Source organism: Melozone crissalis, unplaced genomic scaffold (assembly GCF_028551555.1).
Source record: "Melozone crissalis strain CALT ecotype California unplaced genomic scaffold, PUWL_Pcris_2 ptg000107l_1, whole genome shotgun sequence".
Lineage (NCBI taxonomy): Eukaryota > Metazoa > Chordata > Aves > Passeriformes > Passerellidae > Melozone > Melozone crissalis.
The window spans coordinates 1,013,077-1,156,778 of NW_026535884.1; the positions used below are offsets into that span (position 1 = coordinate 1,013,077).

Genomic DNA, 143,702 nt, shown 5'->3' on the forward strand with positions numbered 1-143,702 from the left:
CCAGAAATGTTGTGTTTATCTGCTTCTATTCTCATTAACCATTGGCCTCCAAGCTAATTTCTGGCAATTATCATGTCCTAGTTTTCCCATATTCTTCCTGTATCTCAGAATGTTTGTTAACCCTTGCTTCTTTCCTCCCCCCCCTTATTTATTTATCTATCTATTTATTTATTTAAATTTCCCTTGTTAACCCTCACTTCTTTCCTCCCTTTATTTATTTATTTATTTATTTTATTTTATTTATTTATTATAATTTTCCATAAAGGGATAAATCCAGACAGCATTTGAGGCAAGAAGTTGTTTTAACAGCAAAAAAAACCTTTCTTCCTTTCAAATGTACAAAAATATGGAGGCTCAAACCCATTTCTCCACAGAATCCTGGGGTGGTTGAGGTTGGAAGGGACACTGGGGGTGACCCAGTCCCACCTCTCTGTGACCCGAATGCCCAGGGCTGTTTCCAGATGAATTTAGGAATCTGGAATTCCAGATGACTTTTGGAGACTCCACCACCTCTCTGAGCAGTTCATTTCAGTTCTCACTCACCCTTCTTTTTGTCTTTTTGTTCAATATCAGTGAAATTCTTAGCTGTCCCCACGCAGGAAACAGAAGAACAGAAGTATTTGCTAATTTCAAATGAAGCTCTTTTTTTTGAGAAAATTTCAATACTTTTCCTGGAAAAAAAAAAGGAGAATGATTGCAGGAAGTGTTGATGGGGTTGGTGTCACCCTGGGGTGAGGCTCTGCTCCCACCCCACACAAATCCAGGGATCCTGGAGTGCTCAGCAAACACTGAGCACACAAAGATGAGATTGTCCTTGGGGTAACATTTTAACCAAAGGGTCAGAGAAAGTACCAGCGATGACGTGATTTGCTTTATAAGCCATAAAAAGTCCATAAAAGCAATGGCACACCCAAGGAGAATTTGCATTAAATATTTTGCATGTCCTGATAAAAAATGTCAGGGTGGAGATAGAAACACTCTTAAGTCTTTCCAGGAGCTTAACTTGTTCTTTTCTTTTTCCCAAGAACCTGAAGGACAAATTCCATGTTCTCCTCTGTCTGGGATATTTGCACTATCAGGCACTGGAATCAGAATTGCTGATAAAAGTATTTTATTGTTTTAATTTTATTTATTTATTTATTTATTTTAAATTTTTATCTATTAATTTCATTTTATTTCTTTAATTTTCATTTCATAGAAGTATTTTATTGTTTTCATTTTATTTAAGATTTTTATTTATTATTTTATTATTTTTATTTACTTATTTTTATTTATTAATTTCATTTCTTTCATTTTCATTTTATAAAAGTATTTCTGTTTTCATTTTATTGTATTTATGTATTTATGTATGTATGTATTTATTTATTTATTTCATTTTATTTATTTCATTTTCATTTTATAAAAGTATTTTTTTGTTTTCATTCCTGTCACGGTGAGACACTTTTTGACCAGATAAGTGAATGTTCTGCTTTGCTGTTCCAGAGGATGAGGTGACACAGTGAATCCCAATTTCCCTGTTAGCATTCAGCTGCTTTAAATAGCAAATACTCCACAGTTTGGTGTCTCCCAGCTGGGAATTTTCAGTTGTCCCCAGGGATCTTTGACTTTGTGATATCTCCTGGTAGGTGTCCAACCTCTCTCCTGGGAAAAAACCTGGAAAATCCTGCGGTGACCAAGGTGGTGAGGGGTCTGTGGCACATCAGGTGAGGGGGAGATGAATTTCTTTATTCTGGGAACAAGGAGAGGAAAAGGGTGCAGGGGCAATTGTGAGAAACAGGTTAATCATGGAAGGGTCTCTTATTTCCAGATCCTTCAGAAAGGCACATCCAGTGACACTGCTGTGACACTTCCAAGGATTGATGTCTCAGTTTGCTCATGGGCAACATTGGCTTTTAACAGCTCTAGAAGACCTCTTTTTTATTATTTTGGAAGCTTGAACCAAGTGTGGTGCATATTTGTTGGTGAAAAAGAAATATTTGTGATTATTCTGAACCCACTGCCTGATCATTCCCCTTGTCTGGTATTATTGCATTTGGGTTCTCCTCAGATGAAGGAAGGAATGATGAATCTGACTTCATGTTCTCAGAAGGCTAATTTATTATTTTATGATACTATATTATATTAAAGAATACTAAACTATACTAAAGAACACAGAAAGGATACTTACAGAATGCTAAAGAGATAATAATGAAAACTCGTGAGTCTTCCCAGAGTCCTGACACAGCTTGACCCTGATTGGCCAATAAATCAAAATAATTCACAGGAGAATCCAATGAAACAATCACCTGTGGGTAAACAATCTCCAAACACATTCCACATGTGAGCACAACACAGGAGAAGCAAATAGGATAAGAATTGTTTTCCTTTTCTCTGAGGCTTCTCACCTTCCCGGGAGAAAAACCCTGGGTGAAGGGATTTTTCAGAGAATGTGAATGCCACATGATATCATTTGGCTTTTTGTGCTCTAAAGCTACATCTTTGATCTCTTGTGGACTCAGAGCTTCAGAGCTGCTGTGCTGGCTCTGAATGAGGCTGGCAGGAACAGATGTGGCTGAGGGAGCACACAAAGGCACAGAGAACAACACGGAACTTGCAGGAATAACAAAGGTGCCACTCCAGCAGTGCAGCTGCTGAACAGATGGTTTTTGGGGAGAAGGGAAAGTCTGAACCCTGATAAGTCAACAGCAGAGATAACATCACCAGAGAGCGGTGAATTCACAGAACATCACACAGAGAATTCTCTTCCTGCTGCATTCCAGGAGCAACGCAGATTGTGCCAAGGGAGTGTGCTGTGGTAACTCTGGGCATCTCATGAACATTGGAGATGGGACCAAAACCTTGTCACTGCCAGTCAGAAGCTCCTAAGGCACTTGGAGATGCTCCCTCTGCTCTGGAGCCAGGCTGGGAGAGCTGGGGGTGCTCACCTGGAGAGGAGAAGCTCCAGGGAGAGCTCAGAGCCCCTGCCAGGGCCTGAAGGGGCTCCAGGAGAGCTGGAGAGGGACTGGGGACAAGGGATGGAGGGACAGGACAAGAAGAATGCCTTCCACTGCCAGAGGGCAGGGATGGATTTGATATTGGGAAAGAATTCTTCCCTGGAAGACAGTCCAGGTACCTCTTTCTGGGCAAAATAAGCCCCCAAAAGGACCCACGTTAACAGAGGATTAACTCTTAAAAACAACAGCCAGTTGCATATTCATAATATTTGCAAAAAGCCAATCATAAAATACAGATTTTTCACAGAATGGAAAATGAGAAGTCCAGATCAAGCTGTGGTAAGCCCTGAGCTGGCACTCAGAAGGAACCAGGGTTTTGTGCTCTTGGAGCAGGTATTCTTTGGAAATGTCTGAATGTCTGATGGTATTTTTCTTTGTGGCTCCCTGTACAAAACAGAGTGTGAGCGGATCCTCAGATTTCCAGAGGAAGGGCTGGGTGACAAACATTGCCATGAGCTTTATGACTGACCACCAGAGGATTTTCCAGGTCATTTTTTCTTTTCCAGCATCCTTTGTGTGACAGGAATGTGCCCTCTGTTGGCGGAGTGACAAAACTACATTTTATCTCCTAAAAAAGGAAAGAAGCCCAGAAGTTTCTCTCCTCAATTACCAAAAAAGACACCTCATAGGAGCTGGGGGACTTCACCTCAAACTTAAGGATAGCTAATTGGACAGGAGCCAAAAAGACCCACCTGAGCAATTTACTAGAAAAAGAAGAGAACAAAGGAAATAATCACTTTTGTGAGGTGTTTTACCAGGAGCAAGAACCTCTTGCCCTGGCTCGGTTTTTCTCTGTAAAGACCTTTGTTATTTTGCCTTTTAATAAAACTTTTCTGTTTCCAACACTGCCACAGAAGCCATCCTGCTGATTTTATGCCTTCTAAGGTAGCTGAGCTATCTCAGGCATAATATATAGATAATATATAAATTACATATCATAAATTATAAAATACAGAATTTATTATATAAATCTCCTAGAGCTTATAAGACCTGCCTCGAGAAGACCATTTATCAGGCTCCCAGGTAAGAATTTAAAAAGAAAATACCAAAAAAAACCCCCAAACCACAGAGGTTTGCATGGCTTCGAGATCTCAAGTACAAACCAGAAAGGAACAGCTGACTCTGCCTTGGCCCTCTTGAAAATCTGTTCCTTGTTGGTTTTGTGTAAGTGTGGAGGGGAAAATAATTGCTTGTGTCTAAACAAGTCCCATCCTTATCCCCTGAAGCTGGAACAGGTTCCTGCCATTGAGGGGAACAGTCTATTTGTCTTTACAAACCAGCTGTGAGGCTGCTGGTAGATAAAAGCAGCACTGGGAGATAAAAGAAACAATGGGAAGGATTCCACTGATTGATGAATGGAAAAAGATATTTGCTTTTACAAATAAACTTTAGGTTTGCTGATAAATGAAATTAGACATTGAAAGATGAAAGAAACAATGGGGAAGAAAAACCCCTGAATTCCATAAGAATTAAAAATGAAAAGGGAGGGTTATACATTAGAGGGAAATCTTTGGGATCAGGTGTTTTGGGAAGTCTGAACCTCTCAAGTACCTCAGCCAATGGGGAAAGAGAGAAAGGAAATGTGGTTGGGAAATTGGTATAAAAAGGAGGCTGGGTCCTCCAAAAATTGGAGATCCCATTGGAATGTCCCATGGCCTCTCCCTTTATTGGAATAAAGCCAGAAAGGGGCTCCTCTGTGTCCTTTTTGGACATATACCTCTGGTGTTTGTGGATTAATTTTCCTAACAGCATCATGGAGCCTCATGTGGGTGCCACATCACCGTGTCTCCTCATACCCCGACCTTCCCTGCGACGATGGCGTCGATCTCTGAGCGAGGCCCGAGCCTGCGGCCTGAGGGCCTGGGCACCCTTAGGAGAATGGTGAGTGGCAGAATTGTTGTTTTTTAACCCCTGTGCAGCTAAAATCATGCAGTGATATTTGGTGTTCTTTATTATAGCTGACCAAGTGACAAGAGCCCGGTGATGGCAGGAGATTCCCAGAGGGTGATGTGGCCTTTTTGTGTCAGCTTTGGAGGCAGGGATGTGCAAGAGGTGACCCCTTAGGCCACATAAAGGAAAAGTCCCACAATGCTGAGGTGCTCAGGGCAGAGCAGTCCCAGTGGGTGTTGTGTCACTTGTCTGTAGTGAATTCTGCGTCTTTTGGGTGTCTCGTGTCACATGTGTTTTGCCTTAGCCCTTTGAGGGGCCTCTCAGAAACTGAGGTGTCCATCTGTGCATCTCTGACCTCTGTGTTCCTCAGCCTAGTGCCGATTCTGTCGAAGATTTGACTTGGGAGCCTGGACAGTCATTGGAATTACATCTCTCTTGTGGCATCCACTCTGATGTCTTGTAAGGTCTCATTCTGAGCTGTTCTCCACAGTTCTGCACCACAGCAATCCATTATAGCAGATTAGGACTTGTATGGATGTGAAGATAGGCAGAGGACTCTGACCCCTCAGGGGGCGGCTGCCTGCTGAAATCCTGAACTGCACAGGATGTGTGCCAGACCCAACCTGCCACAACCTCCAACGGGGGATGCCTGACTATTCCAAGGGCCTCCTGCAATCTGCCATCAGGAACCTGGATGGTGAGTTTTGCTTCACAAGGATACAGGCCAGTGTTGGTGTTCAGGGGCCTGTAGCTGTGAGTGGGCAGCCACCTAATGAAATTCCGAACAGAGTAGGATGTCTCCCAGACCCACCCTGCCATGAACTCCAACTCAGGCTGCCCTGACAATTCCAAGCACCTCCTGCAATCTGCCATCAGGAACCTGGGATGGTGAGTTTTGTTTCCCAGGGAAAATGGCCGAGGTTTGTGTTCGGGGCCTGTGGCTGGAGTGGCCGGCTGGCTCCTGAAATTCCACAATACACAGGATGGTTCCCAGACCTAAGCTGGCACCAACGTGGGCGGGTTTGACAGTGCCAAGTGGCTCCTGCAATCTGCCATCAGGAACCTGGGATGGTGAGTTTTGTTTCCCAGGGAAAGGGCTGGCATTGGTGTTCAGGGGCCTGTGGCCCTGAGTGGTCCGCCACCTCCTGAAATTGCAAACAGTGCAGCATGTCTCCCACACCAGACCTGCCACTGCCAGCAGCTCGGGCTGGTTTGACAGTGCCAAGTGCCTCCTTCAATCTGACATCAGGAACTTGGGCTGGTGAGTTTGGTTTCCCATGGAAAGGGCTGGCATTGGTGTTCAGGGGCCTGTGGCCTTGAGTGGCCGGCCTCCTCTCAATTTTTTGAAACTCTCTTCTGAGCTTCTAAAAACTGAGTTAGTTCAATGAGTAAAGCTCAGAGCAGCTTGATACAGTTCAAAGTTGCCAACTGACTTGAGCAATGATGTGCTGAAGCCCAGCCCATGGGCTATGATGTGCTAAAGGCTCCGTTCCCCTTCTTGTCTCCACCTGCTCTGACTGACATTGCATTTTATGTTACCTGGGACAAAGCCTATCCCTGTTCATGTACTCCTGGCATAATGAGATGCTGGAACACAATTGCAGCATGCCCAGGCAATCATCTTTGTGACTCTTTGCTTATGAACAGTCTTGCTTAACATGCCTTAGGCAAAAGGCAGCTAAATCTCTGAAAAAGGTTAATATTTAATTGCCCACCTAGAGACACTGCAAAAGTGGTCAGTGCTCAGTTCTACATGAGACCCCATGGTTTCCTCCTGCTGACCATTACCCAAATTCCAATGTCTCTTTAAGCCCCAGCATCCCTTGGCCATGATATCCTGCAGCATAACAGCTCAGACACAAATCTGTGGGAGGGATGATTGATCTGTAGACACAACCACCTTGCAGGTGCCAAACACCATCCCAGCAGCTCACAGGGCACACAGGGGTGATTTTTAAGTCCTGAATCTCAGAGCTGCTCAGATGGAATCAGCTACAGCTGCACAAGCCCCTGTTCCCTCTCTTGCTGCATTCATCTGAGCGCTTGACTCAGGCACTGATCTCTGCCTTCTCACACTGAAGTGTTTGGAACTGTCTGTGGGGATCAGTGACTTGGAATCACTCAGAAATCACACAGGCCCTCGTGGACAGAGCTTGTGTGGCTTGGATGGGAAACAGTCCTGTCTTCTGTTCTCATCACTGGCCACTCACTGAACTCACGTATTTGGAGGAAGCTCAAAGAACCAGAAGGAATAATGAGCTGTGTGGAGTCCCACAACAGGTTTGGGGAAGCTCTTTCCCTCCTGGGCATTGCTGTACTCACCAAGGATGGGTGAAAGGCTTGAACTTGTTACCAGTTGGCTGCTGCTCTGAGGACTACAGTCCTGGTCTTGATTCCCATTCTAGGGGAAAGTGTCAGAGCTAATTTTCTGTCAAGGATGGAGGGCTAAGTCAGGTTCAGGTCCCACAAGAATTTAAACAGGAGGAGCTAGAACCAGGCTCCATTGCTGGTCTGCTCCTTATAAAACCACAGAATCTGGGCAGTGAAAATGCCTCATTAACCCAAACTATTTGTGTGAGAAAGAAAAGTCACCCAGAAAATTAAGAGAAAAATAGGTGTTATCTTCTCAACTCAAGAATACAGAGACCCAGACTCAGCTCTGCAGCTCAGCAATGCTTTGCAAACCCTTGTGACCACAAAGAAACTGCACCAATACTGGTGGTAGAAGGAGACACTGGGAAAGAAGTGCTGAGTCCCATCAGTAAGGGAAGACAGCAGGAGAGTACTGACCCCACAAATCCTCTTAGGGATGATAACTTATCATCCCTAAAGATAAGTGAGAGAGGAAGCCAGACCAACTAGAGGGTGCACCTGGAAGCACAGCAAACCTTCAGGATCTCTGTTTTCCCCCCCCAAAGAACACTGACCCACATTGATGTCACCTTAACCAGAGCCAAGTGTTTAATTGAGTGCAAGGGAGTGACAATGGCACAGTGGTTGTGCTGGGAGGGTGATTCCCACAGTGCAGGGGGACAGAATCTTCAGAACAGAAGTAAAGAAGTGAAGGCAGCTCCATCTTACAGTGTACAATGAAAAACAATTTATGCATCTGGGGGCAGCATTGGAAATAATGATGCCTCCTAAGGACTTGCAAACACCCAGGCCTGAGGCATCTCAGCATGACTGAGATGAGAGATTTGCCAGCACAACCAACTCCCCAACATCAGTACTGAACATCAGGCAATGCAGCTAAGGTTTGCTTTTATATATATATATATATATATATATATATATACACATATACATATATATATATATATAACCTATCACCATATTGATAAACATTCTTTGGAACCTCTCTGAGGGCAGAGATAAGAACAGCAGTCAGCCTGTTGGCACCTCAGCACTTCTGTTTCTAACCAATTAAAAAAATGAGCAACCTTAACAAAAAAAAAAGCCACAAGACTGCTGCCAGCATGCCTGGCTGGTGTTTAATACTGCTACTCCATCAGGGTTGGAGCGAGATCTCTGGTGAATGGCAACAGTTTGCACTGTGGCTTCTCCAGCTGTGCTGCAGAGCAGGGCAGGAGTCACAGGAGGGCAGTGGGATGCTCAGACCTGTTACCAGTCCAAAAGTGTCAGCAGCAGGGAGCTCCCACGAGGAGAGAGTGAGCTAACTGTGCACAAAGCTCTCTCTCTTTGTCTCTCTGTGTTTAAGGCTGAGTCAGGGACCCTTTGGACTGTTCCCAGCCCACCAGACAGAAATATGTGTCAGTTATAAATACATCACATCAGCTGGAGGGGTGTGGAGTGTGGTTGGGATGGGAGAATTTAGAATGGGTGCAGGGATGAAAGGAAAAAGACATCTTACATTTCCAGCACTGGAAAGAACAGTTTTGACCTCAGGCAATAAGTCACTGGACCTTTTCAAGAGTCTTATCTGGCTTATGCCCCATCATCCTTAACACATCAGAGGGAATGTTGGCTGGCCAAGGGTTAAACAATCCCACACAGTGGAGAGCAAATCTGCAGTCTGCTGAGAAGATCCCAGCCACATCACTGAAGATCTCAGAGTCCAACTTGGAGCAAGGAAGCAGCTCAGGGTCTCACACATCGCTCAGGGCCTGCAGAGAGCCAAAGACAAATGTCAGCATAGACCTGCCCCAGCTCTGCAGGCTGCAGGGGAAACCACCTGAATCACCACCTCTGCATCACAGTTATGGCATTTGCCTGCATCTCTACAACACTCTAATTCTAATTCTAATGACTAAAATTCTAAGGAATTTTTTTCTGGAAGCTGCAGTTGCAGCCCAGTGGGCATATGATGGAATAATGTGAAAATACAGACCATCTTTCAAGCAAGACTGATTTATGCTGAAGAATCCCTTCTTTACCCTCTCTTTTGTGCTAGAAATCAAGCACATTTTATCTAAAATCAAGCACATTTTATCTAAGACTTTTGGAGCTTTCCAGTGGGAAACACCAGTTCTGCCTCTAACACCAATCAGAAGAGCACAGAAGAGTTTGGGTCGGAAACATCATCTTAAACCTTAAACATTATCTTAAACCTTAAACATTATCTTAAACATCATCTAAAAACCATCTTAAAACACTGGACAGTTTCCTTGTCTAGCATGCTGCTGCAGAAATCTGTTCTGTGCTCCCTGGCTTGTCCAGCTCTATCTCAGATATTATTTTCTTTGACACTTGTTCCTTTCATGCAGCAGAATTGTGATCCCAGGTGCATAGTGGTGACTTTGGTACTTTTATTTTCCCCTCAAGAGAGCTCTGGGGAGGCATGGGCTTCCCTTCAGTGTGTCTGGGATTTTACAAGTGATTAAACCTTGTGCAGTCCACAGACCTGGCACAGGCTGCTGGAGAGTTTGTGGCCTCAGACTGAAAAGTTCTGGTAACCTTGCATGGACTATTCCCATCTCCCTTTCAAAGGGGGATGTGAATAAGTGCCTGTCTCTGAATTGCTGGTAAAAATCATCTTGGACCAGGCTTTGGTAGGTGAAGGAGGAGTGATCTGTCATCAAGGCACGGCACATCAGCCCAAAGAACAGCTCCTAAATGAACTCCAGTCTTCCCTGCCTGACTCATACTCTGCTCTGTCATACAAAATGCTGTCCTGCTCTGACTTGCCCACAGAAATCTTTGAGACTGCAAGAAATCCTGCTCCCACTCCTGTCTCACCCTGCAGGGAGGTGTTGTGGCAGAGGCTGGCTTACCTTCCGTGCAAACTCTGGCAGGATGAATGCTGCCCTGTGAATGTCAGAGTTATAGTACTTGAGACTCCTCTCCTCCACCTGCTGCTGTGAGAGCTGCTGCACTGGCTCCCGGAAATTTGTGTTCTGAAAAAGCAAAGTCAGTACCTTTGACTATTTGGATAATGTAATATGTGTTGTAAAATAATTAGTGCTAAAGGAAATTAAAACCAGTGCTGTGTACAAAGGCAGTGTTGGGCAACAAGCAGTAATAGGCTACGTGATAAGGATGGAGATTAAAACACCAGGAAGATGACTGTATCCAGAGATGGATATTTCAAGGGATTTTCTTGTCTGAGAAGACCCCCGCAGGAGGCATTTGATAGGCATTGTCAGAAGTTTATGCCAGGAAGTTTTCACCTGACAGGATTCCAGCAGTTATCCACCAGTTCAGGGAAACACGGCAGCAAGAAAGAAAAGCTACAATAATATCCTAAAATATGCTAAAGAAGGGCTCCTTGCAGAGCCCAAAAGACTGTATAAAACAAACCCCTTAGAAATGACATTTGGAGACCCATGGGGACTGGGGTGTGATAGAGGCCCAATCCTGGGTTCCCCAACTCTGATCACCTGGCTCAGAGTCAAATCCCTTGTGGCTTTTTCCAAACTTATATTTTGATTGTTTAATAATATACTTAATTATTAAATTGGAATATTAATTTATAACAAATAAGAAGCCAAAGGCTGTGTGACAGGCATCCTGATGCATGGCAGAGAACTGAGATGACTCAGAGGGAAACAAATAACTTTCTGTTCTAGTATGAGGCCAAAGGTTCTGCGCAGCCCCAGCACCAAGGGCTGGGGTTTGTGCTCTCTAACTCCTGTGACCAGCACTTGTACACAGACGTCAGTGCATGAGGTCACACTGCATGAGCCATGGGACAGATGTGTGATGAGCATCCAAGGAACAAGGCTCTGCTCTTCAGAGGAGAATCCATGTTGGGCACAGTGCATGCTGCCAGCATCCCGGGGTAACCATGTACAGCAGCAGCAATGCTGGCACCCCAAACCCATCTTAAACCTTAAACATTCTCTTAAACCTTAAACATTATCTTAAACATCATCTTAAACCTTAAACATCATCTAAAAACTATCTTAAAACACTGGACAGTTTCCTTGTCTAGCATGATGCTGCAGAAATCTGTCCTGTGCTCCCTGGCTTGTCCAGCTCTATCTTAGATATTATTTTCTTTGACACTTGTTCCTTTCATGCAGAATTATGATCCCAGGTGCATAGTGATGACTTTGGTACTTTTATTTTCCCCTCGAGAGAGTTCTGGGGAGGCATGGGCTTCCCTTCAGCCACATTGAAGCAGACTAGGAAAAGAGTAAACTTCAGTGGTGTGACAGAGTTACCAGCCCACATCCCAACACCAACTCTCACTTGGAGGCCTCTGTGAGGGTCAGTGTTCTTTGGGGGGGAAAACAGAGATCCTGAAGGTTTGCTGTGCTTCTAAGTGCACTCTCTAGTTGGTCTGGCTTCCTCTCTGACTTATCCTTAGGGATGATAAGTTATCATCAAACCAGTTACAGGCTGGTTTTCAGAAGGTGCCTGCTTTGTAACAGTCACCATCAAATAAGCCAAAACCTTAAAAAAATTGGTAGCAACTTCCTCCCTTCCAAGTTTGTTGTACTAGATGGAAAATTATGACCATTTTTAAAGCAACTGATCAATTCTGCACTTCATTCAGCAGTGAGCAGGCTGCACTGGAGCTCTGGGTGGCAGAGCCAGGTGAATCTTGAGGCCCCACAGCTGGGAGAATTGAATGCCACAGCTGAAGTTCTGCAAGGGACAGCCTCAGACAGGTTTGTAGGGAATGGAAAAGGGCCCTTGAGGTGCCTGGAACTCACGGGGTTCAAGAATCAAGAATCTTGAAGCCCCACAGCTGGGAGAATTGAATGCCATAGCTCAAGTTCTGCAAGGGACAGATTCAGGCAGGCTGGTAGGGAATGGAAAAGGAACTCACAGGGTTCAAGAATCAAGAATTGAGAATTCTAGAATCTTGAGGCCCCACAGCTGGGAGAATTGAATGCCACAGCTTGAGTTCTGCAAGGCACAGCCTCAGGCAGGTTTGTAGGGAATGGAAAAGGGCCCTTGAGGTGCCTGGAACTCATGGGGTTCAAGAACCAAGAATTGAGAATTCTAGAATCTTGAAGCCTCACAGCTGGGAGAATTCAGTGCCATAGCTCAAGTTCTGCAAGGGACAGCCTCAGGCAGGTTTGTATGGAAAGGAAAAGGCACTCACAGGGTTCTTGCTGCAGAGCATGAAGCCGATCTGGCCGCTGGGGTACGTGGGGATGGTGCAGTAGGCGTACTCCACCACCGGGAACAGGGACTTGCAGAACTGCCGCATCTCCTTGATGAGATCCAGGTGCAGCCACTGGCACTCACCTGCAGGGAGAAAGGCAGGCAGTGTGTGAGAGCTGCCCCTCTGCTCTGCACAGCACTGTGCCAGGTGAGCAGTGGATCCAAGTCCCAACCTGTCCAGCTCATGTAGTTTCACAGACCCTGATGCCAGTTTTGCTAAGCCCAGACCAATAATGAATGAGCTGACAGAGATCAAAACCACAGCTTTCCCTGGGAGATGACATGTTTCACTCCCTGCATCTCACCTCCCCAAGAAGAGTCCCCTCTGTGCCTCACACTTGGTATGTGAAGGTCTGGCATCAGCCTCTGCCCAGGGGCAGCATCCTCACCTTGGCAGCAGAGAATCCCATCTTCCCTCAGGGCTGTCTTCATCAGCTGGTAATAAGATTCTTTGAACAAACTTTCTGCAGGACCTGGGAGAAAGGTGAATAAAGAAAAGCTTAGAGCCTAGGTGAACCCCAGACTGCACCTAGCAGGGCAAAACAGTCAGGATTTTAGCTTTGCTAAATAGCAAGCCCAGATCCCCAATTAAACAAAGTCTTAGCAGCTGCCTCTTGCTTCACTGAGCATTTTTTAAGCAGAACTCCTGCTCCAAACTGCCTTTTAGAGATGCCTCTCTCTTTGCCAAGACAAGATTGAAGGTGATTCAGACTTGTTGATGTGTTCCTAAAATGAGGTGCCATATCTACATTTGGTCCTTCTCTACCTCAGTTTCCCCCTTCAGAATACAGCAGCCTCACCCCAGCTATCTTCAGGGCAGGGGCTGCACCAAGTGTGTGAGCCACTGCTTTATCAGCAGGCACATGTGCAAAGCTGCCCTTCCACTCAGGGAACAACTCTGCCAGAAGAAATAGCTGCTGGAGCTGAATTTTGAGGAGAGAAAAGTAACAGCTGGCTTGAAGGCCTGCTGATACAATTTTATGGTTTCCAAGTCGGCAACAATCTTTTCACTTGAAAGGATCCTCAGCAGGCTGGCAGAACTTCCAAGAGGTAGGCAGAATAAAAAAAAAATGAAGGAGATATGTGGAAAACAGTGCCCTTTTATGGCTACAGTTCTTACCCATGGGGTCAGACGAGTCTGTGATAATCACATCAAAGGCTTCTTGATTCTGTTTCATGAACTCAAAACCATCTCCCACGTGCAATGTCAGCTTAGCACTGGAATAGCCCACTGCCATGCCTGGGAGGTATTTTTTAGATACCTGGATCACATCCTGCAACACACAGAGAGCACAAGTGGGTCAGAGGCTCACAAGAAGCTGCTTCTCAGAGTGCTGTGCAGCTGTGACTGGAAGAACAGCACAATGAGTCATTTCCTTCAGTACCTTCAGCTCGAGTCTGATTTGCCAGTGAAAGCCACAAAAGCTGCCAGCATCTTCAGCCAGCTCCTCTCAGCCTTTTCCTACAGCCTCAGGGTTCAGTGACACTGTTGTCCTGTCTATGCCAAGCTCAACAAAAACCTGGAGCTTCAAAAGCTCCCTGAGGAGCTGAGCAAATGTGACTGCAGGTCAGACTGCTCTGTGCTCCTTTTTCCTACAGAACATCACTTGCATTGGTGATCTCAGCTAAATCAATTTATTTTTCTTCCTAAGTAAAACCATGCTAGCAAGTTTCTGAATGCAAGGTGAGAAATATCCCCATCTCTGAACTACAGACATTATTAAGATACAAGTTTTCTCTCTAAAATCGTTAGGCAGCCACTGCAGTTGTACTGAACACTAGCAGCTTCTCACAGCTGGCAAAACAAAAAAAATATGCTGGTGTCAGGCAGGGCTTGTTAAAACCAGGGATGTTTGCCTACTTAGCTGGCAGACAGAGCACACACTCTCATATAGCAGTATTTCCTGTTCTTAAAAGAGCTTTACTCTGAGCAAAACTCTCTGAGAAAAGGCTGAGTAAAGTAAAATAAAACTGGCTGAGAGGAGGACTGGGAAAAGAGTAAACTTCAGTGGTGTGACAGAGTTACCAGCCCACATCCTAACACCGACTGTCACTTGGAGAGCTCTGTGAGCACACAGGTTATCAGTCACAGGCTGATTCTCAGCAGGCACCCACATCCTGACAGTCACCATCACTAAGCCAAAGCCCCAACATGCTCTAATTGGTAGTGACCTCCTCCCTTCCAAGTTTGTTGTACTAGACGCAAAATTATGATCATTTCTAAAGCAACTGGCCCATCTATCACAGAAGCAAATCCCGGCTGCTTATTTCCTGATTTTGGTTGCAAGAGACTGCTCAACCAAGCAGCCATCCTCCTCTGCCGGGAGCACTCTGCTCGGCAGTGAAGGAGAGGGAACAGCAGCACCTCCACAGAGCCAGGGCACTCCTCCAGATCCCGTGCTTGGCCCACGACTGCCTGGAAGGGCCTCAACACTGTGTGTGAAAGAAATCACACAGAAGAGGCAGCCAGCTGCCACGTAGATGACTCGTAAGGCAAAGAGAGGTGGCGCTGTCATTGTCACGCCAGCAGAACCAGCAGCAAACGCGCCTGGTGCTGACGAGAGACAGCAGGTGAAGGCGCAGCTCCCGAGGGTGATGTGAAGTCGGGCTGGCTTTGCCTTGCCGGGCAGCCCGCCCAGGAGCCCCGAGCAGCCGGGAGCCCAACGCACCTCATCGATCTCGCACTGCACCACGGACTCCACGGTCGGGTGTTTGACCACCTCCCGCAGCACGCCCCCGTCGCCGCCGCCGATGATCAGCACCTGGCAGGGAAGAGGGCACAGCGTGGGCTGTCAGCGGGCTCGGCCCGCGGCAACTTCGGCTCTAGGGCCCGAGGAGAGCGGCGTGCAGGCGCTGCGGGCCCGGCTGCCCGGACACGAACCGCGGGGCCCGGAGCCTGCTCCGGCCCAGGACAGGCCCCGGCAGCCCTGCGGGGGCTGGGGGAGCCCTGAGGGGCGGGCCGGGGAGCGCTCACCTTGCGGGGGTCGGGGTGGCTGCACAGGGGCAGGTTGGCGATCATTTCCTGGTAGGAGAACTCGTCCCGCTCCGTGCACTGGATCACCCCATCCAGGACCAGGACGTTGCCGTAGGTGGTGCTGGGCAGAGCGGGGAAGCGGGGTTGGAGCCGGCCGGGGCCGCGCTCCCCCGCCCCCTCTCCGCGCCGCCAGGCCGCACCGCGTGGCGCTGACCGGCGCCGCCATCCCCCCACCGCCCCGGGCGGCCCTCCCGCACCTGCGGAAGACGAGGATCTCCTGGTAGCGGGAGCGCTGGTGGTGCAGGAGCTCCTCCACCTGCAGCGACATGGCCTGGCCGGGCCACAGCCGGCACGTCTCGCGGAACCAGCCCTCGCGGATCAGCGCCGCCGCGCCGCGCTCCATCCCGCCCCGCCGCGGAGCGGAGCGGCCGCCACCGGGCCGGGCCACCTGCGCTCGGCTGCCGCCGCCGCCGCCCGACCGCACCGGCGCGGGAGCCGCGCGCAGGGCCCCGCGCCGCCCCCGCCTGCGCGCGCCGCCATTGGCGGGGCCGCCGTGACGGCCGGGCCGCGTCAGGGCCGGGCGGGCGGAGCGGGGCCGCCCCCGCCGCCACGGGGAAAGGGCGGGCCCGAGCCGAGCCGAGCCCAGCCGCGCCGCCTCAGCCCCTGCTCCGAACCCTCGGCACCGCATCGCTCCGCCCCTGCTCCGAGCGCACCGAGCCCTCGGCACTGCTCCGCCACAGCCCCTGCTCCGAGCCATCAGCACCGCGCCGCCACAGCCCCTGCTCCGAGCACTCGGCACCGCTCCGTCACAAACCATGCTCCGAGCACACCGCTCCGCCACAGCCTCTGCTCCGAGCACACCGAGCCCTCGGCACCACGCCGCCCCGCCTGCGGAACCGCCAGCGAGCAATTTTCGGGAAAACGAAGCCTGATTCGAGTGTTTTAAGTAATGAGCATGCATTGTGTTGGATTGCACGAGGACGGCTGGTGAGAGCATCTCTCAAGGAGAAAGGCTGAGGTAGTTGGGGCTGTTTAGCATCGAGAAGTGACGGGTGAGAGGGCACTCGTGAATGTGTAAATATCTAAAGGGAAAATGCCAAGAAGAGGGAACTAAAGCTCTGCTTAGTGGTGCCAACCAGTGGGACATAAGGCAACAGGCAGAAACTGATGCACATGAAGTCCCAGCTGAACTTTAGGAAGAACTTTCCTATGTGGGTGACCAAGGACAGGACTGGATTGCCCATAGAGGGCGTGCAGACTGTTACACGGCACATATTCCATCTGGGCACAATCCTGTGCCATGTGCTCCAAGATGACCCTGCCTGAGCAGGGAGCTTGGACCAGATGATTTGCTGTGGTGCCTACCAACTTCACCCATCAATGATTCTGGGGATATTGCAAAAGCAGATGCAGTTCTAGTGCTGGTGGGCCCAAGTGAGGATTCAGTGGCCTGACAGAATGTGGTATGTTCTGTGAGATGCAGACTTTGGGAAAAATACACCAAGGTTCTACAAAGAGGTTACACAAAGACCTCCAAAAACTGCTGCACAAAACAGCCTCACAGTAGGAGACTCCAGTGCTACAACTGCACAGGCACAACCAAGTGAATAAAGCATGTATGTAGCTGCCAGTCACTTCCATTAAAGACATTTTAAAAACGTTTTGCAATTCATAAAGGGAAAACAGAAAAAGACTAAAATTAGGATCATCCTTGAAATGTCACTTTCCTTGGAATTTAAAGTACAGGATTTAAATATTCCCTGGACCGATAGGGCTTTTGCAATTTCTTCAAGTTAAAGAAATAACAAGAACTGGTAAAGCTGACAAGGGAGGAATTGGCAAATGCAAATGCACTTGGAGACAATTGCTATTTAACTGCCTCTTTACATAAACATTCTCCAATATTCAGCCATGCAAGCAGATTTTATAAGAAAGAGATTGTGTTCTACCATTACAATGCTTGGTCAGCACTGTTCACACTAAGATACCTAAGGAGAAAAACTCCTCCTCTGTTCCTTCCACTTCTTATTTCCCAGAAACAGGGAAAAAGATTGAAAACAAACTAAATCTCAAGTCTCCTCATAATTTTTGTTCAATAAAGCCCTGTTAAAATGTCAGAGGTCTTCATCAGAATAAACTCTGTCACTGACCCATCCAATACTGATGATACTGTTTCTGATTCTCTTTCTACAAAGAGTAGTACAAATACAATCTTTCCATTAAAATACACCAAACACTAAGAGGTAAACACTCTCTTTTTCTGTATTAGCTTCTTTTTTCCTGTATTACCTTGTATTGTAAGAGATGAGCTGTGCAGTTTAATTTGTAAGCAAGGTCTATCATAAAAGACTCTGGCCCCATTTCCTTCTCTGATCTGCTGGGTTTGAGCTCCAAGAAGTGACAAGTTTGTGTTAGAGGACATGGGATAAACTTTCAAAATTATAAACAAAGCAACACTGTGAGTATAATTAGGAAAAAAAAAAAAAACAAACCAACAATGTGAATATAACAAAAGTGACATCAATCCAGATGTTTTTCCTTTTGGAAAAAAAAAAGGATTTTAATGGTTTTAAAAACTTTCCTGTACAAAAACTGATCAATGACTGGCATCTGCTTCCTCATGGTGGTAACATTTCTAATTACTGTTTCATTCAGCAGCAACTCCCACAGGTCCTGTAACAAAGATTATCTCTTTGGCCAGTGGTGTGTGGAACCCCTGCAAAAGAGTTTAAAAACCACTTTAATTATTGCAGCAAATTCACTTAAGATTGAAATCCAACCATGTTACAATGATTCTATCAAGAGAGGGCCCTGAGGCTCAGAGCACCCTTCTCCCTCCAATGCTGCCCCTAGGTAGGTGTTGCTCTTTTATGACAAAGTAACACACAATAATCAAACCCTGTAAGCTAAACACTAAGTATCTATCCACAATAAGAATGTTCATCCTTGGCAGGACTCTTATTCCTCCCAAGCTAGGCAGATGTTCTCCACTTCCACCTATCTGATCAAAGAAAGCAATTCCCACACCCTTAAACACCAACTTTTACCTCAGCATTTCAAACCTTCCACCCAGTCATTGCATTAATCTAAATCTGTGCATTAATTGCCTTGCATTAATCCTAAATTGTTGGGGTTTTTTTCTTTTTTTGTCCTTTAAACTGATGTCAGGGTGTGATGCAACCTCTTCCACTGAACATATGCTAAAGCTCCCACAGCAGCAGAGGACAATAGCTGTGGTTCTGGGGCAGGGGTGTGCAAACACTCCAGCTGGATGAGGACAGGATAAAACCCCACCTTTCAGCTTTCCCCACCAGGTAGGACATGCTCCGGTTTCCAGACTGTTGAAGCTTGTTAGTTCCAGCAAATTTCTGCACACAGAAACAAACAAACAAACAACTAAATAAAACACCACCACAGTGAGGTTCCTCCCAAGCATATTCCATGTGCTGCCAGATCTTTCCAATTTCACAGAATTCTGCTCACTGACTTCCCTAAATATGCATAAAACGCAGCATAAAATATTGTGTCTGTTCATTAGCAAGCCATGGTTTGATTGTTTATGGGTTTTTTCTTCTTTTCAATCTCAATTAGCAATAAGTTAAGTAAAAAAATCTCTCAGCTGAGACTGTTCCTAATAACAGTACTTGGAGGGGTACATGAGCAGCATGCAAAACTGACATGGAACCACTGGAATGCCTGTGATTTTTGAGAATTTAATTTGGAATTGGAATTTCTGGTGGTTTGCTGTGGTCCAAATGTCATGCTTGTGATGTATAGAGGCATAGGTGTAAGCAATGTATGAATAGTGGGAAACAACAAGAGAGTCTGAGGGACTCCAAGGAAGCTGCTCCTGAATGGGAAGGAATAATGAATAATGAACTTGGGATTGTAACCTGCACCTCAGCAGCTGTTAGGGAATATTCTGCAGATGCCCAAAATACCATCTGCCCTCCCAGAGAGCCCCTGGCTGGGTACATACAGTCACCCACATTTCTATTCCCCCTTTCATGACAGGTCCATACCTTGCCTGTGTGAGCTTGCTTGGCAGGATCAAATTGTGGTGACTGTTTTGATTTGCTGCCTCCTAAGAGAGAGAGGAGAGAAGCTGTTATTAAAATTTTCTATAAAGAACAATGCATTCCCCACAGTGTTCCTCTGATGATATGGAGGTTTCACTACAGCCTCCCACACAGTAAAATCTTTTAAGGGCAGGAGATGTTTTTGAATAGTTCCTTTTTCACAAAGGAGTCAAATCTCCTTTGCCTCTTAGCCCCTGGTTCCAATTAAACAGATAAGGGAAAAGAAACAAAATCCAAATCCACAATCCACTTGGCCAATTATTTCAGGATTTTGTTTCCAAATACAAGAGGAATACTAAAGTGTACATTCCTCAAGTCAGTTTTTGGAACTATTTCCCCACTCTAAGGTAAGCACAGTGTAACAGCCTGTACTGCACTGGCACCCACACTCACCTCAGCTGGTAACATTTTCCAGTGTGCAGCACTCTAGAAGGAATCAGATCTTACCTGCAAACACTTTGAAGCTGGAATTGCTGTAATCAAAGGGGGTGAACCGCTTTAGTGCTTCCAGCTCCTCTGGCTGCTGGGTTTTTTTCTGCCGTTTCTTTTCTTGTGTTGGCAGCTCTGCTCCTGTTTCTGCTCCTATTTCACTTGTGTCTCTCTCCTTCTTCCTATTAGCTTGTTCCTGCTATGGAAGCAACCCACAGAATAGAAAAATGGATAAGTTGAAGAAAGGAGAGTGAAACATCTCATTGGGCAAATTGACTGCCCCACGGAGCCAGGCTTCAGTGACTGCTCTTGCCTTTGGCAATAACAGCATGGGGAGAAATCTCTGTGCTCTTCCTGGGGCCTAAACTTCTATTTTTGTTTTTTACCTCACAGTAGGGACTTCTATAAGAAGCTAAATTGTAATTTTACAAGATATGGGAAGCTGAGATCTGCTGTGGCCCCACTGGCATACTTGGGGGAACCTATGCAGAACAACTGAAGAGCCTTAAAGGAAGTGAGGAGCAGTGGGAAACATCCCCTGTGCACACATGGAGGGATGGGATGATGTGCACAGCACAATTAGCAGGAGCCTGTTGTTACACCCGGGGCAGCACCACACAAAGGCTACTATCAATTATATTGATATTTATAAATATTCAGGTATTTCAGTTACAGGGCTCAGAGTTTCATTCTGAATTATAACAGTCAAGATGAGCAATGGCTGGAGGAGGAATTCTGTGACATACCATGGCTTGCTGGCGAACAGATACAACATTCTGTGCTGGCTTTTTATTCAACTTTTGTGTCTGGGCAGGGGCAGCTATGGAGACAAACAAGCATTACTGTAAAAGGCAGGAGTAAGTTAGCCAGGGGCTTAGAAAAAGCAAGCAAAGCAGTTTTGTATCAAGCCTCAAGGCACACCAAGGAAGGGAAGAGTGGCTGTACCTGGCTGCTGGGCTGCTTTCTTATTGGTTTCATTCTTGGCCTTCTTCTGTCCTGGTGCCTGACTCACCAACTTCCATCGATTGCTGATCTGCAATGAAAAAATATTACCTGGAAACACCTTCTTTAAAGTTTTATGGCAAGAAGTTGTTTATAAACTTGCTAACACTGGTGCTCATTTTGAGTACAAAAGATCAAATTCAACTGTAAAAGAGATTAAGATCTGCTGTACCATGTGAAGTAAAACCAAATGCTTTAAAAGTTCAAAGCTACAAACAAGCCTCAAAAACAAATGCACACACTTTCAGTAGCGTTTTCAGCTTTGATAGACAGAATGTCTCCAATCCCTGGTTCTTCAAAGGACACAAATGTCACAGAAACACGTTAAGTTTCTCAAGAAGTATCCAAGGAGAAAAAAATAAATCTATATTGCTGAGGGTCCCAATGGAAAATAAACTACTTATTTGTTTCTTCTGTACTACTTGGCAAGAAATTTTAGCACCAGTCTTACTTCATAAATTTTTGATGATGGGTCAAACTTTGCAGATTGTGAGACATAGGCAGAATTCTCCTCTGGAGGTAGATACTGTAGAGAGGAAAAAAAATTTGATTTAAACAGCATGTAACATTTAGCTCATTGCTGAAATGCTACTTTGTTGTAAATCAGTGAGTTCATTTGAAGAAATATTCTACAGATAGAACACTTTGTGGAAAAAAAGAAGCCACCACAGCTACCAAGAGAAATACTAAAGAAAAAAACAACTAAAACCCCCTCCCCACAAACCACAACATCTCCAACAGACCAATCATCAACTGCACACCAGAAAAAATTTTGGTATTATTTTCTGGTAATTTACCACTCCAAATGTGTAACAGCATTCTATTGTTCTTCTGATTCATTACAAGAGTAGAATCAGCTTACTAATCCTAGCCATAAAGGACAGATAAAAAACCTGAAAAACCTAAAACTAGATTTAAAACCACAGTGAATGGTCTGTTTACTATGTAGAAAGACTTGTATCCAAGAGGTATTTAAATGTGGTTTGAAAACAATTCCACACATGTGTCTCTGCAGGGACAATCCCTTGATTCCTGTCAGAGAGCAGCAGCTGATGCTCTATCAGGCCCTTCTGATATGGCAGAAAATCAAGCTCAGGGCACCCTCTGCATTGGGGAATCTGAATCCCACTACTGGGAGCTTTTACCATTTTAAATGGATTTTCAAAGGACTCCATTATTAGCTGAGCTTTCCGCTGTGCAGTGGTCAAAGTCTTCTTATTTCCTTCATTTTCATCACATTCCTTAAAGAAAAAAAGGAAGAAATATTAACACAAATATTCTTTTTGTTTGGCCACTGCCACTTCATGCCATGTTGCTTCTCACTCTGAAATTCTACTGACAGCAGTGACCCTCCAGAGACATGGAGGAACCTGGCTGGCTTCCTAACCCATTTGTTTTGGTTAGGCTTTATGCTTGTCAAAAGTCAGTACCATTGCCATGCATTTCCATCTTATTTCAACACTTAAACACAGTTATTAAATCTGTTTTCTATTATTTCAACACTGACACTGTCACAAACATACTGCTTACACTGAATATGCTGACAGTGGTAGTAGCAACAAGACATGTTGATTCTGGCTGATTATCTTGAATATCCTTTGTCCTCTCACTGTCTGAAAAGAGACAAACATCTTCCAAAACCAGTGCAGGGTCTGCATGAAAAGGAGACAAAATTTTTATTAGAGTCTTGTCTATTTTACTGCTCTTTTGTGTCATGAGGTTTCCCTGAAAGTTTTTTCAGGATTGCTTATTTTCCCCATGTCAAAGCTCCATCATTATTAGCACAGCTTTTAGGTTAACTCTAAATTACCCAAAGCAGAGTTATTCTGAAAATCATCCATAGGAATCCGTGAGCTGTCATGTGGTCCAAAGAGGGCATTCTCCAGCTTCTGCAGAGAGATTCAAATTATAAACACCATTGATGCACTATGATCTATTATTTTCACAAACTGCAGAGACACTTTAATGAAAATTCAAAAAAAAGGGATGAAATTCAGAGATAGAATATTCTTAGTGTAGCTCATGTGCCAGAGCACATTGCAGCTGGCATCAAATGCTACCTGTGCAAACACCCATGAGCTAATGAGATGCTGCACTTTATGTACATGACAAGAGAGAAAAGTCAGCCTTAGAAACTTATCTGAAACCTCTCTTCTTACAGCTCAGTCAAAATATTCCAACATACATGAAACTGTCCAGCAGCCAGAGTGTTTGCTGATGAAACCTTAAGTGCTGCTTCATGGTGGTTTGTAAAATAACAGTTAACAACTGGTAATATTATGAATCTGGCACAGATAAGTGTCATTTAGCTAAAGCAGAGAAACTTGTAAATTGGATGAGAGAAGCAATTTACTAGCAGGTAGAATTTGGATACATTTGTTTCCAAGTTTAAGGCTTAAGACACAAAGTAAAAATACAATGCAAACAATACCTCAGGGTTGGGCAGAGGTGCTCTCTTCCTGACTGCTGAAGTCATCTCAGACTAGAATGGGAGAGAAAGGTCAGTCACTTAAAAGCCCTGTTTCTTCTAGACTGGCCACCTTATCAATGTTTTCATCACATTTATTACAAGCTAGCAGGATAATAAAATTACTTTCTTCTTGTCCTGCAGTGTTTGCACTTGGCTATACATTCAAACAACTCACACAGTGAGGGCACACTCTTGCTCACATGTTTTTTTCACTATGGATGAAAGCTGTATTAATACCAACATGCTGCTGATATATTTTAACTAATTAATTTCTTACACCTAGGTTGGTTCTTTTGCCTCACCATAGCTGTAAAATATTTATGAGTCCATTTACATGGCCAGCAAATTCCACAAGATGGAGTTCTTCCTCACACAGGCAAATGTGATGTACAGTATAAGACAAGCTGCATTTTGTTCAAGGAGTGTCTGTTCATTTACTGCTCCAGTTTTCCAAGAAACTACACTGGGTGTAAGCCACTACACAGCAGACAGGCAAGAAGTTACAACACATCTTTCTGTTCTACTACAAAATTCAGTGTTCAAAAAGCAAATTTCAGCATATACATCATCACAGGTGAGCATTGAACTCCAGGGCCTGGCTTAGGGATGTCAGTGATTAATCTCCTGTGTAGTAGAAGTTACTCCTACCTTGAGAAGAGGCATCTCTCGGGCCTGCTGAATGAGCAGATGCAATTCATTAAGCTGCTGCCGAACAAGGGGTGGGACAGGGTTACAGCAAGCAATGATACCCTGGCATTCTCTGCAGAGAGAGGAGGAAAATTCAGTGTGCTGTATTTATGGCTGGTATGTTGGGCATTTGCATTCAAAGGATATAACCACTATCCTGACTGTGACAGAGCAAGACAAGTCAGATTTTTTAATCTCTGTGATGAAATTCTGCACCAGGTTTGTGCAGATGAGGAGAAGCCATAGAATCAGCACTCCTTATCATCATTTCATTCAGTACTCACCGGCCTTTAAAGATGTATTTTTTTTATTCTCAAGTATGGTTGTTAGGTGATGAGTGCCAAATGTTTGAGGAAAATATTGTATAAATTGGGTGTTTTAAGGGATCTGTCCCTTGCCCTCCCCACTCTTTAGGAACTGCAATAAAAATCCAAATAAGTTTTGGGGGCACTCACCCCTGTCTTGCTCTGTAAAAGTGCAGGAACCTCAGAGGGAATGTGTAACACAGAGCAAGGCAAAGGAATGTGGTTTATTAGTGCAATACAATCCAAGTGATGTATCCCAGACATCTGAAGCCTTCTGAAGGAGTACTGCTATTTATTTCTCTTCCAAACTGAACTGCTATAGAGAAAAGCAGCACTGACAGCTGGAAGGAAGGGACCAACTGCAGAAGTAATTACACACTTGGAAGTGACTTGCTGGATATTAAGATCAAGTAAAACTCCTTCAATGTGAACAAAAGTTACTTGGGAGTGACTTGCTGGATACTAAGATCAAGTAAGACTCTTCCAGTGTGAACAAAACTTACTTGGGCAGCTCCTCTGCAATCTTCAACAGCATATGGTTTGGTAGCACATACCTACAACACAAAGAGGTGGTATGAATGTAACAGAATGTTAAAAACAATTAAAACTACCTTCAAAGTACACAACTCTGCCACCATTACAAGGTCTGAGATGATGAAATAATTTAAAAAGAAAAGAAACATAACAGAACTTCTGTGTAACAAGCAGCCTGATGTAGCACAGTAACTTCTAGACGTAACAAAGTAGTTCCCATCTAAAGGGTGGAAAGGGCATAATGCAAGAGATTTACTAAAGCTTTAAGTCAGTGTCCATAGCAAAAGATTTCCTACCCTGTGCTCTCATCCTCTTGACGTGCTATCTTGTCTCTCCATGCAAACAGCAGCCTGAATGCTGCCAGCTGTTGGGTATCAAGGTGTTTTTTCTGCCTCCTGTAGAGATCAAGGTAGGATTCATCTGTAAAGAGGGGCTTGATGTATTTCTGGATAGGAAAAAAAGAAGCACTTGTGAGCTTTCTGTTTTGCCTCTCTCAGACATAGAATCTCACACGGACATCAGGGGACTAAATTCACTCAGGTACAATGTGCCTTTACTAAATTCACTCAGGTATAATGTGCCTTTACTAAATTCACTCAGGTATAATGTGTCTTTACTAAATTCACTCAGGTACAACGTGCCTTTACTAAATTCACTCAGGTACAACGTGTCTTTACTAAATTCACTCAGGTACAATGTGTCTTTACTAAATTCACTCAGGTACAATGTGCCTTTACTAAATTCACTCAGGTACAACGTGTCTTTACTAAATTCACTCAGGTACAATGTGTCTTTACTAAATTCACTCTGGTACAATGTGTCTTTATTAAATTCACTTGGGTACAATGTGTCTTTATTAAATTCACTTGGGTACAATGTGCCTTTACTAAATTCACTCAGGTACAATGTATCTTTACTAAATTCACTCAGGTACAATGTGCCTTTACTAAATTCACTCAGGTACAATGTGTCTTTGAGCTTTTCATCCTAAACTATTGGTAGGAGCCTGTTCCTGAAAAACATCTCATCCATTGTTAGGGGAAATCCACCCTCATCAAATTCAGGAGCAGCTTTACTATCATCAAGCTTTACTACATCACATAAAGCCTACTTTCACACAGTGTTTTCCACAGGAGCCACATAGTTGTCTATGAATGCAGCTCCAGTGAGGCTTTGAACTTTTTGACCATCCAACAGAAGCAGAAATGTAACAACTCTCTTAGAAATAACACACCTGAATGCCCTGTGAGGCTAAGGAATACTAGCATTCAAAAAAGAGCATGAAGGCATCTGAATCCAAGGACCACAGCTGGTGAAAGTGACTGCACATGACTGAGTCAGAGTATATGCACACATTTTTAGACACACAAAAAGAAAAAGACATAGAATAGGTGCAGGTAATCAGAGCAGGTGAAGCTTTACCTTCAGGCAGATGTCCCTGCTGCGCTGCCACACAACCTGCAGCTGTGTGGGCTGCTCCTTGCCTCTCTCCCACAGCAGCTCCCTCACTTTATCATAGATGTAGAGCAGGTAGTGAGTGTCCTCACGGGCATACCGGATCATTTCTTCTGGCAAAGGGCTACAAAAAGAGCCAGAATTACACCAACATATTTCAGCTGTCCTGCCAAGCTGTTACTTTTCTCTTAAAACTGTTACTTTTCTCTTAAAAGGCATATTAGGGCAAAATGCATATGAAACATGCCAAGAGCTAACATGGAAAATCTGTTTCGGTACTGCAGGATGGGTTAGGGACCAGCAGTAAAATGCTGTGCACTCTCCAGTTCACATCCTTGTTTGTGTGCTGGAGAGCAGAACTGCTGTGTAGCTAAATCATGTGGCACAACTGCTTGCTATGGTATTTGTCATAGCTCTTTTCTCTCTGCAGAGCCTACAGAAGTAGACTTGAGATATCTGTGGTGTGCAGGGTGCACCTGCATAGTCAAGATCACTGCTCCAACACCATCTGCACACACCTGTTTTTGTGGGAGCACTAGAGGAGCAAATACTATCTCTGTAACACTGTAGTGATTAAGAACTGTTCCTAAGAAGTGGGCTTCCAGATTTTCATTACTTCATCTTTGCAGATCTTTCCAAAAAGACCTAATTTAATTTAAAAAAGTGGGAAAATGTAATACTCAAAAACTTTGGGCACAGCCAGGCAAATGCTGTGCTCATTCACATGGAGACCAACCCATAACTTTTCCTGCAAGAAGAAGCTCTAGCAATGGAAACAAGGAGAAGTGCTACCTTGCAGCTCCAGCCCATCTGAGGGTCAGTTTTTACCGTATTCTCCAGTCAGCCAGCTGGTATTTCTTGTCAGCATCTACATTGCAATACAGCTTCAGCAAGTGATCCAAAGAATGTCTGCCAAGATTGAGGAGACGAGCAGCTTGGTGAGTATCAAACACATTCACCAAGTACAGACCAAAGTCTCTTTGCAGCCATTCCACATCTGAATCAGCACCATGAAGGACCTTGAAAAGCATAAAAATTTGGGGATGATACGAAGAACATTTCTACTCCAGGCTGGTAGTGCTGTGCTTTCACACTCGTGTGTCTAGATTTCTTTTCTCTGTTTTTTACTGTTAAGTATAGAACTACTAAATAAGTGCATCTGGCAAGCAAATCACTACTAACATCAAGGAAACAGGCTCCTGAACAAATTGTAGTGAAAGCAGAATCAAGGGATCAAGACTGAGCACACAGTGTGATTTTAATTTTAAGAAAGTTTAAATCGAGTGATCAAGACTGAGCACACAGTGTGGTTTTAACTCTAAGAAAGCTTAAACTAAAACAACAATAATACAAATTTTTAAAAAATTTGGTGAATTTTGCAGCTGACCTTCACAATTGCAGGGTCTGTGAAGGTCTCATTGAGGATGTTCAGGTCACTGCGCAGTTCCAGTGTATCAATGATGAAATCTTCTGTTCGGGTGGAAATCTGCATCAGACACGTCAAGCCAAGGAAGCTCCTGTAGGAGTGGTGCTGGAATTAGGGAAGAGAGATGGAAGCTGGGATTCATTACAGAAACAATACTATAAAATAAATAAATACTATAAAATAAACGGCATTCTAAGTGAGGGAAGAAAGAGCAACAAGGAGTTTTTTGAGAAAAAAAGGGACTGGATGACCAAACTTTCTCTTTGCAGTGACTAAGACATTAAAAAAAAGAGATTAATTGAAAGAAGATCAAATTCACTAAGAAGTGTACATCCAGCCCTGCCATTGGAAAACTTCTAATACTGACACAGTTTAATTCAACCTTATAGGTAATATCAGACAGATATTATGTCAGGAACTGTCTTCTCATATCAGGGAGTACAAAATCCATGAGAAAACCACCCCCTACCCCACCATGAGAAGAATATAATGGTCTCCTAGCTCCTAAAAGTACACGTGTAACTTCTAAACATAAAATGCAATTGGATTACCTCTAAGTCCAAGGCAAATTCTTTACAAGTCATAAGCTTTTCATTTAGTTCTACCAGCTCATCCAGTGTGGTGATAAAATGACAGGGTGTTTCCTCAATGGGCCTGTACATCTGGCAGAGCAAATGAATTAGGCATGGCATATTCACTGTCAACTCCCAATCCCAACCTCCACCCTCAAACCTGAAATTTGGCAAGTATGGCTTTAAATGTACTATATCTGTAGTTTAAAATTAAAGTGGGCACCAACCTGGAGTTCAGGTTTCTTGAGAACTTCATCTGGTGGAGAAAAATGCTCCAGTTCATACTGGTAAGGGTGAGCAAACCTGTGGAAATTAGGAAGAGACAAGCACAGACTGAATTCCAGTCCTCTTTATGAGGACAGAGCACAGAGGCTGTGGTAGTTTCCCTATTCTGTCTCTTTTTTAAGCAGAGGTTTAATGTAACTGCAGAGGTCTAAAGCAAATCACATACAATGTAGTGTGGCCACAAACACATGCAGAACTGTTATACATGATGAGCATCAGCACAATCTGAGCACACAGGTTCACCCAGGGGACTCCAAGCACCTTGCTGGCAGGTTAGTTTCTTACATGTCTTGCTCAGTTTTCTGCGTCCTCTGCTGATGTATGAAGTCTGCCAAAGCAGCTGGCACATCCAAGTCCTCGGGGCGCTCCTTTCTCTGCCGTCCACTTTTTGTGAGGGCTGAACAACCAATATGGAATAACTGGACTAGGTCCCCCACACAACACGTTCTCAGCCTACCACTATCTCCCCCTCCACCCACCACAAGAGTTTACAAAGTATTAAAAATCTTAGCAATTTAGTGCTGCTGCTTTTGCTGTCATTTTGTACCTGAAATAACAACTCGGTTACTTGGCTGTTTTTAGGAAGACACGAGGTGGTTTTGGGACAAAAGCTTGGATGGAAATTGAAAAATCTTCAGAAAAATTTTTCAAGCCTTCCCAGGTACTGAAAGTACAACTGCATCAATGCAGAATACAGATGAACTGGCAGCAGCAGAATGTATTCCTGACAGCTTTGATAAAGCACCAGAACCAAAGGCAGATGTCCTCATACACATACTGCAGCTCATCCATCTGAAAGAATATCTGTAAAGCCAACTAGTCTAATCAAGACTTCTCATGCAAAAGTGACTCTCATGCATGTTCAAGGTGGTAAAAAGCAGCAGCAGATTATCTGTTTGGAACAGATTATTTGCTGTATACCAGCAAGAAGATGCTGTTTGCTGATCTACCCTGACATCACAGATATGGAAACAACAGTGTCACCAAGATCACTACACCCAAACATTCAACATCTCCTGCTACTTGTTTTTATAGTCCATGATTTCTCCTCTAGACTGTGAGGACAGATTTGTGTCAAATACTTGCAACAAATTACACCCCCAAAAATAAACCCCTTACCTTCAGGCAAAGGCTTCAAAGCATTTGGTTTGATAAAAATTTTAGGTACAAAGGGAGTGTTGGAATTGTCAATCTTTTCACGAAACTTCAGCTGTGGTCGAGAAATATTCTTGGCATGAAGCAGTCGGAATGTTTCAGACTGAGATCTTTTGTGGTATTCTCCTGCCTATTTAAAAAAAATAAAAAACCAGAGGTAAAACCAACATGATTTACCAGATCTTTTGCTCAGTCTGATCCAACATTCAGAGGAGTTATACCTCGCATTTAAAACTGAGTAACTTTTTTTCAGTAAGGAAAAAAAGCTGGGACTCAAGATCCTGAATTCATAAGTGCAGGAAAGGCTGTTGAGCATGTGAAACTGAAATGGCAACTGAAAGCACAAAGATTTCAGAACCAAGTTTGAATGAAGAGGAATAAGAGAGAGGTACTTAGAATGTGTGAAAAAACATCATGGAACATTGAAATACTCAACTCTACCGGAGAACTGGTAGAACAGCTGGGAGTACAGCTGAGCTAACACAGCCAAACTGAGCATGGGGGCCTCACCTTACGGTTCCAGCTGGAAACAATCATCTGTGGGGGCTGTAACCCAGCTGGCAGGACTGGCTGCTGGTTTCTATTCACTCCTGATGCTTCATCCAATAAAATACTCTAAAATCCAGAAAAACAATGTGAAGCACCTGTTAAATCACTACACTCAAACACTCTAGTCAGACTGAGTAAAGAAAACCATGTAGGTTGGTACCTCCATAGCCATCTCCCCCAAATTCTGTGCAACACAAGACAGACAAACATGGGAGGAGTATGTTGAAGATCAGGGGTGGGAAGAGTTTCCTCAGAGAAGCACTCTCAAATGTACAGACATATTCTCAGGCTGTGAGGATTTTATGTCAAACTGCATTTAGTTTCCTCACACATCCCATATTACCTTCCAGCCATTTGGCTCACCTACCTTAGCCGCTGCAATCTCTGGCCTAGCATTTGGAAGATTTTAAAATAAAAAGGGAATACATTTGGGGTTTTTAAAATAAAAAGAGAATACATAAAATTGAGGAAATAGTGATTAATTGTGGAAGCTGTACGACTAAAGTTCTTGCAACAACATAAAAAAGAAAGCTTGTGGCAACAGAACACTTTTTAAGAACCACATCCAGAAATAATTTGCTTACCACTCTTTCAAGAATGACATCATTGGAGTCAACCAGCATATCAAACTTATCTTCCAGCCCTGTCACTTTGCTGGAATCTTGCATGAGGCTCCGGCAGCCGTGGTACTGCATCACCTGGCTCATGCTTGGAAGAGAGCAGAACAGCTGTCAGCAGTCTGAAAGCAGGCTATCTAAACACTAAAACATCCAGTTCTCTTACAGTTTCTTACACTTTAAAGAAGTCAAATTACAGTTTCTACACTTTACAGTTCTACACTTTATAGTTTCTACACTTGAAAGAAGTCAAATTATAGATATCATCACATGAAAAGAAATCAAATTATAGATATCATCACATGAGCAGTAAATAGAAAAAGCAAGTATACAGTATTAAAGCATTATAATTAGGTTCTCACAAACATGACTTTTAAAATGGACAGACAAATGTGTTCAGTATCAGGTGCTCCTCTCTGCACAGCTCCTCATGGCAATTATAATGAAATGCCCTCTTCAAGCTTGCCACTTCAGCTGCCAAGTGCTAGAGAAGCAGCTAAAACTGGATGTATGAAATAAACCACCTCTTTAACATGTCGGAAGGTGCCAAAGAAGGGGCTGCCCTCTGGTTTGGACTGCCAGCTGCCAGCAGCAGCCCCGAGGTGCAGCAGGGCCCTTACCAGCGGAGCAGGCGGTCGCTCTGGGTGCTGCAGTAGGTGCGGAACCCAGGGAAGCTGCAGTAGAAATCGTACTCGTCTCCAGGCTGGGGGAGCCCGTTGGATGCCTTTGTTGCAGCCACCACTGTGCCGAGAGCATACTGTGCAAGAACACCATTATCAGCTTTCTGTCAGTGTTTTCTTTGTGTTTACTCAGGATACTCTTTGATAGAAATGCACTTTGCCTGGCTGGTTGGAACTGCGTGGTTCTAATGTGTGGTTTTGCACTAGCAGTAACTTCACATAGTTATTAAGGGTGAAAAATGCATGTATTTTATGATTGGCTTTTTGCAAATATCAAAATGAATATTATATAGGTTATGTTAGAAAGTGATGCTGTGTTAATTCTCTTAAGTACTGTGTTAAATATAGTTTTAGGTTATAAAAAATGTTAAAATAGAAACTATGCTATGTAGGATACTTTCTTTAAAGAAAGGACTCGCAGTGACATAGCAGCCACAGGTCACCTGAATCTTTCAGAGAAAAAGAATTTATTGCTCCATTATCAGAAGAAACGAACTTCTTCCCACCTTGAAGGTGCTGTTAGGATTCAGAGGAAGAAGTTGACGTTGACCAGACAGAATCCTGTGTTTGAATGGAATTTATGCATCATGTATGAGTTGTATGAATATGCAACAGGCTGGTGCTTTTAATGGTTAATCCTCTGTTAATGTGGGTCCTTTTTCAGGCTCATGCTGCCCAGAAAAAGGTACCCGGACATCTGTAACTCTTTGTTTTTATTGTCTCATATTGTCCTAACTCAAATTGTCCAAATTATTATTACTCTAATTGTATTACTATTTTTATAACCATTTTATTACTATTAAACTTTTAAAATTTTAAAAACAAGTGATTGGCATTTTTCACATTTAGACAGTAATGAATGTCTAAAAACTTCATTATAGAACTACTAAATGATTATAGAACTACTACTGATCATCCTCCAGTGATGAGGCACTGAGAAGCTCCTCAGGGAATGGTGATGGCCTCAAGGCTGCCAGAGCTCCAGGAGCTTTAGGAAAATCCTCAGGCACAAGGGGGGATTGTAGGGGTGTCTGTGCAGGGCCAGGAGCTGGACTCCTGGATGATCCCTGTAGGAGTCTTCCAACTCAGAATATTCTACAGTTCTAAACCAGCAGGAACGCAGATAATTACTTTATTACTCTAACAAAACACCCCAAATCCCCGCAACGCTTCCTATTTGTGATCTGGCAGCCATTCCCTCCTCCGGCATCAGCATCGTGCATAGGTAAAACACACAGGGGCTGACGCTGCCATTTATAAGGCATGGGACAATTCTCATCGCGACAAGCCCTCACGAGGGTCCCCATTCCTTGGCATTTCCAGGAATCTCCGGTGGCTGACAAGGCCAGGGCCCGACCCAGGCCGGTAACAGGTCCCGATACACCCCTCTGGCCCCGCAGCCGCCGGCCGGGCCCACATCCTCCTCCTGCCATTGGGGACACCCCACGGGCGCCTCCCGCTCCGGCTGGGATCCCCACGCGGCCCCCGCGGGACAGGACTACAGCTCCCGGCATGGCCCGAGCGCACACGGCACGCCGGGAGCGGTAGTGCCCTGCCCGCCCTCCCTGCCCCTCTCCCACCGCACCTTGACGAAGGCGTCGGGGCTGTCGAAGCCGGGCAAGGCCGACATGGTGCTGCTTCCCTCCGTGCCCGCGGGCATCCTGGAGCTGCCCGCCTGCCCCGCCGGGCTCCCCTCACGGCCGGCTGCCGCCATGTTGACGCGCGGCGCTGTCGCGAGAATCGGGCGCTGTCGCGAGAGCGCAGCGCTGGCGGCCGGAAGGGGGAGCGGAGAAGACCGGGGAGTGCAGGCGCCCCCAGCGGCAGAACGGGGCAGGACAGGCCCGTGTGGGATGGGAGGAAGGCGCTGAGGGGAGCCCTAATGGCCCGGCCTGGCTGCGGTGCAGCACATTCGGCCCAACAAACAACCCCATGTGGGATGGGAGGAAGGCGCTGAGGGGAGCCCTGAAGGTTGCCCGGCCCGGTCGGGCTGCGGTGCGGCACATTCGGCCTTTTCCCAAATAAACACCCAGCACCAGAAAGGAAGGGACCCAGAGGGATCATCAGCTCTTGGACACCCCAACAATCCCACCTTATACCTGAGAACGTTGTCCAAATGCTCCTGGAGCTCTGGCAGCCTTGGGCAGTGCCCATTCCCTGGGGAGCCTGTTCAGTGCCCCACCACCCTCCGGGGAAAGAACCTTTTCACCTTTTCCTGATGTCCAGCCTAAAACTCCCCTGACACAGCTCCAGCCGTTCCCTGTCCAGTCCCTGTCACCACAGAGCAAAGATCAATGTGTGCCCATCCTCTTCCCCTCAGGAGGAAGATCCAGACTGCCATCAGTTTCCCCTCAGTCTCCTCCAGGCTGAACAGACCAAGGACCTTCAGGGGCTCCTCTTCCCATCTTTGTGTCCCTTCTTTGTACACTCTAGGGGCCTAAAAATCTTTCTTATATTGTATCCTTGATAGCCACACCAATGCCCAGAAAGGGGCAAGGGCCAATACCCAAAAGGCAATACCCAAATTTGTGACTGCCACCTCCCATTTCCCATTTTTGCAGTGCAGCATTTGCACAAGCAGCTAGGGAAGCCCAGGGAATCCCATCCAACACTCCATGCTGTGCCCCTGATCCCAAGGAAACTGATGTTCTTATCACACAGATGACATCACATCTTCTGGAAAGCAAAAATTTAGGGGTTGCACAGTCACAGTTTGTTTATACAACTGACAGACTTCATTCAGCTGCTGTCAGAAGGGAAATAAAGCCAATGACCTGAAGTGATGTACAAAAAGACAAATCAATGGCAACAGGAACCTTAAAAAAAAATTGTAATCTGCTTCCCTGTCCCTGCCTAAGAAAGACTTAGGAATAAACAAGAATGCAGCCAAAATGTTTACATTTTGATGTAATTTATTGGCACAAAAATATGCAAATACAACATGGCATCTAAACATGGCTACTCTGTTGTATTTTGTGCATTGTTTTTAATATTTTTAATTCATAAATCATAACTTCACCTTCAACCTCATGTTTAATAGCCATTATTTTCCATTTCAAGTTACAACCAGTTCTCCCCCATCTGCCTCCTGTGCCAAACCCTAACTTTCCCTAGTTATTTCCCAACACTGCTTTTTAACCCAGACACTGCAGGAGGCTCCTAAGTGGTTTATTTGTACCCTGCATCCAATGTGCCACCGATCACTCTGCACAGAGGCACCCCAACTTTTGCTCAGGCTCGAGGTTTTCAAATCTTGGATGTGCTCAAAACCCTGATCTAGTCAGAAACACAAATCCTGAACTAGTGTAATGAGCAGATAGACAATTTCCAATTTTGGGCCAAGAATCAAGTTTGAAAACAAGGTACAGGAGGAAACAATGGTGAAATTCTACTTATCTCTCTTTCCAGTTATACAGCTCCCCCCAAACCTAAATGAAGCCTCCTGCACAAGCGCATGTAGCTCACTGCACCCACATCAACAGGAATGACCAGGGCAATAATTAATCTGCAAGTTACTTAGTTACATTGCAAAGTGAGTGAAAACCCGTATAGTTATTTTCAATGGATCTCCAGTTCCCCAAAGACAAAGTGGAACCATAGACATCTGTGGTACAATCAGTCTTCACTGTCCTGGAAACCCAAATCAAGTGTTTTGTTTCAGACAGCTTGTTTTTCTGACAGCAGCTATACATTGGCTTACACCAACTTTTAATATACAATAACTCTTTTCATTTACATTTAAAAATATTTGACAAAGGCTGTATTTCAGTCCAACGTTCCATTCGTGTTTGTAGAAGAGCAAGTTTGGAGTGAAAAAGCCTCCAGAATAAAAGGCTGTGCATACTCTGGAATCTCCTGTTACCAGAAAGGACACCTAAAGAAAATAAAGATATTGTAATAATGTTGACTTGCATGTAGTTTCACAAAGACAACACTGAGAAGGATTGAGGTTCCATACAGACTGGGCAGCATTTGAGTACATGCAAAGTTGCCAGGTGTTCTTTATCACTTTTAAACACTAGCAAGAAAGATTTATTTCCTTAAGCATAGTTCTAAGTTATCTAACTCTCAAAATGAAACTAAATCATCTCTGTTTTATCCTTCAGTGTAGCTTATTCCAAACATTTAAAATGTAAAATCCTTGTCACTACATATAAGAACAAATTTCCTAGAGACTGTCTATGTCTATTGCCATGGGCTTGCAGAATCTGCCAGATCAGATGCAGAATGTGCTATGGCTCCTACAAATAAACTGCTCCAGTGAGGTTCTCTTTAGCAGTTCCCTGCTCAGACTGTTCCAGAGGAGTTTTTCCAGGTTAGCTGAGTGACAAACTCACCATCCAATGTAGCACTGGCACAGGTTCTCATGAGAAGTTGCTTGTTTGATGAGCAGTTCTACTTGTGTGGGTACATCGAGGGTTTCGTCATGAGAGAAGTCCCGACCTTTGAAATTAAAGGATGAAAAAAACCACAAAAGGAGTCACAAATCTTGGTTCTAATCCCTTCAAGTACATTATCTGTCAGGAGGGGAGTAGTTTCTTATAGACTTTAAAAGTGTAAAATTTTGCAACTAAATGTTGCTAACTATGAAGCCAGGACAGTAGAAAATCAACTTTCACTAACCAGCTAATACATGCAAAATATTAAGGCTTTGTAGTTACAAACACCTCTGTACTTTTCAGTTCAAACTTATTTGCATCTAAATACAGGCAGAGTACTTGGGTTTTGGACAAAACCAGGAAAATGGTCTCATCCACTTAATCAGAATATGCTAAATTAAAGGTTTAATACAAAATACAAACACTAAGGACAGTGCTGATCCATCAGATTTTAAGTTTCTTTTATATAAACAAAACTAAACACTCACCAGTGAGCTTATCTCGAACCCTGTTGATGATCTGAATTGCCTTCTTATTTAGAGCTTCTGGCTTCACCAGACCATCTCCTACTAAAAGAGAGAAACAGGACACAGAATAAGCACTTCATCTGAGCAATAAAAGCATTTGTACTGCTGTTAGATGTGCCCTTTCCGAACACTATTTTGAGAGCAAACCTAGATGCATTTTCTACAGATGCAACTCTTTGTGGGAGCTGAGAACACAGATCATTTTTATGCTGACAACAGACTGTCCCATCTCATATAATTGCATTTGGATCATGATGAAATTTTCTGATCTAAGAACAGCTTTTGGATCAGTATAGAAACAACAATGAAACTCACTGAAGGAATGGATGGATTCAGGCACTGTGGTTCCAGTTTTTTTATGGGATGTCTCGCCCAATTCCACACTGTCCAACATTTCTATTGAAAACAACATGAAAACAACAAAAGCATAAATGTGAAGCTGAAAAATTCTTCTGGAAACATTAGCAAGACTGCTAATCAGCTAATTTGAAAAGCGTATTTGTGACATCTTCCATCTTTTCTACTCACCTACTGACTGACTGGTTGAGTAGGAGTCTGTTCTTGTTCGTGAGCGCTTATTGCCCTTTGTATTTGCTGCAAGAAAACAAGGAGTTGGAAAGGATGAACTGGACTTTCAGTGTTTCAGAGCAAATTTGTCCACAAAAAATACAGATTTGGTTGCCTTTCTCCTCCAGATTTGATGTCACCTGAAAATAATTTCCATCTCCTGATCACTGCTGTAGTTTCATATTAAAATCCCTAAAACTGTGTGCACACAGCAATAGCACATGCAAACTAACAGTTAAATCAGATTGTTTGAAAACACACTGGATTTCAGGCTTCTGGATTTCTTGTATGCATATTCTCTTGCTGTCAGTATTTTATCAGAATCACTTACTGTCCATCAATCTCCAATTCAACAAGGGATCATAGACAAAGGCCTCCAGCACAGCCATGACACTGTCCTTGTGCTCACGCAGCACCTCCATCACTGTGTGACAGGTGATCCTATAGTTCCCATCAAGGCCTGTCACCTTTGGAAGGAAAAGAAGTGAATCAACAGCTTTGTTCACTCTGCAACACTCAGGGAGCAGGAAGTAGCTTTGAACTGGAGTTGTCTATGCTTTGTTCATTAATAGAACAAGACATACATTAATTACAAACTAAGAAGCTCTCTTCTCCATGAGGATGATCTTTATAAAGTACCATGCAACTGAATGTGTCTGCTTGATAGAAACAGCTATTTGAAATGGGGAAACTAAGGAAGGCCTAAGAAATTAGAGGAATTTCAGGGTAGTTTATTTTCTAACTAAAAAGTTGCTTTGTACTGTAATGTACTGCAGATATCACAAGTGATGTTTTAACTCACAGAAAACCAAGCTGAAATATTAACACCTTGGGTTCTTGAGGAGTGGAAAAGTTTAGCCACAACAAAAAAAACCATGAGAAACTGAGAAATGCTTGCCATTTTCCCTAGGAACAGTCCCCTCCAAATCAGAGGGAATTCTTACCTCCATAGCATTTGTCAGCATCCTTGTTAATCTAAATGGAATCTTCTCAGGGAACTTTTCTCTTGTCATTGCAACCTAAACACATGATGATGGAGAACAAGTAAATTAATAGCTAACTTACTTTTAAAAAGTTATTAAAAATTAACTTTTAACCTAACCCAGAATTAAGATCCCAGTATTAAGTACTGGGATCTTTTTCCTACAATCTTGAAGGTTTTATTCCAAATAGGAAATAAAGTCACAGCTTTATGTTCCTAATTTTCACAAATTACTCAGAGAAGCTGGATAATAAACTTGATAACAAAGGGAAAACTCAAGCATGTGCCCAGCAACACAGACTGCATATCAGCAGCTTAAATTGCTCCAAGAAATTTAATGGAAGTGAAATTTCATGGACACTTCCACGAAACTTCCATTAACACTTCTTTGCTTGTTCCAGTGGTCAGCTAATCCCCATGACATGCTTCTGAGATAAAGTGTCTATTATTATTTTATAGACAGATAAAGGGAGGCTCAAAAGAGAGCCAAAGGGTTTGCCCAGGATCGGACTCCAAGGTCAGTTTGCCCTGGCTTATAGATGAATTTCTGTTCCACCAGAACATGTGAAATATTACTGAAAATGTCATGTCCAAATATAAAGACTTACCTCAAAACAGTCCCCAAAGTCGATATGCAGGATCTTTCCACTCAGTCTGTCTAACATCAGATTGGAAGGGTGTCTTTGGTGAAGGAGTGGGAGAAAAACCAGACCATCAGTGACAGACCATTACAAAAACCCAAATATTCAATATATGTATCAATTTATAAACCCAACTTCAATATATTTATCTTCATGAACAAGAGCAGCCAGTGGTAGCTTGCTTGTCTGAGATCTTCAATCTCAGCATGAACAGGAAACTTTCCTGACAGTGCGTTTTGTAATTACCTCTCACAAGTAAGAGATTTTCTCATCTTGGAAGATAAATAACCTCCTGGACAAGAATGATCAGTGCATTTCTTGGATATGAATGTTTATTTTTCAGTTAGGATAAATTTTTCCACTTGTTTTATGCTTTTTCTTTTTTTTTTTTTTTTAGTGTAGAAAAATGTAATGCATTATGCTGCACTTGAAGTAACACAAATTGTTTTACCACCAACAGAGAAGAAAATCAATCCAGACTAGCTAAAACCACAGTGCTGAATTCATGCTTACATCTTCCAATTTTGTCTTAATTCAATTTTCAAAGGTTTATAACTTCATGTTAGAGACTTTAAAGTTCAGAAATAAGAGCTCTTGTTATTAAAACATGTAAGGGTTTAGCTGTTTTTGCATTACAGATTTTAAATCAAATATACATTGTCTTTAAAAGTATTTTGGAAGTTATACTGTTAATAAAATGGATGGAGAAAGATTTCCCATTCTTTGAAAGGGCAAAATTAGAACTTGTGGTCCTTAATGTAGTTCCATCTGTATTCATTTCAAAAAGGAAGGTCTTTTTGAAACTGCATCTCATACCTGCAGTGCTGAAAATAACACTAAAATAATAATTAAGACCTAAAAGTTGGTATCACTACAACTCAGCAGTAACCACAATGGAAGATGTCATCACAAGAACAGATTCAGGAATGAACTGATGCCTTCACAATCTGTGCTTTTAAATAAAAGAAACCTTTACAGCTTTACTTACCTGTCCCCAAGGCCCAAAATGTACCCAACCATTGACATCACAGCCAGTGAACGGGTGTAATTTGTTCTTCTGTCAAACCATACCTAATGTGGAGACAAAAGAGAAAGAAACAAAACACAGAGAAACCCAAAATAAATTAAAAATAAAATAAAATTTAAAAATAAAAAAAATAAAGCAAAATACATGTTCTGCAGTGATACAGAATACATGTTCTGTTCAGATACATGTTCTGCAGCTGGGGTTTAGGATAAATAAACTCCATCTCTCACTCACTCTGCAGAGACGATAATGACACACTCTGCTATTTGTCAGTTCTTGTGTGTTGCACTCACCTCTGAGCTTGGACTTTTCAACCACAGCAGTTTGGCAAGGTCATCCCCAGCTGTGTTGTTGACAGCATGTTCAAATACTTCTACTTTCTGCATCAGAGTCAGGTGGTCATAGTCTGGAGCCATCTGTAATCCAGAAGTGACATTCAGCAAGTTAAAAAGGCACCTCCAGTAGCTTCTGGTTGTACTGAGAGAAACACAGTAATCATAAATAATTTTATATCAAGTTTATACTTAAATTATTTGTAGAGTGACCAGGATGTTTCAAACACAGAGAGATAATCACACAACAGTGAAGAATTGTTTTTAAATGGGATGGCAAATGATTTAGTATCCACCAAGTCAGGAACCCACAGCCCTATTTAACTAAAAAACTGCACAGGTAAGTATTTTTCAAAAAATCATTATCCAAATAAGTGTTTTGGGCTGGAAAACGCTTTCCTTTTTGGCAGGAGATTTCAAATTTTCTAGTAGTGTTCAGTTTCTCCACTCTGTCCAATTTTGGTCCTGCTGCTTAGACACAATGTTTGTAATGCCAGCAGCACAGCACCTTGCATGAGACACACCACAGCCATGCAAAATTCCTAACACACATCACTACCAAACAGCAACAACTTGTGCTCACTAACTCTCATCTAAATATTTTTTCTTTATTGTAACAATCAGAAAAGAGGCAGAGGAAGAAGCCTCGCATAGTTTTCCTTCACTAAGACACTGGTGGGCTAAAAGAATGTACCAGAACCTTTGCCCCTCACCCTGAGCATGATGCGGTGCTCGATGTTGAGCAGGATCTTTTTCTTCTCCCTGTAGTCCCTGATAAGAGCGTGCAGGGTGTCACAGTGGGGCACCCAGCCAATTAATCCTGAATTTGTAGACAGTGGAATGACAGCATATCTCTGGATGCTGTGGGGAAAATAGAGAATCACAGCTCAAATTGTTGTAGATTGTAACTTAATATTTGAGATGTTTAAAACAACTACTGTTAAATCTGATTCTGGTTCAAATTGTCAAATGTTGCTCTGCTTGTCTTCTCAAACAGACTTCAAACATCCATTTTGCACAGATTGTTGCCAGGTAATCTACAGACAAGCTCAAAGTTAATGTGGTTTTCACTGAAAGGCTGCTTTCAGAAGGTACATGCTATGTCACCCACAATGATCTGTTATTTGAACATGATATTTGATGTGCTCTTTCTTGAAAGAAGAAAATTCTTGCAGAATTGCACTCAGGACTCTTCACCAAGCTATTTAGTGACTATAATAAAAACCTTTGGCAAAACCCCCATTCTCAGTCTCCTAGGCAGTGCTCAAGGTGTCTTGAAATTGGCATTGCTTCAAAGACCATAACAATTTACAAGACAGGACTTCAATTAAATAAAACAAACAATCCCTTCTGATACATTTCCTCCATGCTTGATTTCTATGAATGCTGGTTTTCTTTTTAATTAACTTAATTCCAAGATTTGCCATTTCCTCCTAAATCCACTGCTTGTGCCAAGGTTTACTTGCAAAGCTGCAGCTGTGTAAGGAGTCGCAAATGCAGAAGCATTCTCAGTGATTACACAGAGCACACACCTGAGGTTTTTACGAAGAGAAGTTGGGTCATTTGCTAACAGAGTGTTGACCAACCCAAAAAGCTGCATCACTCTTTCATCCTGGCGAAGGTCTTCGTGGCCTTTCAGAAGGAATACAAACTCATGGCCATTGCTTCCTGCAAAAAGAATTAGGGCACAAAAGTTTATTCTCATTGAATAAACAGACAGGAATAAACACACATGCACCCAAAACTGGAAAGTGTGGCAGTCAGACTGTGACAGTGTTCACAGGGGTCTGAGGATGAGGGAAGAGATGAGGATCTGACTCCATGTTTCAGAAGGCTTGATTTATTATTTTATGATATATATTACATTAAAACTATACTAAAAGAATAGAAGAAACCATTTCGTCAGAAGGCTGGCTAAGAATAGAAAAAGAAAGAATGAATAACAAAGGTGTGTGTCTCGGACAGAGAGTCCAAGCCAGCTGTGATTGGCCATTAATTACAAACAACCAACATGGGCCAATCAAAGATCCACCTGCTGCATTCCACAGCAGCAGATAATCAATGTTTATATTTTGTTCCTGAGGCCTCTCAGCTTCTCAGGAGGAAAAATCCTAAGGAAAGGATTTTTTAGACAATATCATGGCTACATTTGACCGATTAAGAAAAACTTCACCTGAAAGGAAAGGTTGTAGAGGTAAATATATAGTTGGACCTAAGAACAACAACTGTTTAAATACTGGAATAACAAAATGAAAACTGCTGTCTCTTACCCATTAATGTCAGCTTCCTGGGTCTCTGCTTGGAGGTGATGACCTGCAGTGAGGGAGCGATGGACTGGATCCGGATGATGGGCTGGTTGGGGTCGTACGTTCCTGGCACTGCCAACTCCAGATCCCGGCACATCAAGAGTTTTGGTGACACATACTGGAGCTCCAAGGAAGTGAGCTACCCAAACCAAAAGAAATACAACCCCTTAGAATTACAGTTCAATCTCACAGAAGCACCTGAAGTGTTCATGCTGTCAAGGGACCTAAAACAGTTCAGGCCGTGACCAACACTTCAGATACTTGCAGGAAGTGCTGCATAAACACCACATTTGCAGCAAACCCTATGCAGTTATTTCCAGAATACCTAATTAACCAAAACCAAAAGAAATACAACCCCTCAGAATTTCAGTTCAATCTCACAGAAACATCTGAAGTGTTCATGCTGTCAAGGGACCTAAAACAGTTCAGGCCGTGATCGATACTTGAAGTATTTACAGAAGTGCTGTATAAACACCAAATTTGCAGCAAACCCTAGGCAGTTATTTCCAGACTACCTAATTAGTATGTTTTGAATAACCAGAAAACATAAAGCAAAGGTTGGTATTGACAGCTTGCACTGTAAGATCCACAAAAGATTTGAATCTCCCCCCTCACCTGTGGCAGCTGCTTTGAGATCCGACGGAACACGTGGTAATAGAGATCCCAAGCCTGAGTCAGGTCTTTGACATTTCCTGATTTCATATACTTCCTGCACCACTCCTGAGCTTCCATGAGATCTCTGCCATAGGCCTAGGGATTCAAACAACAGAAAAATGAATTTCAACAGACTGCAGTGTAACAAGTGGAGACCATTTAACACCTACAAAGAGCATCAGAGTCTCTTTTCAGATTGCACTAGAAATACTTGATCTCACATTTTTATAGCAGATCAGAATTTTATAGCAGATCCAGAAATTCCTGGATCCAAGATCTGCATTGAATTTATCAAACAACATTGCTCACAAGTAGATTTCATTATAGGAGGAACTGAATGCTTAGAACCACCCTTTAACAGCAGGCTTACAAGCTCAGTTAATTCTCTGTTATCTGTGCTAGTACTTACTATGAACAAAGCAGAACAATTAACAGCAGAGCAGTCATTGTTTTATAGTCCCTATCAGACACACTGTCAACACAAGACTCCAGGGCAATTCAGACTACCATGGCCTCTTATAGTCACCAAAAGTGACACAGATCTGAAGATAATTTATTTTAATAATGAAATCGGCAACTAACATAATGAGCCCCAAGAGATTAACTTTTTGTGTTAAATGGCAAAGGTTCTTGTAACACAGCTGGGGCAGCTGTTCCTGCAGAACACCTCTGGGCCATTTGCTGATACCTGATTGAAGGATGTCTCCTTTAAAGTCTGAGGCCCTCTCTCCATCATGGCATGAAGTGGTTCCAGCACCTCAAACATTCCCTTTACATTCCTTTCTCCAAAATACAGACGAGATGCTTCTTCCAACCCTTCATGCCACATCTCATGCCACAGGATGGCCACACGAATCAGCTCTTCACTCACCTGTTTTAGACAGAAAAAAAAGATTAAAAATCTAAAGAAATCCCTGGGACTGGGTCCTGACTTAAAATTGCAAAACTCGTCTCTTCTCTAATGTTATGAAATATTTGCTCCTGGAAGCCAGAGGGAGCTACAAGAACTACCATAGTGATGGCACATTTTTTCTGTAAGAAGCCAATCATGCTTTTCTCACCTTGTTACCTTTGAAACTTTTTACAACCATGGTGATGGCACATTTTTTCTGTAAGAAGCTAACCAGGCTTTTCTCACCTTATTTGTTATCTTTGAAATTTTCTACATGCTTGTGCAGCTTGGCCTGAAAGCATTATTTTTCATTTATTCATAAAAATCTTTATCAAATTAATTACATTACTCTTTCTATGCTATGCTCAGTAAATTTTGTTTCTACTTCCCATTAAGCAAAACCACCTCTTTATGGAACAAAGGTTTTGCATGTATTTCTTCTCTAAATTTATTCATAAGGAAACATAAAAACTCAGTGTGTGAATTATTGTAAAATGGAAGCATTCTCTGGAAATTACACTAATACTGTAACTTCTACCAGTTGCAAACACCTCAAATTAATTATACTTGAACAGAACCAACAATGAATGGTCATTTTGTGTTACTATAAGTGACATCCATCCATCCAACATAACACATTTAAAGCTACACTGAGCACTCACCATCATTGCCTGCTGCACCAGAGTGTTGCTGTGCTCACACATGTTTTTCAAGATCTTATTTGCAGCATTGTGCCGAGCAGTGGTCGTGGATTTAGAAGCCACAGTCAAAGGATAGATCAAAGCCTGCAAGGGACAGCAACCAATAATACTTCAGAACCCCACAGAAGAGCTACATAAACTTAAATAATTAGCAAAGCATTAACAAACAGCAGCCTCAGGAATCAACAGGAGCAAGCAAGCTTGTTTCTGGAAAGTAGTGATAGGAATTTACTATTGAAAGGCTTCTGATCCAACAACAGGCTGTCAAGACTTTAATTCACTGAAAAGCAGAACGACATTGAGAGCCTCTTTCAAACTGGAAGAACAAAAGTAGTTTTTAGGATTTTGTGATATTCCACACTGTGGAAAGAAATTTAGATAAAACTTGTGAGAAAGGTTCTTAGAGATTTAAGGTGATTTGCACTGCCCAGCAGACATTAAATTACATTACATAAAGAGTTCTTCCAGGCTGCATGGCTCATTCACCTCCTTCCCTTTTTATGTGAAGTGCTGAGGTGAAAGCAGCAGCAGCAGCAATGGAAACTGTCCCCATCCTCACTGCCACACTTGCTGTGACCCCTGTGCAGCACTGTGAGAACTGCTGCTGACCCCCGGCTCACCTGCGGGTGGTAGCGCCCGATGTCTGTCAGCAGCTGGTGGATGAGCCGCCCCACCAGCGGCCGGGGGGTGTCAATCCTGGCGATCAGCTGGGGGATAACCTGCCAGCAAGGAGAGGAAAATAAACACTCCTGTCTACAGCATCTGCAGGCAATGAGGGGGATATAGTATTTGTGTCTATAGTATTTCTGTCTATAGAATTTCTGTCTACAGAATTTCCTGCCTATAGTATTTCCCTATATGAGTGGGAGAGAATGATGAGGAGGACTCCATTGATATCAAAAGGCTAATTAATTACTTTATAATACTATATTATTCTATACTATAGTACACTATATACTTTATTATACTATATTATTCTGTCCTATGTAGTGTATAGAATAATCGAGTATAATGAAGTATATAGTCTAATATAGTATAGAATAATATAGTATATAATTACATAACAATAATAATAATAATATAGTATATATATTACATAAAAATATAATTACTTTACTATAATGATTTAGTATGATAAATTTAGTATAATGAAGTTTAATTTATAGATTTAGTATAGTAAAATTCAGTATAATAAAGTATATATATAAGTATATATATATATATTACACTATATACTTTATTATACTATATTATTCTATACTGTCTAGTGTATAGAATAATATAGTATAATAAAGGAATTATGTATTATATAAATATATAATTTATTATAAAGTAATTTAGTATAATAAAGTTTAATTTATAAATTTAGTATAATAAAATTTAGTATAATAAAGTATATATATATATGTGTATATATATATATATATATATATATATATATATATATATATATATATATATATATATATATATATATATACACACTACATATTACACTATATTACATTACATCTAAATTGAATCTGCCAAGCACTCTGCACACACTGCACAGAATCCCGTGACAGTCCTGACACATACACAATTGGCCCTGACAGGCCAAGGAAACAAAACCCCATCACTTTGGGTAAACAATCCTCATGCTGCATTCTAGTTTTGCACAATCACAGGCACAGCAAATAAGAATTGTGTTTTCTTTTTCTGAGGTTCAGAGAATGTGAAACCCAGAAATATTCTAGGGAAGAATTGTGCCTTGCTTTTCTCTGTGAAGAGAAATGTGGTGACACCTGTCATCTCATGTGTTCAGTGCCCCAGCTGTTCTGCCCTCTCCTAGAGACCTCACAGTCTAAAGGAGACAGGGAAGCCCACCACTCATTTTTGAGTTGGTCAGAGGGTAACACAAGGTTCCAAACAGAAATGTACAACAGTTCAATGAGATCACAACTGTTCTGTGCAAAACTGTCACAGGATCCTACTAAGGGAAGATATTTATTGAAGTATGATGCTTAAATGGGAAATAAAGTATTTTTAAATTTAATTACAAGAATCATTCTACAAGGCAATCCTGAAATAGAGTGTGAACTACATCAAAGCAGGACAGTGGTGTTTTCTGCTTGATCACCACTGAATGCTTGTCATCTTTAATTTAAGAATTTTCATTCTTTCTCATTAATATGCACTAATCTGCATATAAATGCAGAAACATATCTCATTTCTCTGTTCAAGATGCTTGTTAAATCAGTCACAGACTGCACTGCACACTGCTCTCAGCACTCACCTATGGAGGATTGTTCAGCAAGGGATCATAACAGATATCATGCAGCAAATCCCCAAACTACCCCAGAACTGTGATTTCTCTTTGTGTTATTTACCTGCAGCCAGGTGTCTATTTGGATTGCCTTGACTCCTTCCACCAAAGCCTCATTCACATCTGGCCAATGACCATAGTCAAACCACAGAGTAAGGACTCTGAAAAAGACAAATACCTTTGTTAGGAACATACAAACGAACACACAACCAAAACAAAACAAAAGCCACCAACCAACCAACAAATAAAACCCCACCACAAAACCCCCAAACAAACAAACAAAAAATCCCCAACCCAAAACCTATTTACAAGGAACTTTTCTTCCCACAACCCTCAGAAAGCAGGAATAATCCATCCAACAGAAATTAGCCTGGACCAAAGCATTCACTTAATTCAACCATAACAAAAAAGAGCAGAAATGTGTTCTACCTAATCTGAAACCATGTGTTCTTATCAGCTGGATTTCATTTACTATGAGCTTTATTAGATACCTTAAAGTGTCTTGCAGGTTGTTTCCTCGAGACAGAGAAATGGATCTGAAGAAACCCTGGACAGCAGGGACTGTGTACATCAGGAGGGTCTTGGATAAATCCTTTTGGAATGAAATTGCTGCATTAGTTCTATGCAAACACATCAGCCCACATGAATCCTAAACTCAAGAAGGGGAAAGAGGAAGAAATATGTGGAAATATAGACCTGAACCCTATTGCAGCTGACTTCTGCTCCTATTCTTCTCCTACAGGACATGTTGCTCCTAGGATTTTATGTTTTGGTTGACTACACAAAGATCTTTCATTCAGGCAGGGAAAATGCTGTGAAGTGGTTTAATACTTCAGTTTGTTCAGCCTAAAAACTACCTTACTATAACTGGTAAATGAAAGAGATTCCTCAGAGTCTTCCCTGAAGGGCCTAACCAGCAGAATTTGTTAATGCTCTGTATCCCCTATCACAGCCCCTTTAGCTAATAATAATTTGCATTAATTTAGCCCATGATTTTTTTCCTGTGTTTAAGCAGCAAGTACCAATCTGTCAAGAAGAAGAGGGAGGAAGGAGGGTACCTCAGTGACTTTTTTCTGCACTGGGGATGGGATGGGACTGTTCTCAGTGCTCTCAGCATCACTCTCACTGTTGCTGCCCTCCGTGTTGGCGCTGGTGATGCTGGCGCCGCTCGCGTGACGCAGTTTCTTCTTCTCATCTCTGGCCTGGTTTTGATGTTTATAGTGAAGCACTGCTTCAAAGTTCATCACTGCCCAGGCATGCCAGGCCTGCCAACAGGACAGAACACAAGTCAGACTCCTTTCTGCAACTGGCACTTCCTAATTGTTACATATAATCCAACCAACCTTTCTCTGTCTGCAAAGTAAGTAATATCCCGCAGACAACACAATGCTTTGATTTCTCTAATTGCTTGCTATTTGAACTGTCTTATTATCTTAAATAATATCATGTTGAGTTCTTGGCCTAGAACTCCCTGTTGAATATTAAAGCAAATGAACTCTGTACCAAAAATTAAATAATATTTGCATATAGCTTAATTTTTTAAAGGCTAAAATGAAAATTAATATGTTAGGCCTCGGGGATGTGTAATGGGAAAAAATACAAGAGATGGCTGCCCCAGAGAAGATTTGGCACCAAATATTAATTGAGATATCACAACCACGAAATCAAAGGCTCTTTGGAGAATTCACAACAGGGCTACTTTCCTTGTTCAAGTATACTGACTGAGAACAAGTTTAATTTTTCCATTTTCTTTCTCCTTCATTGCTAACTGACAACAGGAGAGAGTCTCAAAAGCAAGAACAGAAACTGAATTTGGCCTAGTTTTACTAACCAAATAAAATTCTAAACAAGAATCTCATGGTTACCTTGGGCCACTTTCTCTGTTTTTTGGTTCTGTTTTGGTTTCTTTTAAATCCTACTGGCAGTAACGAGGCAGACAGTTATTGGAGGTCTTCCAATGAACACCTTCCTTTCCTGTACTATGGGATTTGATAAAATTAATCTGGAAATTCTCTGTACTGACCTTGTACCAGTTGCGATCGTGCTCCGTTGCAGCACTGTAGTATTGCAAGACTTTGGGGATGGTGCTCTCATTGATGCCTTGCAGGTTCAGCTGCCACTCACCCAGTTTCAGGAAACACCTAGTTAAGCAAAGGGATTATTGATTCAAAACCTAAAATGAAAACAAAGCCTCTGGATTAAAAGGCTAACTTGGTGTCTGGAGTCTAAAGGACATTCCATGTGGTGAATTCAGCCAGGTAGCCTCTCCTGCAGGTTGGATGCAAGATTCAAAATATCTCCATCTTGTTTGTAGTGTGAAACTAACTAGTTGAAGGTTTAATTTAAGAGGAAAAGTGGGGATCAAACATTTTTTCCTCGTCTGTATAAGTTATAAAATAAATGTAAGAAGTAGGTAACAGCAACATTGAAAGATTTCATCACTCTGTGCTGATAAAATCATACATGTGGGCTGCTGAGCTGTACTGAGCACCACATGAATGAGCCCTCTGGGGAGAACACTGACAAACAAACAATGCAAACACAGAGGAACTGTTCTTCCCCCAGCCAGAACCCCATTAAGTCATTCCCTCCTGGAGGAAAGGAAAAACAACATATTTTTACTGCAGCAGGGTGGGGCTGTCAAGGTTTGCCCAAAACTTAATACTTTGCTCCCTCAGCAGGCTTTAAATGCCACAGTTAGGACATGGCTGTCCCTTCTGTATTCTGAGTTTTCCAGAAAGCACTGTGCAAGACAAATACTGTATGCAAATCATTACAAATTTGTTTTCCATTATAGCCACTGAAAAAAATAAGAGAATGGTTTTACCAAGGGTTCCCATCCTCATAAAAGCAAATTGAGTGCACCCCTCCCTTCAAAAAAAGCAAACCTTCAATAGAAAGCACTATGCAATTTTCAATTTAAACTGAAAAAAACCAGATCTGGCACCTCCAGATCCACAGAGAAAAATGGAGAAAGGGTTTTTATGCAACAGTATTTTAAGAGACCATCACATGCTAGGCACCTACTGCCCAAAGCACTGCTGTTGTGCTTGGCAGCCTGTGCACTTCATACAGATATGCCAGGCCTGTGTGGGGAGTGTTTCTTTCCCAGTTACCAAATCTCCTGAAAAGCAAAGAAACAGACATGCTGAGAGCTCTGCTCCTGCCAATGAGCCCATTGCTGGAAAAATACAACAGGCACCAGCCACAAATATAATCTTGTTTAGGCTGAAGTGTCCCAGTAACATTTACTGAACATTACATGGTAGATAAGAATGTAATACTGTCACAGGATTTTATGAAAAATCCTTTCCTTAGGGTTTTTTCTCCTGAGAAGCTGGGAGGCCTCAGGAACAAAATATAAACATTGATTATCTGCTGCTGTGGAATGCAACAGGTGCATCTGTGATTGGTCTCATGTGGTTGTTTCTAATCAATAGCCAATCACAGTGCAGCTGTCTGGACTGTCTGGTCAGTCACAAGATTTTGTTATCATTCCATTCTTTCCCTTCCTTTCAGGCCTTCTGATGAAATCCTTTCTTCTATTCTTTTAGTATAGTTTAAATATAATATATATCATAAAATAATAAATCAAGCCTCCTGAAACATGGAGTCAGATCCTCATCTCTTCCTGGGACCCCTGTGAACACCACCACATAACACCAAAGCAGCTAAATGAGAAATCCTGTTCTTTTAATCAAAGAATTTGTCTGACATGTGTCACCCCCAGGGACCCTGCACTTCAGGAAAGGGTTCAGTTTGAGTTTAGAGCTGAAGGGTGCCCATGCTGACCGTGCCATGAGTTTATGGAGCTCCTGTTTGTGCTGCTGGTCCTCAGTGGCGATGGCGTGCTGGGCCTGCTGCTGCATGGTCTGCACAAAGTGCTGCATGTGCTGGAATGCATCAATCTGCAAAGGGATGGAGGCAGTCAGCACCACAGGGCTTAAATATCATTTTGTCAAGGGAGAAAAACAATGTAGAAATGATTTTCACAGAAATAAAAAGATATGGGTTTGTTTTCTTTCAAAGCTTTTCAGCCATTAACATCCCTCTAAAGTCACTTTACACTTTAAGTATGTCTAAATAAATGAAGAGGTTGGAGATTCTTATTGTCTCTGAAAATTGCTAAACTGAGGAACAAATAACTGCATCCTTGCCATGCCAGGCACACCTTCACTGTCATAGAGACAGAGCCACAGGTATGACTGACCATAACTCATGATGTGCAAGAACTCCACTCTGCCAAAGCAGCAAGGTCACCTGTACAGGGAGAAAGCTCCAACAGCAGAGAATGTCCCACACACTGGGAGATGCAGAGATACCTCATTTTCAGCTGAGAATGAAATTAGCCTGGCAATTGCAACCATCAAATGTTTATAGCTTACGAACTGGATCTGACCAGGACAATCCTGAACAGACAGGATCACAAATCCAGAGGAGCCTACCTATAATATGCTATGGGCAGACAAAAAAACCCCAAAAACAACAACAAAAAATGAAAAAAATCCAAACCCAAACCTACAAAAAAACCCCCAAAAAACCAAAACAACAAAAAAAAACAACAAAGCCCCACAAAAACAAAAAAACAAACCAAAAACCAAACCCATGACAATTTGAGAAAATAATGCCTCAAGGAAAACTTGCAGCTTTCTGATCTTCTCTCCTAACCTTTCAGCTTTGTCTGGGCTTGAAGTACACACCATGAGTTGTTTCAACAAATTAAAGTCTGGTTTTCTCCTAAAGTTATTGAAGAAGTTCAAATGTGTATTACTCCTTTGACAGAATATTCTACAGGGTAGTAGTGCTAAAGCAACTTTCACTACCAAATTCTGAGGGAAAATATATTTTTAAAATTCCTTGGAAATTATTCTGGGGTAGGAGAACCCAAGAATAAAAAAAAAAAAAAAACAACTTATTCATGCTTCACTGGAAAGAATTAAGAGTAAAGCTCCTGCAATCTGCAAGGTCATTTCAGGTTAAGAAATGCATAATATGTAGTTAGAAACCTAATTTACTTCTGTGTGTCTATAGAAATGAGCTATGCTAGAGACAAAAACCACTTGAGCTCAAATGCCTCATCTATCCTGTTCAAATATCAGCATGCACAACTCAGTGGTGAGGAAAAAGGGTATTACCGAGGGTGAAATAAAAGAAAATAAAGGATTGTACTCATAACATTAATATGGTGCATTCAGCCCAGGGTGAAATAAAATAAAAGATCATACTCATAACATTAATATGGTGGATTCCATAACTGGTAACCTACACAGAAGGGACTTGGGGTGGTGTAAATAATGGTCTTATAAATAGTTATGCAAGACATCCATTAAAAATAGACAAAATATTTTGCCAAACAGAATTACTACAGAATATTTTTATGTGCCCCTCTCATATCTAGATACACCCAACAATCTGATCTTCAGTTTCCATTAATATTGAAAACTGATGGCCATAAACTGACAGATGGAGCATTGAAGACTGAAAGCAGCAAGTTTTCCAGAACAAATTCCTAAGTTTTTATGCATCCTTTCTGTGGGATATGGCTCAGAATGCAGCTGCTGGCAAAGGTCTTTGTTAGAAGAAATGTTATAGGGTTTACATATCAATTTTTATCTGTTGTTTAAGAAGACTTGTGGAGCTCTGCAGGTGCCATTTGGCTGGTTTCCTTGTAGATGTCAGCTTTTCTCCTGCTGGATTTGACAAGTACTGAAAACTGCCACTTTAGGTCAACAAAGGAACCCTGAACTGCTGAGTAGAAAAAAAAATTGTAATTTCCCACTATACTAGCCTATATCAGCAGCTTATTACTTAGGATACCAAATCAAGTGAACACACAGTTACATAAAACTACACATCACCAGGTGTAACTATGTATTATTTATCTACTTTGGTATCAGTTTTCCCTCATCTTCAAGGGGTCCACTTATTCTCCCATCAGTTAATTTTAGACACATTCTCCTAACATGAATCTTTGTGCCCTCTCTCACTCTGCTTTCCACCACTGCACCACGTCCATCTAATTGCTGACAACAAGTCAAACACCACAAACACAGTTTCCCTCACAGAGACAGGCAGAGACTCCACCTACTTCTGGGGTCCTTTACTGCAGAGGGTAAGAGGCAATTTCACTGTTTTACAGAGCCAACAGCAGCTCCTTCTGCCTTTTTAATTCAAATAAAGAATAGTTAGTTGTGGCAGTGTTCCCACAGCAATGGCTCTGCTCCAGTGCTGGCAATGCCAAGGCAGAAAAAATAAAGAAGATGTGGCAGAATATGAGCATAAATGGAGTCTTTAATGTATATTACAAAAAAAGATAACTTATCCAGTCTGAAGCTTATTGGATTTGATTATGTAAATTCTCCCTGTGTTGCAATGTCAAAAACATTCACTCTGGGCTCTCTGGTGCCAAAGTGTTCCCATGACAAACTCTAGGTACTTTTCAGTAGTCTTTCAGTTAGAAATTTCCTATAAAATTGGAAATTTTCTTTAGTAAAAATCAGTTCTGCTCAGCAACTAAGTACAAATTGTTCAGGACACTTCTAAAACAGGCAATAAACTCCCCTCTACTTCTAAAACAGGCAATAAACTCCCCTCTATTTCTAAAACAGGCAATAAACTCCCCTCTATTTCTAAAACTGGTAATAAACTCCCCTCTACTTCTAAAACTAGTAATAAATCCCCCTTTACTTCCTTCTTTCTGCATGTGACCCTGATCACAGGTACAGTGTTGAGACCTAGCAATCAAGACAGTGGATGAAAAGTCAAGCAGCAAACTTACACAGGACAAAAGAGCTGCTATTGACCATCAATCCTGGCTGCAATCCTGTTTGGGTACCAGCTACTATTTAGCAAAAATAATCTTTCCATTAATGAAATAAAATTAGGGCCAGGTTTTCTCTGCATTACAGAGTTTCAAAGGAAATCAAAAGCTTATGATCTGAACAACAATAAGGAAAGGAATTAGTTACTCTGTTTTAGGGGAACAAAAGTAAAACATCCAGCTTTGCCTTTGCTTTGTTGGGAACATGAGGAGCTAAAACTGCACAAAAGCTGAGCAGTGGAACAAGCAGGGTGCTCTGTACCTTCCGTGCACTCTTCCACATGTGCTTCATGTATGCATAGGTGACCTGGGGGTGCACTGTGGGCAGGGGGTGATCCAGCTGGCGAGAGGGATCCACTCCCAAGAGCAGGACAAGGGTCTTGTGGGCCAAAGCCTGCAGAAGTGGCAAAGACAAAAAGCAGGTTAGAACATAATTGTCATTGTTACTTCCAGCTCATATTGCTTCAGAATTGTCCTACACTAAAAAAGTACATCTGACCCTCCAGATACAACACAGACACAGCAGACTCCCTGGACTCATAGGAATTCCACATGATAAACCATATATCTTCCTTTGGATCAGAGCATTAGATTCTCATTTCAGAAGCCAGTAGAAAGTGTAAAGTATTTACACTATTTATTTTCTCTCTGTTTCAAGTATTTGGTGATAAATTTTGTGATGAATGTTAAAATAGGACTGTAATGTTCAACAGTAACAGCACATTCTAGATGTGACTCTCTGCTCTAGCAGAGATTATTAATAATCTCCAGTAATGCATAAAAACTTCCAGTTACAGCATGCAATGAAAAATTGGCCCAGGGTCTCTCAGGTATATCAGTCCCACTAAAATAACCTTGGCTAAAAGCATGAACTTTATGCTGGTTACAATTTTACCATTTCAACGATTTCTGACTATTTCTTCCTCAGAGGAGAGCCCATCCCACTTGGGCAATCAAAGCATCTAGGAATGCTCAAGGCTGAAACAGAACAGTACAGCAAATAATCCCAAAACCCGCAGAAGAGGACAGAGCCTGACAATGCTCACCAGCCTCCCACTCTTGCCACACAAGCTGGCATACTTGAGCCAAGTTCTCATGTCCTCATGGGGATTCACAACAAGAGATCGGACCATCAATATCCTCTGCCAGTCCTCCACGATGCGCTGACAGCCCTGGGAGGAAAAAAGAGAATTTGTGAGTTTTTGCTCTCCAGTGTACTGCACAGAACCTTGATTCAGAATCTGAAGGGGCTTCCATCAAGATAGAGACTTCTGTGCTCATAATCCACAGGAACTGTCTATTGTGGCATTCACATTCTCTGAACATGATTCCTTAGCCCAGGGTTTTTCTCCGGGGAAGCTGAGAAGCCTCAGAGAAAAAGAAAACAGTTCTTATCTCATTTGCTTCTGCTGTGTTGTGCTCCTGTGGAATGTGTTTGCAGATGGTTTACCAACAGGTGATTGTTTCATTGGTTTCATATGAATTGTTTTGACTCATTGGCCAATTCAGGCCAAGCTGTGTCAGGACTCTGGAAAGAGTGACGAGTTTTCATTATTATCTTTTTAGCATTCTGTAAATATCCTTTCTGTATTCTTTAGTATAGTATAGTATTCTTTAATATAATATAGTATAATAAAGTAATAAATTAGCCTTCTGAGAACACGGAGTCAGATGCATTGTTCTTCCCCACCACGGGGCCCACCATGAATTTACAACAGTCTATTTCTTTAACACTGCAGTGTGTGAGGTAGGTTCAGTCCCTGACTCTCCTAATCTGCAGGCAGCTCAGTGCTTGCAGTCTAATGATATGCAAATGATATGCTAAGCATATCTAATGATATGCTTTTCCTCTAATGGAAAGAGGAGAAAAGCTCCTAAAGCTGAAACACATCCAAGAATCAGAAAAACTCTTCACACAATTCCAAAGTGAGTCAAAGTGCCTTCCAAAGTGCCTTCTCCACCTATTTATGGTTTAAATCTCAACATGGAGATGGTAGAAAACCAAATGGTTGCAAAGATATGTTTGTCATTGCCCTTTTTCTTTGCCTTGCATGCATTCCTTTTGGAGGCTGGCACCTCTAAACTGGTTTTCTGCCAGAAATGCAGCTCCAACTGCTGTGCTGCTTGTGCAAGCATTGTCTGGTTCTTATCTGTCTGATGGGAGAGGCACAACACTCAGAGCAGGGTGAGTCTGTATTTCAAACATTCAAGGATATTACAGAGAAGTAGAATTGTGGAAGGGATGTAACAACTAAATCCATGGTGCCTGATGTGGTGGCCAAGTACACAGTCTATCCAAAGTTTCTATTCAGCCAGAAACTACTTGATTTTGAAGTAAACAAAAGATTTTCCAATGACAGCAAGGACCTTTGCACCAAAGAAGTTATTCTTTCCCTTTTTCTTTTCTCCCAAGTTGAGGATTGGGAAGTCAGGCAAAGCTTGTTCCCTAATACCCAAATAAACTTCTTCCAACAGGCATTTAAAAACTGTTATAAAATACCTATAAAACATTCAAGAACTGCTTGTACTGCTTTCAGGACTATAAAAAGCTATATTCAGACATTACACTTCCTGCCACTTCAGTTTCTCTACCCCAGTGGAATGGTCCTGAGCTTTTCCAGACAGGAATGCAGATGGGAGACTAAAAGCTTTGCCACAGTTTCCCAAACAGCTAAAAAATATACAGCAGGCTTTCATAAGGTGGCAGATTCTAGCACTGCCAGGAAGAACTCTGCAAAGGGAGAAGTTCTTCCTTCAGGCAGCATTTTACCTCAGTTATGCCCTTTTTTAATTTTACCCCCTTCTCTAGCAGGAATCACCCACCTCTATTTAAACAGTTTACTGTTATTAAACATTTTACTGCATCTGAGGATATTCACTTTCACTGTAGAGATGCCTCTTGTAAGGAAATAGTGTCAAATATTTCTCTGATTTAAATTTTCAGAGATACTTTGGATTTTTGATGTTTAATGTAAGAAAAGCACAAACTTCTCTTTCAATACTGGAAAATCAACATTGCTGAAGGTCTCTTCTGAAAGGTCAAGGTTAATCATAGCATCATTTAGGTTGGAAAAGACTTTTATGGCTATCAAGTCCAACCATAAACCTAACACTGCCAATTCCACCTCTAAGTAATGTCCCTAAATGTTACCAATGAGCTGGAAATGTTCTTGTAAGAGGTCCAAAAGGAACAGGACAATCTTTTATTTTATAAGCATGTGAATTCTATGACCAGTTTTCCAACATTTGGAGGGAACTCATTTCTTAAAATCCAGCCAGCCAGGTAAAGTTCAAACTAGCTTGATCTAAACCAGTATCTCCAGATATAATCCAATATTGAGCAGCCTTGGGGATGTTACTAGTGTCTCTTTTCTGTACACATCTATTTCAAGGCTTAGTTCAACCTTTTAAAGTGTCATATGAGCTGAGAACTCAGGAACATTAATTTGAGAAAATAAAAAAGCCGAAATGAAACCCCAGGCAATGAGAAGCGCAAAGGAGATGGAGCACACAGCCATGTGAGCATGGATGGAAAGAGACATTTGCTGAGCCACCACACTGACTCAGAAGGAAGCTGTTCATGCCAGCCCATCAGCATCTCCATCCTGCACCTTTCCAGGGATGTACCTGCAGCCTTTCCCACCAGATCTGGCGGATGATCTCACGGCGCTCTGGGACAAGTTTGTACTGGATCACCTCTTCCAGCTCTGACAGCATCTGGCAGGATACCATGGCCTGAAGGGAAAAAATCACATTCCATCTCAATCACTGCAGAACAAATCTATCATTAAGGAGCAGTATTTTGGCATCAAAATTTTAAGTACATAGGCTACCCAACAGATAAAGGACCAACTGCTATACACTGGTACCTAGATGACCTGCTGATTCAAACTCAAACTAAATGTCAATTCTTATTGACATCCCAAATGTCAATTCTTATTTCTTTTGAGGGGGTGGACCTCACTTCACTCACTTTTAGTTCATCCCAAAGCTGCTCCTGCACAGTTGCATTTTTTATCTGCCAAAAGCCATTTAGCTTGTGGGCCTACATAGGTCTTATGCTGGAGACAAGCACTACTCTGAAGTTTTATGTAACTTTTAGAGATAGTCTGAAGCAGCAATGAAGGAAGGGAATGAAGGCTGAGTCTTGTGTTTTGTGTGGCTGAAATGACTCCCAAGGTGTTAAAGTCTCTTTTTTCCCAGCCCTGTGACTGAAGAAGAAGTTGAGATTCCTTGGCTCTGCTTTTCAAGGTCATTTATTTTTCCTTATCTATTCCATTCTTTCTCTGACCTGCTGAGATCTGTCTGGCAGGTCAGTTTGTGGCACACTGACTGCCCTTGGGGTGGTGTTAGCTTTTTATACTAAGAACTACATGTACTTTATTTACAATAATTTTCCAATACCTATCACCTATGTTAGACAGTCTGTCTCTACTCTAAACCAATCCAAAGTGCCACCATCACAGCAGAAGATGGAGGACAAGAAGAAGGAGGACAGGACATGCCCAGATTCCTCCATCTTGCCATTCTAAATCCCCAAAATTCTACCTTTTCACCCTGTGACAAATTAACCATCATCATACTCAAACTCTTGTGGCTTGTAAATCCTCACACAAAGCTGGGAATTGTTTCCATGGGCTAAAATTGAAGGCACAGGTGTTTTTGACTCCCTGCCAAGGTCTCTGAGCCCCCTGCCAGGGTCTGGAGTCCTCCAGGGCAGCCAGAGGAATGTCCTGGGTTCTGAGAGCTGCACTCACCCCATAGGCTCGACTGTAGCTCTCTCCTGCCATGGCAGTCAGCTCAGCATCCAGCAGGTCTCTGGCTTTGTCAATGCACTGAAATAGAAAAATATTTTGGGGTAAAGGTAGTGTGCTTTATCTAGAGTCAACTCCTGAAGCTGCTGTTCAATCTCATGAACAAAGCTGGCATTGTTCTCACTCTCCTCTCCCTGGGAAAGGATCCTATAAATAGAAAGATTTGACAGGAAAACAATGGCCAGGGCATATATAAGGGAAGTCAAGGGACCTTCATTCATCACCTGCACAGTTTGAAGTTTTTCCTCCTAGAAAATCAAATTTGCAGTATTTCTAATCCTACTGTGATTGTAGAGATCATCATTAACATTTGTGGAGGAAAGGTTCACATTTTAGTGCAAAAGAGCCAAAAGAAATGTCTCTTGATACCACACAATGCAAGAAAATAGCTCTCACTCTTTTACATAACCCAACAGGATTTTATGAATTTTACAGGACAGCAAATTTCATTCCTCATCCTCAAACTAAGACAGGCTCTTCAAGCATGAAATAAATCCTGCTCTAGTTCTAGTCATTATATAATCTCTCACCTATAGCTTTTCCTGTTTAAAATGTTAAAGGTTAATCACAAACTTTACCTTTTTGAATGCCTGGTTAATTTTACTGTGCACATCATCCAAAAATCTATCTATGGGTTTTGACAGCACAGATTGAATTACTCCTTTATCTAAGCTGGCAAGCCAGCACAGAATTTTGAGAAATGGGACTTGAGCTTCCTTGGAAAGTAAACAACATGTTTCACATCTACAGAGTCACCCTGCACATCTTATTTGTGACAAACAAGCATTACAAATACAATAATTATAAATACAAATTACAAGCTCTCTTTAATAGACTCATTCCTGACCTTGGTACCTCAATTTAAGATTTGAGATTTATCAGTGCTATCAGAAAAATTAAGATTATTGTACATGATATAAATGAGCACTTCACTGAAAAAGCTGTAAGAGACAGAAGTGCACCAAAAATCCACTAGGAATCTTACAGGTGTTTCAGGCATTCCTGGAAATTTATAATCAATGCCTTTAGAACAGAAACTCTGCTGAGATAATCCTTGTGTCCTGCCTGTCTAGAAAAGAGGCACAGAATAAAAGAAGGCAAAAAATGAGAGAGGAATTCTAAAGTTCTACAGCACTGGATCACTGCTATCTGTCAATACATTCACTGCTATATTTCTGGAAATATCTATCACCCAGGTCTAACATATCCATGGAAAACACATTATTGGGCAATTCATAAATTATAGCCAACTGCTTTATTACAGGTTGTTTTTCCATGAAACTCTGCAGCCTAGAACATCTTAAACCAAATTTTGGGCTACCAAAAAAGAGGCTAATTACTTGCTGAGCCAGTGAGAAAAGGTCCTGATGCAGTGCCAGCACAGCCCTGTAGAAAGCACCATCATGGGTGTCCCTGGGGATCATGCAGGTGTATTCTTCCATGCTGTCCCACTGACCTGCAGAGACACAGAGATCCTCAGCAACACAACAGCTTTCTCTGCAGTGTGGGGACAGAACAGAACTATGATAAAATGCTCAGACATCAGTGCCTAGGCCTGGGTGTTGTGTGGTACTTCTGCATTTCAGTCAGCTCTCCAACAGCTTGTTTTTGGTAAGGACACTGTTATATACATAAACATACACACAGCTATAGAGAAGAAAAACATCAGCATTTTTCTTCTAGACAAATTGTTATCCTTGTGGAAAAGGTTCTTTCATTCTTTGTGATGAAACAATTCAAATTCTGACACTTCCAGAACATTTGGATGAATAAATGCCCTACAAAGAAAATTATTAACTTTTCTCAGCAAAGGCTGGAAGAGAGCAGGTGATCCATCAGCCTCGCTAGAAAATATCTTGCTAACAACACAAGTGGACATTTGGACCACTATAGGTTTATTCACTTAAGATTGTCTACTCTGCAGACACAACTTCTAAAATGTTCAGCAAATACCGTTCTTGTTCTAAATAAGAGTCTGCCACAATTCAGAGAAAGTCTTTTAATCTTATTTCCAGTCTGAGCTCTGTTCAGTGCAAAGCCAAGCAAAAGTGAGTATTTAAGCAACCAATCATCTGCTCAGACCACTCTGTTACTGGAGACAACAATGGGAGACTTGATATAAATGAAGGTTTTCCAAAGCATTTTAATATGGAATGACACTTGTCACATTCATATTTTCTGAAAAATCCCTTTGCCCAGGGTAAGCTGAGAAGCCTCAGAGAAAAGGAAAACAATTCTTATCTCATTGCTTCTCCTGTGTTGTGCTCACATGTGGAATGTGTTTGGAGATTGTTTACCCACAGGTGATTGTTTCATTGGATTCTGCTGTGAGTTGTTTTCACTCTCTGGCCAATTGGGGCCAAGCTGTGTCAGGACTCTTTACAGAGTCCCAAGTTTTCATTATTATCTTTTTAGCCTTCTGTAAGTGTCCTTTCTGTATTCTTTAGTATAGTTTAGCATTCTTTAATATAATATAAATATAGTATCTTAAAATCTTTAATACAATATAAAAATATAGTATCTTAAAATAATAAATTAGCCTTCTAAGAACATGGAGTCAGATGCATCATTCCTTCCTACCACGAGGGTAAAAACATCCCCACAAATACAACACACACTTCATTTCCCAAAGTAAATAATGTGGTTACTTGATGTAGCTGTTTCCTGTATTCTGTAGTTCTGAAATAAGTTAAATCTATCTGTGCTTGCACCTCATGGGCTATTGCAGGCCAGCACAGGAGGATACCTTACCTAAGCCCCAAGCAGCAGCAGCAGCCATCCTGGCCATCTTAGCTTGAGTCTCATCATTCACCTGGGTCCACTTTTCACAGCATTGCTGGTGGAGCTGCCCCCTAAGAAGAATCCACAATTTCTGATCAGCAAAAAGGCTCTTCCAAGAATTCTGCCTCATTAAACAACCACTTCCCACTGATAAGACAACAACCAGCCCCACTGTTCTTTTTATACTCGGTGGAGAATAGGATTTGACTCCTCTGGGGAACTCAGTCTGATGACAAATATCCCATCATCAGAAAATAATTTTAAGGTACACTATGTTTTGAAAATACACACCCAAAGAGAAGTTTGCATTTGTTCCTCAGTAACTGTTAATGCCTACTTTAAATTTGGACTGATAATGCCAGTTTATAAATACAGAAAAAAATATTCTCAAGAAAATGAACAATTCCCCACCAAAACCAGGATGCTTAAAATTTTTTTGAGTGTCAGTAGATGATATGGATAGTTTGGGCATGGCTCCTACTAGCAAATATTTTGAATGAACACATCAAGTCTGAAGACAAAGACTGAAGAATGAATGTTGCTGTAACCTCATAGGAAGACTTGTCATGGCAGGATCTCAGAGGGCATCTGAGTCTTTCATCTCCAGTGGAGAGGAAGCATCAGGATTTTTTATATTATTTCTTTCAAATCAACTGTGAATACTGCACTAATAGAACCAATTACCCCGGGTGTTGCAGTTCCAGGATTTCTCAGGCTGGATACTCTGTAGCAGTGAAACAGCTGCCAACTGTGAGGCAGCGCAACTTGCTTTCCCTGGTGTTATCCTCTCCCCTCCCAAACTGGAAGATGAGTTATTCAAACAGAACCAATGGGCTGCCACAGGCAAGATAGTAATTCTGACAGCTTAATGGCCCAGGAGGGAAAAAAACCCCAAAGCAAATGTAAAGCCAAGCCAAACCTAGCAACAGCAGTAAATCAGGACCTCATAGATGCTGATAAACACCATGGGTCCTACAGGAATAACTGCATGAGGAGACAAATGGCTAAGAGTGTTTTGGGTGTACTCTAAAAATATCACAGCAGAGTACTGAAATGGTGATGCTGCACAATAATTCTAGATTATTTGCCTTATCCTGTGAAGCAGACTCCAGCAGCACAGGCAGTCAGGTTGAATGCTACTGAAGAGTACCAGCAGCCAGCCAAACCAGGGAATCCTCAGGCTCAGGATGACATCTCCAGAGTCAGCTGCAGGGCAGCAGACAGCACTTTGCAAAAGCATTTCTGGATTGCAAAAACACCTGCACAGAGCTGGAGTCCAGCCCCACAAGAGAATTTGGAGACTGACTGCTCTCATGACTACAGACTACCAATATATTCATGATATTAGCTCCAACAGAAGAAAACTGTCCTTTTGTTGTTCCACAGATTTGTTGCTGATGCATGAATAAGTAAGAGGTTCAGAAAGGACACAAATACACATCCTGCAGCGGGGAAAAACTCTTCAAATCCCTGGTGAGAACAGCCCAATTGTATAAAAGCTGACTGAGGAATGCCCAGTTAAGAGGACCTAAATTCCTTACTAGAAAAGCTACACCCTGTATGTCTCACCCTTATTTAGAAACAAAAAGAGCAAAAAAATTCTGCCAGAATTATGTTTCTCAAGCAGCTCTGTTTCTAGTAGTAAAATGACTTTAGAGAAGAGGAATCTCCTCACTGTGGTGCCATCCCCTGGGTTCATGTCAGGACCCATCAGGAGACAGCTTGTCATAGGCAAAGCTCAGTAGAAAGGCAGAACCTGGATGAACCCACACCTGCCCCTGGCTACAACTGCACGCCACAGTGAGCAGGGTGTCTTCTCCAATTATCTTCTTTTAATTAAACAGCCAGAAAAAACAGAAGCCCCCAGTTAAGTAGCAAGCTGGAAGTCACCAGCAGCTCACCCTGTCACAAACACTGACTGGAATCAGTTTTGTGTTGACAACAGAGGTTTGACACAAAACTTGAAATACTAAATGTCCACAAAGACAAGGCTTAAAAAAACTGAAAAAGACTGGTAAGGAAAACCTCATCCTTCTACAAGGCATAGGTCTGACACTGAATAAACACAGAATGGTGATGTTTGAATCAGAGTTTAAAAATGAGGGTCACAATGAGCTGCTTTTATGATTCTTTCTGACAAGTTCTGCTCAGTTAATGTTTCCTCTATCTACAATATGCAATGTTTTCTCTATCTACAATATTTAATGTTTCCTCTATCTACAATATGTAGTTTCCTCTATCTACAATGTCTTTCTCTGTTATAAATGGGGTTGACCTGATGATAAGATTGCAGATTCTCTTCCAGAAAAACCTTAACTCACCAGATGGCCAGTCCCAAAAGGCTCAGAGATGTCATTACCAATTCTGACTTCAATGAACAAAGTGAGAAGCCACACAAATACTCAAAGTAAGTGGGAATAAATAGAAATTCAGGCAAAAATTTTGCACCTGGATGACAGCATCCAGAGCACACAAAGACACCATTTTCCTTGGTCTTCAGGCATTCCCCTCTTACCATTCCCCAAGTGCTTCCAAGCACCGCATCCGTCCCAGCATCAGCTCAGGATCATCTTTGTTTGTGTCCATCTTCTTGTCATAGGCCACCAGAGCATCTTCCCATTCGTGAAGCTTTTCATACCAGGTAGCTTGGATTTCCTAAGGGAAGGGGGAAAAAAAGTAAAAATAAACAGCAGGGTTAATGTTGATCATTCTGTATTAACTACCACAGCTTTTCCTAGGAAATTCTATGTCTGTGCTGGTCACTTCACCCTTTTATCATTCTGAATAATCTCATGGACTTCTGTGACACAGAGAAGAGCCTTGAGCTAGTGTGAAAACTGGAATCCTGGCACTGCTCCACCTGCCCAGGAATGTTTTACCAGAGGGATCAATCCAACATCACCCCCTCACTCAGTGCCACTGAAACACCAGATCAGCAGCTGGTGCTTTCCTTTTTGGAGAGGCAGAGTGACTGGAAAAGGAAAAAGGGTAAATCTATAACATATTCCACTTCCCATTGCTGCACATACCTGCATTCAAATAAGAAAAACAGCCCTGTGCTCAGGAATGGAATGACCAACTAGAAAAAAAAGGCCAAACTTTGCATCTGGCTACTGCTAGGCAATTAGTTAATACAGCAGGCACAGAATTGAAGTTGGGGCCCAATCACACCCTCCACAAGGGAAGGCAATAGTTTGTAGCAAAGCCATTAAAAGTTAGCCAAGCAGTGGCTAAACCCTTTTTTTCAGTCTTTCTTTCTAGATTTTGTTTCTCATTTTGAAGAAATAAAATGCCTTAATAGATTTCCATGCTTTTCTCTGCCAGTGTTTTTCTGCTCAGTGTTTGGCAGCTCATGTCTTGACATAGGCTGCAGAGCAGATTATTTTCCCAGACCTGTGGGCAGGGTCACTATAAACCACAATTTGCATGCCAGGTCTTCCACTCAGCCCTTTTACTTCTCAGCTAAGTCATATTTCAATTAAGTCCCTGAAAGTAGAGCTCAAAGCTCTTCTTAATTTCTTTTCTTTTAATTTCAATTCTGGCAAGCTCTGTGCTTTGAACTACATTTACTGCTAGACTGCTGCTGCTAAAGAGTGAAGTCAGAGTTAGGTAATGCAGAACTTTGCTCCATCCACCCAAGGAATTATAAGAAGCTGCAAAGATGTTTTGAAGTCTGTACTTCTCCCAGAAAGGTCAAAACCACACATAATCCTACACCAGAGGGTTTCCACCATTTTGTGCTTCTACCTGGTTCCCACTTGCTGTTGGTTACTGCTTAGAGAGGCTGATCTACTGTGCTTCCAGGGCTGCCTTCCTTTTCCTAATTATCCTAAAACACTGCAGTAATTACCACTGCAAAATCATCTTTTTTACCAGGAGAGCATAGGTGGTTTGGTCTTTGAACACAAATTAAATGACTCATAAAATGAGAAGAAATAATAAAAGTACATCATTCTGAGAAAGACACACAACAGATACATAATGGGTTATTTGATTTTGGTGAGGGACTGGTTAACTTGCTATTCTGAATAATACCTGCGAACCACATAGGTTGTTTGGTCTTTGAACACAAATTAAATTACTCATAAAATGAGAAGAAATAATAAAAGTACATCATTCTGAGAAAGACACACAACAAATAGAAAATGGTTTATTTGATTTTGGTGAGGGATTGGTTAATTTGCTATTCTAAATAACACCTGTGAACACTCTTGAGAAAGACTAGATGTTAATTTACATTAAATCCTTATCTTGAGGGTGTTGAGGCAGTTTCTCAAATCCTTTAACCTTAGAACAAGAACTCCCTCCCTCCCTTCCCAGCTTATCTTAAATAAAAGGACTTGTGTCATCAAGTTGCTGGTTGCTCACAGCTGCATTTAGTGCAACAACAGCAGCAGCAAAATTCTCCTCCAAATCAACTTCTTGAAGCCCTCCCTGTACCCAGCATTTGCTGCAAAGTGTCCACTGAACATCCCTGCAAGCAGCCTTTCTTTAGAACAGAAAAGAACTAAGAAAAAGAGACTAAAAAAAAGAAAAGACTTAAAAAAAAAACTAAAGAAAGGCCCTATAAAGGCCTTTCTTTATGAACAATGAAATATTATGAGAAGGGATAGAACCTCGATGTGATTGATTGAGAAAACACACCACCACTCACCAGAAAACTAAGGACAGAAAGCATAAAAACACAAGAGATGAAGAAGTGGATTATCCAGCAGGACTCACCAGCTCCCCAAAGTGCTTCATGGCATATTCCAGCACACCAGCAGCTGCTTCTGGCTGTTGGAGTTTATTGTTAATGCTGGGAAGGGAGGAAGAGAAAGATGATTTAACACAATTGGCATATTAGGGGTTGGTAGAAACTTCTACTTGATAACACCAAGGTCTATAATTTAGAATTACCACTGGAACACTCCTTGTTTAGACTTCCACATGAACAATTTAACTAAATAAGGCACACAATGACCATATATTTTCAAAACAAGAGGTGCACACATTCTCTGCACATAGTCTGAAGAGTTGTTACACAAAATAAAGATATGATATATATGATTATCAATTCTATGCAACAGCCTGCACAGGGAGAAGAATAGCTGCCAATAATTTTAAAAGCAAGATTTTTCAAGCTGTACTTAAGAGTTTTACAGTACTAACTTTTTCCCTATTCTCTTAAACAGACTACCAACTCCTCCAAAAATCAATAATGCAGGAACAGTCTATATCATTAAAATAGCTGACAAATGTCACCAGGAAATTACATAAAGTGTGCAACCCTAATTTCAGTTTCACATTTCATACAAAGCCTCTGCACTGGCACTTTTCTTTTGCTGGTTTTCAAGAACATGCCAGCAACTGCTGCCATCACAGCCAATCCTCAGTGTGTACCAGGGAATCACTTGTGTTGCAAGGCCTGCTGAATTTTATGAAGCACAAGCAAATAGGCTGCTCTTGAACTTGATTTTCTAGTTCATGATGTACAGCTATTTTCTGAAATAATTTCTATTTCACATTTGTTTTCTTATTTTATTATCAGGATGGCTCCATGATTTCCCCCTGATAAGAGGGCAGGGGATCAATAAAGAGAAGCAAATCTAAAGTATTGAAAGCAATAATACACAGAGAAAAAAGGGGAAATTTTTCAATTGAGTGCTGCATTTCTTCTGTCTCTGGGATCCTCCTTTCCTGACAAGAATCAAGCCACCAGTCATACTCTGGATACCTGTGAAGGTCAAGTAAAATACTCCTGGATATTGGGCCTGCAGATTGGTTGAACTAAAATCAGATTTAGCCAGACTAAGAATACACAATAATCACAGTTCAAGATGACTGGCACCCAACAATAAGAAGCACCTAAGACCATTTTTTCTTATCACAGAAGTAGTCAAAGACCACACTAACTCCAGTGTCGCAGACATTTTTTCATAGAAATCCTTTCTTTGGGACTTGTTCATCTTCTGGGAAGCTGAGGCCCCAGAAAGAGAATGTAAACAATGATTATCAGCTGCTGTGAAATGCAATAGGATGCACCTGTGATTGGTTCATGTTCCACGTGTACAATTAAGGGCCAATCACAGGGCAAGCTCTCTGGAACACAGTGACAGAGAACTCTCTTGTTTTTAGATTCTTTTCTATTCTATTCTTAGCTTAGCAGCCTCTGCAACTTCTCCTCTTCTTCTTTTTAGTATACTTATAATGTATTATATATCATATATCAATAAATCCAGCCTTCTGATCATCAAACAAGATTCTCATCCTTCTCTCACCCTGGAGACCTTCATCTGGTCGCTGTAATACTCCAGCTAGTTTCCCAAGGGAAAGCCTGGCAGCAGCCTCATGGAAGTGATAAATGGCTGTCACATTTCATGAGCTGATGACTTACAGAGCCATTGGCAGACACATTCCAGCTTGTCAGACAGTTAATTACTTCCAAGTTATCTTTCTTGACAACACTTCCTGACAAAATTGACCGTTTTCTTTTATTATCTGACAATTAGCAATGCTCTTCTGCCACTTCCTGGTGCACTCAATTACTCCTTTTGTTTCTAACTTTCTTGACTGTCCAAAGCAGAATTAACTGTCTCAAATCTATTTATGGTTAGGTTGAAGCAAAGGCAAGGAAAAGATGGGGAGGGAAAGGAGAAAGACTTTGATTTACAAGAATAGACAGCAGTAGTTGTTAATAATCATAAATTATTCTACTGTAACAAATTATCTACAACACAGGGAGCAGTGACAGGTAATTTTGTGGACTAGGATAAGCCTCTGTGAAAAATGGGTATTTTATAATTGGCTTTTTGCAAATATTCAAATGAATGTTATATGTGTTATGTTAGAAAGTTATGCTGTATTGATTTTCTTAAGTAGTGTGTTAAATATAGTTTTAGGTTATAACATAATGTTAAAATAGAAACTATGCTGTGTAGGATACTTTTTTAAAGAAAGGACTCACACTGAGATAGCAGCCACAGGACACCTGAATCTTTCAGAGAAAGAGAATTTATTGCTCCATTATCAGAAGAAATGAACTTCTTCCTGCCTCACTCAGCCCTGGAGATGCTGTCAGGATTCAGAGGAAGAAGCTGACACTGCCCAGACAGAATCCTGTGTTTGAATGGGATTTCTGCATCATGTATGAGGTGTATGAATATGCAACAGGCTGCTGCTTTCAAAGGTTAATCCTCTGTTAATGTGGGTCCTTTTTTGGGCTTATTTTGCCCAGAAAGAGGTACCCAGACTGTCTGTAACTCTTTGTTTCTATTGTCTCATATTGTCCTAATCCTAATTGTCCAAAATTATTATAACTCTAATTATATTTACTATTTTAATAACCATTTTATTACTGTTGAACTTCAAAAAAATTTAAAAACAAGTGATTGGCGTTTTTCACAGCCTCTGACTGGGATAAGCCTCTCCCAGCAGCTGCTTTTCCCTGTGCTCAGGACCATTTTTGCAAAAGCAGTAAATGTTGGGACTCCTTGCTCCTGTGGCATCCACATTTTCTGAAAAATCCCTTCACCCAGGGTTTTTCTCTTGGGAAGCTGCGAAGCCTCAGAGAAAAGGAAAACAATTCTTATCTCATTTGCTTCTCCTGTGTTGTGCTCATGTGGAATGTGTTTGGAGATTGTTTACCCACAGGTGATTGTTCCATTGGATTCTGCTGGGAGTTGTTTTCACTCTTTGGCCAATTGGGGCCAAGCTGTGTCAGGACTCTGGGAAGAGTCACGAGTTTTCATTATTAAATTTTTAGCATTCTGTAAGTATCCTTTCTGTATTCTTTAGTATAGTTAGTACAGTATTCTTTAATATAATATAGTATAATAAAATAATAAATTAACCTTCTGAGAACATGGAGTCAGATTCATCATTCCTCCCTTCATTGGGACACCTCACAAATACAATACACTCCCAGCCTATTTTCTGTATACACTATTTTAACCTGGTGCATTCAAAACACACATTAAGAAAATAAAACATTCTGCACTTTGCTTCTCTTTCACCTTCCTTCCATGAAGGCACTGCTCCTGTCCCTCCAAACTTCAGGAATCTGTGCTCAGACAGAACCTCCCTAAATGTCATAACACTCCTAAAAGCACTACAGAGCTGTTTTCTAGCCACCATGCTGGAGACTGAACAGAAACAAAAACACTGCAGAAAAGCATCCAGGCATTCAGAAAAGGCCCTGAGGGCTCATATTCCAGCCAGGCAGAGCTGCCAGGGGTTTTTAGCCACAGTGCTGCTGCTGGAAATCAGGGCAGTTTGCTGGATTAGAATCAAGGGGATGGATTCCTCCTTCTATCGGGAAAAAGATAATTACAAAATTAAAGGATTAAAGGAGAAGGTGGGAAAACATCTTTCAGATGTGAGATAGAGAGAGCCAATGCTGTTGGAGCAGTAACTTTGTTTGAGTCTTTGTTTACTCACAGATCTCCTTGCAATTATTCCTAGTTTAAAATAATGTTGAGTTTAATATTAAAGGAAAAGTTCAGTTGTTCTCCATATACACTGAGGGAAAAACATATTCATAAGTTCATTTCTGATAAAAAGCTAGAAAAATTCCACCACTGTCTCCTACTTGAAGACTTGGCAGGAGGGTGTAAAAGAACATTTTTAGGGCATTTTAGAAGTTTTTAGGTATAGGTTTGGTAGGGCACTGGTAATATCTCCCAGGAAACACCCAAGTGTTCAGCTCTACTGCCTGCTATGGGCCAGGAGAGCCTTCTAGTACTAATGCTCAGGGGAAGGATTTTAAAATTATGTCTTTTCAATGCTAACAAACTTACTAAAATATACTGAAGCTATTTCAAGACAGCCCCATGCTTGCAAGTGGGAGACCACAGAAATAACAAGACTTCCTAAGTCATATCTAGACTTAAAAGTCATAACTAGACTTTTATATACTTTGAACTAATGCACTAATTTCAGTGCTTAATACCCATTTCATTTCACATTTTATTCAATAAACAAAGTTAGCAAAACCACCGAAACAACAGAAGACTCTTATACTTTCCCTCTAAATTAGCATAAATCAGTTGCAAAACTAATTCTTATCAATAAAGTTTGGTATGAGTTCAGCTCACTGCATAATTAGATTATGCAGAAAAATATAATTTAAATTTCCCCCATGTTTATTAAACAATATCTGTACTGTAGTCAGAATCATGTCCAACCCTGACCTATTTGGAGCACTTGATCATGATGAGTGGGATATTAAAATGAGTGGGATATTAAAATGTAAACAAGCCTTTTGATGAAAAACATTTTCCAATTGCTATGTCAGTCTACCCCTATAAAAAGTGACTACCCTTGACAAACTTCCTAATATAAAAATCCTGGTCAAAAAACTTAAATATTCAAATTTTATTAGTAGTGAAAAGCCACATAAACCTACTGCTTGATTATTAATATATCAAAATGTAGGTTTTACAGGTACACTGAGCTAGAATCGTAAAAAAGAACAATACTTAAGAGAAATATACTCCTATTGCTTTATATTTTAAAGGTTATTTAAACAGAAAGCAGAGATGAACTGGGAATGAAAATCCAACCTCACAGCAATGATTAACCTGCACTGGTGATTAACCAGCACCAAACCTGCAACACTCATTAGTGCATTGCTTGGGAAATCTCAAAATTGGAGAAATCTTAAATTGGAAAACCAAAACCACAACACCAACTTTATTGTGTTTACTGGGAAGAGAACACAAATGATGGGCTTTTCTTAAGGAATAAATGTGTAATATTTACTAGAAATGTTCTCTTTTAGAGTCTTGGGAGCTTTCCAGTCTTCCATTCTCTTTGATATTGACAATATTCTCTGTCACTCAAAATATATTAAATTTTCAAGAACTCAGAAGCAAGCAGACTTTTCTCATCTGCTCATAAAAATTAGAAGGAGAAACCCTTTATTTTAATAGAGCCTTTTCAAGCAATCCCAAGCTTATCCATGAGGGAGCACACACATTTCCTATTGCCAGAATGCATCCCAAACATAACAAAGAAATTTTATTTCTGCAATAAAGCAGCTTGTATGCAGAATCTAGACAAGTAGATAACATCTTATTTTTTTCAGTCTCCTCAAGTTTGCTTACAAAGATTCTCTAATATGGCAGATTTTACCAGATTCAGCCAAGCTTGTTTTTCCTTCTGAAGAAGTGCTGAGAGCTGCTTCTAGGATTGGAAGGCACTGCTGCTTTGTGAGACTTGGGGGAACAGATAATCCTCTGGCAAAAGGAATTGGTTTTGATGTCCATTTTTCCCAGTTTTATGATTTATTTATTTGTCTTGAGGCATCCCCCAGTCCCTGACTCAAGAAATCTCAGAAAACCAATGCATGTCCATCATGCAACTAAAAAATATTATCATTCTGGGAACAAAAATGTTTGAGAAACTGATAGCAGGAAAGAAATGTCTTCAATAAAGAGTTGTGATGATTGAGTGCTTCCAGGCCAGAGCAGCCCCTTTGGCTTTCAGCAAGGAGACACCACATTGCACACAGTCATCAAAATTCCCAATCTGCATATAAATGCTTGCAAGTCAAATAAAAACATTCATCAGCTTTTATTTGAAAGAAAAGAAAGAAAAAAAAATCATCATCAGAAAGAAAAAAAATCAGTGAAAAATGTTACAATAAATTTCTTAGCTAACCCTGCTGCTCAGGCTGCAAAAGGAATCACTTATTGTATCACCTACTTTTTATTAGCCAGAAAGCAGAGAAGAAAAAAATTGCTAAGTAGGATATTTAGCAAAAAAAGGTGAAACACAGAGCCAGTCTTTGTGTATTGGTTATGCAAAGAAGGAAGGCCTTAAATAAAAAAGAAATCCCAAAAGACAGCAGGAAGTAGCAGTGTTTTGTTTCTTATCAAGCCCTCTCTCCTGTTCCACGTGTCCCATATAATTTCAGAGATTTACAACACAATTTCAGAGATTTACAACACAATCCTCGTTTAAAATATAGCCATAAATGTTTTTATATGACCATAAAGCTATAGCAGAGTAAATGTTGGAGCATTTATGAGCATCTCCAAAGCCAAAGGTGAACAGTTTCACACTTTCTGGGAGGGAAAGGCAGTATTTCAGAGCTCCAGCCCAGTGTGGACTCCATAATGGGCCAGCTGAGAGCTGATGGGAGCCTTTGCCACCTCAGCAAGCACCAGGAATTCCAGATTTAAGCATTTGCCAGATGCATATTAAAGGTTTGCAAGGGATGGCTACCAAATAAATAGCCACAGGGCACTGAGCTTTCCTTCTTGTCTCAGCTTTGCATGCACCTGCCAGAACAGCTTCCCAGAGAAGGCAAGCATTTAAACTCACCTCCAATTTAATCTGGCCCTCCAGGGACAGGAGAAAACTGCTTCTAATCAAGTAATAATGATGTATTTGAATTTAGTAACATCAATCAACATTATAAACACATGGCACATGCAAATTGAAACCATGATCAGCCTCAGTTCTCCCGATCACTTCAAAATAACATCATGAATGAAGTCAAAAAGGATTTGTCTCATGTTCTTGACTTTATGATCTTGTGTTTTTAGCCATCATGTACCATAGTATTCCCAGGTACAAAATACAATGGAGGAAAACTAGGGTGATGGATTTCAGGCCAAATGATGCTCAATTTCTCCATCATTATTGGGGAAAGGAAAGAACAGGAGCCACTCAGTAATCATGGAACTGATTTCTCCCCAGCTATGCCCCAGACTTTACCTCTTTACAAAATGTACCAGGATCCTGAATTCAAATCCTAAGTAGAACAGTATAGAACAGCAGAATAACTTTTGTCAGCTCCAACTACTGACCTAACCTGAAAATTACTCCCATCCACCTGTAGCTATTGCTACCTCAGTGACCATATTCAGCTCTCCATGAAACTGGGAAAGACCCATTGTTGCAGACATTTTTTCATAGAAATCTTTTCTTTAAGATTTGTTCATCTTCTGGGAAGCTGAAGCCCCAGAAGAAAAATGTAAACAATTGTTATCAGCTAGTGTAAAATACAACAAGTGCAGCAGTGATTAAGCTTCTGTGAGTGTTTAGATTTACTGACCACTCACAAAAGAGTTTGTCCTTGCTTTCTGCTAAACACAGAACTTTGTTATACATTCTTCTTTCCTATACTATTCTTAGCTTAATAAGCCTCTGCAACTTCTCTCTTTATTCCTTTTAGTATAGTAATAATGTATTATGTATCATGTATTAATAAATCCAACCTTCTAATCATGAACCAAAATTCTCATCCACTTCTCTCACCCTAAAAACCTCATCAAGTCACTGTAATAACCCATCTTTCAAATATTCATAAAGAAGTCAAATTCCACCAAGGCTGATATCTCTGCCAAGGGATGTCTCTGCCCAAATCTCTTTGAATGTTTTCTCTAAAATAATGACAGATGGGAAGATTTGTGCTTTTCCATTCCTGCACAATATGTCTGTTGTCACTCTCTTACACAGATCAAAGTATTCTCTTTCAAAACAGGTAAATCAAAGATGGTTTGCATTTGGATATACAAATTAGAAGCTGAATCCAAAATAAAACCCTGACTTATTTCCAATTAGTTTAGAGGAGGGATTTGGAGGCCTTTTTGAGGTGTTTTGTAACATGTGTGTTCAATTGAATCTTGGATCCTTTCAAAATTTGTATAAAGAGGGAATGCATGGACCTACAAGTGGCTCCCCTCTTCCACATCTGTCCAAGACAGGAGAGTTATGGTGTGGATTGAAGTCCTGTGTAACACAATGGGGGTGTTAGCAGGGTGGCCTTTTGGGGCAGAGAAGCAGAGTCTGGCCTGTCCTATTTTCTGTTCCAACTTTGACAAAAACATGTTTCTCATCTCAGGAAGCCAGTGAAGAATTTGCCTCTGGGAATCACAGAAGCTCCAGCTGGAAGAGGGCTCAGACAGGATTAGAGGCAGAACAAAAAGGTCAGGCTTTCATCTGTGTGCAGTGGCACTTTCTGGTCTGAAGTATAAAAAGCAATTTTGCTATGGAAGGTTTCTGGAATGTCCATGACAAAAATTGACTGAAGCCTATGGTCTGCTCTGGAGGTGCCCTGTGTGCTTTAAACAAATTTTTCTTGCATATCTCTGGCAATATCTCAGCTCACCAATCCCACACTGGCTGACACCACAGACTCACTTGTTTTCTCTTGGGCACAGCACACACACTCACAAGACAACTGCTTGTTTGGAGAGCTCTAATTCTGACCTCCTCATAAAGATTCCCTCTTCCTTCTCTATGAAAATTCAGGTTTATCAGACACCTGGATTTATATTCTACTTCTGCAGTGCTTTGATGATTTCATCTCCCAACATCTTCACACTCTTGTGGGTTTGTTTTGGACAAAAACCATTAACCAGCCCCAGTGAAAACCAGAGGCAATAACAAAGCATCAAGCAACAAGTGTATCAGAGCTGAGAAGGGAGAGAAACTGCAAGAAGCAATTGTGCTTTCTATTTCTTTAAAAGCAAATGTCAGGTCAGCAAGGCTTTTCTAATGGTTCCTAATCAAGCAGAAATCCTGCAGCCACTTTGGATCAGCAAAAGAAGCCAAGATGGGATAGTTTGTGTCAGCTGGGTTTGTGCTAATGTCCTTTGTAAGAAGTGCAAGATTTCTTTTGTTTCCTTGGACATCAAGAAGCTTTCACAGTGTTTATGCAAGCAGCAGATACATGAGGCATTTAATCCTTTATTTTATCTTATTTCTGCCATTATAATCAGAAATTTTACAGGAAGATGCAAGAACCCACATTAGGCAATTACAGAGCAGCTGGCCTGAGGAGCAAAAACTGATCCAGAAGGATCTAGAAATAAGCCTGCAAACCTTCTGGAAAAGGCTGCACCTTTGCTGAAATGGTTTTATTTGGACAACAGTTCAAAATTCTGAACTGTTAAAAGATATAAAAGAGGAGGGGAAGTTGCCATCTCAGCCAGCTGAGACTCTACTAATACTCTGAATGTCTAAAAATTTAAGATTTACTCTAAAATCTACTGTTTATGTAACTACGGATATATTAATTAATCATAGATTTTCCTCTCAAAATCCTATTAATGAACTGGCCTCCCTAACACAGGAGTTAGATCACACTGCCTGTAAAAACAACCACCCTGTGTCAATTTTACACAGACTCTCACCATTACTTAATGTCCTTTCACTTGAATAAACAGAGGAATGAGTTTTACTTACACATTCTGCAGATTTCATTTCATCCCACCCTCAGATATCCCATTTCTAAAAGAACAGCAGTGGATTTTACAACATTAATACTGCAGAGCACCCAGTATCCAGAGAAAGGGGATTAGATACTTAACTAATTAATTTGCTAAAATGCTGCCTAAATTAAGGAATAATGCAATCATAGAGTTACCACCTACAACTTTTGGGGTTGTAGTAGGACTTGTAGCAGCCAGGACTACCTTCTAGGGAGTTAAATTAAAATATCTATAGTTACATAAACAGTAGATTTTAGAGTAAATCTTAAACTTTTAGATGTTCAGAGTATAATCCAGTCTCAGCTGGCTGAGATGGCAACTTCCCCTCCTCTTTTATATCTTTTAACAGTTCAGAATTTTAGTACAGCACCTTCCTTGAACTTCTATAAACTCACCCATTTTGAACAGCCCTTTCACATTCTGGATCTCTAATGCTCTCATTTTATTGAAATGCCAGAACTAGTCACCAAGAGGGCTCCAATCCAACAGGCAATAATTGCTGGAAATTCTTCTCATTTCCTAGCCCTCTCCTACACCCCTTCAAGACAGAACTGAGGGAAGTCTTTCCTGCTCTCCCCAACCTTTCCTGGCTGAAACCTGTTCCAATTTCACCCTGTAAATACCTGATATGAACAGATGAACTGGGAGGGGCCAGCAAGCTCTTCATAGTTTCAGGGGGGTGGAGGTAAACAGAAAAATAGTATATAAGATGCTTAGAGACAGACTTGCAAAGTGCATAGACTCTGACAGGAGGTGTCTGAAAAAAAAGAAGCCACTTCCTCAGGCTCCACCTTCAGAGCCTCTCTTCATTGGAAGCAACGAAGGTACCAGGCTGCTGCAGGAAATTTTACACCTACCCCAGCTGCATTCAGCCTCCTGCAGTCAGCTGGGAGGTTTCTGTTGCTGTAAGCAAAATGCCAGCAAGACCCAGGGCTCAGCTGGCATGGCTCTGCATTGTCACAGTGTCTGTGGTGATCTACCCAGCCCTGCTGCACAAAGCTCCCAAGAGGAGGATGAGCAACGGGAACGCACAGCTGAAGATGCCAGGCTGCTGCGAGGAGATCAAGGAGCTCAAGCTGCAGGTGGCCAACCTGAGCAGGATGCTGCAGGAGCTGAGCAAGAAGCAGGAAGGGGACTGGGTGAACGTGGTGATGCAGGTGATGGAGCTGGAAGGCAGCACCAAGCAGATGGAGTCGCGCCTCGTCGACGCCGAGAGCAAATACTCCCAAATGAACAACCAGATTGACATCATGCAGCTGCAGGCAGCTCAGATGGTCACACAGACATCAGCTGGTAAGGAGGGAGTCACCAAGCTCCCAGATACACCTCTCAATGCACAGTTAATGCCTGGTTCCTAGGGCTGGCATGTCCTGCTAATGTAGCAAGCATGCACGCTGGAAACTGCTGCTTAGGCAGGGACTCTGAGGAAAGTAGCTTGAATTTCTTCATCTGTATTTTTATATCCATGTCTGCTTTTAAGGAGTGCAAAAACTGAACAGATATTGCACTTCTACAGTGTGGAATTCAGTCTATATATTAATTTTCTGTTATATATTTCATTTTCTGAGCACTACACTAGAAATCCTAAAAGAAGGGGAGCTGGCTTGGTAAGGGAATGGCTCTGGCAGTAAAAATCTCTGAGCTCACAGCACTGACACGGGACTAGAAATTGTTAAAACAATTGGAAATGCTCTCCAGGAATTACTAAAGATTTGTATCTTTAGTATCTTTATGACTACCTCTGAACCAGAGTAAAAAAAAAGAGTTATCCATTATTTTTGAATGATAGTTCTTAAAAATTCAAGGCTGTAGATTGAATACAAACTGTGATATAGAATACAAACTGTGATTTATACCTAGCCAGACCACAGTTAAATTCTTCTAAATTCTCTTCCCTGAGGGAAAATGTCACTGCACACAGTGATTGCACAGGCCTGTACTCAATGTGGAATGCAGGTGCATTTTTAGGTCAGCTACCTGTAAAGGCACTTCTAGAAAAAAGCATCCTCTTTGCTGACTTTTCTCTTCAAATGAAATTCACTGCAAAGAGCTTAAATTGTCCCAGTCTCAACTGGGTTTGCCAACAGACTTCATTTTTTTTAACATTAAGGAAGAACTTCTAAATCTATTTACTTAATTCTTCCTCTAAAAGGAAGGAAATTCTTCCTCTAACCACCTGGTTAGTTTTGACACATCACTATTTACAGTAGGCCTTGAAAAAAAGTTATGCCATAACGAGGCTCTTTAAAGCTGAAGAAAAAACAGTTACAAGCAGCAGAAACTGGCCCAGAAGGAATTTAAGACAGATATTTCTCACCTCACCAGGTAAGAGACATTTTTAAAAGCATCCTCTTTGCTGACTTTTCTCTTCAAATGAAATTCACTGCAAAGAGCTTAAATTGTCTCAGTCTCAACTGGGTTTGCCAAAAGACTTAATTTAGATTTTTTTAACCTTAAGGAAGAACTTCTAAATCTATTTACTTAATTCTTCTTCTAAAATAGTTCTACCTGGTTAGTTTTGTCACATTACTATTTACAGTAGGCCTTAAAAAAAGTTACACCAAAACAAGGCTCTTTAAAGCTGAAGAAAAAACAGTTAAACACAGCAGAAACTGGCTCAGAAGGAATTTAGGACAGATGTTTCTCACCTCACCAGGTAAGAGACATTTCTGAAAGCTGTCAGACATTATAAAGCCTTGCTTCAGCTCATTTATCCCCCTCAGAATAGCTCTGCATTTTACCATCTTCAAGCCAGCTCCTGCACCAGGAGGAAAAGGCTTTCACAGACTGAGTGAGTGCAGTTAAAAAACACTTTCTCTGTCACAGATGCCAGTGCAGAAAGGGCTGAACAAATATTCCTCATCCTCAAACCTGGCCAACCTGCTCACAACTCAAAACAGGCTCCTCACAGCAGGCTTGGCCATTTATTGGATCAATCTTTATTACTGACTAAGGAGTTAGCAAATATACTTTCCAGCACAGACACACAGTGGCAATAAGAAAGCAGAGATGTCTTTTTGTACAGCAGAGGTAAAATAAATAAATAAATAAATAAATTAATAAAAATCACAAAATCCCAGTATTTCAACACCTTTTGCCAATGCATACACTCATAACAAAGCCATTTCAGGAAAACATTTATACTTGTGGAAAGCCTTCTTCATTTCTCCTTGAACTACAAACTAAAATTTGCAGAAAGCACCTTCACAGAAGAGGAATTCCTGCTGCTCATATTCTCATTTTCTGGTTCTGATTCAAGTAGATGCTGTTTATGACTGCTCATCACTTTACCAGAGGAACTACAGAATTTCTGGTGTTTACAAGTTACCTCCTGATGAATTTTTGGGAATTCCAGATCTGGAGGTAAGGCAATATTCAGTACACAACGTATATTACATATCTTTTAAAATATAATCAAGAAATTATTGATTTCAATAATTTCATTTCAGAGATGAAAAAAGCACACACTAAATTTTGGTACCCTGCACTTGCCATCAGCATCTTTATGTAAGCAAACTTAAAATGATGGGAAGAGTGTATTTATATTTAAGAGAGAAAATAGAAAAAGGGTTTATCTAATAATTTTTTGCCATATAAGTTTATTCAGGTTGTGAAATCTGTAACAATGTCTTGTGTTAAGAGAGCTGAACCTTCCTAAGGCTACTGACAAGTGCCCACTGCCTTTTTTTCTTGTTCCAGGTGTTCTGTGACATGGAGACAGATGGAGGAGGCTGGACTGTCATCCAGAGGCGTAAAGTTGGTTTGACATCGTTCAATAGGGACTGGAAACAATACAAGGAAGGATTTGGCAATATTAAGGGAGATTTTTGGCTGGGAAATGAAAATATCTACAGACTTTCAAGACGTCCCACTGTCCTGCGAGTAGAGCTGGAGGTAATGAATAAACTCTTAATTTCAGCAGCAAAAGGCTTTTTTATTTCCCAGTACCAGATACCATCTCCTGTCTTCTTAGGATGCCCAAAGAATTTGCATGCTTTAATTACAGGCAAGAGTTTGCATTGTGTTACCCTCAATTTCTTCAGTCTGCTCAAGGCTTGGATTTGACTTAGACTGGTTTATAGCTTCATTTTATATACTTTATAGTACTTTATATGCTAGTTCATAGTACAATATCTTTGAGGGATGGGATCTGTATAAACTGAAAGGTTTAATTGTTGAGTTTGTGAGGTCCCCAGGACGAGGAGGTGAGAGATGAGGAATCTGACCCCATGTTCTCAGAAGGTTGATTATATTATATTATATTATATTATATTATATTACATTATATTATATTACATTACATTACATTATATATTATAATATATTGTATATGAGATGTGATATGATATTATATATGAGATATGATATGATATATTATATATTATATTAGCTATACTAAAACTATACTAAAAAATAAAGATACAAACAGAAGGCTTAACAAGAATGATCATGAAAAACTCGTGACTGACTCAAAGTCCAACACAGCTGATGGTGATTGGTCATTAAGTAAGAGCAATTCACATGAAACCAATCAAACATGCACCTGTTGGTAAACAATGTCCAGCCACATTCCAAAGCAGCAGAACAGGGAGAAGCAAATGAGATTATATTGTTTTTTTCTCTGAGGCTTCTAAACTTCCCAGGAGAATAAATCCTGGTGAAGGGATTTTTCAGAAAATATGACAGTGACACTTAATATCTAAAAGTCACTTTATCAGAAAGGAAAAATATTACTTGAGGCAGCATGCTGACACAAGGATATTGAATGCAAGAGCTGCACATCAGGTTTCCTACAGATTGTACACCACCAGCACAGACAAAACTTGGCAGTTTTACCTTGTTTTCAAGTTTTATTGCAGTTTCTGCAGTCTGAGACATGTATATAATCATGGATGTTGGGTCTTTTTCATAACTGCTTTAACAGCACTGATTTCTTCTCCCCTGTTGTGGGCAGGACTGGGAAGGTAACACACACTACAATACCAGCAGTTCATCCTGAGCAATGAATTAAACAACTACAGCTCTTTGTGGGGAACTACACCAGAACTACACAATCTGTTTCCTACAGATTGTACAGTATCAGGCAGATAAAATTTGCAAGTTTCATGCTTTGCTCTGGGAAGTTCCTTTTCCTTAACAGAGCAGTTTCTGCAGTCTCAGACAGTAAAAATACATGTATATAACCATGGATGTTAGGAGTCTTTTTTGTAACTGCTCTAACAGCACTGATTTCTTCTCCCTGTTGTGGGCAGGACTGGGAAGGTAACACACACTACAATACCAGCAGTTCATCCTGAGCAATGAATTAAACAACTACAGGCTGTTTGTGGGGAACTACACTGGAACTACACAATCTGTTTCCTACAGATTGTACAGTACCAGGCAGATAAAACTTGGAAGTTTGATGCCTTGCTCTGGGAAGTTCCTTTTCCTTAACAGAGCAGTTTCTGCAGTCTCAGACAGTAAAAACACATGTATATAACCATGGATGTTGGGTCTTTTTCACAACTGCTCTAACAGGACTAATTGCTTCTCCCCTCCTGTATGCAGGACTGGGAAGGAAACACACGCTATGCCCAGTATGGGCACTTCACCTTGAGCAATGAAATCAACAGCTACAGGCTCTTTGTGGGCAACTACAGCGGCAACACCGGGCGGGACTCCCTGCGCTACCACAACAACACAGCCTTCAGCACGAAGGACAAGGACAACGACAAGTGTGTGGATGACTGTGCCCAGTTCCGGAAAGGTAAAGCACACAAAATGTCACTGGTGGGTTGGATGTGACACACACATGTGATTAGGTGTTGCTCTGGATCAAAACTCTCCATCAGAACTGACTCCTGTCCTTCACCATCGCCTTAAAGCTTCTCTGGCAGAGGGAAATCTGAGGAGCAGCCCCTGTTATGGGGGGGAAGCTCCATCCCAGCACCACCAGAGCTCCTGCAGGCCTGGACTTGCCTCCATGCACTCAGCTGCACCACACAGCTGGCCAAAAGTGTCTGTGGGGTGAAACACCACACACCCAGCCAGCCCAAAGTGTCTGTGGGGTGAAACACCACAGTGCCACTATCTGGTTCAGCACCAAGGGCCAGACAAACTCAGGCACACCCCATCTGGCTATATTGGTAATTATTCTAATAATTAGGGTCTAAGAAGAAAAAAGGTTTTTGTTTTGTGTGTCGTGGTTTGAAAAGGAAGTGAGTTTTTTTAAAGGCTGTAGTCAAACCTATAAGTGCTCAGATTTGCACCTGATGTAGTCACCATGACATCCAGCTTACATATTTTTAACAAAGCATGATCTTAAGTCATTAATTACATCACAATAACTTACTACATCCATTGTGCAAAGCAATTAACATCAATATAATTGGCAAAAGTTTTACAGAAATTTAATAAGGCATGTATACACATCTACTTATGCATATAGTCTGACTTATAAAAATTTTCATGTATCTTTTTTAATCTGTTTCCATGCTGACGGCCTTGCCTTCTTCCTTGCTATAGATACACTTGAAAATCATCAATTGTTATTTCTTCTATTAACTCAGCTCTGCTTACAAGCCAGCTGTCAAGCCTCTCCCTACTTCCCCCTTTTTGTGTTTGAGGAACAAACACAGCTGACAAGGATTTTTGCAAAAATCCAAGCAGACAAGGGAGACACAGGGCAATAATTACAATCACCAACAAAATTAACAATCCAGTCTCCAACAAGGCCTTAAGCCAGTGATGCCCCAGCTCTTGAAAAAACTATTCAGCCATTCCAATCCATCATCCACTTGTAAGTAATTGCCTTGTCCAGTTGTGCCTAAGAATGTTCTCTCTGCATCTCCCTTCCTGTCCTGAGAGAGCTGTTTGGGTCAGGAGTAGAGAGCCCAGCTCTCCCTCTTTTCCATGCAATTAGTAACATCTGAATGGCAAATCAAGGGAGAGGTGAACCATTCTGGACAATACACTTGTGTGGGAAACCTGGCAGTTAAAGCTGATTTACAGAGCCAGCCTGTCACCATCATGTTTTCTGAAAAATCCCTTCACCAGGATTTCTTCTCCTGGGAAGCTCAGAAGCCTCAGAGAAAAATGGAAACAGTATTATCTGATCTGCTTCTCCTGTGTTGTATTGCTTTGGAATGTGGTTTGGAGATTTTTTATCCAACTGGTCATTGTTTGATTGGTTTCATGTGAATTGTTCCAACTTAATGACCAATCATAGTGCACCTGTGTCAAGGCTCTGGAGAGTGGCAAATTTTTAATTAGTATCTTGTTAAGCCTTCTGTAAGTATTCTTTAGTATAGCTTTCTTTAATATAATATAATACATAAAATAATAAATTAGCCTTCTAAGAATGTGGAGTCAGATTGATAATTTCCTTCCTGCCACAGAGGACCCAGAAAATACCACAGCAGACTGTGTATTACAGACATCAGAACTCTTAAAATAACTGAGTGCTCTCCCCTACACACATTTACCCAGTCCATTATAATATCTGCCAGACTATCTCACATGCTGATAAAATACGGTGATACAGAAGTTATTCCTTAGTATCTATCAGGTTCTTATTATTTCTTATATTTTTTTAAGTTTTCAAATCCTAATATTAGGCACCTGTAATTCTTCTCCTGTATTCACCTCCACATTCACTTGACTTGTGATCTTTATTACAACCCTATTATTGTGATCTTTATTACAACCCTAATACAAGCCTCTAATTTCAGAGGTTGTTCTTTTAATTTAATTTAGTATCTTTGAGTTCTGACAAAGATAATTATCTTCATTACATCTTGCTCTTTAATTTCCCCATTGTGTCCCACACAAGATGAAAATAAAACTGTTGATCTCAGTCTCAGTAAATACTCAGAGAGTGCAGGAACTTTTAAAACACCTTAAGATGCTCTACAGTGAATTACCCAGATTCATTTCCTATGCTAATTCACCGAGTCAGAAACACACCAAGGAAATATTCTAAGAGGAGTGAGCAAATAAATTAAAAGCTAGTGGACTAATTGGACTACAGAGCTGTAATGCCTTTAAGTTCCTAAATATCTATGTTAAGTTTTAAATTTATCTGCAACCTCAACTATCAGAGCCACAGGCTCCAGGGATTAAATGCTGCACTCTGCTCACTGTCCTCCGGAATAAGTAGTAATCATTAATATAAATAATGATATAAATATAATTAATATAAATTAATGTCAGGAATCTCTTCTCTGTCCTGACAAGGTGGATATTGGTACAACTGCTGCACAGATTCCAACCTGAATGGGGTCTACTACCGCAGAGGAGAGCACACCAAGAACATGGATGGCATCACCTGGTACGGGTGGCACGGCTCCACCTATTCCCTCAAGAGAGTGGAGATGAAGATCAGGCCAGAGGATTTCAAACCATAGAAGAAATCAGTGTTTGATTGATTTCTACAGCTCCATGACTTCACCATGCAAAAGGTGGGCAACAAACAGCCAAATAATGTTTTATTTCATTCAATACGTGCAACAGCTATATACTGGTGATGTACACAAACACTGTGACACCAGTCACAGCCACCAGTACTATCAGGACTCAGGCTTGTTTCCTCCTCTTCAGGCTCTTTCCAAAGGGAAAAATATTGTGTTAGAGTAGCTTAGAACTGAATGCACTTATAGCACCTTCAGAAAAGCCATGGGTGTGTTTTCACTAGCAGTGTGATTGCTGGGTTGCCTTAGTACTATTAACCAGATAGGCAGGGACTGAAAAGCAAAAGCCTCCTGGCTTCCTTTCCTTCAGTGTCTGGAGCAAGCACTGCTAAGCAACTTCCTTCAAGAAGTACTCAAACCTCAAGAGCTATAGACTCATTTCAAGCCAGAGGAATCAATCAGAAGTGCCCCTGATGCACTTTTCTTTAGTAAGTGGCTTACTTTCCTACAAAAGAACAAACAAAGTTCAAAAATGTTGTGTTAATTTGCATTGTCCAGATTCTCCCCTGACCTTTTACTGCCACCTCCTGCTGCTGCCTCAAATAATCCCCACTGAAGGCTGCCCTGAAAAACAGTAACACTGGAGGAGGATTTGTTCCATGGGGCTTCCAATGTTTATTTCTATCCACACAGATCACCTAAATGCTGATAAACTAGAAAAACAACTTCCTGGGCTGTTCCCAACCTGTGTTCAGGTTAGAATACAAACTTGCTGCACGTCAGTAAGGCTGAGAGTGAGCAGCAGCTTAGCAAGCCAAAAAACTCAACTCCAACACTTAAAACCACTGTATCCATGAGCAGAACACCAGTACACACCAGAGAATCAATCCCTAAGTGCCAAAAGTTATTTCACTGCAAGGGAATGTTTGCTAGCACAGCAGATTGAGGAGTATCAAAATCTATTCCAACTTCCCAGGTGGAAGTTACCTAGAGATAATCTGTCAAAAATAGTAAATTTCTCCCTCATATAACACAGTGTTAAAGATAACAGTTAAAAAAGAATGAGACTCCTCCTATAGCCCTACCATTGCTTGAATGTGTTGGAAAATTATCATTATAATTAAGATATCTATTTTTATTCACCTTGAAGAGAGTTTGAATCTAGATTAGGTTGTTCAGTCCTGTGTGAAATGGAAGAGAAAGATGTCTTGGGAATTTACATATGTTTGAATATTCATAATGCAATTTTCAACTGTGTGGAACTATAATTGGAACTATTTTAACTGTGGTCTATAATGGATTTTTAAAGGTTTCTAAAACTTTTCCATTTCTAATAAATTGTTTCATTTTTAAGTGTGCTTTTATGTCAATTCTTTGCTCCTCAACTTGCTTTTTGATACACAAAAAACAACTCCATAAGCAACTGAGACCAAGAAAAAAAATACACAGAATTCTGTTTTTTTCTCAATAACATAAGGCAGAATGAAGGGTGAAAAAAATAATAGAGGAGGCAAAATTGGAAAACTCAATTCCAATGAAGTAGGAGGGTTGAAAAAATTCACTGCATAAAGACAAAGTTAAGTTTTTGCTCAACCAAAATCAATTTGTTCATCTCAAATAGCTGAGCTAACATTTCTGTGATATGGAATAGAGATTCACATTTTAAACCATGTAGCTTAGCAAGAAATCCTGTGCAGGTTCTTTCAGGCCAACTTCTGTGTCACTGAACAAGCTCAGAAACAACACATAATTTATCATATCTTCTATTTGACTTAAGAGCAATGAGCCCTATCTAAGCTAAATCAGCAGAATGTGATGAGAAATTTTAATTAAGAACTTCAACTTTTCTGACTCACTTATATGCAGGTATAGAAATCTGTCTCATTTAACCTGCAGCCATTTCATGACATTCCACAGTGCACTGGAAGGGTGAGAGAGGGGAATCAGAACTTTTTCCTGTGAAACATCCCTGGGCTTCTATCATAGTTTTAACCACACAGTAGAAGGACAGAACTCAGCAGCTAAAATTGAACATTTTCAAGTAGTTTAACAACATCTTGTGGCAGAGTGAAATCCTAAGAACTGCCTAGATTAATCCTGGTGATATCTTAAATTGTAGCTACTACAAGAGCAGAAATCTCACCAGTTGTGGTCCTACCTGATAAGAGACTCCAGAATGGCTGGGGTGGGACCCTTTTGAAATTCCAGCTCTTTGTAGTGAAGGGCTTTGGCATAAGCTCGACATTTGGCAGCTCTTTCCCCCAGAAGGACAATGCCATTGTCATCTCTCAGAGGCAGGGGGCCCTGGGAAGGACACACACATCAGAAACAGGATGAGTATTACATGGTCATGAATTCCACACAGAATAAGCACCAAAATAGCAATAGAAGGGGCTTCCCAACAGCATCTCTACCTTGTCACTGTGCTCCATGAATTCTGCCAAGTTCAGTAGGGTCTGAGTGACTTCTGCAATGTCCTGAGAAGTCAAGGCCAGCTCAATGCTTCGGATCAGCTCATCCTGCTGGTCCTCGTTCAGTTCAGACCAGCAAGAAACAAAGGCAGCATTGAAGAGGTCTCTGGGGAGGAACACAAAACACAGAGTGAGGTGGGGATTCATGAGAAAAAGTGTTTGACAGTGAGCTCACCTTCTTACCCAGAGAAAGAGAGCTAAAAAATACACTTACATGCCTGCCTGCAATAAACAGTGACTAGCTTTGATAAAACTAACTTCATTTAAAAAATATAGAATAGGCTGGTATACTACAATAATAGAAATATTGTGCTATTATTTGCTATCAAAGTTTCTCCAAACATGCTGATTGTAAAAAACCACTGCAATTCATTCCACTCAGATGGATTTTTATTCCCCACAGTAAATACTAAACACAAATATTTCATAGTCTGCTGTTTTTCCAGCTTCCCTTATGTGCATTACCTTCTTTCTGGACCAACATGCAGAATTTCAATGAAAGATTTTGTGCACATCATGGAGCAGCCAACTAGGAAGGGTGGAAATGAAATCAAGCTGTTGGCTCTTTGATTTATGCCAAAGCAGGAACTGTCTCTATTTATGAAACCTAAGAGCTTCTAAATAATTTTCTTTTTTCCTTATAATATCCGGCTTCCATCTGCCATTTCAAGTGAGATAAAAACCCAGAAATTCTGTACCGAGCCATGGGATTATAGGCCTGAGCCAGGGCCCAGCATGAGCGCAGGGATGGTGAGGAAGAATCCTTCAGCAGCTCCAAACTCAGCCTCCTCAACCATTCCAACCAGTCATCCTTGGAAACTCTTCTTGCTGCTCCCCAGGCCTGCAGTACAAAGGAAGATAATTCACCAAACAAAGCATTAATTATCCAAGAGCCCAGGAAATCCATCAGCAGGCAGCATTACTTCCTTACAGCTCCAAACCACATGCTGAGAATTCCTTTTCAATTTCCTGAAATCCATTACCTTTACCAGATAATCTGCAGTACTTAAGTCTCATGACTAAGAAATCTTCCCTAAATGTATTCCTGCCATGACATGGCAAGTATTTAACATGAACAATCCTTTCTCTGCAAAAATACACGTTGAGCTGAAGGCGCTGTTGAAACATCAGCTTAGAATACTTAATGCATCTAGAATTACATTTTTCAGTCCAGCATTTTCAAACCAATCCATCCCATTACTGAACTGTGTGCTGCATGCATGTACTGTTCAAACTAGCCAGTGCTTAGCTATTAAGTTCTGCCTTCAAGAAAATGTAGAACTAGGATGTAAGAGGAGCAAAGGCAAAAATACAAAAAATGGTAGAGGCTCTGAAAAAGATGTCTCTATTGGCAAGAGATTATTCATTGTGATCTACAAAGTCTTGCTCATACTTAAGCAAGTGTAAAGGTTACTTCACAGCCATTCACTCCTATCTTAAAAGCTGCTCTGCACCTTCTAATTCTAAAGAGTCTCAGACACTACTTTGACTTCAGTTTTGTACAGAAGAGAAAAGCAACATAAAAGCAACATAAATAAATTCAGATGCATCAGACAAAACTCCTTCAGCGTGACACATCAGCTCCCTTCAGCAGCAAATTCCCACTATGAAGGCTCTGGTCTTACCTTCTGCAGGTTGATGGTGCTCACATGTAATTTCTTCATGGGACCCGTTTCCACAGGACCAGTGGCTGAAGTTTCTCCCTGGTTGCTTCTCAACATTCGATGCTGATAAATCAGGGGATCCTCCTCTTCATCAGCAAGAGTGTAACCCTACAAGAATTGGTTTACAGTGAAGATCACACCCACACATACAGAAGCAATTCTTGACAAGCCAAAAAAAAAAAAAAGAGCAAAATCTTGCAGCAAAATCTGTGAAGCAAATAACCATGTTTTGTTATAAAGCCAGAGAACTCTAAATGATGTATCTTTGCTCTTCAAGGTAACTGTCAAGAACTCTTAGCTCCAAGTATAAAAAGCCAAAATAATGTACATTGAAACAAGCACTATTGCCTATTTGATTGTAAACCAGTTGTAAATTGTAAACCAGTTACTAAATTTTTAAAATGTAAGACATTCCACAGAAAATACTGAGATAAGGTCTCCTCAAGTCCTGAAACTATGGGAAAAATAGGATAAATCCACATTTAAGAAAAGAATAGTAATGACACCTAGATTTCTAGGGAAGTCTAAGGAAATATTTCATATCAGTAGACAAAAAATTTCCCATTGCAACCTCAAAGTTGCATTAAAAAGCTGCACTTAAAACAGAAACAGAGCAACAACCACTCCTCATTTTATGAGCAAATCCAAGTGAAGGTTCCAGCTACATTTGTTTCAACATGACAATATCCCAAAAGTGCAAACAACTGTACACCTGTCAGCTTACCTTTACAATTCTGCAGATGAGCACATCATAGCGTTGATGGTTAATTCTGTGTCGCACCAGGACTTTGTTCACCATGGGGATAAAAATTTGGTACTGTAAAAGGGAACGCATCACAAACTTGTTACTCAGTGGCACCAAGAGATGTAAAATTCCACCTCATTGTTTCATTGATGAGAAACCAATTCTGACAGTTTGATTTTAGTAGCTCTCAATTTCAGAAACAACTAGGAGAAGAAAAATCAGTTCTCTTGGAAATCCATGAGTACATTACAAAATTTCAAATTTAAGGCCTTGATCTCTGGGACAGTTACACTTTCTGTGAGCTTTCAAGCCAAAGAATAATATTACCTTCTTTCCCAGCTGGAACACCAGAGAGGAGAGGGTGTCCATGGCAGTTGTTCTTAGCTCAGGGCTCTGATCTAGTGTTCGTACGATGGGGTGAATAATCCGCGACGCGTAATCCGTGAAATCCAGGGACTCTGTCAAGCGGTCCACTGTTTCTAGAGCAGCTCTTAAGTCAGAGCAAAAAGAAGGAAGAACTTATCTCTCAGAGTGTTAAGAAAGAGATAAGAAAAATTATTAAAGTGCTCAGTCCTCCTAGGTTTAATAACAATATGAAAAGCAGGCCACAGAACTCTGTTAAAGCAGCTCGTACTTGCAGGACAGTGTGCAAGTGACTAAAATAGTGGCAGGTGAGAATCAGAAAATTTAAAAAACCCCAAAGAAACAACAACAACAAAGAAACCCAAACCAACCAACCAACCAACCAAAAACAACCAAAACCCACCAACAAACCCAAAAAATTAGTAACACTGCTGTAATGTCCAAACAAAAATAACCTTCCACAGGTTTAACACAGAAAAGCTGAGGAAGGGACTAAGTGGTATTTAATTGTAAATGTTCAGCCACTGCAGAATTTGGATATCACAGGTAAAACTACAAAGGGAGAGACTGCAAAGCCACCAGCACTTACTTGCGAGCCACCACAGGGACATCTGGGGCATCAAACAGCTTTACAATGGGAGGTAGTAACAAATGAAGGTAATCATCCAGGTTAGCTCCAAAGAGCTGGATTGCATTAAGGAGCTGGAGAGAAAAATCACAGAAGACTAGAATGTCAAAGGGTTTGAATGGATCTTAAAGATCATCTAGTCACAACCCCCCTGCCATGGGCAGAGACACCTTCTACTAGAGCAGGTTGCTCAAGGCCATTTCCAACCTGACTCTGAACCCTGCCAGTGTTGAGGCATCCACAACTTCCACACACAGCCTGTTCCAGTGTCTCATCACCCATGCAGTAAAGAATGTCTTAATGTGCAACCTAAATTTCCCCTCTTCCAGTTTGTACCTGTTACTCCTTTTCCTGTCACTACAGCTCCTGACAAAGTCTCTCTCTCTGGCTGCCCTACAGCTCCTTTCATATCTCCATACAACCTTTTCCTCTCCAGGCTGAAGAGCCCCAGCTTTTCCAGCCTGTCTTCATCGTGGAGATGCTCCACTCCTCTTATCAACTTTGTGGCTTCCTCTGGACCTGCTCCAACAGTTTCATGTCCTTCCTATGTTGAGGACACCACAACTGTACATAATGCTCCAAGTGGGGCCTCACAAGAGTAGAACAGAGGGGGAGAATCAAATCCTTCAACCAAAAGGACCCAGTGGATGAGATCCATTTGAAACAAGTCATTATCTGTCACCACATTTCTCTTCACAGAAAAAAGAAAGGCACAATTCTTCCCAAGAATTATTTCTGGGTTTCACATTCTCTGAAGCTCAGAGAAAGGAAAATCAATTCTTATCATTTGCTCTGCCTGTGTTTGTGCAAAAGTAGAATACAATAAGGAGACTGTGATAGTGAAGTGATAGTGTTTTGTTTCCTTGGCCAGGTGTGTGTGTTTGTCAGGACTGTTGGCTGATAGTCACAAAATTCTGTACGGTTGTGTGCAGAGTTAAGTGCTTAGCAAATTCAGTTTAGATAGAATAGAATAGAATAGAATAGAATAGAATAGAACAGAATAGAATAGAATACATAATATAATAGCTGAGCATGGCAGGCTGGTGTCACAGACATCTTTTTATGAAAAATCCTTCCCTTAGGATTTTTCCTCCTGAGAAGCTGGGAGGCCTCAGGAACAAAATGTAAACATTGATTATCTGCTGCTGTGGAATGCAACAGGTGCATCTGTGTTTGGTCTCATGTGGTTGTTTCTAATTAATGGCCAATCACAGTCAGCTGGCTCAGACTCTCTGTCCGAGCCACAAACCTTTGTTATCATTCCTTCTTTTTCTATTCTTAGCCAGCCTTCTGATGAAATCCTTTCTCCTATTCTTTTAGTATAGTTTTAATATAATATATACCATAAAATAATAAATCAAGCCTTCTGAAACATGGAGTCAGATCCTTCTCTTCCCTCATCCTCAGACCCCTGTGAACAGTCACAGGCTGGGAACACCTGCCTGGGCAGTGCCAGAGCACAGCAGCCCCTGCAGCCCCACTCACCTTCACAGACACAATGCGACCCTGACTGTTGTCATGCATGAAGACCCGTAACATGTGAGGGATGAGCTGAGGCAGGTAAAGCTTGAATTCACCTCCTAGAGCTACCACAATCTGCTCAATAAGTAGGATAATTGTGCTCTGTATGGAGTTGTTCATAACCCAGAAGTCCTACAGAAGAAAGAAAAAAAAAGGGAAAAAAAATTTCAGCAGTTCTTCAGCTGAGCTGAAGAATTCCAATTTCCTGAATTCCAATTACAGGAAAAGCAAGCTGTAGGAGACAGTCTGTAGATAAATTCAAGATTGCAAGGAAGGACTATACTTCCTGTTTTTAAAACACTCTGCACTTCCAGTACATTTATAGTGGTTGAAAACAACCTCTGGAAAACTGATTTTTTCCTAATCCTTCTACAAGTTTGCAAACATTTAGTGAAAATTATGTGAAATGACACCTATTTATGAACTCCAGATATCTCCTGCTAAAACTGTTTCTGCAAGTAGTAAATGCACAAAATCCAAGTGCTGAAAAGAACTCGGCCACTATCAGAACTTGAAGCTACACTTACTTCACTTCCCACCAATAATGTATATTGTAACTTCAAATAAATGGTATTTCGAAATACAATTATTACTTCAAATATATGCAACTCTGCACTTCATATGAACTTCTGAAGTAGCTGATACTTTTGATAAGTTATTTGAAAAAGACTGAGCACCTTTCTGTGACAGGAAAGCACTGGCATAAAGATTGCACTCACTCTCATCAGGGTGACAATTTCATCCATGTAGGGCCGAATGTGACTTCTCACAAAGGACACCAACATTCCCAGCTGCTGGAACAGGAACTGGAAGGAAGAAATGTGTAATAATCAGTGCAGCTTATCCAAATATCAGAGTCACTGGGTGAAGAGTTTCACAGGCAATTGCAAGCTCATTTATCAACAAATAGCATGCACAGCTCCCACCTGCTCAAAATCTGGGGCTAAATTCTTGGCAGCTCAGCTTCAGCTCAGCAGTTTGGGTTTCGTGGGTTTTTATAGGTTTTGGGTTAATTTTTATTGTTGTTGGTTTTTAAGAGGGCAGTGGGGAAGAAAAGTGATTTTTTGGGTTTATTGGTTGGATTTCTCCCCAGCTTGCTTAAAAAAAAAAAATTGCAAGCTCAAAGCCACAGACCCTCCAGTACACAAACAGGGGTTTATAAAGTCCCAGCAAATCTACAGTGTCAGAACAGACTTGCAAGCACAGACAGAATCACAGTGTATTGTAATTTATGTTTGAAGGCTGCTTCCAAAAATTTAGCCCCTAATCTTTTCCCCCTGCCTGAAAACCAAACTCACACACATTTTGAGATACTCCTTCTGTAATTTTTCCCATCCCCCACAAGATGTACTGGTGAAAAGTTACTGGGGAACTCAGTTAGGTCCTTGCCAGAAAACCTGCATTTTTTAAAAAGATGGTTGATTACACTATTCATTCTTCACCATCAAGAAGAATTTTGACTTAGACAATTTTATTTGGATACACTATGGCAGTTTTGCAATTTCTTCCACCACAATACAATTTTAAACACCCAATTGTGACAATGAATTTACTCTTTAAATTGGTATGAAATCACGTGGGCTAAATTGTCCATGTAATATTGATGTAGTCTATTTTGTCTCTACAAAAACCATGAAAATGTAAGTTATTGTCTACTAAATTTCATTTCCTCATGCAGTTTTTGAAGAATACAGTCACAAAATATAACATGGAGCTCATAAAAAGAGATAACACTTTTGTGAGAACTAAATAAGAAATAATATCAGCTTCTTTAGTGAGAACAGTACACATACATTTACCAAAGATGAATTTTGAGCTCCTGTACTGTGCCTAATTTTTGGTGTAGTGAGAGGATGCTTACATACAGGACAAGGCCCTTCCTCTTTTGGGCTTTATGTCACGCTTACCCACCTCAGCTCTTCTCCCCAGTACACTTTCACCATCTTCTTTTACCTGAAAATTTTTAAACAGAGTGTGCACAAGTGCATAGCTTTCAAGCAAGTTAGTTCAGTCAGGTCTAGAACCTCAGACAACCCAGACATGAGATGTTTTCCTTACAATCTGAGTAGTAGTTCAGGCTGGGAGAAAACAGCAGTTCTATAGCAGAGCTGGGATTCTGCTAAGGAAGCACCTATAAAACACAGCAGCAATAACAAGTGCAAACTGCTCTTCACACCCCAGAGCTTTTGGCTGCCTGAAGAAGAGCCTTGGCAAACAGCAGCCATCTCTGTTTAGGTGAACCTTAAGCCCATCATCATCTTCACACAATTCTCATTTCCTTCTATAACTGTAAGTTAAGTGGGAAGGAAGAGAAAGCACTGCTATGGAAGCACCACCCATGTTGCTTTAAATATTAGCAGGCTGTATCAAATTGATTTTTCCTTCACAGAGATGAGCCAAAGTAAATGACTGCACCAGAAATTTGAAGAATCTACCCCTATTATTTAATAATACTGTTTGCCACAGAGTATTAACACAGATCAGTGGAAGATCTGGAAGCTGCACAGATGTTTTTCTGAACAAGAACAGCTTGGTGAAAACACAGAATCAAACACTGGCCTTCCAAGGATTATGCTCAGAAGCAGCCGTCTCAACAAAAAGCAGAGAAATTGTTTGCACTGGGCATTCCAGTAATTGCTCACAAAAGGGGAAAAGCAAAGCTGAACCTCACTTCTGCAGTGTGCTTGGCATCAACACACAGCACAGCAATGCCCAAAGCCAGCCAGAGTCTCTCGAAGGAAATGGATTTTTATTTTCACAGAGTGGAGCAGGCAGGGGTGGTCCCTGGCACACTCACCTCTCGGATGGCACCGTCACACACCCGGATCACGTTCAGGAATGTTGGCATGACCTGGGGCAGGAACTGCACACACTTCAGTCCAAGAGATTTGAAAATAAAGGTGATGGCCTGGACTACCATGGTGTGGTGCTGGGACAAGGATTGGTCTCGGAAAATTCTCATCAGTGCCACCATAGAGACAGCTGGGTAGAACTCATCCAGAGGGAGGTTGCCCATGTTCACCAACATCTCACTGGTGCTGTAGTCAGCTAGGAGAAAGAAGGCAGTGTCATGAGCTAGGCCTTAAAATATCTTGAATATGGGTTCAGGAACACCCAGGTGTAAGTTGAAAACATGTACACTAACAATTCTTTAAGAAGAAGAGACAAACTGGTAACAAAACAGTCAAGATCTGTTTGTAAATGATAAAGCTGTCTATCTGAAAGAAATTGAGATGCTTACAAGAATCCTGGCTGGATTTGGACTCTGAGAGGCTAACAGCTGAAGCATCTCGTGATTGATCGATCATGCCAATGTTCACTTTGTGTTTGTAAGGGTCCAAAGCACCCAGCAGCCCTAAAACACGAATAGCCTGAAAAGACACAAAGAAAATCCACCAGAATTTAATCACTAAAGCCAAAGACAACACTCAAACCCCCATATTTAAAATGATCCTGATGGTTTAAGAGGCAAGATCTGGAATGAAAGTGACTGCCTGGAAAAAACAGTGCTTTCCATCCAGCTTCTGGAAGCCATTTCATTAACTTAATACATGCACTCTCTTATTTCTGCTTATTGCATTTTGCTCAGTCACAACAACATTCTCTCTCTCCCTGCCTCAAATCTATGCAAGCACATTTATTTGGCACCTCTCTCTTCCCAAACAGCTTTGCTAAGTTAGTGTGGTATGTGCTAAGTGGTTCATTTTCATACCTCTCTGCGGGTGCCCTGGTTCTGCTCAGTCTTCAGGAAGTTCAGGAGCACCTCCAGCAAAGTTGGGTATTTCCTGTATGGTTCCACCACATAACCAGTGCTGGCCACAAGCTGCCCCAGTGTCCAAAGAGCCACCTGCAAAGATGAAGCCCAAAGAAGATTTGTTTTGAGCAGGGAATTTATTATGTCTTCTAATACATCAGTCATTCAACTTCTGTAAAGTTTCTTTGAGCATTTAAGGATCACACTGCAAATCACAGTCTATGTTGGAAAGCCTCTATAAAGAACATTTTTCTATAAGCAATAGTAAAGAAAGTAACAATCAACAATATCTCAGGCTGTCACAATTGCTCTCACTCAAAGGTACAATTCAAATAAACATTCAATTCAGTGAGTCCAAGCCTTCCAATAAAAACAGCTTTCTTTTCCTTCTTGTTTTTCCTCTGAACTATGTCACAACAGGGACTGTAAACCCTCACCTGTGTACCATGACTATAACTCCACTAGAGACTTGAGTGATTTAAATTACATTTTAGCAGCTATGATGGATGTGTGGATATTTTGCTACAGCTGTGGTCACATTTATGGTCAAGTTTAGCACAGTTGTAAACACTTACTTGTCTTTTAGCCAGCAGGGAGGAGTCCTGTAGCATATCCATAATTATAATGAAGAGCTCATCCACCCACTTCCTCATCTCCAGCCCACTGACCTATTGAAAGACAGAAATTCATCCTTCATCTAGCATTCCCAAAACCTTAACAAGCATGGCAAAGAGGTATCAGCAGTGTATCCCTACCTGTGCAAGCTCCCCTATGGTAGCCAGGACATTGTTAATCACACCTGGATTGGGATCTGGATCAGGATCTTTCAGCTTCACAATCAGTGCCTGGTGGATGACAGTAGGAGAAATCAGAATGTGTTTAAAGAGTACTCAAAATTTTCTTTCCTTTTGTTACACCTGACCCCACAATCATAGTAAGAATTTCAACAGTAAAAGAAACTTGGGTGTCATAAACATTAAGCAAATCTGGAATTAAATTGGGCTAAACTGTGCTTTCCTGTGTGTAACATCTACACCATTTGTAGATGTAGATTTGTTTTCTTTCCTGCTATGATGGAGCAAAAGAACTGTAGCTCCTGAGGGTCATGTAACCACTTGCTGTCACTTCATTCCAAAGTCACCAGGAAATGTAGAGACTCTACCTTCAGGATAGGCTCCATGTAGGGACGGATGAGGCGTGGAGCGTTGGAAACCAGGTGACCCAACATCCTGGCACTCTGCTCTTTGATTCTGCCAACTCCACTGTGTTCCAGCTCTGTTAGAATCTGCACAGGAAACAACGCAAGCAAGCAAACCAGAAAAATAAAGGCAGGTAAGAATTCTTTGCATTTCTTTCTGTCACAATTCAGTACTTGTAAAGGCTGTTCTATGTTTCACTCCGTAAATTAAGCTAAAATTAATTAGCATAAAAGTGATGGCCCTAAAATCTGTTTAACATCTTTACAAAGAGAATTCACCCAAAAGCACCACTCAACATTCTTCCTCAACTTAGATGGAAAGCACTCTGGTATGATAACTGAGGGTGAAATACCAACTGCCTTTGCTTTTAATATATCCACAGAGCTTCAGTCCAACCACTGATCATGAGAAACATCTGCTGAAACCCACTGAGCTGGGCAATAACTACTTCCCCCCCACTCTCCATGCATTTATAGCCCAGTTCTTTAACACCACCTTAGTCTCAACATCAATTCCTCTGTTTTCCCTGCAGGAATCCCTCCTCCTCCTCACCTGGATTAACATCTTTCTAAGGAAAGGCATGACAAAGGCAGGGTTCATGCTGCTCAGGCGCCCCACAGTGCAGATGGCCAGCTCTCGGATCTCAAACACTTGATCATTCAGGGCCACAAAAAGAGCCTGCAGGTTTTCAGCCTGGGCAAGGTGAGCATCAAACCGCTCATCCAGAGAAGCCAAGACGCAGAAACGTATATCAGGGTCTGCAAGAACACATTTATTTCTCTTTAAATGCACTAAATTCCTGTCACTTTTTTTGCCTTTCCTCAAAAATTCTTCACAACAGCTTCCCCAGAGCAAGACACTATATCAGTGTTTCACACACAAAAAACACAAGTCAGCCCAGAAATCTCTGTGCTGCTCAACATGCCCCAATAACCAAGTCAGCACAGTGCCAATCTCTTGCCCCTGCAAGTGCCACTTTTGGATGCTACGTGGCAACCTGAGATGAGTTCAACTGAAAGAACAAAAAAAATCAAGTACAAAGTTTCAACAAGAAGGACCAATTTCTTCCCAAACTACAAAATTTAAGGCTGTGACCCAGAACAGCAGCAAAAGGAGTCTCAGTGTTCTGCTTAGTTCAAACGATTACCAAGGGCACATCTGGAGCATTTTTCACCAGCATTCTAGTAATACCTCAAAAATCAAAATGTGGAAAAAGAAAATGGGAGACTTTTTTTTCTAATTTACCAAGAGTGACAGATTAAGTTTAGTGGCAAATATGTTCAAATTCTATTTGTATTTGTAACATGATAAAATTAACACGTGATAGGAGAGCCCTTTTCTCTGAATCCCCCACTAACCTGGGTCAGTTATTCCAACCACAAGCAGCTTGCTGAGGACATCAGCCACGACCTGCACTGCTGTCTGACTGACCACATGGGCATGGCCACTGATGAGGTGGATGGAGGGCGTGAGCAGGCGGGAGCAGGTGCGGGCGGCCTCCATGCGGATCTCCTTGTGCTCGCTGTTCAGGAAGTGATCCGCGCAATGCCGAACGAACTGAGTCAGGGAGTGGCCTGAAAAGAGGAAGATGGGTGCCTAAAACACAGGTTTACGCCTCAGTTATCAGTTTTACCAGAGAAGAGGAGGTTAAAGAACGTGCTGCCAGAATTTTTTTGCTATTTGTACTCTACTTCAATGCCCCAGTTGTTTCTTTCCCATATGCCTTTGCCCCCTACTTCCTTATTTCACCATAAAATCAGAGGGTTTTGGGAAAGCTGCAAAAGGCAGGCTTCAGAGACAGCAGAACTGTGATTAGAGCTAAGCAGCAGCCATGAGATTGGTCAGCAGAAAAATTATGTAAGTAGAAAAGTAGGAACAAATAGAACAATGATCTGTGTATTAACGTTTGTCTAGAATAACTCTTTAAGCTGCAGTAATGTATCTCTAGCAAGACAATATCTCGCTAATATCCAGCGAAATATTAGGATGGTTAAAGCTTAATAATGGAGCTCTGTGCATTGTGTTTTAAGGCTTACAGGCAGGTTTTGTACTTGAAATAAGCAAGCATTGTTTTAACCAAAGGTATCTCTGCTTATAGTGGTTGGATAGAACTACTGTCAATGTGCTTTTGCTTTGTGTGATTGATCAGAAAAACTTATAAAGTGAGTTGTAACATTAAGCTCTTGTTCTGCTGCCTGGGATGCGAGGTGATGGCATCTTCCCATTGTCATAACCATGTAATGAGACTGATGCTGGAAAATACAACAGCTCAAGGCAGTTCCCAGCAGTCCTGTCCTGTTTGTGATGTTTACACAGCCCCCAGCCGGTGACACATCTCACCTTCAAACTCAAAGCTGCCGAGCGTGCGCAGGGCAAGGGTGATGCTGCCCACATCACTGGCCTCTGGGATGTTGGTGAGACTGGGGGAGGCCAGCTGGTGGGCAAGGCCCTTTGGCATGCCTGGATGTCGCAGAGGTTTGTGCATCAGAACAAGAGAGAGCATTTTCAGCAGCCCATCCTGGATATCCTTCTTCAGCTGTGGGATCTGACGGCTCAAGTCGTACAGCACGGCTGTCAGAGCAGGGCTGAGGGCAAGAAGCAAGCAAAAGTCATTAGAATAAAACAATGATGTGCATATTTAATCTTTTTGTTTATTTATGCCTTTGCCAATCAGAGATTGCATATGAGAGCAACACCTGCCAGCAGAGCACAGAGTCCTTTGTGTGAACTAAGGCATGAGGTGACCTTCCTGTATAAAAGGTGAGCAAAGTCCCAGGACTGCTGCACACAGCACTACATTAGCCAGTGTTGCTGGAAAACTGCTACAAATCTAAATGACTCTTTACACTTATGTTTTTTAAACCAAAAAGCAACTAAATTCACTTCCAGATGACAATATAATTTAAACAGCTTTGTGCTACCTGAAAACTTTCTCCACACCTTTCCATACTAACAACTTAATTAATTCCTCCAGTAAGAACTGTCAGCTACAAAGGTGAAAGAAGCCAGGAGCAAATATTCAGCACTTCAGTTCTCTTTCTCTGCCAGTTTGATATGGCAGAAGTCTACTGGCTGTCAGATGCTGACAAAAATTTCACAGGTTGCTGACAAATGAGTTTGAATAGTGGAAAATAAAGGAGAATACTTTTGGACTAGCTGTTCTACAACAAGATTTCTTTACTGAGATATGAATTCTCTTAAATAACAGACACATTAACAGTTCAAACATACCATTCTTCTCAAACAGCTATAGTGATCTGAAAGATCACTTATATCAACTTAAAAGCAATAATCTTCCTTATCAATCTGAAAACTTTTAAGATCTCATTCTGTATGGCTGACAGTGCCATCCTGCAGCTAACAGCAAAACAGATTTATGTTTACCTCAGGCCCACAGCCAGCATAGGTTCCAAAAGCTCTTTGATGTCCTGCTGGATACTGGGTCCCATGGCTCGTGCCAGCATACTAATGCAGGTGAAGACCGTGGCATCAACCTGCACAGACTTCTGTCTCCTGGAAAAGGACCACAAAATTACAAGGAGCTGCTATTTTCCAACCATCTTTCCTCATCCTCCTTCTGGTGTTATCAGTCTTACAGAAACACTTCTGATTTTAATAGAAGAATTTGATCTCACATTACAAAAATTATATAAAGAGCAAGTGTTTCCATTTCTTCCTCCAACTTTCACACACTTACTTGTGGGCAAAGTCCTTTGGGGGAAGAGCTGCTTTTATGATTTCAAGGACTTTTGGTAGGTAAGCTTGAAACTCAGACCTCACTGCCACAGAAAGCAAACCCAAGGCCTGGAAGGCTGCTGTTCGCTCCTTCTCCTTCTTCACACAACTCAGAACATGATTCATGGTGTCTGGGAGATACTGATCAGCTGCCCACAAGAGAAAACAACACAGAGATTAGAATTCATTTAGGTTTATACAGCTGCATAATATTTCCAACTAAATCTTTACAAGTGTAAAACTAGAAAACAGACCTAGTAATATTAAATTTGCTGATATGATCAGTGGCAAACATGTAATAAATATTTCATACTACAAAAGGCTTTGTTTTTAAAAAGAAAAATCACCAGAATAAAAGAGCTATAAAACACTCTCACTGCAACAGGTTTTATACACATAAAAGATCCAAGCATCTTGGTTTCATAGTGATTGATTGGAAATTTGGAATAATTAAGGCAAGAATTGTTCCAACTCATTAAGAGCAGCTTGGTGACTTGCCTCCAACTCTGATACTCTCCTAAACTTGCCTGATATATCAATTAAACTGCTTTAAAGCTGGCAGGTATTTCCTAGCACATGCAACAGAGAAAAAGGAAGAGAACTCTAATAATATTCTACATATTCTGAGTCCGAGCATGAGAGAATTCTCCTTTAAGTCTGATGTATCGAGAAAACAGAAAAAGGAGATTTTTACGTCTCATGGTGTTGATCACCAAATTCTGAAAAGAGATTTCAATCGATTTTCTTCATCAGAGCAACATTTTGGCATCAGCTATCAAGTCACACTTTTTCAGAACAAAAGACTGTCTTCCCACAGAGGAATGTGCTCATCAGACAAGCACATTTGGTGTGCTGCACAAGTTCATCAAAGAGATGAACCAAAGAGATCTGGATAACTTCCAGCCCAAAGAGTCTGGATAACTTCAGCCCAAAGAGTCTGGATAACTTATCCAGACCAAAGAGATCTGGATAACTTCCAGCCCAAACTCAGCAACATTTCTAACATCCAAGCATTTGTCTTGTCACCTGTGAATGCTGAGGGACGGAAAGCGGCCAGTCGTGGGAGCAGATTGAGAACTGTCATCTGGATCAAAGAATTTTTGCTGGTTCTGCACTTGAGAACCCACTGGCAGACCTGGAAGGAAACAGATTAGGCTTTAAAGGATGGCCATTGGCAGTAACACATAAATGTTTATTACCTGTGTGCTTTTAGGCATTCTACTGACATTCGGCTTCAGAGTCCCTCAAAGAAAAGGATAATCAAGACTGATTCCAAAGGAAATAAATCATTTGCCCCAAGACAGGCAGTGACAAAGCCACAATACATGTAAATGTTGAGTTTTGAAGGTTCAGTTCAATACTTGCTGGTATTGCCTAAGTAAAAACTCTGAGTACAATTCCTCTGCAAGAACAGAAGTTGAGAATGTTGGGAGACAAGCTGAAGAACAAATACATACTTGATCAAATTTCTCTTCCATCAGATCCCTGCAGCATCGACTTTCTACCAGTGTAGATTTTACTGGGACAGGTGAGGTTGCAAAGCCCATAATTCCTTGGTGAGCACTGTACCCCAGGAGACCAGCCAAAGCATTTGACTGAGAGGGCTGAAGAGACTGGAAGCTTGTGAAGGGAGTGATGTGGCGAGGCTTGGTACTGAAGCCCATCAGGTCTTTGCAGTACTTGTCATGCACAAGCTGCTGCTGAGTGATCTCCTCCATCTCCTCTCTAAGGCGCTGCACAAAGTAGAGAAACATTAAAAACCAAAAAGTAATTAAGATACTCTTGTCACAGACATCTTTTATGAAAAATCCTTTCCTTAGGATTTTTCCTCCTGAGAAGCTGAAAGGCCTCAGGAACAAAACGTAAACATTGATTATCTGCTGCTGTGGAATGCAACAGGTGCATCTGTGATTGGCCCATGTTGGTTGTTTCTAATTAATGGCCAATCACAGCCCAGCTGGCTCAGACAGAGAGTCCAAGACACAAACCTTTGTTATCATTCTTTCCTTTTCTATTCTTAGCCAGCCTTCTGATGAAATCCTGTCTTCTATTCTTTTAGTATAGTTTTAATATGATATATATATAATAAAATAATAAATCAAGCCTTCTGAAACATGGAGTCAGATCCTCGTCTCTTCCCTCAACCTGAGACCCCTGGGAACACGGCCACACCTCTACCACAAAACCCAAAAAACAAGATGAGGAGAAAAATATCCACCGTCACATACTCTCAGTACAGCATTACCCAAATCTCCTAAATAGCATCCTGTATTCAAATAGCTGTAACTGAGTAAAATCCAGCAAAAGTATTTGAGTGTCTAACATGCAAGAGAGTCCTCATTGCATAGAAAAAATATTTTCCATTGTATTTAATCAAGTTAATAGACTTTCTGTTGGAGCTTATTACCTCCTCAGCCCAAACTTGTCCCTTTTATTTCTCTAACACACTTTAATGCTCGACTCCATGCTCAGATTTTTCCACCCAACAACTCCATTGCAATGCTATGAGGTATTTGCACAGACTGCAGAGTTGCTATGCACTCTCAATCAATGCCCATAATCACTCCTTTGCTCACCTCTCCCTCCATACTGCTGATTCTCACTAGCTCATTGAGGATCAGTAAGGCACCGTGGATTCGGTCATCACGATTCATTCCTTTCTCTTTGGCCAAAGTCTCATCAAAGCCCTTCTCAGCCTCTTCATATGTATGCTTGGGGGAAAAAAATAATCTCAGTGACAATGCAGGAACAAAGTCTGTGGAAATGAAGGAGTACTGCCAGTCAAGAGTTAGTGACATTCTGAATTTTCCAAGAGTAGCCACAAACCTCAACTGAGTAATAAAAGAAGTATAACACAATAAAATTCTGATTTACCCAAAAGTTGTGGACTCTGCTGCAGAGCATTTTCAGCAGCACTAATCAAACAGCATGGTATCAGCTTCATCACTATCTGCAGCACTTATTTGATGACAAGAAATCCAAATTCATAACATCTGACTGCACTGCCCAAAACTTACTTGATATCACCAAGCTTAAATTCATGTGACAATGACAGCAAAGGTTCAGACAAAAGAATTCTTATCTTTCACACTTATGTTTTATCTACACTAATAAAACCCTCTACTAGTAAGAGATGACACTAGATAATTGCATGGCTATAAAACTAGGTCAAGTTCAACAGCTGAAGATGAGGTGCAGATGTAATCTTGAAGGAGTTAAATCTTGCTTATTTTTGCAGCAGTAAGCTAAAGGAGCTACTCACTTTGGAAGCCATTATATTTTCAACCCTTTCATGGAGAGGCAGTTTTTTAACTGATAAAGGTGACAGGTTCTTAGTTCAGGCAGCTCTTCTGTAAACTGGCACTTCAACAAGGGGCTGCTTGAACACAAAGTTATTTTCTTACTCTGTACCACTGGGGTTTCTGCATCTCTTTTGGCTCCCGTTGTGTGGTGAGGATAAGGCAGGCTCTTAAGGCAGAGACAGCTCCCTCTCGGATGGCCTGCTTGGGATCCCACACAGCCACAAATATATTGTCAAAGAATGGCTGCACTTGCTGGAAGAAGAAGGTGGGCACGCTGATGGCCAGCTCCCGCAGGACAAGGACCTGCACGGGGGGAGGGAAACAGTAACAATCTGAAAGATGAGCACACAGAGACAAACCTCATAACTTTCACAGTGCAGTACCATTGTTTAGACTGAAAATGTCTGTGAGCTTTTCCATCCCCACACTCTGACATAACAGTGTCATGCTCTTCATTAATCGCTGGGTTAATGGAGAAGCAATGAAGCAGCACTCTGTCTGCCATGAGGGCATTACAGATTCTCAAATATGGACTGGCAACCATTCCCACTCTGACCAAAGCTTTTCTGCAGATTTCTGTGCATGTTTCCTACCACTGTTCACTAACCCCAACTATTTGATGACAACAAAAAAAGGCATCACTTACAGCTGCATGTCTACGACCTTCATTCCTGTCAGCTCCCAGCCACTCCAGAGCTCGTTTCACCTCAAACTCCACATACTCAGCTGTGAAGGTGTCACCAGCCATTGCGAGCCTCCCAATAGCCTTGGAAGCCATCTCCATCACAACAGGGTCATTGGATGGCAGGAGGTTCCTCAGGTAGTTGGCAAACCTGCCGATACGGGTGGCATTACCTCCTTCAACACCGATAAGACTCGCTGCAGAGAAAGGGAGCAACGCTGCAGTTTGCATGTGCTGCAGTTCTCCCCAAGAGTCACTGAGGCAGACGGTGGGTAACCCCTGGATGACAGCTGGTATTCCTTAAAGCCTCCCATTAAGCCCCCCTAAATTACAAATCCACACAAAAAAATAAAAAAATCAAGCACAGGAAAGGGCCACCATTCGTAAAAACCTGAACTTTTTAAGTGAGTGGAAAAACGCACCTGGTAGCCTCATAAATTTCACAATTTTTAGTTTTAGAAGAGGAAAAAATAATTCACCCTGGGATCACAGAACTGTACCTAATAGAAAGACATCCATCTGCATGCAACTGCTGTAGCTAGTCCACCTCACAAGAAAAGTCAAAGACTGAACAGCCCAAGGAAATGCTCTGTTCCTCAGTGCTAGAGACAGTCTCTCCTGGAGAGGGTGGAGGCAATTCATCACACACCAGCATGGCAGAAGCTTTCATTGCCAGTGCCTGGGCTGTATCTGTTTTGTAGAAAAAGTGTCCAGGGTTGTCTAGCTGGCACCTTTCAACATCACTAAATTCACAAAACAATTTGAATGCGATACTGTCAGCTTAAAAACTGATGTTATCAATAAAGATTCCTCTAAGGGATTTACACTGCCTTCAAACACATTGGGACTGGAGGATTCTGTCTATGAGCCTAAACCATAAACATCTCTTCGGCTATTTAAGAAGTAACTGCTACAATACAGGCTGCTCCCAAAGTATTTCTGCAAGCTGACTTCCCCAAGAGTGGGGATTCAGGCAGCTCTGCAATCTCAGAGCACACAGCCAGAGCCACTAATGGAGAGGCTGATCAGAATCAAAGCAGAAGCTCTCTGAGCCCCTCTTGGGGATGGAAGTTGACAGGTAAATTTAAATAACAAGAATCTCTCCAGATGGAAGATAGTTGAGAAAGTCAGCCTACCCTGAAACATATAAAGGGGCAGCACAAGGTGCTCTCAGCTGAGCTCCAGAACAGAATTTTCATGTGCTCAGCATTCATATTTGATGCTCAAGTCCCAGAAGAGCTCAGGGCCCATTAAATACCAGGTTCTCAGCCACTCTCAGTAGCTCCCCTGCAGACACTTCACACAGATTTTCAGAGCCAGCAACCAGAACACACCCAGCATCCTGAGCTGTCAGACATCAGGCCCCAACTATAAAAGCTCATTCCTTTTGAAAATCTGTCCCTAAAGGTAGCTGCATGAAGAGAAAACTCAGCAGAAGCATTATGCACTTTCACTTACCTATAGCCAGAATGCCACCCTTCCTTTCATTTGCATCAGAGCTGGAGACCAGCTCAAATATGTGATGGTTCAGCTGATCATAAAACCTGGTAGATTCTTCCTGACTCATCTGTAAAAGCAAAGAGTTCAAATCAGCTTTCAGCATTGTCTCCCTCCCTCCTGCTCCAAAACCTCCATAAAGACAATGCTTCTTATGCCATTTAAACAGAAAGAAATTAAATCAAAATACATTACAAGCTCAAAATAGTTTCTCTTATTTGTAAGCTATATGCAGCAAGTTTACTTATTCTGGTACACCTTTTGTGTCACCAACTTGCTCACCTCTCCTACACGCCAGGGGGCAGAGATAAGCTCTCTGTGTGCCCCTCTCCTCCCTAAGACCAGCTTCCATCTTCCAAAAATCTCCATTTCCAAGGCACCCAGCCCATTCCTCTCCACAAGGATAAATAATTCCACTTGCAGCACCCACCTCACGCAGCTCCATGGTGACATAATGCTGCAGGTCCTTGGCAGCTTTGGCCCTCGTCTCCTCGCTGCGACTCTTCAAGCCATTGGCAAATTGTTGGAGGATGGACACAGTACCCGACATGGTGGCACTGTGCTGGGGCTCAGGGGCATCAAGTCCTGTAAATTCTTCAGAGAGACACGTTTCTTACTGCTTGAATTGAAATCTCTGAGCTTCTTTCTTAAGGCTGTCCCTCCTGACTGTTCCCAAAATACCCATAAAGATGCTGTGTTGGTAACTATAAAATTAAAAGTAATGGCTGTATTCTTTAGGCATTACACTCCATGATAAAACTGTATCATCTCATATCATGACCCCCAGCCTATTTGCTCTCTAGCTCCTCAAATACCAAAATACATCACAGTAGGCCAGGTCCCCTAGGGTGATTTAATCCTAAATCAAGGGTAATGCAACAGTTGAAAACCAGCAGGGTTTGTAATCACCTATAATAAGTAAGCACAACCATTCCCAGGATTATATCACTATCATATGCCCTCCCTGAACACTTCCATCCAAGTTTCTTCACAGAAACCTCAGTGTGACACCAACACAAGGAAGGCTCAGCATTGGCAAGTGTTACATCCTCCAGCAGATATTTAGAGATGGGAAGTCCAGTTATAGCAACGCCAATCATTGCAACACGGGGGTTCCTAGCATAACACACAAACTTTCTCAGCAGCCTTTCTTTATATCAAAAACATTTCAGATGCCTGACGCTCTCCCTCCCCCCGATATTCAGATTACACAAGACCAAAGCAAGCACTAACACCAGAACTACAACTGCTTCTCCCCAAATACTCCACACACGATCACAGCCATCCAGCGGGACCATGGGCGAGCTGGCGGCTGGCAGGAGCCCCAGCAGAGGCTCCCCGAATCAAAGAGCAGCTGGGGGGTGCTGCTGCCCATTAACCCAGCCCGGGGCAGTTCCTGGGGTTCCCTCAGGGCCACAGAGCGCAGCGGGCGGGACGCGGCAGGCCCGAGTGCGGGGGGAGCCCCGCAGGCCGAGCGTGAGGGAGGGGTGAGGCGGGGCAAGGCGGGCACGGCCGCGCGGCCGGGAGCTCGGGCAGGGCGGGGAGCGGGAGATGAGGGGAAGGGGAGCCGATGATGATGAGAGGCACCGCCGCCCTCACTCACCCGCCGCCGCCTCCCCTACTCCGGGCCCCGGGCCCCGTGCCTGCCCCGCCGCCGCGCCTGCAGCGCCGGCGAGCCGCGGCTGGCCAATGGGATCCCGGGAATGCCGTGATCGGCATCACATCTGACCAATAGAAAAGGGGAAAGGGGGAAAAAGTGCTGGAAGCTCCGCCCCTTCCCCAAGGAACTGCAAGGACAGTCGGGTTTTGACCAATCATCAAGGCAGTAGTGACTGAGTGGCAGTGTATCTGACCAATAGAATGGCTGGGTTTACTCAGTAGGCCCGCCCCCCCGATGCCGGCTTCCGCCCTTCCGTGAAGTGCCGGCTATGGCCGGGCTGCAGCATGGGTATAGGGTAGAACAAGCGGCATCATCTGCTTGAGCTTGGCACTGTTCCGCGTGACATCCTGGTCTTAAACCGGGGAGACACGGATTTGATGATAGACCACTCGTTGGATAAAGAACTGGCTGGATAGCCGCACGTAAAGAGTTGCGGTCGGCGGCGCATTGTCCGCATCGAGACCAGGGACGAGCGGTGTCCCTCAGGGGTGGCACTGGGGCTGATAGTATCCATCAACTTCGTCAGCGACAATGGGATTGAGGGTCCCTCAGCAAGTGACACCGAGCTGTTATGGAAGAAGAGACGGTTGTGTGGAGATCTCAGAGCAGCCTCTGGAGGGGCATAGAAGGAGGGGCTCTTAACCAGGAACAAGGGGGAATGGGTTCAGACTAGAAGAGAAGAAATGTAGGAAAATGTTTGGGGAGATCCTGGCATAAGTTGCCCAGAGAAGCTGTGACTGCCCCATCCATGGAAGTGTCCAAGGCCATGTAGGAGCAGCCTGAGCCAGCGGAAGGTGTTCCTGCCATGGCAGGGGCTGAAGCGAGAGGAGCTTTAAGGCTTTAAGGTCCTTCCCAGCAGAAGCCATGCTACGGTGTGAGCCCAGCGCATGCGCACAGGGAGCAAGGCGCCGCCGTGCCCGGTGTGCTCCGCTGAAATGTGTCCGGTCGTGCCCCTGACAGCGGCCATGGCGGCGTCTGTGCCAGGCTTCGGGCGCTCCGCGGCGGCTCTGACATGAATCGTGGTGCGTGCTGCGGCGTGAGCCCTTCGCCGCCGCGCATGTCGCCGTGCGCCGCTTCATTTTCCTTTTAATTTGTCCACCGGGAAGTGCCGGCAGGTGCGGAACTCTTCACACACGGCCGCGGGGGTGGCGAGGCCGGGAGGGCTGGCGGTCTCGCACGGCGGGTAATGGCGGCGCCCTGGCGTCTCCCTCAGGCCGCCATAGCGGCGGCGCCCCCGGCTCCCCCCGGGCCCCGCTAACGCGCGGCCCCTCCCCTTCCAGGTGCTGCTGCTGCGAGACGGCGGGGCGAGCATGGGACCGGCAGAGCTGGTGCAGAAGATCAGTATCAGCGCCGAGAGCCCACGCGGGAGCGAGAGCGGCGGCGCGGCCTTGGCGGGCGCTGACGGGGCCGCCGGCGGCAGCTGGAGACACAAGTGCGCGGCTTATGTGCTGGCGCTCCGGCCGTGGAGCTTCAGCGCCTCGCTCACCCCCGTGGCGCTGGGCAGCGCCCTGGCGTACCGGGCTGAGGGAGCGCTGGACCCGGGGCTGCTGCTGGGGAGCGCCGTGACCGTGCTGGCTGTGCACGGGGCCGGTAACCTGGTGAATACCTACTATGACTTTTCCAAAGGCATCGATCACAAGAAGAGTGATGACAGGACGTTGGTGGACCAGATTTTGGAGCCGCAGGATGTAGTGCGGTTTGGAGTCTTTCTCTACACCGTGGGCTGTATCTGCGCTGCTGGGCTCTACGCGGTCTCGACGCTCAAGCTGGAGCACCTGGCCCTGATTTACTTTGGAGGACTTTCCAGCTCCTTCCTTTATACTGGAGGTGAGTGCTGCACCCCGCTTCTTGTGAATCTGAATGTAGAAGTGATATAATCAGCTGAATTGTCGAGAGGTTTCTAGAAGACACACGTGATCTATCTAGTGGAATAAAATATTTGTGGTATTTCCTGAAGTGCTGGTATGTAAACTTGTATTCTTTACAATTGAACTTTGTGGGAAGAGTTATACCAAGATATTCAGTTGGATAGTGGTGTTGAGGCATTATTGTTTACCTGTATGGCTTTAGATATTTACCAGAACAGTTGCTGAGTCTTTCTGTCAAGTTTATCACATACCCTTTAGCAGTGTAGCTAATGGCACATTTTCTTTCCTTTAAGTGGGAATGTTACTTTGTTTTGGAATGTTTCATTGTTATTCTTTAGATGGAGCTTCACTGTGAATGCTTTATAGTACAGTTTGTGATTCTTCTTAATAAGACAGGGATATTTTAGTGTCTTCCTGTGTTGGATAGATACAAACATCATTAGTAGGAGAAGGAAAAGCAACTCAGTTTCTAACTGTCAGACTTTCAGATATGTGCATTTCCCTGAAAGCATCTTGCCAGTTTTGCATTACATTTTGAGCATTTTCTGTATTTCTTCAGGATCAGTTTCTAGTTTGCATGATCATAGTGAAAAGTACCTTATTTCTAAAGGTTTCTGCAGAGACAGGTATTTCTAGGTGGGTATTAAAACCTGGCCTATTGTATTTGCTGGGAAACCCAGATGAAGACAGGAATGATGAATCTGACTCCATGTTCTTAGAAGGCTAATTTATTACTTTATAATACTGTATTATACTTAAGAATACAGAAAAGATACTTTAAGGTTTTTCCTAAATAATGATACTTACTGAATGCTAAAAAGATAATAATGAAAACTCGTGACTCTTCCCAGAGTCCTGACACAGCTTGGCTGTAATGGGCCAAAGAGTCAAAACAACTCACACCAAAATCCAATGAAACAATCACCTGTGGGTAAACAATCTCCAAACACATTCCACATAGGAGAAGCAAATGAAATAAGGATTGAGGATTCTCAGCTTCCCAGGAGAAAAATTCTGGGCAAATGGATTTTTTCAGAGAATGTGAATGCCACAGCGGCCCTCAGTTTTTGTTACATTGTTTGTCTGGAGAAATTCTTATCTTAGAAATAACATGTTTCTTGTCCATAGCTACATGTGTTTTGTTTGTTTTGTAGTATTCCTATGGGAAAGGCTGAACTGTTATGTGATCCATTCTCTTCTGTCATTTGAATTCTTTAACAGTGCTTGATTTTATTCTTGTCTTGCCACAGGAATTGGATTTAAATACGTTGCCCTCGGTGATGTGGTGATCCTGATCACCTTTGGGCCCCTGGCTGTGGAGTTTGCCCATGCAGTGCAGGTTGGTTACCTGTCCCTGACCCCCCTGCTCTACGCTGTCCCCCTGGCCCTCAGCACTGAGGCCATCCTGCACAGCAACAACACCCGGGACATGGAGTCAGACCGGCAGGCTGGGATTGTCACCTTGGCCATCCTCATCGGCCCCACCTTCTCCTACATGCTCTACACTGTGCTGCTCTTCCTGCCCTACCTGATTTTCTGTGTGCTGGCCACACGTTACACCATCAGCATGGCGCTGCCCCTGCTCACCATCCCCATGGCATTCTCACTGGAGAGACAGTTCCGCAGCCAGAACTTCAACAAAATTCCTCAGAGGACAGCCAAACTCAATCTGCTGCTGGGCCTTTTCTATGTTTTTGGCATTACATTGGCACCAGCTGGAGCTCTGCCCAAACTGTGAAAAGAGCTGTAGGGTGAGGCTTCATGATTCACTCTTCATGCCAGTTAACATGGATGTTATGAATAAATGGCTCATTATGGGCAGTGAGAAGAATGGAAACGCCACCTTGAACTGTTGGTAGTGAATGTTATGATTTCTGGTGTTGGATAGCTTATACAACACAGCTTATACTGTCAAAAAAGTGATTTATCAGTTCTGCAGAAGGGGAGAACTGTGTGGCTTTGCTTTGAGGAACAAGGTGACATAAGGTCAAGGAAATGTTTAAAGAACCTCATCCTTCTGCCACCTAAGTCAGTTCAATGAAAGATAGAGCCTCAAATCACACTCTCCATTCACTTCACAAGCACAATGATTCCTCTTATCACTTTTATTTTTATAGTGGTGAAGGAGTCCAGTGGCTCCCATATGGGAATCAGAAAACACTGCCAAATGTTTAGTATCACAACGTAGGTGCCATTAATTCACTCTCTTGTGAGTGTATTTCATCCTTATCTGTAGTATGTTTTAAGTTTTGTTTTGCTTTTCCTGGCCAAATTTTGAGCTTTTATTTCCAAGCCCCTTGAAATGCACTAGATACTGATTCATGAACTATTGCTTCTGCTTGTCCCATACAGTCTAGAAATGTCAAAGTTATAAATCTCTGTGGGTTGTAGTGCTAAAATGGAGCATGAATAGCCCACTGCACAAACTTTAGGCCGAAACCAGTAAATCTGTATTCTGCTACAAAAGCTGAAGCTGTAAATGCAAACCATGCAACTGGAAAGCCTTTAATGGGTACAAAACCAAATGGTTTCCATTTTTGTATTTGCTTAGAATTTATTTTCTGAAATGACAGTTTTTGAGTTAGGGGGAGCTGACAGAGTGCCAAATTTCTCTGAATAGCTATGGATTAATGGATACATAGGTGGAAAACAAATTCCTGATGTTAAAATAGCTTTTTTTTTTTTCCAATTTGTTTTTCTCTGTTTATTTAGAGTATTATTCATAGTCTTGTTATTAGAAGCCTGGTTCACCAAAGAAGAAAGATATATTGCCAGAAAAAACAAATCTGGATTATTGCATTGGCTCTGCATAAAAATTAGGACTGGAAATAGGAATAAACCAAATTTGTTAATAAGATTTTCCTAATGGAGTCCAGAGTTTGTGTCACCAGAGTTTGAATCACAGTTAAGTGATCTCAGAAGGGAAGTTCCCCACTCTATACCTTACAGCATTGCTCTGTTTTCTCCTGTAGATCTTGCCACTTGCTGTTCTTGTGGCCCTTTGCAGAGCTGATTGCTGCAGCAGCTTTGCAGCTGTGTGAGAAACATGCCAAACACAATGGGGAAAATATGTGCCTTCCAGTGCAAAGCTGGATTTGATCCACACCATATTACTTAGTGGCAACTGAATTCTCTTCTGTGTTATTTAGTACCTGTGCACAGATTTTCCTGAAAAGCTTCTTTGCAGGAGCTGTGATAAGCTCAGAGGGATTGACCCAGGTGTTGAACTAGAGCTGGTGCCAGTCACAGCCTTGCTTTTGAACAACTGTGTGAATCTTTTACACAGGAGCAATAAAGTAGCAATAAACTCACATGGATCTGTCACAGGTAAGTTATGTCCTCGTGGTGTAAATCTGAAAGAGCCAAGTGTGCCATCAGTGGGTTGTACTGGCAGCTGTGAAGCTGAGTTGATGGTACCACATTACATGGCACAGCTATTTAGAGATTCATTTTATGGCTTCATGTTACCCAGCAGTTATACCTGAGCTGAAGTTAATGGGGAGGAGCCTTTGCAGGCCTATTTAATGCGCCACACTTTCATCTTTTATTTATTACAATGGGCAGATGATCTCTCTAATCTGGCTAGGCACTGGACAAGAAGAGATGCACTTCAGCAGCTGCTTGCTACAGGAAAAATACTTGTTAGGATTAAAAACACAAGGAGAAGATGCAAGAGTTCAGCTCAGATGGAGGGAGATATCCAGAAGGTTTGGAAACTATTCAATGCAGATATACACAACAAGAGTTTGTACTGTTGCTTCTTTGTGGACCTACAGAATGAAGAAGAACCAAGCTCCAATATCCATTTCACATTTCTGCAAACCAAAAGCTTTTGTAGGGATAAGTAAGGGCTGAGCTGACAAATCTGTTAACCTTGCAATTGGGGATATTCAAGTTTATTGGGTTAATCCTGCCCTTTGTAGCAGCTGTGTGCTTCATTTTAGGATAACTTGGTTTTTAATAGCTTTCCATTTCAAAGAATGGTTAGTTATCTTTACTTTTTTTACAAAAACTAGAGCACTCCAGCTAAATTCCTTAAAGTAACTTGGCTTATATCTTTGATAACTATAATTGTAATAATGGGAAGATCATTGGAGTATGTAACTCTTACGGTATCTTGACTACCCTTTCTTGGGTAGGATGTCTACTTAGGGCTGAAAAGGACCAGTGCTTTTTGTTACTAAGATGAAACAGCTCATTACTACAAAAATCTGTGTGTGGAACACATTCTGAGGTAGGGGGAATTAAAAGTAATAGTAAAACTGAGATGAAAATTTGGTAATTTCTTACTAGCAGATGATGGTTGCCTCCAATTCCCTCACTTTGGAAAACAGTATCATTCCAGGTTCTTGAGGATATTAGTAATAACTAGCACATTCTTCACCATGGTTTTGATGAAGTCATTTAACTTCTCTGTGTCTCAGAAAACAGCTGATTTTTGCCTAACTTACAGGGTTGCTGAGCTGACATCATTGTCCTAAAGACCTTTGAAAGTAAAAAGTGTTTTATCTCTGTGCTTTCCAAAAGGCTTGTTAGTACTAGAAAACATTTTAGATACAAACTAACATAAAGGGTGACTTAACCAATGTAATTAGGCCAAAATAATCTTCACATATAATCAGTGAGTGGTAAGAGAAGTTCATTTATTGGCTTGTTTTGTGATGAAGATGCTGGGTCTCTTCCCCTGCCCCACTTTTCCCTGTCCCATGCTACTTTCCCTGAATATAAACTTTAGAAGCTTCTTTCAGGTCACTCTTGATGAGCTGTATTGCAGTGTGATGAATGTGCACTGGTAGATGAACTGATCTGTAGCCCATCTGTTAATGTGTTCTAAAGCACCTCCCGGCCTTTCTTCTTACCCAATAAACTGTCTGAATGTTACTCAATTATGCTATGTTTGATTCTTTTATATTACTCAAGTTGTATTTTTGCACATGGATTAAAACATGGTCACAAAAGAAAGAAGGTCTTCATCTGTGTCTTGGTTTGGAAAGACAGGTGTGTGCTGAGGAAGGCAGGAGCCTCCCCTAAAATGGAAAATGTAAACCCCCTCCTTCTGAATTGCTATAAATTTGAAATTAAGGGGCTCTCAGGCAAAGATATGGGAGCGGGAAATAACAGTTCTTTATTAGGGAAGAAAATAAAAATAAACAATGCAGTAAAACGAAACAGCACTGACAGAGTCAGAACCCAACCTGACACCCTGTGGGTCAGGCTGTTGGCAGCAGTCCCATTGGAATTGTGGCTCAGCCCTCCTGCAGTGTCAGGGCTGGTTCTGCTGGAGCAGGGATCCTGGAGAAAGGTGCAGTCTCTGCCTCTGAAGATCCAGGGGCAGAGGCAGCTGCTGTTCCTCTGGGGAATCCAGTGGAGAAGCTGTGCTGGTGTTCCAGAATGTCCAGATTATATCCAGGTAGGAATGCTTGGCTCCTCCTTCTGGGCTCACATCTCCCAGTGGGATGCTGCAGTTCTTATCAGCCATGGAGGGACATTCAATAGTCTGTTATCAGCAGATGTCTGCCTGGAGGGAGGATTGGTTTGTGGAAGAGATAAAGAAAACTGCCCAATGAACAGAAGATAACTGCCCCACCTCTAACACATGGCAAATACAATACACAATGCCTTGCAATCTAGGACAATCTGCCATTTTTATAGTGGAAGTGCCTGAAAAATCATACTTTTTTTTTTGTGTGAAAGTCCTTTTATGAATCACATAGTCCTGTCCTTCCCTATCCAGGCAAACAGTTCTGTAGCAGTGATCATTTCCTACTAACGGGAGGCTTAGAATAATTCTAGTATATTAATCAATGTGCAGAATTCTCTCTGATGCAGTTTTCTGTGCCATGTACTGTTCAGTATTTGTGAGGAGATTTCAGCTGGACTTTAATACCTTTAATAAAGATGAATTTTTTTATCCTCACCAGTATGTTCTGCCAGTTTTTATGCTATGGTCACTGCTCCATACAACTGTGACAGCATAATGCCTCCCCCATGTGTGTCATAAATGAGCTTGAAACTTTCCTGCCTTGGCCAGTGGCACACTGTGCTTCACAAACACATTTAGAGATTGTTATAAAGGATAAAATGCAAGATTGTATGACATCCAAATAAGGAAGCTTCAATTTAGAGTGTCTGCAGATGGCAGTGTTGCTCTTCCATTGCTGCTGCAGAGCCTTTTCTCTACAGGAGCCTGTGAGCTGTGTTTGCAAAGGATTTTTTAGTGTTGGGTTGTAGGTCATTGGGTCTCCTCTAATGTAAGGGAACTTGAAAGATAAGTGGCTGCAGGTGAATTTCTGTCGTGCAGATTATGACTGGACAGATTCTCCTGGCCTAGGCAGGTACTGGCAGAAATGGGCATTTGAAGAAAGCCAGTCAACTCTTAAATTTTAAAGTCTTTGCTGGTGGATTAATAAGCTTAATAAGGCTTAATACTCTTTCTGGTCAGATGAGGGCTAGGTTTCCAAAAGAGTGTGGGCAAGCTATGTGTGAGGCTCAGTATACTTGTGGGGCACAGAATGCCATGTCTGCACACTTTATGAAAAGTGCTTCTGTTCAGTCAATTGCTTTTAACGTGTCTTGAATCCCCAGTGAAAAATCTGAATATTTTATAGTGCTTTTAGTAAAATCAATGGCATTGCCTAAAAATGTGGAAGTTTAATGAAGCTCAGCAGGGCTGGATTATTGCAGCTTTATGTCTAAAGGAAACAGGCTCATTGCTGGACAGAATCATGCCCATGTTTTATTGTCTGAAACAAGGTTTTTGTGCTTTTCTGAACTCAGAGTAAGACTCAAAATGAACTAATTTGTCATGAGATTTTTTTACACTGTCTTCTGATGATAACTCTTAATGATGTCACTGTTTATTCTTGTTGCATCTGAGGAAAACTTGTGTTCTAATCCAGATATTTCAGTGGCCACAAGGATTTGTATTAATGACAAAAACTTAAAGGACCTAGTGAAGCATTCATTTGGGGTCAGCTGAGAGAGTGTGAGTTGCTCCAACATTTATCTCACTGATCTGCAGGTCCATTCCCTCTGAAAGAAAATATGTTTGTGCATCTTTCCCAGGCTTCATGCATGCACTATCCTGAGTGAGAAGTTCACATACCAGAGTTCCTGAAGACCCAAATGTTTTTTAAAAGCAGAACAAATCCAAACAAAACAAAACTATAACCCCTGGATATCCTGTGCTGAATACTCATTGGCTTGCCAGGGCATGAGTGATTTGAAGCATTAAAAATGAATGGCACCATCAAGTTACTCTATCATGAAACAAAAACGAGGAGAAGCTGCTCGTTAAGGAGATGGCTGATCAAGACGGACCTGCTGGCTCAGAGATGTGTCACAGGCAGTTTGTCAGGAAGCAAGGAGAGCAGTGAACCTTGCTAAAACACTGGATCACAAATGCTGCTCTGGGAGCTTGAAAATGTAGAGAGCTTTAGAAACAAGAGGTCAGGGTCTCCATCTGCCTCCTTGCTGGCACCTTTCAGATGCCTTGTCCTAAGCTGGAATAGCACTGGGCAGGTCTGCTAGTCTGAATTCTGCCATAAAGCTTGTTACACACAAATGGATGTATTTAATTTTCACCTAATCGAGGAGAGAAACTTCTGAGGTTGTTTCCTTTTTAAGGGGACAAAGGAGAGTTTTGTCACCTGTCAACAAGGGGCACATTCCTACAGACTAAATTATCCTTTGTGTTTGTGGATGTTGTGAGCTGTTGTTTCACAGTATCTGGGAGAAAAGTTTATCCCTCTCTTGTTCCAGTGGGAACACAAGGCAGAGCTGGTTTATCAGAGCCTGACTTCCCTGTCTCAGCAAAATCTTTATTTTTTTTTTCCCTGTAATGATTTAAAAGTTGTTACCTTGCAGGCAATGCCTGTGCTGGATCATGTCATAAAAGACTAATTGGGCACCTTCTATCCCAGCACAGTAAACTGAGATCATGACCTTTCAGGGGTTAGGAATCCAATTATCTGGAGAAACAGTTCCAGATTGAAATACCCTTCTAACCTCTTACTGCTTAGTTTTCCAAATCTGTGCTGGAAATTTCCAAAGTCGCCTAATAAAAAAGGTTGAAATTACCCTTACACAGCTTCCATACAGGTTATTATTATCTAGTGATAATTCTATCTCTAAACCTGTTTTGAGAACTTGCTGAATCCAGATAAGCCAAAGAGAACTGATGATTATAAGAGGTTACACATTTTTACAGGCTCTCCAGGGAGACACACTGAACTTGTGGGACTAACTGCATTCCAGATGGCTGAATTTGCTTCTTCCAGGGAGCAAACACCCTAGGAATTGTTTTATTTAAGTTTTTAAAGCAGCACAGAGGTGTGGGTTTTTTGTTTAAAAGATAGAAAATATTAACACAACAGGCAGTATGTAATCAGTTGTTCCTTGATGTGGGCACTACTGGTTCTCTGTGGGATACTGGTACATACTGGGAAATTTGCCACCAAAGGAGTTAGGAACTTGCACTGGTTTTGTCTGGGTTTGAGTCCAGATGTTGCTATGACTGTTGTTTTTTATTAGTTTAATATATGCTGAAGTTGGCAAATGTATGCTGAGAGCCAGGTGGGACAGATGAGATGTGACGAAGTTCTTGGATGATTGATAATGAGCAGGGAAAATCAATTGTGTTAATTTCTGCCTTGTCACTGACTTGGAGAATTAATGAGAAAGTTCTTCTAACTTAATGGTATTTGCGCATTATGCAGACTGTGATGAAATGGTCTTCAGGCACTGCTTGGCATCACAATTGTGGGATTATTGTAGATCTAGAGGCAGGAACAGAAATCTACAAGCACAAAAACTGCTTTCCCAAACAAGCAAAGAAAGACCACCTAAGAGAGCTGAGGAGAAAACAGAGACATCATCTTTTGCTGCTTGTATTGAGAATTTAGGAACATATTGTAGGGGCTGTGGCTCTGGGGTGTGATGATTCATGTTGTGAGTGGTGCTGTGCTGCTGATAAACGCTGTGTCCTATAGAATCCTCCCCTCCAAGACTCTGTAGGCAGCAGGGATGCTGCTTACAGTGCAGTGCTTTCTAGAAAGCTGTTGAAAATACTTGAAAGATTTTAGTCCCCATCTTCCTCTGAGCCCAGGAATGGCTGCCCATGATGCCCACTGAGCATGAAGTTTGTGCCAGGCTAGCAACAGTGTTGTGGCACAGAGGGTGAGCCAGTGGTGCCAGCTTCCCTGCACTGACCTTCCAAACAAGCCAGGAAGGGAAGCAGCAGATGGCCAGTGGAGCTCTGGAGCAATTTGTGATGCTCTCAGTAACTTCCTTGCAGAACTGAGCACATGTGGGAATCTACAAAATCAGAGGGTTTTGGGAAAGCTGCAAAAGGCAGGCCTCAGAGCCAGCAGAACTGTGATTAGAGCTAAGCAGCAGCCATGAGATTGGTCAGTGGAAAAACTATTTAAACTGAACAAAAGCAAGGACAAATAGAACAATGATCTGTGTATTAATGCTTGTCTAGGATAACTCTCTAAGCTACAGAAAAGTTTATCTAGCAAGATATTTGGAAGTTTTAAGCTTAATAATGGAGCTCTGTGCATTGTGTTTCACGGCTCCCAAGCAGGTATTGTATTAGAAATAAGCAAGCATTGTTTTAACCAAAGGTACCTGTGCTTATAGTGGTTGGATAGAACTACTGTCAATGTGCTTTTGCTGTGTGTGATTGGTCAAAAAACTTATAAAGTGAGTTGTGACATTAAGTTCTTGTTCTGCTGCCTGGGATATGAGCTGCTGGCATCTTCCCATTGTCATAACCATGTAATGAGACTGATGCTGGAAAATACAACAGCTCAAGGCAGTTCCACAGCAGCCCCATCCCATTGGTGATCTGTAAATAACCCCCAGCTGGTGACAACACACATGTACCCCCTTGGATGAGAGGGGAGGGCTGCTCTTGATCATGACTGATGATGACACCACTGGATCATGACAGAAAAGCAGATCCATCTCCACAGCTGCCTCCTGTCTGCCAGGGGTTCACGCAGCTGGGACAGTAGCAGTGTGACTGATGGTTTACTGCTGGATAAACCATCCATAAACCTTGTGTACTCAGAGCACCTGCATGCCTCTCTGCTTTTCTTGTCAACCTCCCTGTCCTTGCTGGTGTGCTTCACATACCCTCCCATTCTCCAGTCTACACTGAAGTATGCTGAGTGCTTAAAACCCCAGAAGCTCCCAGGGCTGTCGAAATGAGATAAATGAAGATGCTGTATAGAGAGTGACACTAAATTTGTATAGTGACACTAAATTTCTTTAGTGTTTTCTCTCTAAAGATTTGGTGCAGGTTCTTTTCATTCCATCTCAACCTGTCTGGGTTTTAGTTGTGATGGAAAGTTTTGGAGGAGAATGTTTCAAAGTTTCCCTTTCTGACAGGTGGACAACTACAAGGTTTAGAGGTAGAGGAATAGACCAGACCTCAGGGACCTCATTTTCTATGGTTGCATTGCATCGAGCACATGGGCTGCCCTCTGACATTATGAGTATGCAAAAAAATATATTCAAACAAAATAAAAACATCATAAAATAAAAACGTAAATAAAAATACATTCAAACAAAATAAAAACATCATAAAATAAAAATACATAAAATAAAAATACATTCAAACAAATAAAATAAAAACATCATAAAATAAAAAGCACATAAAATAAAATACATTCAAACAAAATAAAAAGATCATAAAATAAAAAGCACATAAAATAAAATACATTCAAACAAAATAAAAAGATCATAAAATAAAAAGCACATAAAATAAAAATACATTCAAACAAATAAAATAAAAACAACTACAGCCAGATTATGGTGTTGCACAAATATTTTAACATGTCCAGAGTCTCACTATTACATATTAGGGTTTGGTTTAAGGCACTTGCATCATGATAAAAGTTTAGCAAAATCTCCCACTCATGAATGGATAGACCTTTCATGCTTGGTAATCACATTATTAATGCACTTCCAATATAAAAGGGGATGAAAGGTTCATGTGAGCAGCATCAGGACAACTGTGCCAAAGCTCAGCATCCTGTACATGTATTCCATACAAAACCTATGCCTGGGAATATGTGACTGGAGTTGGCTTCACATTTGAATAATATTGTCTTTGCTAGGTATAAATCAAGATGGAAACCTCATGGACCGAAATCATTTTTGTCATGCTCAAAATGACTCAAGCAGAATGATACCAAGGAAGAATTTGTTCTTTTCGGCTGACTTTCAGCATTCCTGAGGCTTTAAAGCCAACATGGGAGAGATGGTATCTCTTGCTTCCCTCATATCTCTTTGAAGTTGGCATCTTTCTTAAGCCTTGGGCATTAACATCCTCCTGCACAGCCAGACAGTGACAGCAAGCAGCATGTAGTGGCTGTAGTATCATTCTTTACCAGAATATAATCACCAGCTCAGTTTCCATATCACTGACAGAGAGCATTACTAATTATGATGATTAATGGGTTTAATTTACTTAGAAAGAATAATGTGCAATAATTCCATTGTGAAAGCTGAAAATCCGGAGTTCCAGCTTCAAATCCTGTCAGTACTGTTGTTACAAACCCTTTTGTGCTAGGTAAAAGTCATTCAGAGATGTTATTTCCCATATGTTTTAGAATGTAAGCTACATTGGGAATTTTCCATTCCACTGATAAGTCTGTTTTGCCATTAAAAATCTTTTAGGAAACTCCTCCCTTACTTTTCCTTTACTGTGCCTAGAATTTTCTGTAATTATGATTTTATATATAGTGTAATTTTGATTTTATAACCAAAGACCCTTTGGGAGGGGCCAGTGCAGCCAGGTATAGGGGAATAATGTCCAAAAGGTGAACTCAGGTTATGACCTTATCAGAAACAGGTCTTGACCAATGATGAAGGGAAACTGGAAACTTGACCAAACACAGGAAGGTTCTATTAGCACACTACTGTGAAAAATGCATGTAGTTTATGATTGGCTTTTCGCAAATATTAAAATGAATATTATATGTGTTGTGTTAGAAAGTAATGCTGTATTAATTCTCTTAAGTGGTGTGTTAAATATAGTTTTAGGTATAACATAAGGTTAAAATAGAAGCTGTGCTATGTAGGATATTTTTTTTCCAAAGAAAGGACTTTCACCAAGATAGCAGCCACAGGACACCTGAATCTTTCAGAGAAAGAGAATTTATTGCTCCATTATCAGAAGAAATGAACTTCTTCCTGCCTTGTTCAGCCCTGGAGACGCTGCCAGGTTTCAGAGGAAGAAGCTGACACTGACCAGACAGCATCCTGTGTTTGAATGGAATTTATGCATCATGGATGAGGTGTATGAATATGCAACAGGCTGTTGCTTTTAAGGGTTAATCCTCTGCTAAGGTGGGTCCTTTTTTGCGCTTATTTTGCCCAGAAAAGGTACCCGGACTGTCTTGAACTCTTTGTTTTTATTATCTTATATTGTCCTAAATCCTAATTGTCCAAATTATTATTACTCTAATTGTATTACTAATTTTATAACCATTTTATTACTATTAAACTTTTAAAATTTTAAAACCAAGTGATTGGCTTTTTTCACATGAGATAAGGAGTCCCAGGAGGACAAGATCCCACAGTGAGGTGCTTCAATGCATTTAAATAGATTACATTTCTCCCTGTTTTAAATGAAATAGGTTACATTTCTCCACACTTCTTGCCTGTTGACAGACCGGTACCAGAGGCTTGTTGAGGTGAAGGCTGAGTATCAGGTGCCTGATGTCCTCTGAAAGGCTTTTCCACATTTTTTCCTTTGTTTTAAGTAAAGTTCTCTGAGGTTTTGATAGAGAAAGAACACAGTGCAGCGGGGACCTGGTTTAATCTGAGATCTTTAAGAATGCTGTAATATTCAAGGGGATATTTCACGGCAGAAGAGAGGGCAATGTTGAACCCTATGTGATTACCTGCTGGCTCAGCTCTTATTCAAGTGCCCATTAAATCTGTCCCCCCTTGAATGAAGCAGAATCTTCACCCTTTCCCTCATGCTCCACTGAAAGAGTTAATGGATCCTGCTCATGTTTATAGCCCTGCCAGGATGTTTTTAATCACCTGCATTGTTTTATTACATAACAGCGCTATTTGCTCCGTTAGGCTATTGGCACCTTTGCAGGAAGCAAATAAACCTGCTGGCATCCATCAGGCTGAGTAATTACAGGGGGTTTGTTTATTTTTTACAGGTTTCCTGATCAATACTGGCACTGTCTCTGCAGGCTGGCTCCAAGCCTGGCTGCTCATGCAGCCAGTTTATCCTGCTGGGTTGTTTGGGAGATGATGAGGGTTTGATCATCCTGAAAAAACAGCATGGCAAGGAAGGCAAAGGAGGAGAATAATTCATATAAATGGCAGTGATTTAACCCTCCTCTCCAAGGTGTGATGAGGCCGATGCCCTGATACAGGAACAAATCTGTGGAAATAAATATGAAAAGTCATATATTGCCCCCCTCAGTGGCTCCTTTCCATCCCACTATGTTCTCCTTTCCCCCTGTGGGAAGGGGAACAAAGCATTATGTGCTGACTTGCTGTTGATCTGAAAAGTGCTGTGTCTTGGAAAGTTAGAGCAAAGGTTCATAAATGAATCCAGAAGGGGCAGCTTGAAGGCTAATTGGTATTCTGTTCTGGTGCAAAGTGCTCAAGAAAAAATAAAACTTATTAATTTCTCCTTCCACGAAGAGCAGGAGTGCGACAGTAATCACAGTATCAAGTCATAAAAATAAAAAAAAAAAACTCCATGAAAATAGAAGTTAAGACTCTGGAGGGTTCAGCAGGGGAAGATTGTGTTAAGATAAAGTAGATTATAACACCGGTGGCCATAAATGTTGTCACTGTTGTCACATGTTCTCCTGGGAAGCTGAGAAGCCTCAGAGAGGAATGAAAACAATAATGATCTGATTAACTGATAATTATACACTGCTCCTGTGTTTCTTGCTTTAGAATGTGGCTGGGACATTGTTTACCCACAGGTGAATGTTTGATTTGTTCCATGTGAATTGTTATTCCTTAATGGCCAATCCCAGCCAGCTGTGTCAGACTCTGAGTCAGTCACAGGTTTTTATTAATCATTCTTGTTAAGCTTTCTAATGTCTCCTTTCTCTTTCTTTTAGTATAGCATTCTATAATATAATATAATGTAATGCAATATGATATAATATAATGTAATGCAATATGATATGATATAATGTAATGCAATATAATGTAATATAATGTAATATAATGTAATATAATGTAATATAATGTAATATAATGTAATGCAATATAATATAATATATAATATAATATAATATAATATAATATAATATAATATAATATAATATAATATAATATAATATAATATAATTATTATGATATAATATATCAGCCTCCTTAGAACAAGGAGTCAGATTCTCCTCTCTCACCTCGTCCTGGGGACCTCACACACTGGAACATTCCCCAACCCAATCTGCAGCATCCCAAAAGTGTCCCAAGCACACCTACACACCTCTCAGCTGTCCAAACACTTTTGAATCTTGCCCTCTCCCTTCTCTGCCCAAAGTAAATTGCTGAAATATCTTTATTCCTCCCTTAGAAGTTACAATGCAGGAACAATGAAAGAACCTATTTAAATCTGCCAGAAATCTCCTGATGGGACTGTACACATTTCATAGCTTAAGCAAGTCCTTTCAGTGTTGTAATATGCTGGTAAATGGGCAAGACAAGGGCTACTTCTCTCTCCTCCCTGGCCAATGCTTTATGTGCATGTTCGCAGGAGTGTGACCCAATTCTGTCTCAGAAATGGATTAAACCAATGCCAAGAATCACCTCCATTCTCATTTTGCAGCTGAGTGCTTTCAAATTCCTGCCTATCATAGTTGTGTATCCTTGACAGATGTGCAGTTGAAAGTCACTTTGTATTCTGCCCCAGATCTTAAGTGTCTACCAGATAGCCTTACCAGCCAAGAGGTGGGAAAAATCACAGACAAGTCCTGTAATTTTCTTTTGTACAGACACCGCTGACACCTGCAAAATGGTCTTTTGCTAGTGCAGCTTTTGCAGATGGTTTAACTGCAGCAGCACTGAATTCCTCCTAATGGTCAGAGAAGCCTTCCAAGAGCCTTGGCAAAGATTGGAGCACTGTTTCCTTCCTTGCACATGGACAGTGACCTGCTCTGTCACCATCAGAAGTGTCCTGGACACACAAGGTGTTGTTCTATTAAACTCTAGAATCTCAGACTGATCCTCAAGTGAGGCAAGAGCATAACAGCCTTGGCCCTTTTGGGGTGCAGTTACATTAAAAACTTTCCCTAAACCACCATTTTTTCTCATCTTGCTTTTTCAGATCAAGCAAATGTTTTCACACTTCTCCCTCCAAACATTGTTTGGTGTGGAAAGTGGTATGGAAGCAGAATCTCTCCATCTCTGCTAAACTTGCACAAATGTCTCCTGTGTGAATGTTCTTCTAAAACTAAAATGTATATTTTCTTCTGGTCTTGGCCCCCTAACACCTCTAGTTCCAGGTGAAGAGCCAGTTTGCAGGTTTCATTAGTGTTTCTGAATATTAAAATCCTGAGAAATGAAGGCAAAGGCATATAAAGTATAACAGGCTTTTGCTGAGATTAAATGTTACCTTGTGTAGATTAACTAAATTCTTTCACCACCTAATTTGCACATTTAGAAACAATTTCAGCGTGTGAAAACATTTCAAAGGAATGCTAATTTCAAGTTGAGAGAAGTATGTTTGTTGAGAGAATAAGAAAGCCAGGACTGACCAGGTAAGAAGTGAACTGAGTTAATTCTGATTCTTCTGGTTCAGCTACATTGCTTTGTTTGTTAAAGTATTTCAGATTTTTTTAAAGCACTGCTTTATGAGCTCTCATGTGAGGGGAAGAGAAATAAGACTCAACTTTCCTAAAGGATGTTGGGGGACATAAAGAGAAGAATGGAATAAAATCCGAACAGCAGGCAAAGAGCTGGAATGAGGATAGAATAGCAAGCTGCATATTATAAACAACCCACTCTGATGGAACTGAAGGATTTCAGCTGATTTGCTAAGGTATGGCTTCCCAAAACCAGCCAGGACTCACCCAAGTGCTGAAGAATCTGAAGCCTGTTGTGGGCACTGAGTCTGTTTCCATGTTCTGCCAAAATCACATTTCCCCTCCTGTTAGAAGCAGAAGAATATTAAGGAAAACCTGACTCTCAGTTTGCCCCATTACTTCTTATTGCAAATATTTAAGTAGATGCATTTTGCTGGCACAGAGGTTTCTTGCAGTGATTTGAAGCTTCATGCACAAGCACTCAGAGGAGTCAGCATGAACAGCCACACACTTCTCTGCCCTTCAATTGAAACTGTTCTTGTGACTTATGTGGCCAGCAGCAAAGTAATGACTGCTCAAGCCTGTGAATTTTTATCAAAATTTTACATCCAGTACAGATAAACTCAGTAAACAGCTCTGAATAATGATTCTATTTCTGGGAACTCTCTTTTCCATCGTGGTAGGATCACAACTTGTGTATATTTATTCTTATACAGCTCATGTATATTTGTTCTTATACAACTCTGTGAAATGTGGCAGTGCCAAGAAATTGCATATGGTTTATACAAAGTGAGCTAAAGAGGTGACTTGATCACAGTCTGTAAGTACAAGGAAAAGATTTCTGATAAAAGAAAACTCATTAATCCAGCAGACAGTGGCCACAGTGAGATCCAGTGCCTGGAAATTTAATAGCTGCAAGTGTATGTTGTCGGATTCATACTGGGAATAAAATGTACACAGGGAGATAATTAGGTAGTGGAGCAATTTGCCTCAGATTGTGGTGGATTGTGTCTTATTAGGAGCCTTTAAATCAGGCTAGGGGTTCTTCTAAAAGGTGTATGATCCCTTAGGTGGCCTGGCTTGCTGAAGGGATGTGGTGGTCCTTTGGCTGTAGTGGCTGGGAGCTGTGGTGGTGTTCACAGGAATCCCAGGACAAGGGAAGAGATGAGAATCTTGACTCCATGTTTCACAAGGCTGATTTATTATTTTATGATATATATAACATTAAAAGAAAATTATATATTAAAACTATAAAAAAAATAGAAGAAGGGATTTAATCAGAAGGCTAGCAAGGAAAGAAATGGAATGGAATGATAATAAAATCTTGTGACTGACCAGAGAGCCTGAGCCAGCTGACTGTGATTGGCCATTAATTAAAGACAACCACATGAGACCAATCACAGATGCACCTGTTGCATCCCACAGCAGCAGATAACCATTGTTTACATTTTGTTCCTGAGGCCTCTCAGCTTCTCAGGAGGAAAAAATCCTGGCAAAGGGATTTTTCAGAAAATATGTCTGTGACAGGGAGCCTTGCTTTTGTTTCTACATCACCTCTACCCCCTCCTGGCACTATGCAGGGTGTTATAGAAGGACTGTGGGTAACACCCCACAACATCCTTAAAATCAGTGGTGCGTTGGTCTCAGGTATGAGACACAGGTAATGCCATTCTGATGATATAAAACTAGCAAGAAGCACATCCTGAGTGACAGAATGAGGCTCAGCTGTGTCTGGAGTGTGGCAGAATGGTACCAAACTTTCCATTTGCCTCTCTTGCCTCATAGCAGGATGTGCTCTGGGGAGCTGGAGCACCAGCAAGGGCATGACAGGGCTGGGAAGGAAATAAATGTACTTGTACATAGTGCTGCCCTCGGGAATAGCTGGCTATTAATAACAGTAATAACATATGCCAGGATGTGGAAGAAGCATATTTTGTAAAGTGCTGATCACAGCCACTATCTGGGGTAGAAACAAACTGAAAAAAAAACCAACCCAGTTTCATTATTTTATAATGCACAGTAAGGCCACCTTTTTTTTTTTTTATTTTATTGCTTCCTTGTGTTTAAATTTTGTGTGTAGGAGAGCTGTTTGTTTTTAGTAGGCCATGCTGCAGACTGGCAGGTAAATTGGGGTGCTGTGTGTGGGAAGGTGCTCAGCAGCCCAGGCAACCTTCACTAGAGTTAGCCAGAACAGAAAGCTTTAAAGCAGAGAACAGGGTGCCTTGTTTAACCTTGCAGAGCCTCTCCTACATGCTGAGTTGTACCAATCTGACATCTAGACTCTAAAATAATCTATTTTATTCAACTGTAAGGCTCCAGTTTGCAGACAAGGGAAGAGAAGCAAAGACAGTTGAAGAAATATCCTCAAATATGAAATATGAAGAAATGGGTTGTGGATCACTGAAAGAGCCAGGAGCAGAATTCAGCAACCCCAGCTCACCTGCATGTTTGCATGTTTAAAACAGCTGAGAACACTGGATATGTCCTCTGTGATGGGGAAGTTGTCTTGGTGTGTCTTTGCACCTTGTGTAGCTCAGAGGAGTCCTGGCTCACTGGTTAATGCTGCTGCTGCTCCCTGTATACCTAAGAAAAGTCAAAGTCCTTTCCCTTTCCCTTTCCCTTTCCCTTTCCCTTTCCCTTTCCCTTTCCAGACACAGCAGTCTATTAATTCACTTCAGTCTTCTAACACACAAGGTATTTGTTCCTTCCATCTGGCTCTACAGCCAAACAAAGATAAACACAGAAGGTGCCTTGGAACACACCTTCTTAAAATTGCACCAGGCTACTGTCATGTCTCCTCAGAATCATCTGTTTTTACAGGACTTGAACACAGAAAATACTGAGAATTAAGCTTGGATACAGACAACTTTTTTTCTGTACAAAACCTGAGGTGATGCAGCAGTGAATAGCAGTATTTCACCAGGCCAGAGCTATTATTGTTTGTCTGAACAGGTTATTTCAGAGCAAACCTGGGTCTGAGGGAAGGGTAAGTGTCAGTGCTTCATTTCTCTTGACCCATCATTTAATCTTTCTGGTTGTGAGCCAGCCATCCCCTTGTCCTTGCAGGCACTGTTAAGAGGCAGAGCAAGGCCATACAGCCTTCAGTGCCTCTGTCTCACTCTATTTCTCTAAGCTGTGAGCAGCATGAGACTCTGTGTAAAGCCTTAATGATGCCCAAGCAAAGGCTGAGTTAAAAAAATTTCTTTGTGATCTGTCCTGTAGATGGAGCAACAAATGGATAATAAAGGGACTAAAGGCAAATCCTCCCCTTAGGTTAAGGGAAATTAAACCCCTTGGGAGGGATGTGTAATGTATGAGGCTTCATTATTCTTCTTGGGACAAGCAGTGTGTGATCCCTTGGCTGGACAGATAAAAGGATCATAAACTGAAATGGCTCCAGGTACTCTGTGTGACTCAGTTGGCACCAGAGGATGTGCTGGCAGTGGCTGGATACAGCTCAGCCTGTCCTGTGCTGTGAAAACAGTTCCTGGTATGTCACAACAGGACATGGAAAAACACAAGCACACACCGCTGTTCTCAAGGTGAAGAAAAAAATGGAAGTTAATTTTCTGACTCCAACATTTATAGTTTTCCAAAAGTGACAGTGGATTGGAGGGCGACAGTGCCACCTCTCCAATGACACTGGTCAAACCAACAGCCTATCAAATTTCTCTTCCTCTATAAGAGAATGCAAAGCAATGAGTTATTTACAGAAAGTGTGTGAGAAAGTTCATAACAAGAATGTTAACATCAGAAGGCTTAGAAAATCTTAGAAAACCAGGGTGACACTGGTACTTTTCTTGGTTTGAAAAGACATGTGTGTGCTAAGGAAAGGCAGGAGCCTCCCTTGAAACAGAAAATGCAAACTTCCTCCCTCCAAATTGTTATAATTTTGAAATTAAGGGGCTCTCAGGAAAAGATATGGGAGTAGGAATAACAGTTCTTTATTAAGAAAAAAAATTAAAAGAAAATATAAAAATGCAGAAATACAAAACAACACTGACAGAGTAGGAATACAACTTGACATCCCCTTTGTCAGGGTGTTGGTAGCAGTCTGATTAAATGATGGCTACAGTCCTGGAGTGGCAAATGTGGTTCTGTTAAAGCTGTGATTCTGTAGAAGGATGGAGTTTTGAGTTTTCCTCTGAAGGTCCAGGGTTTGTGTAGATGGGCCTGGTCTTCTGGGAATCCAGTGGAGAAGAAACCTACTCCTCTGGGAATCCTGACTGTGGTGCTCCAAACCTCAGATTATACCCAGGCAGGAATTCTTGGCTCCTCCTCTGGGGTGGAGCATCTCCCCATGGGATGATGTAATTTTGTCAGCCACGCAAGGACACTCTCAGGGCACTGCTCATTGCAATTTGTGGCTTTGAAACAGGAACAGGACCACCTCAATCACTAAAGACCCAAAAAATGTCTGTCATCTTGCTTTACTTCCATGGCTTTGAAATTCTGATAAATCCTGTGTGGATGGTCCGCTCCTTGCTCACTCTGTCTCTGTCTTTTTCCTTTGTTCCTCCTCCTGCCTCTGCAAGGATGTCACCGTGATGAAGCTCCTGATGGATTCCTGAGTGATTCTCAGCTGGTGCTGATGGATTGCTGTGCTCTTTGATGCCTGCTCCAGCTGTCTCTGCAGCTCAGTCTGCTGGACTGACAGCGTCCATCAATCATTCCTGGAAGGAAAGGGGCTCCCAGAACTCTGGCCTTGTTTGGGATATGCTCAGGTGGCACAGACTCACATACACATGGACAGGAGATCTGTGTGGATGGGGATCTCAGATCTGGCTGCCAGGCTCTCCTATGCCCCAATTTTTGAGACAGCAGGGTTAGAGGGGTTGGCAACTTGCTGTTTCTCCTTCTGCTGCTTCCTTTCTGTGCACAGAATTGAAAAAGAAGGAGCTGTGATCTGAAGGAATTGCAGAGGAGAACTGGGCCAGTGGCTTATGTGTCATGCAGGCAGCTGTGGGACCTTTTCACAGAAGATGTGGATAGAAAACAGGGAAAGGGGAGAGTTTGGATAGTGCTGCTACCTTCTACTTAGTCCTCCCATCCTCCTTTTTTTTGGGTTTTGTGTTTTGGTTTTTGGGTTTTTTGGGTTTTTTGGAGGGGGGAGGTGGGGTTGATTGGGTTTTTTTGGGGTTTTTTGGGGTTTTTGTTTGTTTGTTTGTTTGTTTGTTTGTTTTGGTTTTGGTTTTTTTTGGTTTTTCTGGTCTGTGGAATAGAAGGAGCTGAAAAGCATAAAAAGAAAGACCCTTGTGGGAAAGAACAAGGGAATCCAAGCAGGTGAAGCTGCACACTTGACTACCCCAGAATGCAGATGCTCAATCATTGCCCATGTCAGGAATTTTCCAAGGATCTCCTTGAAAGCATCTCCAGCACAGGTATTTAACCCTCCTGGTACACCATAGGGATGGCACAGATACCACCAACTGTTCCTGCAAAGCATCCAAACATCTTTCTTGCAAATCCTGATGTTATTTAATGGAAATTCCCTGGTTTCTCCCCCATCTGGGTCTCATCAGGCCAATGAAGGCCCCATTCACCTCTTTAACCACCTGAGGTCTTGTGAACATCTGGAGTGGTCCCCAGCAATTCTGGGCCACCATTTTCCACAGGGTGGCAGCAACATTTCAGTTTCCATGCTGAGGGATCCCACTTGGGTGCTTCTCTGTCGAGGTGCTGGCTGGGATGAAACCTGAAAAGAGAAATGTTTCCAGAAGGGAGGGAAGGAATTTGCACACGCTCCATGCAGGCAGCACACATCCCCAGATGAAGCATCCTGGCAGCGTTAGAAGGCGGCAGACAGAGCTGCAATGAAGGATGTTCCCACTCCTTTCCAGTGCAGCATGAACTTGCCTTCCATATTAACCCTGCTTTGTTCCACCCTGCACACAAAGCCCTCAGGGCAGGAAGGAGATTTCGTTTCTCACGACTTGAAGCTGTGAAATGACACCTGAAATGTTTATTTTCATGGCTGGATTTGAAATTATGGCGGAAATTCTCAACAAAAACACCTCATGAATATTCAATTACAGCGCCAGCAACATTTTGCAGTTTTGGATTATTTATATATGAAATAACCAAAGCTTCATAAATAATAGAGCAGCAGCAGTCTGTGCTGTGTTTTATGTTCCCCATATCCATCATGGGGGTGGGAGGGAGGTGTTTTTGTTGCAGATTTATGTGCTCTCTCAGCCCCTTGCAGGCTGGGAGGACAGAGGCATCAGAACAAAGTGTGCAGGTGAGGAGGTGTCCATGTAAAAGGAAATGTTTCCTTTGCCCCAGTGCCCCTGGCTGCAGAGGATTTATGGTATAGCATGAAACATAACTGGTTTTGAGGGCATAGGTGGGAGCATGTGCAGAGGGAGAAAACTTTCATCCAGGACATGCTGCTTGTAGGGAAGCAGATCAATCATCTGGCTGCCTTTGGCTTGGTGTGGCTCGATTGCAGCTGTCTGCATGGCCATAAACACGTGGGATATCTGTGAGGAGAGACTGATGTGGACTCTGCTTCTGCCAGCAAAGCAAAGCCAGTTTATTTTACAGTTTGTACCCATATTTGTTACTACGTTTTTACAAAATTTTCCACTCCTACCCCTTTGTCCCAGTCCCCTTTAGAAACACAATCTTCTGGTTATTCTTATGCTAGTAATGTCCTTTGTTATCTCTTTGGCCAGTAAAGTCCTTGTTGCATCTCCCATGGTCAGAGTGATCAATGTCAGAGAGTCAGAGTGACCAGACATGGTGTCCTCACTTCTGTCCTTGCCTTGATTTTCTCTCTCCCTCAACTTTCACTGCACCAGGACCAAAAGCTCTGTGGTGCTCTTGGAATCTCTGCTGACCAGGATGACCCTGAGTCTCGGGTTTTGGTTGTTAATTGCTGTCCCCAGATGTGCAGAATGTCTCTGTTTCAGCCTGCACAACTGAAGAACGAGTCTGGACTCTTCACTTTTTGGTCTTGAGGTTGTTTATTAATTCTTATCTATAAAATTTTCTTTCTGCCCAGCCGAGGTCTGCTCAGCAGGGCAGCCACAGGCACTCTGTGTTGTCCTTTTGTACTACAAACTACATATAACATATTTACACTGAATTCCCAATACCCATCACCTGTGTTAGACAGTGAGCTTCTACTCTAAACCAATCCCAAAGTGCCAACATGACTGCAAAAAATGAAGAAGAAGAAGAAGAAGAAGAAGAACAACAACAACAACAACAACAACAAGAAAGGATGGGCAGGCCCAGAATCCTCCATCTTGTCCCCATAACCCCCATACCAAAATTCCTAAAATCTACATTTTCACCCTGTGATAATTTTATTATTATACTATTTAAACTTCTGTGACTTTCATGTCCTCATACAAAGTTGGAAACTTGCTCCAAGGGTCAAAATCAAATCCCCAGGTGTTCTGGGCAGCATGCCAGGGTCTCTGAGCCCCCTGACAGGGTCCTTGGCAACTCTGGACACCCAGAGGGATGTGCTGAGTTCCGACACCTGAGATGTGTTAGAAAGTCTCTTTTCACAGCCCAGCAGTTGAAGAAAAAGTCAGGATGGAATAAACTGCATTTTGGAGACCGCCTGGAGTCCCACATCTCTCATTTCAGCTCTTACACAGGACAAATCTCTCCCTCCCATTTTCCAGATGAACAATGGGCATGTGCTCACAGCTTGTTATACCAGAAAAAAGGATGATTGTGGGTAATGTCTAATGGAGCTCCTCTTCTCCAGCCCAACCCCACTGTCCAGTCAATAATAAAGCAGAATAACAATAATTTCCTTATCACCAGGCAGCAATGGGCACCTGATCTTTGCAGAATCCACTGCTCTCAGAATAAAGTTTCTTCTGCCCAGACACCTTTACTGGGTACTCCCCAATCCTATGGAAATTAAGAGAACTGAACCCTCCATTCCCCATTATCTTCTCTCCTTTCCTGAAGGTTTATCCTGAAATCCTCCTTCCTATTTCTCCCACTAGGAAGGACGAGCTGCCAAATCACTGAGGGATGATTCATCACTCTCATCTGGCGGCAGCATGTTTATCCCCCTACCAGCCCACCCAGCAAAAGAAAAGAGATAAATTCCTGTCATTGCTTTTTATGGGACATATAATCAGGTGGTAACGTGGAGCGTTGCCTCAGCTCAAAGTAATTCAGGATGAATTATTCATTCCTTTAAAATGGAATGGAGAGGAAAGGAGAGGAAAACCATCTCACTCTCACAGTATCTCTTCCTTTGGCATTGCTGCAGTTGGGCTTTGGTTGAGGAGTCTGATGCTCAGCATGGTGTGGCATTCACATTCTCTGAAATAATCCCTTTGCCCAGGTTTTTTCTCCTGGAAAGCTGAGAAGCCTCAGAGAAAAGGAAAACAATTCTTACTTCATTTGCTTCTCCTGTGTTGTGCTCATGTGGAATGTGTTTGGAGATTGTTCACCCACAGGTGATTGTTCCATTGGATTCTGCTGTGAGTTGTTTTCACTCTTTGGCCAATCAGGGCCAAGTTGTGTCGGGACTCTGGAAAGAGTCACAAGTTTTCATTATTATCTTTTTAGCATTCTGTAAGTATCCTTTCTGTATTCTTTAGTATTGTTTAGTTTAGTATTCTTTAATATAGTGTAGCATAATGAAGTAATAAATTAGCCTTCTGAGAACATGGAGTCAGATTCATCATTCCTGCCTTTGTTGGGACATTTCCAGCAAATACAACAGGCATGGGGTATGGAGAGGTCCCCACCAGGTCCCAGCACCTTCTGCCGCTCTCATGGCTGACACAGCACTTCTCCCCTGTTCCCAGGGACAAAAATGAATCCCCCTGCTTGAGGTTTGGGAGCAGATTTAAATGTTTCTCAGCATCCTCCAGATGCCTGGAGTGCATCTGGTCTGGATCTTTGCACATGGCAGAATTTTGTCTCCTCTTTAGGCTCCTCATTGATTATCCCCATGGGAAGACCTGACCCATCAAAGTTGTCCCCTCCACAGAGAAAACCTCCCACGTGTTTCTGGGATTTCATCATGGTTTGGCTTGTGCTGTTCATTCTTTTTGGGGAGTGGCTATTTCATTATCTGCTTTCCACTCATTTATCCTCACTTTAAATCCAATAATAGGAAAAATAATTTCTTTCTGCTAAGAGAAAGCCACATGTCTGAGTTCCACTCAGGAGCCCACAGAACTAGGGCAGTTCCCCTTGGCCACACAGGTAATTCAATTTATGAAGAGTTTGTAAGGAAATGGTGAATGAAACATGAACTTTTTACATCCATGGAGAAACTAGTTCTCAAAAAATCATCTCAAAAAATCTCAAAATTCTCATCAAGTAGAGAAGAGAAAATGAGCAAAGGAAAGTGAGAAATATTGTGAATGTATTAAGCTGTGTTTCTCTACTTCAGTGTTTGGAGTTGTCTCTGCTATAAATTGTATTGATTTAGAAACTTATTTGAGCTATCTGCTGCTGTCAGTTACTTTTTGCTTACTGCTTTCTTTACCTGCAGCTGATCTTCTGACAGAACTGAAACCCCAAATCTTCTCAACCCAGAGCTCATGAGAGCTGGAAAACAGAAAAAAGCAATTTCCACCACTGCTGTTTCCTACTGGAAAGACAAACAACCCAATGGCTCATATGGGTGGGCTTTTTCTAATATCTTGAATTGGAATGGGAGAAATCTGTAGCCTGCAATTCCTGACCCTTCCTTCAGGTGCTCTGATGAGGAAATTATTGGCTCATTTTGCTGATTCTTTATAATGATCTCTCTATATATAAAAAGATGAAAAATAAAACAAAGTCTAGCTTCTTTTTTTCCAAATTCAGACCTCCAGTATCAGAGCAGCCCACAGGATTTTTTTGGCTACAATCCAGTAAAATGAAAAAGAACATTCAGGTTGCTGAAAAGGCTTTGAAAACCTCAGTCTGAGCCTTTAAATGTCCAATTACTGTCTCACTGCCCTAACTTCAGGTCAGCTTGGTCTCTTGACTTCACTAACTGCTTGAAAACTACCTTGAATTTCTCATCTCCTTTATTCTATGGGAGTTCTCTTTTTTCTCTGACCCTTCATAAATCCCTTTTTCCCCATTTCTTGCACAAAACCAGGCAGGCAGAGATGCAGGGTGGGCCTGGTTCAGTGTCCTGCAGCCCCATCGCCAAAAGCTGTTGTCAGCTCTTGTGTACTAAGCAAAATTGGGCTGGATGGTAGATGCTGAAAGAAACCTGATTTTATAGAAGAAAATGTTGGAAACCTGGGAGCTTTTTGTGTGCACAAGGCTCTTAATTGTGACACCAATTAGCTTGGTCCCAGTGTTGGCATGAGGTATGGGAGATCAGTTGAGGAACCAGGGATTTTGCTCAAAGGTTGCCCATTTCTATAGCATTTACTACAGTAAATACTATAAAGTATTTTCTATAGCATTTACTTGATTTTGCTGAAAGGTTGCCCATTTCTATAGTAATTACTGCAAACTTGGCATGATTTCTCCTTCTGGAGACCCTAGAGGAACAACATGCCAGAAGCTGTTTTGTTGTGCTGAGAAATCAATTCCAGCCTCAAAGCTGCTGTGAAAAGCTTGAACGTTTCACCCAGGTATGCTTTAAAATGTTTCTTGTTTTCTAAGCCAATTTCATGAGTTACAAAGTGTTTGACTTAGATTTGAATTCAAGTGACTTCAAGCAGTTCTAAACAAACTTGGCTGTCAACTGTGGTGGTGTTTGAGGGTTCCCAGGATGAGGGAAGAGATGAGAATCTTGACTCTATGTCTCAGAGGGCTGATTTATTATTTTATGATATTATATTGTATTGTACCATATCATACCATACCTTACCATTTTACCATACTTGTATTATATTATATTATATTATATTATATTATATTATATTATATTATATTATATATTAATTTTATTAAATTTATTGTAGTTATTATATTTATTTTATTATATATTATATATTATTTTATGTATTACATTTATATATATTATATTTATACATGATATTATTTCATATGGTATCAGATATAATATTTAATATTGTATTTTATTTTATTTATTATATTTTATTTTAATGGATTAAAAATGCTGTGCTAAAACTATACTAAAGAAAGAGAAAGGAGACATCAGAAGGCCAGAAAGGAATGAAAAATAAAATCTCGTGACAGACTCAGTGAGTCCAACACAGCTGTCTGTGATTAGCCATTAATTAAAAATAATTCGCATGCTGGGTAAACAATTCGCCAAATCACATTCCAGAGGAGCAAAACATGGAGAAGCTGAAGCTTCCCAGGAGAAGAAATCCTGGTGAAGGCATTTTTCAGAAAATATATCAGTGACAGTCAACAATCCCTGTGCCTGTATGTACTGAGTGACCTGGGTGCCCAGACACTGATACCATAGAGACAGGGAGATCTGAGAACTTTCTAGAAATGAATCCCTCAAAGGCATTTGTCAGTAGGATCCTGAACACATTTGAAATATAAGGGTTTCTACTGACTTTACAAGTCAGTAGTATTTTGGAGGATGCTTCACGAGCTGGAAAATGTGGTATAGCCAGTTGAAAATGTGGTATAATCAGCTGAAAATATGTTATAATCAGTTGGGCCTGACTGAAGCAGTGCCCTGGCATCCTTCTGGAATATGCAGCTGGAGCAAGCACACCTAGCAGGGCTGTGCAACCTCATTCTTGACCTGGCAGGCCAGACATCTCAGGGCATTTTTACTTTTAGGGCACAATTTTAAATTTCTTGTGTTGTAACCGTAGTTCAATATGGTGCAAAGGCACTCGCCGTCCTTCTGAAATCTCCTTTTAGCTGAATACGTGGGTCTTTACTTGTCACATGCAGGTAAAACCTTACAAAAGAAAGGCATCTCAGGGCATTTTTACTTTTAGAGCACTGTTTTTAATTTCTTGTGTTGTAAGCATAGTTCAATATGGTGCAAAGGCACTCGCAATCCTGAAATCTCCTTTTAGCTGAATATGTGGGTCTTTACTTGCCACATATAGGTAAAACTTTACAAAAGAAAGGCCTTGTAAAATCGTGGTTCAGGCCTTGTTGCCTTGGCTAAATACAGCTAGCAGCCAGCCTGATAAGCTCCTGTGAGAAAAGAATTGTAACTGTAAAAATCAGCTTGGATATCAATTATTCCTGCAGGAACTGGTTGCTCCTGTGAGGAGAAAGACTCTTACCCATGAGAAATTGTCTTTTTACCTAGGAGACAAATATGTAAACATCATTAGAGAGAAAAGTTTTGATGGACATGTACACTTATAGGAATGTGCCCTACGTTGAGGGAGTGACAAAACTATCCTTTGTCCCCTTAAAAAGGAAATAAGCCCACAAGTTTCTCTCTTCAATTAGGTGAAAAAGACACCTCATAGGACCTGGGAGACTCAAACTTAAGGATAGCTAATTAGACAGAAGTCAAAATGTCCCACCTGAGCAATTTACTAGAAAAAGAAGAGAACAAAGAAATGAATTGGTTTTGTGAGGAGTTTTACCAGGAGCAAGAACCTCTTTCACCTGGCTCGGTTTTTCTCTGTAAGGAGTTTTGTTATTTTGCCTTTTATTAAAACCTTTAATTTGTTTCCAGCACTACCACAGAAGCCATCCTGCTGATTTTATGCCTTCTAAGGCAGCTGAGCTATCTTGGGTGTGAAATAGATCTCCAAGAGCTTGTGAGACCTGCCTTGAGGAGACCCCTATTTCAGAAACTAGAAATTACCAACCAAAGAACTGCTGACCAAATTGGAATTAAACACAGAGCCCTCTGATAACCACATAACTGTGTGCAATAAAGATTTGGCATGGTGCACCAAGGAACAGGTGTCTTTGTTCATCTCTATCATGACATTTGCTTTTTTCCTGGTCTTTTGTACAAAGGGCTCTTGTGCTATTTTCTGCTGAAGAGACAGCTGTATTGTGTTTACATGGACAAAAAGAGATTTTTTAATGTAAAAAGCTTAAAATGACTTTATTTTGCAAAGAGATATTTGACATGCCAAAAAGAAGGCAGTCTTATGTCTGGAGTGATGGCAGTTCATTTTCACTTGTTAAGAGTACAATATGAACTTGTTAATTTGATAGTGTATATGAGTGCTATCTTTCTGTTTCAAAATATGACAAATTCACCCCCAGACACCTCACAGTTACTGCTCAACATATTTTCATCTTAAAAAATCATTGTGGAAGAGGAGATTTGACTCAGATCCATCTGGTGTAGAATTCATCTCTCTTCATACATAATGCTGAAGGAATTTGCTGAAGTCCTTTATGAGCAAGGCACAGACTGTGTCATTGATTAACATCTCTGGATCTGCTGTCAGGGCAGGGAGCAATGAAATTCTCATGTGGAGCAATGCACTGGCACATGCACAGGTCTTCTGCCAGTCCATTTGCCTGGGGTGTATATCTCTGAGCTGCCACATTAAAATTGTAATGCCTGTAACAAGTCCTGAAATTACAGCCCTGGGCCATATTGGTTTTGTCTTTGTTTGGATTCACTCCCTCTGCCAATGCAGCCAGAATGTAAATAAATGCTCCCTACCTGGCAGGTGCAGAAAGGTTAGATTTGCATAGAGGGGCCCGTGTAAATTCCTCCTGTTTGTATTCACTTCTCCAGCTGGGAATTTCAAGGCAGAGATAAATGTCAGCTGGAAATAGCACTTCAGAGCTAGCAGTTAATCTCCTCCTGCCATGTCCCTGTGTGCCGCTCTCCACCACACACATCAGCCAATCCCCCCTTGTGCGAGCCTCTCATCGCTGCCCGCTCTGTTGTTGCCTTGCTTGCAATCTTGACTTTCCTTTTGTGTTTTCTGTTCGTAAATTAGGCTCTTATCATCTGGTCAGTCACTCTACTGAAATGGTTGTGCTGAAAGAGTCTGCTCCTGGTTCTGTTCTGTGAATGGTTCAGTGTGTCTCTGCTCCTCTGTTCCTTCTGAAATACAAAGCTGTGTTTCGTGTCAGGTACATCCAGGCAATGTGTGTATTTGTGATTGTGATATGTGTGGAGACCCACCATGGGACAGTTCTAATTCTAATAATAACTGAGGAAATAAAGCATGGAAGAAGGCCTTTGAACCTATCTTTTGTTTGCAATTAACCCTGGTTAATTAAGGAGCATTGGAATTAAAGCATTAAGGATGTTGCTTTTTGCTTGTAGTAAATCCTTAAAGAGTTTTGCAATAATAACCTCTTGAAGTATAATTTTAGAATATTACTTGTATCCTTGAAACTATAGCTTTAGAATATATATAAAAGAAATATGCTTATCTCACACCTTATTGAAGCAGAGAAAAATAGCTTGAGAAAGGAAGATGAACATCACCTCAAAGGTTTATGGTTTCGACTCAGGGAAGCTGGACATCACTGTTATGAGATTCATAATCTCTGCAATTAAAAGGTGGACACACATTTGGGGAGCTGGACCCCACCAGATGGGATTTGTCTTTCTTCTTTCAGAAAGCAGACCATCACCATGTGGGGATACTCCTTTTGGGATACATCCTGAGAAAAACTAAATCACAATAGTGTATAGAATTGTGATGTAAAAATTGGGAATAGAAAATGCTGATGAGTAAAAAAATTGGAATAGAAATTGCTGAGAAAGCTGATGAGTACCCCTATAAATACCTGTAGCCCTCAACTATGGGTGTGCAGTGGGAGGGAAAACTTCCCCCACTGTACCCAGCGCTGCATTGCTCATACTTTACCATATTAATTAATAAATTGATTGCTGCTTGGATATTGGCCTGGTCAAGCTTCCTATTCATAACATCCTGAGCCCACATGGGTGAAGAATCACAGAGATTCTCTTTTGTGTGGTTCATCACACAGCAGTCTTGCTGAGGAACTGTTGGCAGGCTGGGGATGCTGCTGCTGGAAAGGAGAATGAGTGCCCCATGGGTGGATCAAGGTTTTCAATTTGTGATCTGGACACTCACTCAAGGAGTGAGCCACGGGTTTTTATTATTCATTCTTGTTAAGCTTTCTGATGCATCCTTTTTCTTTCTTTAGTATAGTTTTAGTATAGCATATAATATAATATAATATAATATAATATAATATAATATAATATAATATAATATAATCATAACATAGTATAACATAACATAATAAATATAATATAATATAATGAATAGAATAGAATAGAATAGAATAGAAATCAGCCTTCTGAGAACATGGAATAAATTGTACAATTGTTTCAGCACTTCTCCAAGGCCAGTTTAGCCCCTTTCATGTTGGCCTGTGATTGGGGATGGCTTTCTGCTCTCTCTCCCCTTCTGTGATGTGTTAAAAAAATGCTGTTTCAGGCAGCCTCTGCAGGGCTGCTATTGCTACTTTCAGTAAGAGGGAGGAGATGAGAGAAATATATCAGTAATTTGGTTCTAAATCACTTCCCCACAAAAGCCAGCGCTGAAGGTCGCTTGTAATGAAGCTGTCACCTGGGCAAGGCTCACAATCAGGCAGAGGAGAAGGAAAATGAGGCTGGAGATGAGTTCATGGCAATTGTGACTCAATTTCATTGAGGTGCAGGTGTTTGGATTGGGGTTTGGGATATTAGCAGGAAGGTCAGGACAGAGAAGTGGAGTTTATCTGCAGTGCTGGAGAGGCTGCAGAGCCCTTGGTGGTGCTCAGCACAGAGTGTAAGGAAAGCTGAGAGCTGGGTCACTCCTTGAGGGAAGGGTGAGAGTGTGCAAAGCCTCTGGGCACGGATTCACCTCCTCTGAGAATAAAGGAAGGCTTGGATTGAGGTTTGAATCTCTCTCTGGGTCACTGCGACCCCAAGATTGCTAAGTGGACCCTGCCCAGACAGAATCCTGTGTTTGAATGGAATTTATGCATCATGGATGAGGTGTATGAATACGCAACAGGCTGTTGCTTTTAAGGGTTAATCCTCTGCTAACGTGGGTCCTTTTTTCGGGCTTATTTTGGCCAGAAAGAGGTACCTGGACTGTCTATAACTCTTTGTTTTTATTGTCTCATATTGTCCTAATCCAAATTGTCCAAATTATTATTACTCTAATTATATTGCCATTTTTATAACCATTCTATTACTATTAAACTTTTAAAATTCTAAAAACAAGTGATTGGCGTTTTTCACAGAGATCTTTGCTGAATCCAGGTGGAAATTTCTTCTTTTGTGCTGTATATGAGCAGTTTTTCTGTCGTCACAGAAGCCACTGCAGCCCAAGAACTGTGTGTGGCAAGCTGGACTGGGAGAAGGAGCAGAGGGAGAAGGATCCTGCGATGATTTTTCCATTGTGTGGGGATACACTGGTGTGGCTGTGCTGCAAAAAGAAAGGCTGACAGGCAGAGCATCAGCTATGGTGGTGTTCACAGGGGTCCGAGGATGAGGGAAGAGATGAGGATCTGACTCCATGTTTCAGAAGGCTGATTTATTATTTTATGATATATATATTACATTAAAACTATACTGAAAGAATAGACGAAAAGGTTTAATCAGAAGGCCAGCTAAGAATAGAAGATGAAAGAATGATAAAGGTTTGTGACTTGGACTCTCTGTCCGAGCCAGCTGACTGTGATTGGCCATTAATTAGGAACAACCACATGAGACCAATCACAGATGCCCCTGTTGCATTCCACAGCAGCAGATAATCATTGTTTACATTTTGTTCCTGAGGCCTCTCAGCCTCTCAGGAGGAAAAACCCTAAGGAAAGGATTTTTCATAAAACATGTCTGTGACAATTAGCCTCAACAAAGATCTTTGTCCTTCTTGGGACACCAGACATGCTGTGAATGAGATATTCAATGAGGATACCACTGCAAACGGGAGAGGAGTGGGGTGGAGGAAGCTGCATCTCCTTGGATAATTGGGTTTTCCTTGGTGGATGCAGGGAGGCTGAGCAGCTGGAGGCTGGCAGGCAGCACTTGCTTCTGCTGAGTAAGTGTGTTTATGTATAGAGCCCACAGAGATGTTTATGGCTGAGGAAGGGTGTAAATCTCATTGGATTCAAGCCCTTGGTGGCTCATTATTCCCTCCTTTTTCTCTCTCCTCTCCCCCTGCCCTCCTGCTCTGTGTATGAGCCATGGTTCACAGAGTATAAATGAATGCAATTCTGTGCTTTATGTGGACAGACCCCTCATAATCAGGTGAGGCAGAGAGTGGGAGGTGAGGCACAGGCTGGGGGCAGCTTGCCAATTCCTGCTCCTTCCCACTGCAGTCAGTCCCTGAGTCTCCTTTCACACTCATCTGTGGCAAGCTCATTTCTTCCATTTCCCCTTAAAATGACTTGTAGCCTATAAAGCCTGAAGCAGGACAGCTGTGTGCTCAGAATCCTAAAAGGAGAGGGTGGCAGGATGCAGGGAGGGACTCCATGCCACTGTGATTCCACACGACTCCAGTTTGCCTCTTACAGCTTATGAGGCTATCAAAGCTCTCCCTTAATTACCTTGCAATCAATCTTCCTTCCTGTTCCTTATGCTCCCAGCCAAGATTAGCAGTATTTTTATTCTTGAGGCCTCAGGAGAATTTCCAGCTCGCAAGGAATCACAGCCAGCCCACAGTACCTGGCCCAGGTTTGTGTGTAGGGCTGCATTCCTGCTGCATGGTTGCATTCCTGCTGCATGGCTGCAGGACAAGTGTGGGGCAGTAAAGCTGGGGACACCTGGACTTGCAAGGTTTTGCAGGATGAAGGTTCATTGGAACATCCCTGAGCTCAGAAAGGCAGATAGGGACCAGCTGAGCTGACAGAGCTCCCACAGTGGCAGTTATTTGTCCCAAGGCATCACAACAGGGCTGAGCAGAACGTACTGAGTCATTACGGCATTATCTCTGCATTACCCACAGAGTGCTGTTGTAGGGTGGGGAAAAAGACAGAGAGGAGGGAAATGGCTCATTAACTGCCCAAAGGAACCAAGCTGAACATCTCTTTCGCTTAGAAGAGGCTCTGTCAGCACCCAAAAAGGACATACAGCTGCACCAACTAACTCATATGCCATTTGCACATCTTGGATGCTCCCACAGTGCAAGAACAATCATCTTTCCTTCCCGTCACAGAAATCTTTTATGAAAAATCCTTTCCTTAGGATTTTTCCTCCTGAGAAGCTCAGAGGCCTCAGGAACAAAATGTAAACATTGATTATCTGCTGCTGTGGAATGCAACAGGTGCATCTGTGATTGGTCTCATGTGCTTGTTTCTAATTAATGGCCAATCACAGTCAGCTGGCTCAGACTCTCTGTCTGAGACACAAGCCTTTGTTATCATTCCTTCTTTTCCTATTCTTAGCCAGCCTTCTGATGAAATCCTTTCTTCTATTCTTTTAGTATAGTTTTAATGTAATATATACCATAAACTAATAAATCAAGCCTTCTGAAACATTGAGTCAGATCCTCATCTCTTCCCTCATCCTCAGACCCCTGTGAACATGGTCACACACAAGAATTGGCAGAGTGTGCTGGCACCAGGGCTAGGTGACATTTCTTGAACAAGAACCCTTTCTTGGGAGCCAGGAAGCTTTGTAGCTTACATGTTATTCTGGATGAAATATGGGAAACAATCTCCAAGTGGTCTCTCAGCTCACCCAGAGCTGCTGGACTCTGCCTGTAATGACTGCAGCACTCTTTATCCCTGCTGCCCTTCCTTCTTGTCTTCGTTTGGAAAGACAGGAGTCTGCTAAGGAAGGCAGGAGCCTCCCCTGAAATGGAGAATGTAAACCCTCCCCACCCCACCAAATTGCTATGAATTTTAAATTAAGGGGCTCTCAGGCAAAAATATGGGAGCAGTAAATAGCAGTTCTTTAATAGGGAAAAGAAAAAAAAAAGGATAAAATAAACAATGCAGTAAACCAAAACAACACTGAAAGAGTCAGAACCCA

At 41.8% G+C, this 143,702-nt stretch overlaps 5 protein-coding genes across 6 annotated transcripts; 2 read left to right on the plus strand and 3 right to left on the minus strand.

Moving 5' to 3' along the window:
* Positions 1-7,483: 7,483 nt before the first annotated feature.
* SRM (spermidine synthase) lies at positions 7,484-15,854 on the minus strand. Its single transcript, XM_054291937.1, has 8 exons — positions 15,690-15,854; positions 15,433-15,553; positions 15,128-15,220; positions 13,579-13,732; positions 12,848-12,931; positions 12,397-12,542; positions 10,115-10,237; positions 7,484-9,007 (listed from the first exon to the last, which is right to left on the minus strand). Exons 1-8 carry the CDS (start codon positions 15,833-15,835, stop codon positions 8,990-8,992), a joined length of 885 nt encoding a protein of 294 aa, XP_054147912.1. The 5' UTR covers positions 15,836-15,854; the 3' UTR covers positions 7,484-8,989.
* A 2,105-nt stretch (positions 15,855-17,959) lies between these two features.
* EXOSC10 (exosome component 10) lies at positions 17,960-33,412 on the minus strand. Its single transcript, XM_054291938.1, has 25 exons — positions 33,263-33,412; positions 31,618-31,754; positions 30,965-31,088; positions 30,342-30,446; positions 29,796-29,961; positions 28,962-29,073; positions 28,619-28,694; positions 28,371-28,481; positions 27,781-27,924; positions 27,222-27,412; positions 26,361-26,517; positions 25,235-25,383; positions 24,908-24,958; positions 24,061-24,172; positions 23,374-23,424; positions 22,753-22,831; positions 22,473-22,594; positions 22,088-22,183; positions 21,394-21,468; positions 20,886-20,973; positions 20,687-20,760; positions 19,959-20,139; positions 19,455-19,516; positions 18,727-18,800; positions 17,960-18,148 (listed from the first exon to the last, which is right to left on the minus strand). Exons 1-25 carry the CDS (start codon positions 33,389-33,391, stop codon positions 18,118-18,120), a joined length of 2,697 nt encoding a protein of 898 aa, XP_054147913.1. The 5' UTR covers positions 33,392-33,412; the 3' UTR covers positions 17,960-18,117.
* A 1,156-nt stretch (positions 33,413-34,568) lies between these two features.
* MTOR (mechanistic target of rapamycin kinase) lies at positions 34,569-107,227 on the minus strand. 2 transcript variants are annotated; one of them, XM_054291902.1, is made up of 59 exons: positions 107,161-107,227; positions 105,988-106,151; positions 105,519-105,627; positions 104,025-104,257; positions 103,481-103,681; positions 102,653-102,787; positions 101,534-101,809; positions 101,103-101,211; positions 100,039-100,225; positions 99,726-99,854; positions 98,682-98,926; positions 97,700-97,915; positions 96,894-97,099; positions 96,305-96,427; positions 95,898-95,987; positions 95,718-95,810; positions 95,101-95,235; positions 94,630-94,759; positions 94,186-94,436; positions 93,300-93,341; positions 92,108-92,194; positions 91,353-91,520; positions 89,829-89,941; positions 89,204-89,366; positions 88,856-88,948; positions 88,093-88,239; positions 87,166-87,308; positions 86,411-86,573; positions 86,155-86,300; positions 66,125-66,200; positions 63,918-64,057; positions 61,373-61,473; positions 59,962-60,077; positions 58,565-58,642; positions 57,435-57,542; positions 54,854-54,979; positions 54,070-54,201; positions 50,780-50,895; positions 49,011-49,128; positions 48,046-48,252; positions 47,479-47,579; positions 47,052-47,148; positions 45,303-45,401; positions 44,644-44,766; positions 43,778-43,960; positions 43,051-43,185; positions 42,400-42,574; positions 41,662-41,797; positions 40,843-40,990; positions 40,091-40,213; positions 39,759-39,841; positions 38,738-38,810; positions 38,092-38,166; positions 37,479-37,614; positions 37,109-37,174; positions 36,896-36,976; positions 36,542-36,622; positions 36,012-36,117; positions 34,569-35,548 (listed from the first exon to the last, which is right to left on the minus strand). In XM_054291902.1, exons 2-59 carry the CDS (start codon positions 106,105-106,107, stop codon positions 35,533-35,535), a joined length of 7,608 nt encoding a protein of 2,535 aa, XP_054147877.1. In that variant the 5' UTR covers positions 106,108-106,151; positions 107,161-107,227; the 3' UTR covers positions 34,569-35,532. The 2 variants fall into 2 exon arrangements, with proteins under 2 accessions (XP_054147877.1, XP_054147878.1); XM_054291903.1 differs by lacking the exon at positions 93,300-93,341.
* On the plus strand, positions 76,521-83,993 carry ANGPTL7 (angiopoietin like 7). The gene is made up of 5 exons (XM_054291904.1): positions 76,521-76,899; positions 78,869-78,969; positions 79,306-79,500; positions 81,157-81,355; positions 83,824-83,993. The coding sequence occupies exons 1-5, from the start codon at positions 76,521-76,523 to the stop codon at positions 83,991-83,993; spliced, it is 1,044 nt and encodes a 347-aa protein (XP_054147879.1).
* A 1,169-nt stretch (positions 107,228-108,396) lies between the features above and the next one.
* Positions 108,397-111,107, plus strand: UBIAD1 (UbiA prenyltransferase domain containing 1). The gene is made up of 2 exons (XM_054291930.1): positions 108,397-109,044; positions 110,336-111,107. Exons 1-2 carry the CDS (start codon positions 108,528-108,530, stop codon positions 110,821-110,823), a joined length of 1,005 nt encoding a protein of 334 aa, XP_054147905.1. The 5' UTR covers positions 108,397-108,527; the 3' UTR covers positions 110,824-111,107.
* The last annotated feature ends 32,595 nt before the right edge of the window (positions 111,108-143,702 follow it).

Coding starts and splice junctions, on each gene's coding strand:
- UBIAD1 (XM_054291930.1), top strand. CDS start 108,528: ATGGGACCGGCAGAGCTGGTGCAGAAGATCAGTATCAGCGCCGAGAGC. Junction 109,045..110,335: donor CTCCTTCCTTTATACTGGAG/GTGAGTGCTGCA, acceptor GTCTTGCCACAG/GAATTGGATTTAAATACGTT.
- ANGPTL7 (XM_054291904.1), top strand. CDS start 76,521: ATGCCAGCAAGACCCAGGGCTCAGCTGGCATGGCTCTGCATTGTCACA. Junction 79,501..81,156: donor TCCTGCGAGTAGAGCTGGAG/GTAATGAATAAA, acceptor TCCTGTATGCAG/GACTGGGAAGGAAACACACG. Junction 81,356..83,823: donor CTGTGCCCAGTTCCGGAAAG/GTAAAGCACACA, acceptor TGTCCTGACAAG/GTGGATATTGGTACAACTGC.
- EXOSC10 (XM_054291938.1), bottom strand. CDS start 33,391: ATGGCGGCAGCCGGCCGTGAGGGGAGCCCGGCGGGGCAGGCGGGCAGC. Junction 22,832..23,373: donor CACCTCTGCCCAACCCTGAG/GTATTGTTTGCA, acceptor ATCTCTCTGCAG/AAGCTGGAGAATGCCCTCTT. Junction 18,801..19,454: donor AGCAAGCTCACACAGGCAAG/GTATGGACCTGT, acceptor TTCTGTGTGCAG/AAATTTGCTGGAACTAACAA.
- MTOR (XM_054291902.1), bottom strand. CDS start 106,107: ATGTCGGGTACTGTGTCCATCCTCCAACAATTTGCCAATGGCTTGAAG. Junction 104,258..105,518: donor GGGTGGCATTCTGGCTATAG/GTAAGTGAAAGT, acceptor CTTTCTCTGCAG/CGAGTCTTATCGGTGTTGAA. Junction 50,896..54,069: donor TGTGGAAGAGTGCACGGAAG/GTACAGAGCACC, acceptor ATCCCTTTGCAG/ATTGATGCATTCCAGCACAT.
- SRM (XM_054291937.1), bottom strand. CDS start 15,835: ATGGAGCGCGGCGCGGCGGCGCTGATCCGCGAGGGCTGGTTCCGCGAG. Junction 12,932..13,578: donor AGACTCGTCTGACCCCATGG/GTAAGAACTGTA, acceptor CCTTTCTCCCAG/GTCCTGCAGAAAGTTTGTTC. Junction 10,238..12,396: donor TGCTCTGCAGCAAGAACCCT/GTGAGTGCCTTT, acceptor TTGCTTTTTCAG/AACACAAATTTCCGGGAGCC.